This window comes from Mustelus asterias, chromosome 7 (genome assembly GCF_964213995.1).
Source record: "Mustelus asterias chromosome 7, sMusAst1.hap1.1, whole genome shotgun sequence".
NCBI lineage: Eukaryota > Metazoa > Chordata > Chondrichthyes > Carcharhiniformes > Triakidae > Mustelus > Mustelus asterias.
The window spans coordinates 51,861,279-52,005,457 of record NC_135807.1 but is presented as its reverse complement, the minus strand read 5'-3'; the positions used below and the strand labels follow the sequence as shown (position 1 = coordinate 52,005,457).

Genomic DNA, 144,179 nt, shown 5'->3' with positions numbered 1-144,179 from the left:
GCAGACAGGTGGAGAAGGATGAGGAGGGGAAACTTACTTTTGTCATTCACACAGGATGTCACTTGTGACTGATATTTACAGTACTGAACCAGATCCTAAAGGTGGAAACGTGATTGGAGGGATTCAAGCATGGAGTCACAGTAAACAAGTTATCATGGCTTCTTTGACAGCACCACCCCAAACCATTTTGCACCCATAATAGCTGTTGATTGATATCATGCATTTAATTCCACTAATTCGCCATTTCAAATCAGCTTGGAAGTAATCAAATTAATAATAATATTTGTTGTTCTTTGACCCGGTGATCATAATGCTCTGCCATTCGATTACATCTTCATACTTAATTCGCAACAGATGCATGTTTAATGTTGACAGAAGTTCTGCTGGCAGCGCAGAACTCCCCTGGGGGCAAGTTAGACAAAAACAGGCAAGCTACAGTTTGCAACATGAAAAACGCTAGGATATTCTTTCAGTCTTCATCAAGCTTTAAGGTAAGTTTGAAATATTTGTCCAGGAATGATTGTCTGGGTCAGTAAAGGTGTGTCCTGACTAAGGAGGCTGTCCAAATGTATCTGGATCTTCTGGTTCTCTTTTCATTTAAAATTATGTTATGAAACTGAATGCTGGACTTGAGAGGTTTCTTCAAGGTAAGCATATTTGTTAACATTTTGTTTTGCCTATTTTGTGGGCTTATTGCCATTGTTATTGTAGCCCTCATTTTCATTTCCATTTACTTGTGACAACCAAGTGGACAGGGTGGAATTTTTCCTCATTACTAGATTTGGAGGAGGCAAAATAACTTTTGAGACAACCCGAAAGGCTTCTGCAATTAAATCACACAATTTATCCCCGACTTAGTTAGGACAGAAAGTTATTGAACCATACGATAAACATTTTAAAAATATTTTGAAGCTTCATCAAGGCTGAAAGAATATTTACTCCAATATGCAGTGATTTACCTTTAAGTGCAGTTATATCATTAAATTTAATTTGCTGCACATCCAATTGGGCTGACTATTGTTGCAAGGTTAAATGAGCTGACCTTGCAAAATGTGACAGCGTCCTTTGCACTGTGTGTTACTGCATGAAGGGAATGATGCTTTTTGCAAGAAGAATTCACAGCATTGGTAATGAAAAGAACTATCTTTATCCATTCATTTATGGTTTAGAAAGCACTCAGCAATTAGTAGCATTTGCGTAGTATTGTGAAATTTAACCTTGTTGAAGCTGTTTTTGTGTTTTATAATGACTATGCTTTTTTTCTTCCTAACAGAAATGCTGTGAACTATTATCTTTAATTGATTTCCCACAAACTATGGTCAGAATTCTGGCACATTTATCACTTGCTCCCCCTACGCGCAGCTGTTAAATTTATAATAAACTCAAAAAGTTACATGTAATCAAGTTAATTTGTTAGTTGAAAAATAATTTGACTTCAACGCAAAATTCCTATTCCAAGTGGATGTCAAATATTTGTGTTTTTGGATGTTTGCTTGTCCATGTGAACTGGTGTCCATAAGTGAACAGTAAATGCCAAGTATGCAGTTAGAGAAGGTTGCAGAATGGAAAAAATGGAAACATGTCAAGCTATTTAAAAAAGAGCTATTATTACATTACTTATGAATTTGTCAATTAAATAATCTCATTCAATTGCTAATCAAGCATTTAATTTGGTAGCTTCTACTGCATTATCTTCCATGTATAACATCTTGGGTTATGTAGCTGCTCTGATGAATTACAATTTAAAAACCCTTCAGTGGACATGTTTTTCTGATTTATAAATGAAAGAGACTAACAGCAATTAATTGAACAGTGAAGGATAAAGATAACTACAGAGGTTTTAAAATACAAGGGTTTGATGAGGTAGAGAAGCTGTTTTATTTGGTTGGGGAATGGAGAACAAGTGGTGGTGATGGTGGGTGTGGGAGGGGGAGTCTGGGGGGCATGACTTTAAAATTAGGCCTAGGCTGTTTAGGAGTGAAATTAGGGTGCACTTCTTCTCACAAAGGGCAATTGAAATCAAGAACTCACTCCCCAAACGTCTGTGGATGCTGAGGGACAACTGGAGCCTTCCAGACTGAGATAATCTCTTTTTTAAATAGAGAAGGGTCTCATTTGATATGAATTAAAACAAGTAAAGGAAGCGTTGGGTCAGATCAGCTTAGATCTAACTGAATGACAGCACAGGTTGGAGGGGCTGAATGGTCAACTAGTACTCGTGTAGGCATCGACTATTTGTGTAAGCAAAGGCAGTGCCAAATATTTCACTAAATCAGTGTTCAATGTAGTGACAAAAAAGTACATTTTCTCATCTGAAGCTTGTTCATAAAATGCATATTTTTTTGTTGCTTAATTAATAGCAAGATAAATTTCCAATGCCTTATCTCTCCAAAATTTGCTCACCAGCCCAGTGATTGAGGAAGAAAAATTGAAATGTGGCCCGTCATGTGGCAAAAAGGTTGGACATCCCTGAGGCAGAGGCATGAGGATCATACAGCAGGAATCCATTGGTCTCTCTCCTGATGGCAGCATTCCTACTCCCTGATCTGTCATTCCATCATTGTCTTTACAATTGTCTGTCAGCTAGGCATCCCAGAATGCTCAGGCTAAGCTGAGATGGTGCAGTCTATGGCAGGGCCTTTAAAGCTCATGATGGCTTTCTTGTCCTCTTCAGATTCTCAGCTGTTAAGTCACCTTCCATGTTGCTGCCACTCGGGTCAAACTTGAAAGAAGCGCCAAAGCAGACAAAAGCAAAATACTGCAGATGCTGGAAATCTGAAACAAGAACAGAAAATGCTGAAGAAGCATCTGGTGGAGAGAGAATCAGAGCTAACGTTGTGAGTCAGCAATGTTCTTCTTCAAAGCTGAAGAGAGATGGGTTATGGGTTTTATACAGTTGAAGAGACGGGGTGGAAAATGTGAAGCAAAATAGCAGGTCAGGGATAGGTGGGAGCTCAGGAAAGATTTACGTTTTTAGATAGTATAAGAGTATTTTTAGGATAGCCAGTGTGGGAAAGGACCGGGATGAAGATTTGAATAAGTGCTGTTTGTTGCGTCATGTTTACATTGTTTGTTTGTTTTTGATGGATGTAAATAGTGACGATGATAATTGGGTAGTGGTGGAATTGGTGGCCTTTTTTATCTTTAGGGGAAGTACTCTAAGAATCTCCAGAATAAATGCTGATAAATTGTTGGTAAAGTCTTGACAAGGGCAGCACAGTGGCATAGTGGTTAGCACAGCACCTCACAGCGCCAGGGACCTGGGTTCAATTTCTGGCTTGGATCACTGTCTGTGCGGAGTTTGCATTTTCTCCCTGTGTCTGCATGTGTTTCCTCCGGGTGTTCCAGTTTCCTCCCACAGTCCAAAGATGTGCTGGTTAGGTGCATTGGCCATGCTAAATTCTCCCCCAGTGTACCCAAACAGGTGCCGGAGTATGGCGACTAGGGGATTTTCACAGTAACTTCATTGCAATGTTAATACTTGTGGCACTAATAAATAAACTTAAAAAAAACAAAGAGTCTTGGAACCTCTTCCAAGCACAGTGCAGTGAATAAGTAAACAGTGAAAGCTGAGCATGGCTTTACAGAGAGCACACAATCCTCATTAATGACTTTACTTTTTCAGCTGGTCCCTTACCCGATGAAGGGGCAACGCTCCGAAAGTTCGTGCTACCACATAAACCTGTTGGACTTTAACCTGGTGTTGTGAGACTTCTTACTGTGCCTACCTCAGTCCAAAGCCGGCATCTCCACATCACAGCTGGTCCCTGATAGGCAAGGTTGGTATTTGCACCACTAATCAGCAGAATTTTGTGCAACTTATTATAATAAACATTAGGAGCCAATTTAGTTGACAACCACAACTATCCTTTGGGCAATCATTCACAGCTCTCATTTTAACTCGTCTAACAAGGTGGTGTCCTGCACTAAAGGCAGGCTTAAATGGATATTCAAACTTTGGTCCTTGACATGGCCACATTGGAGGCTCCTTAACACCTATATACCTGACGCTACATCATCAATAAAGAGCTAAGGCAGGCGTGCCAGAAGCAGCACCGGGCATACCTAAAAACTAGATATCGACCTGGTGAAACAACACAAGACCACTTGTGTGCCAAATAGCATTAGCAGCAGGTGAGAAACAAAACTAAGTGATTTTCCCCAACCAACAGATCAGACCTAATCAGTTATTTGTGTCCTAGCTGCCCCAGACAAGGAAGCATCCAGACTCTGGCAAACAAATTCTCGAATGCTACCAAATTTTGGTCTCCAAATCAATGGCCGGGATTCTCCCAAAGAAATTCTAAAGCCCGAACGTGCGGGAAAACGGGAGTAAATCCTGCTGATTTCCAGGATGAACCTCCCACACTCTGTGCAATGCAGAGTGCCCTCACCCGACTCACTCTGGAAATCAGGGGCCTAGTCCCGCTAGAGAGGCCGGCAGCATAGTGCTGAGCGGGCCAATGCACATGCGCCGATCTGGGAGAATCGGCCCCAGTGTCTCCAAAACTAAGGTTATGTTTCAACCAGCAAACAGCATAGAATCATAGAACCCTACAGTGCAGAAAGAGGCCATTCGGCCCATCGAGTCTGCACCGACCACAATCCCACCCAGGCCCTACCCCCATATCCCTATATATTTTATCCACTAATCCCTCTAATCTACGCATCTCAGGAAACTAAGGGGCAATTTTATCATGGCCAATCAACCTAACCCGCACATCTTTGGACTGTGGGAGGAAACCGGAGCACCCTGAGGAAACCCACGCAGACACGAGGAGAATGTGCAAACTCCACACAGACAGTGACCCGAGCCGGGAATCGAACCCAGGTCCCTGGAGCTGTGAAGCAGCAGCGCTAACCACTGTGCTACCGTGCCGCACGGTAGCACAGTGCACATGCACAACAAATGCTCTACCCAGCGTGGCACTTTTATAAAGTACCTGAGTTGTATATTTTAAAAATGAACATGAGACACTGAAGATGGCTGATGAATGTACCATTAGCCATTGACAGGAATGGCTGCAGGGGTCTCAATGGAATATCCTTCCTATGGGTCGACAATTAAAGGTACTTGTAAAAACCATTCAAAATCACACACTGAATTGTAATTATTTACAATTAGCATGGTGAAGGAGAAGAAAATCCAGACAAGTGATGTGATCACTATCTACTGACTATTGTGAGGGCAAGGGTGAAAATTAGGATTGAATTCAACTGTAAATTATTTCACAGTTGAAAGCCTTGCCAACACACAAATAAGCTTAGACATGAAAATGTCATTTGGCTGAGTGTGAATAATTCCAGTGGAAATGCTTTAAACATTTCAATGCGCTGATAATCACTGCTCCATGAACAAAAACATTTTTGCCATAGTTTAGCCATTCTATAAAATCACACCAATTACACTGCTCATGACAAGACTCACACAAGATGATGAATCAAAACTTCAGCAGGAAAGACCCATGTGTGGCTCACTCAGGATGTGAGGGATAGTATTAGAGGCTTACATTATTGCCAAAAAAACAGTAACCAGTGTGAGGATTGGGTCAATATAAAAGTTGTTACAATGATAATGAGAAAAAAAACTTGGAGTCATATATCGAAAAATTGACTTTTATAAAGTACCTGAGTTGTATATTTTAAAAATGGACATGAGACACTGAAGATGGCTGATGAATGTACCATTAGCCATTGAGAGGAATGGCTGCAGGGGTCTCAATGGGATATCCTTCCTATGGGTCGACAATTAAAGGTACTTGTAAAAACCATTCAAAATCTCTTTACCATCTCTGGAAGACAAAGGGACATAGCAACAAGCTCATCGCAAGGTCTAGAATGGCCTCATAAGGTGAGCACACATCAGCCTCTTAGAGTACAGATCTGTGGGCTAAAAGTTAGACTGCTTACCTACCAAGCAAGCATTTGGGAATTCATGTGGAATTCTCTCTCTTTGTCACCATGTGTATGTTGAGAAACAGGGGCCAGAGATTATTATACACACTGAAGGCAATACAGAGACTGTGCGGCACAATGGCACAGTGGTTAGCACTGCTGCCTCACAGCGCCAGGGACCCAGGTTCAATTCCAGCCTCAGGAGGCTGTCTGTGCGGAATTTGCACATTCTGCCCATGTCTGCGTGGGTTTCCTCCCACAGTGTAAAGATGTGCAGGTTAGGTTGATTGGCCATACTAAATTGACCCTAGTGTCAAGGGGATTAGCAGAGTAAATGTGTGGGGTTACTGGGTGGGATTGTGGTCAGTGCAGACTTGATGGACAGAATGGCCTCCTTCTGTACTGGAGGGATTCTGTGATAAAAGAACTGAACTCTCTCAATTTGACTACAAGACACTTACACCACGGAATCTATTTGTCAGCTGAAGCCAACTTATGAAAAGAATCACATAGGCTGCATCCCGTCAACATCAAATCATCACAACTCAAGGGCTCCATGTAACTTTTTTAATTTATTTCTGATCCGTATTAATTTAAATGCATGTGATACCATTTCTCCTTATCTTCTTTGAGAAACTTAATAGACTTATTCTACCTTAACTCAAGAAAACCGAGTTGAATTGCCTCCTTTCGAGGGGAGGCGATGGCCTAATGGTATTATCACTAGACTATTAATCTAGAAACTCAGCTAATGTTCTGGGACCTGGGTTCAAATCCTGTCACGGCAGGCGGTGGAATTTGAATCTAATAACAAAATCTGGAATTAAAAATCTAATGTGACCATGAAACCATTGTCGGAAAAACCCACCTGGTTCACTAATGTTCTTAATGAAGGAAATCTGACGTCCTTACCTGGTCTGGTCTACATGTGACTTCAGAGCCACAGCAATGTGGTTGACTCTCAATTGCCCTCTGAAGCAAGCCACTCAGTTCAAGAGCAACTCAGTGATGCACCTCAATGAGCACCCGGAAACAAGGCTTTAGAACTGAAGGCTTTAATACATTAACAATGAAACTACTAACACAAATTCACCCGTTCAGACTGAAGGGGTCCTGCCGGAGCAGGGGGTCTTATACCCTGCCACCGGAGGCGGGACCCCACTGGAGTGTGCCATGATAACACTTAGGACAGGTAAACACCCTAACCCAACAACATAGTACAACCCCCATAACAACAACACCCTAGCCCAACAGTAACACAATAACAACCCCAGTGGTGAACCAACGATGGTTCACCACATTCACCCCTCCTTTAGGAACCAAAGGTGGCGGGGTGGATGAAAACAGACAATGACAAAAAAATAACAGGATTCACAAGTCCAGACGGTCTGGAGGACCACACCGACGCTGCGATCTTCTCAACACCGGTTGCGAAACCGGAGCAGGTGCTTGCGGTGGCTCTCTCAAAGCAACATCTGGCTGTCCCCTCAAAGACTCCCGGGCCGGCCGGCCCTGATGAGGCGATGGTGTAGGGGATCCTGGAACGTTTGGTGGTGGTGGTGGTGGTGATGATGGTGGCGCCGATCTCCGAGTCTCAGGCAAGCTGTACATGGGAGTAAAAGTGTTATGCACTGGTCCCGGTGCTGACCGCGCCACGTCTGGGGAAGTAATGAGGAGTAGTGGATCTGTGACTGGGGGAATAGGAGCGACAGGAGTTGCTACGTCCCCTGCGGGCGCCAGGTCTCTAATGGAGACAGTGTCCTCTCGCCCGTCAGGATATGCCACATAGGCATACTGAGGGTTGGCGTGGAGGAGTTGGACCGGTTCGACCAAGGGGTCGGACTTGCGAGCCCTCACATGGCGCCGCAGAAGGACGGGTCCTGGGTACGTCAACCAGGCTGGCAATGAGGTCCCCGAGGACGACTTCCGAGGGAATGAGAACATCCTCTCGTGGGGAGTAGCATTGGTTGCCGTACACAGGAGGGAGCGGATAGAATGGAGCGCAGTTGGAAGGACCTCCTGCCACCGGGAGACTGGAAGGCCCTTGGATTTCAGTGCCAGTAGGACAGCCTTCCAGACTGTAGCATTCTCCCTTTCCACCTGTCCGTTACCCCTAGGGTTGTAGCTCGTGGTTCTACTAGAGGCAATCCCGAATGAGAGCAGGAATTGCCTCAAGTCGTTGCTCATGAACGACGAGCCCCTGTCGCTATGAATATAGCAGGGGTACCCGAACAGGGTAAAAAGCTCACTGAATGCCTTGATGACGGTGGCAGTCGACGTGTCCGCACAGGGGAAAACAAACGGAAACCGGGAAAATTCGTCTATTATGTTAAGAAAATAGACATTCCGATCCGTTGAGGGAAGGGGGCCCTTAAAATCTACACTCAGCCTCTCAAAAGGGCGAGTGGCCTTGACCAAATGTGCCCGGTCTGGTCGATAAAAGTGTGGTTTGCATTCTGCGCAAATCCGACAACTTCTAGTAACTGACCTGACCTCCTCCACCGAGTAGGGTAGGTTGCGGGCTTTTATGAAGTGGTAGAGTCTGGTGACTCCAGGATGACACAGATCATTGTGGAGAGCCTTCAAGCGGTCCTCCTGCATGATGGCGCATGTTCCGCGCGAGAGGGCATCCGAGGGCTCATTGAGCTTCCCTGGACGATACATAATATCGTAATTATAGGTGGAGAGCTCAATTCTCCACCGCAAGATCTTATCGTTCTTGATCTTGCCCCTCTGCGTGTTACTGAACATAAACGCCACGGATCGTTGATCCGTGATCAGGGTGAACCGCTTACCTGCCAGGTAATGGCGCCAGTGTCTGACTGCCTCCACAATGGCCTGAGCCTCCTTTTCCACCGCTGAGTGCCGAATCTCTGGGCCTTGAAGGGTGCGGGAAAAAAACGCGACGGGCCTGCCTGCCTGGTTTAGTGTGGCGGCTAGGGCGAAGTCCAATGCATCACTCTCCACCTGGAAAGGGATGGATTCATCCACCGCGTGCATCGTGGCTTTCGAGATGTCGCTTTTCAAAACCTTGAAGGCCAATTGGGCCTCCGGCGTAAGTGGGAAGGTCGTGGACTTAATGAGCGGACGAGCTTTGTCCGCGTAGTTGGGGACCCACTGTGCATAATACGAAAAGAACCCGAGGCATCTCCTCAGTGCTTTCGTGCTAGCGGGCAAGGGAAGTTCAGTGAGTGGGCGCATACGGTCTGGATCAGGGCCAATGACCCCGTTTTCCACCACGTATCCGAGGATGGCTAACCTGCGCGTACGGAATACGCACTTCTCCCTGTTATAGGTCAGATTCAGGCGAGATGCAGTGCGTAGAAAGTGTTGGAGATTCGTGTCGTGGTCCTGCTGGTCATGGCCGCAGATGGTGACGTTATCCAGGTACGGGAAGGTAGCCCGCAACCCGTTCTGGTCCACCATTCGGTCCATAGCACGCTGGAAGACCGAGACCCCATTGGTGACACCAAATGGAACCCTGAGGAATTGGTATAGACGACCATCCGCCTCAAAAGCCGTATATTGTCGGTCCTCTGGGCGGATGGGGAGTTGATGGTAGGCGGACTTAAGGTCTATGGTAGAAAACACTCGGTACTGCGCAATCTGATTGACCATATCAGAAATGCGCGGGAGAGGATACGCATCCAGCTGCGTGTATCTATTAATGGTCTGACTATAGTCGATGACCATCCGAGGTTTGTTCCCGCTTTTGACTACCACGACCTGCGCTCTCCACGGACTAGCACTGGCCTGTATGATCCCTTCCTTGAGGAGCCGCTGAACCTCAGATCTAATAAAGATCCGGTCCTCAGCGCTGTAACGCCTACTTTTAGTAGCGATGGGCTTGCAGCCAGGTACCAGATTTTTAAAAAGGGATGGTGTCGTGATCTTCAGGGTGGATAGATTGCACGCGGGGCGCTTTGGGCAATTTGGAGGCTGCGGCTGGTTCCCTACTGCCAGTGAAGGGAGTGGCCCACCGTACTGTAGGATCACACTCCTCATGTGGGCCATAAAGTTTAGTCCGAGGAGAATTGGCGCGCAAAGGTGAGGTAGCACAAGGAGCCTGTATTGCTCGTAAACTGTGCCCTGTACCTCAAGAGTTACCATACATCGTCCTTGGATCGGTACAGACCGGGACTGTGATGCCATGGAAATTGTCTGTTTGGCAGGGAGAACCCGGAGTCCACACCTTTTAGCAGTTTCAGGGTGTATGAAACTTTCGGTGCTCCCACTGTCAAACAGACAATTCACAGTTCTGCCACTAACCTTTACCTCCATCATGGAATGTTCAAGTCTGTAATGCCTGGTCTGATCCAGAGAGATCGACGCCACCGTTGGCCCCTGGGCGTCACTGCATGCTGCCGATGTGGATGCTGAGGACCCCTGCTGGTCGCTGCTGCATGCTGCCGATGTGGATGCTGAGGACCCCTGCTGGTCGCTCCTAGTCGTCGTGGACCATGATGGCCGCCCCCATGAATCGCATGTGGCCGAGGGCTCCAAGCGCAGCGACTCCTGGTGGTCTTCCTCCTCCTCTGTCTGCCACGATGGCGCCGTCCTGGGATCGCACGTGGTCGGACCTCGTGGGTACTGCAGCGCCGAAAGAGATGGTCTCCGTTCTGGAGGGTTACAAGCTGCACTGCCGTTTTTAGGTTTGGACCTGCAGACTTTGCCGTAGTGGCCTTTTTTACCGCACTGGCTGCAGATTGCCGTTCTTGCCGGACACTGCTGCCGTGGATGCTTAGCCCCACCGCAAAAATAGCATCGCTGGCCACCTGGAGCTGCCGCCGTTGTCGAATCGATCTGGGAGCGCGGGTTCGCGGGGCGAGGAGGGAGCAGAGCTTGCTCCAACCACGTTGACTGCACGTGGTCCTCGGGGTACAGCGCCAAGCTCTTCGACGCCGCCTCCAACCTCACGGCCATCCCCATTGCCTGGGTCAAGTTGAGTTTCCCCTTTTCTAATAATTTAAGTCTGATGTACGAGGACCCTACCCCTGCTACGAACGCGTCTCGGGCGAGGTCTTGCATGTACTGCTCGGCGGAGACATCCTTACAGTCACAACCCCTGGCAAGCTGCAGGAGTTCATTGGCGTAGTCTTCTATGGTCTCGCCCGACTGCCGACGTCGTGTAGCGAGGAGATAACGAGCATGTATCTCGTTGGGTGGCGTAATGTACCTATTCTTTAGGAGCTCGACGGCACCCTGGTAAGTGGAAGCTGCACGAATGGCTAGGTAAATCGTGTCGCTTACCCTTGCGTGGAGGACCTGGAGTCTATCACTGTCTGTAGTGATAGCTACCGAGGCTGCCAGGTAGTCCTCGAAGCACTTCCACCAATGTTCGAACGTGTTAGCTGCACCGACCGCACGTGGGTCCAGTGTCAGACGATCCGGTTTTAGGATCTGTTCCATATTCTCAGTTAATGTATTAAATTGATGCACCTCAATGAGCACCCGGAAACAAGGCTTTAGAACTGAAGGCTTTAATACATTAACAATGAAACTACTAACACAAATTCACCCGTTCAGACTGAAGGGGTCCTGCCGGAGCAGGGGGTCTTATACCCTGCCACCGGAGGCGGGACCCCACTGGAGTGTGCCATGATAACACTTAGGACAGGTAAACACCCTAACCCAACAACATAGTACAACCCCCATAACAACAACACCCTAGCCCAACAGTAACACAATAACAACCCCAGTGGTGAACCAACGATGGTTCACCACACTCAGGATGGGCAATAAATGCTGGCCAGACAACGACGCCCAAATGAATAAAATGTCTAAGGTCTAAAGGTCTATTGGGTCTGGAAAAGATAGCCAAAAGGAAGGGAACCTTGTTAAATTAAACCTTTGTTGCTCCCAGCAGAGGGATGGCATAGTGGTTAGCACTGCTGCCTCACAACGCCAGGGACCTGAATTCGACTCCTGGCTTGGGTTACTGTCTGTGCAAAGTCTGCACGTTCTCCCTGGGTCTGCGTGGGTTTCCTCCCGGTGCTCCAGTTTCCTCCCACAGTCCAAAAGACGTGCTGGTTAGGTGCATTGGCCATACTAAATTTTCCCTCAGTGTACCCAAACAGGGTACCAGACTGTGGCAACTAGGGGATTTTCACAGTAACCTCATTGCAGTGTTAATGTAAGCCTATTTGTGACACTAATAAATAAACTTTAAAACTTTAAACAGCGGGTTGGGTTTAATAAAGACATGGAGCCAGTCGTTCCTCCTCACCCAGGTACGTAGCAATTAAGAGGCATCTCAGCCAGATGGTGACAAATCGATGTGTCTGAGATCAATAAATTTTGTGGAACCCCACCTGGGTTGGTTGTAACAAAGTATATAAAAAGGAAGAGAGTAGTTAAAGTTAACACTGGGCCATTCGAGTCAAATAAAGGAGAAATTATCATGGGGAATGAGGAGATAACAGAGGCATTGAACAATGTTTTGTATCTGTCTTCACAGTAGAAGACTCAAGTTTCATTCCAGAAATAGATGGTAAACTAGGAGGATAAAAAGTGAATAAATTAGGGAAATTAATATCAACAGCAAAAAGATATTGGAGAAACCTAGGGGATTGAAATGCAACAATCTCCAGGGCCTGATGGCCTCATCCTAGGGTTTTAAAGGTGATAGGTACAGAGATAGTGGATGCGCTGGCTGATTTTCCAGAGTTCTTTGACTTTGGGAACAGTTCCATCAGATTGGAAGTTGGTAAATGTTATTCCGCTTTTCCAGAAAGGAGGGAGAGAAAAAAAATCAAGAATTACAGGTCAGTCAGCCTAACATTAGTTTCTGGGGGAAATGCTGGAATCCATTATTGAGGAAGTATTAACAATGAACTTCGGAAAACAGTTTGATTAGGACAAGTCAACATGGCTAACAAATTTGTTGGAGTTTTTGAGGATAATCGGTTTATGCTGTTAATAGAACTTCAGTGTAAGTACAAAAGCCACATCTTTTAAAATACCTTTCCAAATGTATTCCAAAGTTTGAAAATGTATTTAAGATATTAGGGTGTACATAAAACAGGTGTTTATAATCCTACTGGGTCTCTGCTTCATTATATATTTTACTTTTGAATTATGAACAAGCAAATGACCTACCTGTAACAAAAGTTTATATATGCTACTAAATGCTCAATATTGCGCCATCGATGTATGTCAATGGGTTTCTTTATAAGGTATACATATTGGCTTGGATTCTCCCAAAAATAGTGCTGAATTCGCATAAAAACTGGAGTATTTGCTGTTTCTGTTAGCGGGATTTTCAAAATGATTCTCCCACACTCTGTGCACTGCAGAGTGCCTCAGGGAGATTCATGCTGAAAATCTGGGTCAGGGCCTATTCCCGCTGGAGAGGCTGGCAGCACAGCACTGAGCGGGCCACTGCACGTACACTGATCTGTCATAGCGGAGATCAGCAGGTGCGCAGTAGCCCTGCACTGCCGGCCTCCCAATCGCTGGCCAGCTCGTACGCTGTGCAGCCCTGCAACCTTGCAATGCTGCCCCTCAAATCCCCACACACCCCGATTGCTGGCCTCCCAGATGTCTCCGGGCCTGCCCCGACCCCCCACCATCCCCTCCCCCACCTCACCTCCGGCCTGTCTCGATCTTCACCCCCCCTGCAGTCCCGATCTCTCCCACCACCCCCTCCGTCCCAACACCGCCCCCCCCCCCCCCCCCCCCACACTCCCCATGATATTTGGGTATAGCCCATTAAATATGTGCCTGGTGGGGGATTTGGATGGATGCTGAACGATACCTACCCAATTTTCCAATCTTCACACATGTCCAATACTAATCCATCGACATGCCATTTAAAATGTATACCTGCAGTTACCAGGAACTTAGATGTACATGGAAGTTCCTGTAAAGTGCCTTCTACACAACTTTTCAGTCGATTACTCAAAAGTTTTCTTAGGTTCTTTTGTCAAGCTGGTGATTAAGTGTTCAGGAGCTTTTGTGACTATTGAGGCACAACCATTTCTTTGTCAGCAGTATCACGATGTGCTTCCCCCTGGGAACCTTCCTATTGTATCTATGCTTTTTCATGGAGAGAGGAATGTTGGGCTGTACCAGAAACTTTCTGCACCAGCCTGCTAGTATTTGTGCATTCAGATTTACAAATGGAGATGTACAAATTGTCCCTACCATTCGTACAAGAGCTTTTGGTTGATTTGTGCCACATGCCGCAAAGTGATATGAAGCCAAATTCATACACGTATATGAAACCACAAGGCTGTGAGGAAGATAATTTCTAATGGCTCCTGATCATTCTAAAGTAGCAATTACTGTACAACTTTTTTTGCATGAACAGATCATTTTATTTACTCTATGAAGCTCCTGGGGCTATTCTTCTTTGCACCCAATTCAAAATAACGCTACCTACATGAATCAGAAAGGATTTCAGTTTCTGAATTCATGACTGCATACGCTGGACTGCCTTCATCTTAAGACATACCATGGCCAAACCAATATGTGACCTAGAAAGGAAATTGTAGGACTAAGTAATCATGAAATCTCTGCAGTATCCTAGGACACCAACAGAACACTTGGCAAGAACACTTGTGATCATTGATTGTTTGTATGTTGGAGAAGTGTTTCTTAAGAATACTGGGGGCAGGAGTATGCCATATGCTCCCCCGACTCTACGCCATAAAACAAGATCATGTTTGATCTTTGATCTCATTCCATTTCCCCACCCAATTTTCGTATTCCTCAACTCTCCTCGCATCCAGAAATCTATTGATCTCAGCTTTGAATAAACTTACACCGGAATTTTACTGCCCCGCCACCATAGGATTCAGAGCGGGTGAGGGGGCGGACAATGGGAAGGTTTGTTGACCTTGGGCAGGATTTTACGGTTTCAGGATGAGCGAGGCCATAAATTTTCACAAGGTCGGAGTCTCCACAATCCCTCTGAGGTGCCTCTCCCAAAGGTTCAAAACCCTCTGAGGGAAAATAAATTGCTCCTTATTTCAATCATAAATGGCTATTTCTTTATCCTGAGATTATGTCCCATAGTCCCAGAAACTACAACCAGACAAATCAGCCTCTCAGCATCCACCCTGTCAAGCTCTCTCAGAATGTTTCAATCAGATCACCTCTCCTTCTTCCAAACTCCAAGGAATATAAGCTTGATCTATTTAATCTCTGCAGATCGGGCAACCCTCTGATCCCAGAAATCGATCTAGTGAAATTTGTTAACCTTCCTCCCGCATATCCTGAGGAACAGAAACCAAAACTCTACAGAGTGTACCAGGCAAACAAGGGCTACCTGGACAAAAACCAGAGATTCACACTATTACGCTCTGTGGGAACTGTGCCTGAAGACATCCTGGCATCACTGTATTCTGCATTATTCTGGGGAAGGAAGATATCCCTCTGCAAAAAATGAAGTAGCATCAAAAGCAAAGCACTTGAAACGATCTTCCTTTTCTTGGTCCTGCCTCCAGCCAGGGGCAACAGCCTCTCAGCATTTACAGCATCAAGCTTTAAGAATTTTACATTTCAATGAAGTCACCGCTCATTCTTCTGTACTCCAGAGAATATAGGTCCATTCTATTTAGTGTCTCCTCATAGGACAGCCCTCTCATCCAAGTGATCAAACTTGTTCACTTTGAATTCAATGTCCTTACATCTCTCTCTCCTTAACCCATACTCACAGCTGTCCGTTACCATACCATATCACGTGACATGTTGCTCCCATCATAACAATCACAGATGTCCACCTCTTGAAAATATACTCTGTCCCAACTCTTTGTTCGACCGGAGCAAGGCAGAGAGGGAGTGATTCGTGGCAGGAGTGCTGAGGGTAAGAGATTTATTCTTGGTTTTTACCTTTCTTTTTCACGGAGTTTTTCTGTTTTTTTAACTGTAATCCAGAAGGGGGTCATGGAGTAGTCTGGGAAGGGTTTTTCTTTTTTTTAGACTGCGCAGGTGCCTGAAGTCAGCCAGTAGTGCACGTGAGGTTTAAAAAGCAGGCCGCACTATCCAGCGGGCAGCGTCATTAGCGGGCAGCGGAATGAGCAGGTAGCAGAGTGAAGGCTGAAGGGCTTTGGCTCAACGGGCTTTGGCTTAACGGGCTAGGCAGGGTAGGTTTAGTTCTTAGTTTTTCCTGTGTTATTTGAAGAAAGGGGGAATTATGAGTGTGAGGCCAGTTTGTTGTTCTCGGTGTTGGGTGTGGGAGGTCCTGGAGTCTCCTAGCCTCCCGGACGTCCATATCTGCGCCAGGTGCGTCGAGCTGCAGCTCCTAAGGGACCACGTTAGGGATGACCTTCGTCTGGTCAGGGAGAATGAGGAGGTGATAGAGAGGAGTTACAGGCAGGTGGTCACACCGGGGCCATGGGAGGCAGACAAGTGGGTCACGGTTAGGATGGGGAAGGGGAAAGGTCAGGTACTAGAGAGTACCCCAGTGGCTGTGCCCCTTAACAATAAGTACTCCTGTTTGAGTGCTGTTGGGAGGGACAGCCTACCTGGGGGAAGCAACAGTGGCCGTGCCTCCGGCACAGTGTCCGGCCCTGTAGCTCAGAAGGGTAGGGAAAGGGAGGGGGAAGGCAGTAGTAATAGGGGACTCTATAGTGAGGGGGTCAGACAGGCGATTCTGTGGACGCAAACAAGAAACTCGGATGGTAGTTTGCCTACCTGGTGCCAGGATCTGGGATCCAAGATATCCTGAAGTGGGAGGGAGAAGAGCCAGAGGTCGTGATACATATTGGTACCAATGACATAGGTAGGAAAAGGGAAGAGGTTCCGAAAGGAGAATAAAGGGAGTTGGGAAGAGAGTTGAGAAGAAGGACCGCAAAGGTAGTAATCTCGGGATTGCTGCCTGCGCCACGCGACAGTGAGAGTAGGAATGGAATGAGGTGGAGGATAAATGCGTGGCTGAGGGATTGGAGCAGGGGGCAGGGATTCAGGTTTCTGGATCATTGGGACCTCTTTTGGGGCAGGTGTGACCTGTACAATAAGGACGGGTTGCACTTGAATACCAGCGGGGGGCAATATCCTGGCGGGGAGGTTTGCTAAGGCTACTGGGGAGAGTTTAAACTAGAATGGTTGGGGGATGGGAATCAAATTGAAGTGACTGGGAGAGAGGAGGTTAGCTCACAAATAGAGAAAGCTTGTCGACAGTGTGAGAGGGAGGATAGGCAGGTGATAGAGAAGGGAAGTGCTCAGACCAAAGGTTTGAGATGTGTCTATTTTAACGCAAGGAGTGTTGTGAACAAAGTGGATGAGCTTAGAGTGTGGATCACTACTTGGAAATATGATGTGGTGGCCATTACAGAGACTTGGATGACTCAGGGACAAGACTGGTTACTTCAAGTGCCGGGTTTCAGATGTTTCAGAAGGGACAGGGAGGGAGGCAAAAGAGGTGGGGGAGTGGCACTGTTGATCAAAGGCCGAGATGGACAGATTTTTGGTCTCTCAGGGAATCAAGGGGTGTGGTGTGCAGGCAGGAAAATGGAATTGAAACCAAAGGTCAGCCATGATTGTACTGAATGGCGGTGGATCAGTCTTGACTGGCCAGATGATCTATTCCTGCTCCTGTGTCTTATGTTCTCTCTCACTCTCACTACCAGCAGCACGGTGGCACAGTGGTTAGCACTGCTGCCTCACAGCTCCAGGGACCTGGATTCAATTCCCGGCATAGGTCACTGTCTGTGTGGAGTTTGCACGTTCTCCCCGTGTCTGCGTGGGTTTCCTCCAGGTGCTCTGGTTTCTTCCCACGTCCAAAAGACATGCTGGCTAGGTGCATTGGCCATGCTAAATTCTCCCTCAGTGTACCTGAACAGGTGCCGCAGTGTGGCGACTAGGGGATTTTCACAGTAATTTGCCTACTTGTGACGCTAATAAATAAACTTTTGAATTTCGAAAACTGTTAGCTGTTCAAATATCCAACAAGACCTAAAATACTTTCCGCAAAGAGTTTAGTTGCAGTATAATAGCAGCACTGTGGGTGTGCCTACACCACATGGACTGCCGTGGGGGTTTCAAGAAGGCAGCTCACCACCAACTTCTCAAGGGAAAGTCGGGATGGGCAATAAATGCTGGCAATGCCCACATCCTGTGAACAATAAAAAACAACTGTTTTATTGCATTGCATGGTATGCTGGTACCAACTGCTCTGAGCTCCAATGCTTTCCCTCAAATCCAGGTGTTTCAGTTTTTTTTAAAGCAAAGTTTATTTATTAGTCACAAGTAAGGCTTACATTAACACTGCATTGAAGTTACTGTGAAATTCCCCTAGTCGCCACACTCCAGTGCCTGTTGGGTCAATGCACCTAACCAGCACGTCTTTCAGAATGTGGGAGGAAACCGGAGCACTCGGAGGAAACCCATGCAGACACGGGGAGAATGTGCAAACTCCACACAGACAGTGACCCAAGCCAGGAATCGAACCCGGGTCCCTGGCGCTGTGAAGCAGCATTCCTAACCACTGTGCTACCATGCTGTAACCTAGAGTCTACTGGGAATGAAGTGATCTGACACCCGCTGTGGCTGGATGCTGCTATAGAAGTTTCCAGCTCTACCAGTTCTGCAACTGGCAGCACGGTGGCATAGTGATTAGCACTGCTGCCTCACAGTGCCAGGGACCCAGGTTCAATGCCAGCTTTGGTTGACAGTCTGTGTGGAGTTTGTAGATTCCCCCTGTGTCTGTGTGGGTTCCCTCTGGGTGCTCCAGTTTCCTCCCACAATCCAAAGATGTGCAGTTTAGTTGGGTTGGCCATGCTAAAATTGCCCCTTAGTGTGGGTTAGGAGGGATTAGCGAAGTAAATACGCGGGGTTACAGGGATAGGGCCTGGGTGGGATGCTCTGTTGGAGACTTGATGGGCCGAATGGCCTCCTTCTGCACCGGAGGGATTCTATAACTGGATAATTGGCATAACCCTGCAAGCTTCCTGGCACCAATAGCATTACCATCTACACTCATTTCTGTCCTGGATTGATTGGAAAATTAAGAGTCCTGTGTCACATGCAATACTGTAGCAGTTCGCAGCTGGTATGCCCCCAAGGCTTTGCCAAAGCTGTTGTGTAATTGGCAGCTAGAAAATGTAGAAGAGTGCCTTGGCATGACTCATGCTTCCTCTTTTCCTTTCTTGTGATTTGCCACTTTTCCCTTATATGATAATGAAGTCACATTGTGAGGAATTGTGAGTCAGGTTCAAATGTAGTACGCAACTGGTGGATTTGAAAGATGCCAATTTCTTAACTTTGTTTTCAATTAAATGAACTTTAAAATGGGAACATTATTAAATGCATTTGAATTTGGTCACTAAGTGCCAGACATTGAGACCAATATTAATTTACTGTTTTCATAGAAATGCAAGCTCCAAAGTACCAGTAAAATTCCAGAAATCTTCTAATCTCAATTAATAAAAATAGGATTTGAAGTATACAGTCACCTTTAACAGCAGTGGTCCCCAACCAAAGGCCTAGACAGTTCACCTCTTCCCAAACTACAAATGTGGCTGATCTCTGAATCTTTATTATATGAGATTTCAAATATTTGCTCTCCACCTACAGCAAGCTGTCCCTTTGTTTTCACCAGGCTTTAATTACCCGTAAGGCACTTTTTGCACAGCCATCCACATTGAGTATTGTGCAGCCCCCATCGGTTCTTTAAAACCAATTCTAATATCCTCAGATTCCTTCCTTTGTAGTTAAAAATGGATTAAAGTGCAATGGTGTGGGAGTCCATGTGACTGAGATCATTTCAAAACAATAACTTGTTGACTGCTGTGTGGTGAATACCAGCCGATTCAGCAGGATGATTTCAAAATTAGGGTAAAGGTCATAAATTCTACCACCCTTCGCTCTTCAAATGCATTTTTTTACAGTACAGTTTGGGGAATATCAGTTACTTACATTGCTTTCTGAAAATAATTAAAAGTAAAGTTTATTTATTAGTCACAAGTAGGCTTACATTCACACTACAATGAGGTTACTGTGAAAAGCCCCCAGTTGCAACACTCAGGCGCCTGTTTGGGTACACTGAGGGAGAAGTTAGCATGGCCAATGCATCTAACCACACGTCTTTCAGACTGTGGGAGGAATCCGGAACACCCGGAGGAAACCCACGCAGACACAGGGAGAACATGCAAACTCCACACAGACAATGACCCAAGCCAGGAATCAAACCCACATCCCTGCCACTGTGAGGCAGCAGTGCGAACCACTGTGCCAACGTGCCACCCTTGGGGGCATAAATCATCTGAAAATAACCCTATTGATTCACAATCTACTTTGGGTTGAACATATTGTCGATGGACTAGTAATCCAGAGACCCAGGGTAATAATCTGGGAATCTGAGTTCAAGTTCCACTGCGGCAGGTGGTGAAATTGGAATTCAATGAAAATCTGAAATTAAAAATCTTTATTCATAAAAGGAAGCACCTCAGAGTGCAAGATGACCAATGTTTATAGTTTGAATGTTAGTCCTGGATCTTGGAATGTGCAAGCCTACAACACTCGTTGGAGGACAATTCTTTGCACTGGAAGATTAACAGGTTTCGGGCAGACCAAAGAGTGTCTTTCACCAAGTTGATGATACTCCAGCAACAGCTGATGTTTGACTCAGAGTGCATCCCTGGGAACAGCCCATAAAGCACAGAGTCCTGCGTCACGGAGCTGCTCTGGATGAATCTTGACAAAAACCATTCAATCCCTCCCCTTTGCAAAGGCACATGCCACAAGGAGGTGGAGAACGGTCTCTTCCCCATGGCAGTCATGTCGAGAGCAATGTGCAGACGGGGTGAGACTCAGAGCGTGTAGGGAGGGCCTTTCTCACCACTAGCCAAGCTTGGTTTTAAGGCAAGGATAGATAATTTTTTGAACAGTAAAGGAATTAAGGGTTATGGTGAGCGGGCGGGTAGGTGGAGCTGAGTCCACAAAAAGATCAGCCATGATCTTATTGAATGGTGAAGCAGGCTCGAGGGGCCAGATGGCCTACTCCTGCTCCTTGTTCTTATGGTGTTAAATTTCTGGTGATAAGGCGTTCTGCCAAATGACTTTGAAATCTGATCAGGAAACCATTCGACAGGATTATGAGGGGCATGGTCAGAGTGAATAGGAAGCAGTTGTTCCCATTAGTTGAAGGATCAATAACAAGGAGGCATAATTTTAAAGTGAGAGGCAAGAGGTTTAGTGGGGATCGGAGGAAAAATTATTTTACACAGAGGGTGGTAAGAGTCTGGAATGCACTGTCTGGGAGGGTACTTGTGTACGGAAACCACTTTAAAAAGTATGTGGATGAGCACTTGAAATTTATTTTTATTCATTCATGGGACAAGGGCATTGCTGGCTGGGGCAGCATTTATTGCCCATCCCTGAGGGCATTTAATAGTCAACCATATTGCTGTGGGTCTGAAGTCACATGTAGGCCAGACCAGATAAGGGTGGCATATTTCCTTCCCTAAAGGACATCAGCGAACCAGATGGGTTTTTACAACAACTGACAATGGTTTCATGGTCATCAGTAGACTTTTAACTCCAGATTTTCATTGAATTCAAATTTCACTATCTGCCGTGGTGGGGTTTGAACCCAGATTCCCAGAGCATTACCCTGGGTCACTGGATTACTAGTCCAGGGACAATATGTTCGTTCAAGGCTATGGGCCAAGTGCTGGAAAGTGGGATTAGTGAAGAATTAGTGCAGTTTTGTCAATGCAAGGAGGCATAATTTTAAAGTGAGAGGCAAGAGGTTTAGAGGGGATCGGAGGAAAAATTATTTTACCCAGAAGGTGGTAAGAGTCTGGAATGCACTGTCTGGGAGGGTACTAGTGGACGGAAACCAGCAATGGGCTGAAGGATCTCTTCTGTACTGTATGACTCTATGATCCATCATCTCCTTTTCCCATAGGGTCTCTAGGACGACTTTATGTGCAGATCACTACCTGATGGACTTGTGGTCAAAGGTGTTTCTCTACATAAATTTTTCCATGAGGGACAGGTGGAAGGGCACTTGGAGCATTCCACGGGAGCTTGGCCAGAACCATCCTTCAAAACACTAGAGATAGGTGGAACATCAGCACACAGTGATACTTGGTGTTTGGGTACTGAGGATCTATGCAAAGCTTGAGGTACTAACACACAAAGTTCGCAATCAGGATTGGGTGATAAAAGCAAATTACTGTGGATGCTGGAATCTGAAACAAAAACAGAAAATGCTGGAAAATCTCAGCAGGTCTGCAGCATCTGTGGAGAGAGCACAGCTAACGTTTTGAGTCTGGATGACCCTTCATCAGAGAATTAGGGCAATGTTAGGCACGTTCCTCCCTTCTTTATCTAGAGGCCTATACATCACCTCCCTTCAAATGCAGTCCATTTTTGACCCCAGATGAAACGGAATACGGCTTAGGTAATTGCCACAGCACAGGAGTGGACCAGACCTTTATTTTATTTATTCGTGGGACATGGGTGCCGCTTGTTGGCCAGCATTTATTGCCCATCCTTAGTTTCCCTTGAGAAGATGGTGGTGAGCTGCCTCCTTGAATTGCTGCAGTCCATGTGTTGTGGGTTGACCCACAATGCCGTTAGGGAGGGAATTCCATGATTTTAACCCAGTGACTGCGAAGGAACAGCGATATATTTCCAAGTCAGGATGTTGAGTGGCTTGGAGGGGAACTTGCAGGTGGTGATATTCCAATGTTCCAGTTTCCCTTGTCCTTCTAGATGGAAGTGGTTGTGGGTTTGGAAGGTGCTGTCTAAGGATCTTTGGTGAATTGCTGAAGTGCATTTTGTAGATAGTACACACTGCTGCTGCTGAGAATCGATGGTGGAGGAAGTGGATCTTTGTAGATGTGGTGCCAATCAAGCGGGCTGCTTTGTCCTGGATGGTGTCAAGCTTCTTGAGTGTTGTTGGAGCTGTACCATCCAGGCAAGTGGGGAGTATTCCATCACACTCCTGACTGCACCACTTACAGCAACACCAAGAGTGTCTCGCACCTGATGACCAGGTACTGGACATCAGGTGCGAGGAAACATACCCAATATTTGGTTCATTAGATCTACTAGCTCCTTCCAGTTTCTAACACATGTCCTGGTCCCTCCGAGCCATCTCTCCAGCATCTTCAAGCCGTCTGACCTGACGGTGAAGGGAACAAGGAATTGATTGCTGAAAAGGTGGTGCAGTTTGGCATCTTTTACTATTTCCATCAGGAGTCTGGATGTGGCGTCCAGTCTGTTGTCTCTTCCTCAAAAGGCAGTGGAAGCAGCCTTTGAATATTTTTATGGCTGAGATAGACTCTTGATAAGCAAGGGGTGAAATGTTATAGAGGGTAGGTGGGAATGTGGAGTTGAGGTTATAATCAGATCAGCCAAGGCATGCATGTGCACGAACACACACACACACATGAATCCTCACACACACATGCACAAATCCTCATATACACGTGCACAAACCCTCACACACACATGCACAAATCCTCACACACACACAGGCACACAAACCCTCACACACACATGCACGCATGAACCCGCACACACAGGCACACAAACCCTCACACACACATGCACAAATCCTCACGCACACATGCATGGATCCTCGCACGCATGTGCACAAACCCTCACACACGTGCACAAACCCTCACACATATGTGTTCAAACCCTCATGCACATGCGCACAAGCCCTCACACACGTGCACAAACACAGGTTCATCACATTTGCTATCTCGGGGATGAATTTCCTTGGTACATCTCAACTCCCATAGCTATAACTGAAGGGGTGGGGTGGTGGGGAGGCAGGGTCATTTTTAACTCGGGGTGGGATCAAACATGGGGGGCACGAAGTGGGCATTTTGTGTGAGCAGGAAAGTTCTGCATTCAAGTGCAACCCCCACTACTCTCGAAAGAGTACCTGGGTTTGATCTAATTGTGTCTTGGTGATTCAGTGACAGATTGTAATTTGTCCATCACAGGGCGAATCTGAGCTCGATTCTCCATCCAAACAGTGTATCGTGCTGCAGACAGGAAGACAGAACAAAACTACAGTCACTCCAGTGCAGCGTCTGCTCCTCTGATGTTCTTTTCGAACAGATATTGAATTAAGCGGGACTTTTGGCACATCCCTTTAAACAGGTACAGGCTCAAATAGCCGGCATGTTTAACATGTTATAAAACACCGCCTTTGTAAATGACTCCTACGGTAATGAATGGGTAAAGGCTAACAGCATTTACTTGACATAGGAGCTGTCTGTGACAAGCAGAGACAGTGTTAATAGTGGGGACTGTACAACATTTCTCCACCATATTATCATGTCAATTTAACATTGGTTGAGTGCTGGATTTACATTCATACAGTACTGTATATTTTAACCAAAACATGCACTCCAGGAACGGCAATTTCCAATTTGTTTCTGTATGGTAAGTTTCCATCTGTAGATCTAAAGTTACAGATATTCTGTAATTTGATTCTCAATATTCTGTATTCTGTGGGCATCTCTCCATAAACTGTTTTCCATTCACCATCTGCTGATGATTCTATTTTCACCCACCTATCAGACACCACCAGTATAAGTTAATCACCCACTCAATGGTGCGACAGTTTCCTGATTAACAGCTTCAAGTGCTAGCATGAAGAGGACTAACTAGCAACCAAAATAGCAGCAACCATGATCTCAGCTCTGCTGCAATTGGCACCAGCTTCAATGCCAGGAAGGCAACAGCCCCAAGTTCATCTCCACAGGCAGCTCCCCAATATTCATATGGCCGAATCATCAATTGCAGGCTGGCTTCAAGTCCTAGGTAACAGTGCCTACTCCTTTGCAATGCACTCATTTACCAGGCCCCCAAATAGGCCTAAAGCCATTTCAGCCCCAGTAAACTCGATAATTTATTTACATTATTGAGAGTCCTTCCCATATTGTAGCTGATGTGTGGTCAACAGAGTTGTCAAGTGGTACTTACTCACCAATAGCCTGCCTAACAATGTTCATCGTTGGTACCACCGGCTACACTTAGCTTCTATGAAGGCAAAATATGTCAGATGCTGGAATCTGAAACAAAACAGAAAATGCTGGAGAAACTCAGCAGGTCTGACAGCATCTGTGGAGAGAGAATAGAGCTAATGTTTCGAGTTTGGATACCTCGTCATCAGAGCTCTGATGAAGACTCATCCAGACTCGAAACGTTGGCTCTATTCTCTCTCCACAGATGCTGTCAGATCCACTCAGCTGCTAACCTGATTTCAGCCTTGGTCCAGACATTCACAACTCCTCAGCCAATGAAGCAAAGCTTAGACAACATTCTGGCTTGGGGTGGTAAGTGACAAGTAACACTTGGATACTCCCTCACTGCCTCAATCAAAACCTTTCATCATTTTAAAGTTCTCTATTAGGCCACTGCTTCACCTTCACTTTTCAAGAGAAAAAAGATTTAGCTTGTTCATCCCTTCCTGACAGATATAACATTTTCAATCTGGTATAATTTTAATCACAATTTACCAGGTAGAAGAATTAAAAGCTCTTCTAACTTCTGTGTAACTATTGTTAGTACCCAGACTGAACCCTGCACAGAACGCCTACCCTGGTACCTCAACATCATTTTTTTCATAGTATGACAACCAGGACTTAAAAAGTATCTGAAGTATCATATAACCAAGGTATTATATTAGTTTTATGTAACTTTTCTACTTTTCTATTTTCAATTCTATCCTCCAAGCAATAAATCCTAGTGCTTTATTTGGTTTTTTTTAATTACCTTATTATCCTGTGTAATAAGGTAATAAGATTTGTACATTGTACCTGTGTGCCACAGTAGCACAATGGTTAGCACTGCTGCCTCACGGTGCCAATGATCCGGACTCAATTCAGCCTCAGGTCACTGTCTGTGTGCAGTTGGCATGTTCTCCCTGTGTCTCTGTGGGTTCCCACTGGTTTCCTCCCACAATCCAAAGATGTGCGGGTTAGGTGGATTGGTCATGCTAAACTGCTGCTTAGTGTTGGAGGATTAGTGAAGTAAATATGTGGGGTTATGGGGTTAGGGCCTCGAGGGGCCAAATGGACTCCTCTGCACTGTAGGGATTCTATGATTCCAAATCCCTTTTCTCCTCTAAGGCATTTTGAATCTTATTTTCACTTACCTTAGTTGAAATCCACTTTCCAATTATGAGTCCATTCCTCAAGTTTATTGATGTTTTCCATTGATTTGTTGCTGTTCTCCTCAGTGCTGACTATCCATCCCAATTTGAAAATTTTGAAGTTCTATTTTTGATTGCAACTTCTAAATCATCATTATAAATTGTGGACAACTGTGGTCCCAGCACTGATCCTTGTGGGATCCCATTTTGTGCCTTCTGCCACTCTGACTAGCTACTCTTTACCCCTTCTCTCTGCTTCTTGTCGAGCTATTCTGCTACTTGACTCTGCATGCTCCAAACTAATTATTCAACTATGTGGTATCATATCAAAGGCCTTTTGAAAATCTAGATATTGCATTACATTTGTTGACACTCTCTGTTACCTCGTCAAAGAATTCAATGAAGATGATCAAACAATAATTTCACTTTTAGAAAGGAATTCACTTGAGCACTGTCATGTACAATACCTGATGGACTGTGCAGCTGGTATTACAGCACTATGACAGACATCGGTTCCAATAAGTCAAATTGGGCCCTATTTCAGCTGGAACATTAAAGAGACTCAATATGAAATTACAGCATAGTCAAAGTTTTAAGTTTTGTTGTGGGGAATGTATTAAGAAATATTGTTCACATTTCCTCATAATCTGTGAGGAGAAACAACATTTCATACTCATATGGTAGGGGGTGGAGGGCTGGAGGTGTTAGGAAGTCCTCAACAGAGAAGCTTTTGGCTGCATCCTCACTCTCGACAGGTAAGGAGGGCCTATAAATCCACTGGGAGTGCTGGCATCCCATCCTGCGTTGGGTGCCTGACTCCTAGCATTGATCTGCTTCCATTGTTTACAGAAGCTGGAGGTCAACTGGAAAATCCCAGATACCTTCCTCATCTTACCTTTAATAAGGCTCTTATCATGTCTGAATTGCTCCCCGCCTCGTCGGCATGGAAAACCAAGTCTCCTGCAAAATAACCAACGCCAGGAACAACATCCCGACACTGACACATAATCCACACTGGTATTTTGTACACATCCACTAACCCTGAACCCTGCTCTCCAACCAATCCTGACTTGTCCAGTCATGGCTGCATTCCATTATTGGCACCCTGCACATACCTCCATGATCACCTGCATGCTGTAAGGTTCCACCTTGATAGTCTCCTGTATCTCATTTATATGCTATCTGTCAGGGACATGAGCTGCAAACATGAGTTCAGCTTCTATTTGTATGCTGATGACATGCATTCTCACCACGCTAAAATCGTCCATGACGAGCTACAAGCAGAAATTTCACACTTTAGCCCACACTCCGTCTCACTTCAGGGCTTGTTACACAACCAAAACCTAACATTGTGCAATCTCTGAGCTTAACTGAGTTGAGCTTTGAATCTCACATCTATTCCATCCACAAAGCTGCCTGCTTTCACCTCCATGACATTGCCACTTCACCTCATCTGGTCCCCACAATACATTCCTCTACTTTTCCACACAGACTTTGGGCTGTAACTTCCTTGGATTGGCAATCAGCGTTGGATTGCCACTCTGTGCCCACTTGCACCAACTTGCTTCTGTGTCTCACTCATCCGACCATACTGACTCAGGCTGAGCGAGATCAGACAGCGCAGGGATCACCGAGGCCCAGATTGGCAGTCTAATAGAGTTGGAGCGAAGGGAGACACACCCTCTTTTTTATTGCAGTAACTGCCATAAAGCAGTAAGTTTAAAGGTCCGGTTGAAACCGATAGGCTTGGGAGATGGAAAATGGATAGGATTAGTAGGGGGGGGGGGGGGCTGGTTGGCTATCAGGAGAGGGGGTTGGGGGAAGGGTTTCAGGGTCCGGGGTGTGGGCATCGTGGAGGGGCATGAATGTTGGGAGGAGGTTGAATGTCGGGAAGAGATGTCCAGGCATTGTATTTTGGGAGGGGTGTGGGGGATAGACATGGCGGGAAGATCAGAAATTGTGGGAGTTGGAGGGTTGGAAATTGTGGGGGTGGGAGGGTGGGTCAGACATTAGGAGGGGGTCAGACACTGGGGTTGAGGGGGGTGGACATTGGAGGGGATCAGATATTGGGGAAGTCGGTTGGTTATTGGGGGTGGGGGAGTCCGGGGTGTTGGGGGTTAGGTCAGGGAGTCAGGTGTATGGAAGGAATTCTGTGTAGGGTTAGGTCTGGGTGCTTACAATAGTTACACAGAAGTTAGAAAAGGTTTTAATTCTTCTAACATTTTGGAGTAACTATGAGAGTAACCCTGGCAGAACCACCTGAAGTTAACAATTTATATTACTTTTTCAGATCATTCACAGCGCAGGCCCATTTCCCAGAGGAAGTTAGCACCTCTGGACAATTGCCTTGCAAATGCTTACCTGGGAACTTCCAAGAGGGATTCCGAAGCACATCTTTGGGGTAACTCCCCGCAAATCTGCCCCCCCCCCCCCCACAAATCTGATGCTGGGGAGCCCATATTCTATAAGATTTCCTTATTGGCTACCAAGATCATCCTACCCATCCGACTAGCTCAGAATTCCATCATTTTCAGTTAATTCTGCATTAAATCCTGTTCAGTTATGACTTTATCCATTACTGGGTTTTTGTCCTCCGGTAGACAGATTTCAAAAATCATTTAAATATTGTTGAAAAATATCTCCATGACCTTTCCTTCTCCCACCTCTGCAGCATCTTCTAACTCCTGTTTTCCAGCTTGCACCTTCCACTCTGACATTCACCATCCTCTGTGTAAAAAAACTTGCCTCACACATCCCCTCTAAATTTTTCCCCACGCACCTTAAACCTATGTCCCCTAGTACTTGACTTTTCTACCCTAGGAATGCGCATCTGGCTATCCCCTCTGTCCATGCCACTAATAATTTTCTAAACCTCTATCAGGTCACCCCTCAACCTCCGTTGTTCAATTGAGAACAAACCGAGTTTATCCAACCTCTCCTCATAGCTAATACCCTCCAGACCAGGCAACATTCGAGTAAACCTCTTATCACTCTGATCTTCTGTAAGTTCCTTTCCTCTCACCACAGTCTTCAGTCATTAGAGCCAGGACTCTGGAATTTCCTTCTTAAAATCCCCTAAGCTCCCTCCAGACTCTCTCTCAGTTTTTAATTCTCCACAGCAGAAATTGCACTTTAGTTAAAATGTGTGAAGTTGTGGCAATATTTTCTTTTATTCATTCATAGAAGATAGGAGCAGGAGATTCGAGCCCGATATGGACGTCGCTGGCTGGGCCAGCAATTATTGCCCTTGAACTAAGTGGCATTTTAAGAGTCAAACACATTGTTGTGGGTCTGGAGTCACACGTAGACCAGGTAAGGAAGGCAAATTTCCTACCTTGAAGGACATTTGTGAACTAGATGGGTTTTTTTTTGAAGCAATGGCTTCATGGTCGTCACTAGACTTGTAATTCCAGATGTTTTATTGAGTTTTTAAATTCCACCATCTGCCATGGTGGGATTTGAACCTGGGTTCCCAGACCATTACTCTGAGTCTCTGGACTACTAGGACAGCAATAATATCACTGTGCCACCGCCTCCCAAATATAGGGCAGGCAGTAACCTAACTACAGGTTGTCTGTCCAAAATCCTTTATCAGAGAGCAAAAACTAAAATTACAGTGAAAAAATGTTTTAAAATGGCAGGGAAAAGAACAATATCCATGTTTTAAAGATGTCTGTCCAAGAACTACAAAAGAAAACGGCTGTCCATGAGAGAGAATGATGTGGAGATGCCGGCGTTGGACTGGGGTAAGCACAGTAAGAAGTCTCACAACACCAGGTTAAAGTCCAACAGGTTTATTTGGTAGCAAATACCATAAGCTTTCGGAGCACAGCTCCTTCGTCAGATGGAGTGGATATCTGTCCATGAGAGAGAATGTCAATGAGTATCATATTGCAATGGCTCTTTACTGACACCAAGTGGCCATAAAGAAAGTTAAAACAAAACCAAACTAACACTTTTCAAAACCTGGAACAATTTCAGAAATGCACTTTCTTAAGTAAAAGTTTTGATATGAAAACCATACAACTTTAAATATACCAAAACATGGCAATCTTGAAAATTATTATTAAAGTTCTAAGAAACATATAACATATCAGGGGCATGGATTATAAAATTAAACAAATTATTTAAAATATCTGTAGTTTATAATATGATAGGATTTAAAATACAGTGTTCATGTTTGGATATTGCACTTTTTCACAAAGACTACGGCCAGGACTTTCGAGCCCTGTCATGGCGGGATCTGCCACAATAGATTCAGCGGCCCAGCCAAAGGTCTATTGACTTTCAGCCGGGCTCAACAGGGCCAGAAAATTATGCCCAGTGGTTTTCCAAGTGTGAGATAATGCATTTGGAAGGTCCAATGCATGTAGGAATTATACAGTAAATGGTAGAACCCTTAGGAGTATTTTCAGACAGAGAGATCTGGGCGTACATGTCCACCGATCATTGAAAGTGGCAAAGCAAGTGGAGGTGAGACACTAATCTGATGCTGGGATTTAAATCTCAAATTAAAGGCCTGATTTTGACTGAGGACAGGGGACAATGTGGTTGGCAGAGTGAGTGGCAGGATTCTCATTGATGTGAAGCCTGGCACTCTATTTACCCTCTATTGTTTTTTCCTGAATTCTCAACTGTTTCTGCTGGGTGTGCTTAGGCCACAGTGGTTTTGGGAACATAAAAGGGACTAAAATCCAAATAATTGGATTCCTGCAGGTGGCATGTATATGGTTGAAGTAAGAACCCAGTGCCAGACAATAATGCAAGAACAGGAGTTAGTCTGCTTAACAACAGTACCTCAGAAAGGAGGGGGTGCAACGCAGATCCATCAGAATTATAGAACAACAGCAACTTGAGCTGGCTCTTTTAACAAAGTAAGAAGTCTCACAACATCAGGTTAAAGTCCAACAGGTTTATTTGGAATCACGAGTTTTCGGAGCGCCTCTCCTTCATCAGGTGAGTGGAGAGGTAGGTTTCACAAACACGGCATATATAGACAAAGACACAATTGCAAGATAATGGTTGGAATGTGAATCTTCACAGGTAATCAAGTCTTTACAAGTACCAACAGTGCGAGTGGAGAGAGGGATAATCACAGGTTAAAGAGGTGTGTATTGTCCCAAGCCAGGACAGTTAGTAAGATTTTGCAAGCCCAGGCCAAATTGTGGGGGTTACATGTAGTGTGACATGAACCCAAGATCCTGGTTGAAGCTGTCCTCATGCGTGCTCAAAGTCAAGCATCTGTTGGACTTCACCTCATTCACACATTGGTTTAATGAATAAATTATCAAATTATAATGTAGCTTATAGCTGAGTCTTAATATTTATGTATTGTAAAGATGATTCATGACTTTTTCAAATACTGTGATGAAATTTTAAGAAAGAACATGTGGGAATGAACTGATCTTATAACTGGGACACATTTGGGTTCCAGCGATTCTAGCTGAGCTGTGAAGAGAAGCCAAAGCTGATTGACCAAGGAGGCGGCTTGAGGACTAGGTGTCCAAGGTGTCCGGTCAAAGGTGCAAGTTACGCTTCAGCAGTTACAAGGGATGCCAAGGCTGCAAAGGCGATTGGCTAGAAGGATGGTCTAGAATGTTCCAAAAACCTCTGGTTAGAGATACAAACTAAGTTAGATTGTTGTGGAGACGCAGGGTGCACTCTTCCCATTGGTCAAGATCTGCATATATTATGTTAGAAGGTGTTAATTATGTTGACCCAGGTGCACATACTTGGTTTAAATGTTGCAAAACTACCTGCAAAAAAGGGTATAAAAATAGGGGGGGCATCACTTGTCACAGGACACTTGCTGAGTGGAATTTGTCAGGAAAGAGGGAGTTAGGAATAGGGAACTTGTCAGGAGAGCACTTGCCAGGAGCAGGGCACTTGCTAGAAAGTTACTATCTGCACTGGACATTGCCAGTCAACAGATGTTTGTCACAGGACTGAGGATTGCTGTAAGAATCCAGTATTAGGCTTAATTGGTGACTAAAGTTAACTGTCACAGGGCTGAGGATTGCGGTAAAAATCCAGTATTAGAGATCAGCAGATACAGTAAAGACAAGATTGTCAGGGCTAAAGAAATTGCCTTAAGAGAGAGTGAATAGAAAGTGTATAACCACTTAGCTGCCAAGTAATTTAGTCAGTTAAAGTATAGCTTGGGAGAATCAGTAACTATGTCCAGTCTTAGTCACATTGGGAAAGAAAGAACAAAGAAAAGTACAGCACAGGTTCAAGTCCTTCGGCCCTTCAAACTTGCGCCAATCATGATGCCTGCCTAAACTAAAACGATACACACTTACGGAGTCCGTATCCTTCCATTCCTATCCTATTCATGTATTCGTCTAGTTGCCCCTTAAATGCTGCTATCGTATCTGCTCCCACCACCTCCCCAGGCAGCGCGTTCCAGACATTCACCATCCTCTGTGTAAAAAAACTTGCCTCACACATCCCCTCTAAATTTTTCCCCACGCACCTTAAACCTATGTCCCCTAGTACTTGACTTTTCTACCCTAGGAATGCGCATCTGGCTATCCCCTCTGTCCATGCCACTAATAATTTTCTAAACCTCTATCAGGTCACCCCTCAACCTCCGTTGTTCAATTGAGAACAAACCAAGTTTATCCAATCTCTCCTCATAGCTAATACCCTCCAGACCAGGCAACATTCGAGTAAACCTCTTATCAAAGCCGTGATGCGTCAGTCCTATTTTACCATGCACTTCCAAGTACTCCATGATCTCATCTTTAATAATGGATCTAAAATCTTGCCAATGACCAAAGTCAGGCTAACCAGCCTATAATTTCCTGTCTGCTGCCTCCCTCCCTTCTTAAACAGCAGTGTTACATTAGCTACTTTCCAGTCCTCTGGGATCCTCCCTGCCTCCAGTGATTCCTGAAAGATCACCACCAATGCCTCCACAATTTCCTCAGCTATTTCTTTTAGAACCCTGGGGTGTAGTCCATCCAGTCCAGGTGATTTATCCACCTTCAGACATAAGAACATAAGAACATAAGAAATAGGAGCAGGAGTAGGCCATCTAGCCCCTCGAGCCTGCCCCGCCATTCAATAAGATCATGGCTGATCTGACGTGGATCAGTACCACTTACCCGCCTGATCCCCATAACCCTTAATTCCCTTACCGCTCAGGAATCCATCCATCCGCGCTTTAAACATATTCAGCGAGGTAGCCTCCACCACCTCAGTGGGCAGAGAATTCCAGAGATTCACCACCCTCTGGGAGAAGAAGTTCCTCCTCAACTCTGTCTTAAACCGACCCCCCTTTATTTTGAGGCTGTGTCCTCTAGTTTTAACTTCCTTACTAAGTGGAAAGAATCTCTCCGCCTCCACCCTATCCAACCCCCGCATTATCTTATAAGTCTCCATAAGATCCCCCCTCATCCTTCTAAACTCCAACGAGTACAAACCCAATCTCCTCAGCCTCTCCTCATAATCCAAACCCCTCATCTCCGGTATCAACCTGGTGAACCTTCTCTGCACTCCCTCCAATGCCAATATATCCTTCCTCATATAAGGGGACCAATACTGCACACAGTATTCCAGCTGCGGCCTCACCAATGCCCTGTACAGGTGCATCAAGACATCCCTGCTTTTATATTCTATCCCCCTCGCAATATAGGCCAACATCCCATTTGCCTTCTTGATCACCTGTTGTACCTGCAGACTGGGCTTTTGCGTCTCATGCACAAGGACTCCCAGGTCCCTTTGCACGGTAGCATGTTTTAATTTGTTTCCATTGAGATAGTAATCCCATTTGTTATTATTTCCTCCAAAGTGTATAACCTCGCATTTCTCAACGTTATACTCCATTTGCCATATCCTCGCCCACTCACTCAGCCTGTCCAAATCTCTCTGCAGATCTTCTCCGTCCTCCACACGATTCACTTTTCCACTTATCTTTGTGTCGTCTGCAAACTTCGTTACCCTACACTCCGTCCCCTCCTCCAGATCATCTATATAAATGGTAAACAGTTGCGGCCCGAGTACCGATCCCTGCGGCACGCCACTAGTTACCTTCCTCCAACCGGAAAAACACCCATTTATTCCGACTCTTTGCTTCCTGTCGGATAGCCAGTCCCCAATCCACTTTAACACACTACCCCCAACTCCGTGTGCCCTAATCTTCTTCAGCAGCCTTTTATGGGGCACCTTATCAAACGCCTTTTGGAAATCCAAAAACACCGCATCCACCGGTTCTCCTCCATCAACCGCCCTCGTCACATCTTCATAAAAATCCAACATGTTCGTCAAGCACGACTTTCCCCTCATGAATCCATGCTGCGTCTGATTGATCGAACCATTTCTATCCAGATGCCCTGCTATCTCCTCTTTAATAATGGATTCCAGCATTTTCCCTACTACAGACGTTAAGCTGACCGGCCTATAGTTACCCACCTTTTGTCTCCTTCCTTTTTTAAACAGCGGCGTAACATTAGCCGTTTTCCAATCAACCGGCACTACCCCAGAATGCAACGAGTTTTGATAAATAATCACTAACGCATCCACTATTACCTCTGACATTTCTTTCAATACCCTGGGATGCATTCCATCTGGACCCGGGGACTTGTCCACCTTCAGTCCCATTAGTCTACCCAGCACTGCCTCTCTGGTAACATTAATCGTATTAAGTATTTCTCCTGCTGCCAACACTCTATCGTTAATATTTGGCAAACTATTTGTGTCCTCCACCGTGAAGACCGACACAAAAAACGTATTTAAAGACTCAGCCATATCCTCATTTCCCACTATTAACTCCCCCCTCTCGTCCTCCAAGGGTCCAACATTCACTCTAGCCACTCTATTCCTTTTTATATATTTATAAAAACTTTTACTATCATTTTTTATATTAATTGCTAGCCTAGCTTCATAGTCTATCCTTCCTTTCTTTATCGCTTTCTTAGTCTCTCTTTGTTCTTTCTTAAATTTTTCCCAATCACTTGTTTCTCCACTATTTTTGGCCACTCTGTACGCAGCTGTTTTTATTTTAATACTCTCCTTTATTTCCTTCGTTATCCACGGCTGGTTCTCCCTTTTCTTACAATCCTTGTTTTTTGCTGGAATATATTTTTGCTGAGAACTGAAAAGGATCTCCTTAAAAATCCTCCACTGTTCCTCAGCTATCCTACCTGCCAGCCTGCTCTCCCAGTCTACCTTAGCCAATTCATCCCTCATCCTATCATATTTCCCTCTGTTCAAACAGAGGACACTGGTTTGAGACCAAGCTTTCTCCTCTTCCATCTGAATCAGAAATTCGACCATATTGTGGTCACTAGACCCAAGAGGGTCCTTCACAATAAGATCCTTAATTCTACCTACCTCATTACACAATACCAGATCCAAAATAGCTCGTTCCCTCGTCGGTTCCGTAACATGCTGTTCAAGGAAACTATCCCGACAGCATTCTAAGAACTCTTCCTCCATTCCACCCTTACCGACTTGAGTCTGCCAGTCAATGTGCATGTTGAAGTCCCCCATGATTATTGCCGTTCCGTTTCTCCTTTCAGTTTCTCCAGAACCTTCTCCTTAGTGATAGCCACACCATTCACCTGTGCCCCCTAATTCTCCTGGGGTTCTGGCATCCCACTGGTGTCTTCCACCGTGAAGACTGATGCAAAGTAACTATTCAGTTCCTCTGCCATTTCTTTGTTTCCTATTATTACTTCTCCAGCCTCATTTTCCAGTGGTCCAATGTCTATTTTTGCCTCTCTCTCACATTTTATATATTGAAAAAAACTCTTCCTATCTTCTTTTATATTACTAGCTGGATTTCACTCATATTTCATCTTCTCCCTCCTTATTGCTTTTTTAGTTGTCCTCTGCTTGATTTTAAAGGCTTCCCAATTCTCTGGCTTCCCACTAATCCTTGCCACTTTGTATGCTTTTTGTTTTGCTTTTATGCTGTCCTCGACTTCCCTCATCAGCCATGAATGCCTCGTCCTCCCCTTAGCATGTTTCCTCCTCTTTGGGATGAATTTCTGTTGTGCCTCCTGAATAACCCACAAAAAATCCTGCCATTGCTGTTCCACAGTCTTCCCTGCTAGGCTCCCTTTCCAATCAACTCTGGCCAGCTCCTCCCTCATGTCCTTGTAGTTACCTTTATTTAATTGTAATACCGTTACATCTGACTCCAGCTTCTCCCCCTCAAACTGCAGGGTAAATTCTATCATATTGTGGTCACTGCTCCCTTAAGGGTTCCTTCACCTTAAGTTCCCTAATCAAGTCTGCCTCATTACACATCACCAAATCCAGAATTGCCTGTTCCCTAGTAGGCTCTGTCACAAGCTGCTCCATCTCTTAGACATTCCACAAATTAGTTTTCTTAGGATCCACTACCTATCTGATTTTCCCAGTCCACCTTCATGTTGAAGTCCCTCATGATTATTGTAATATTGCCTTTTTAATCTGCCTTTTCTACCTCCTGATTTATTTTCTGGCCCATCCTGACTACTGCTAGGGGGCCTGTACATAACTCCCATCAGGGTCTTTTTACCTTTGCGATTCCTCAACTCTACCCACAGAGATTCTATGCCTTCTGATCCTATATTGCTTCTTGTTATTGATTTAACTTCATCCCTTACTAATAATGCAACCCCGCTCCCTTTGCCCATCTGCCTGTCCTTCCGATAGGACACATAGAACATAGAACATAGAACATAGAACAGTACAGCACAGAACAGGCCCTTCGGCCCACGATGTTGTGCCGAGCTTTATCTGAAACCAAGATCAAGCTATCCCACTCCCTATCATCCTGGTGTGCTCCATGTGCCTATCCAATAACCGCTTAAATGTTTCTAAAGTGTCTGACTCCACTATCACTGCAGGCAGTCCATTCCACACCCCAACCACTCTCTGCGTAAAGAACCTACCTCTGATATCCGTCCTGTATCTCCCACCACGAACCCTATAGTTATGCCCCCTTGTAATAGCTCCATCCACCCGAGGAAATAGTCTTTGAACGTTCACTCTATCTATCCCCTTCATCATTTTATACACCTCTATTAAGTCTCCCCTCAGCCTCCTCCGCTCCAGAGAGAACAGCCCTAGCTCCCTCAACCTTTCCTCATATGACCTACCCTCCAAACCAGGCAGCATCCTGGTAAATCTCCTCTGCACTCCTTCCAGCGCTTCCACATCCTTCCTATAGTGAGGTGACCAGAACTGCACACAATATTCCAAATGTGGTCTCACCAAGGTCCTGTACAGTTGCAGCATAACCCCACGGCTCTTAAACTCCAACCCCCTGTTAATAAAAGCTAACACACTATAGGCCTTCTTCACAGCTCTATCCACTTGACTGGCAACCTTTAGAGATCTGTGGATATGGACCCCAAGATCTCTCTGTTCCTCCACAGTCTTCAGAACCCTACCTTTGACCCTGTAATCCACATTTAAATTTGTCCTACCAAAATGAATCACCTCACATTTATCAGGGTTAAACTCCATTTGCCATTTTTCAGCCCAGCTTTGCATCCTATCTATGTCTCTTTGCAGCCTACAACAGCCCTCCACCTCATCTACTACTCCACCAATCTTGGTGTCATCAGCAAATTTACTGATCCACCCTTCAGCCCCCTCCTCTAAGTCATTAATAAAAATCACAAAGAGCAGAGGACCAAGCACTGATCCCTGCGGCACACCGCTAGCAACCTGCCTCCAATCCGAAAATTTTCCATCGACCACCACCCTCTGTCTTCGGTCAGACAGCCAGTTGCCTATCCAATCGGCCAACTTTCCCTCTATCCCACACCTCCTCACTTTCATCATAAGCCGACCATGGGGGACCTTATCAAACGCCTTACTAAAATCCATGTATATGACATCAACTGCCCTACCTTCATCAACACACTTAGTTATCTCCTCAAAAAATTCTATCAAATTTGTGAGGCACGACTTGCCCTTCACGAATCCGTGCTGACTATCTCGGATTAATCCGCATCTTTCTAAATGGTCGTAAATCCCATCCCTAAGGACCCTTTCCATCAATTTACCAACCACCGAAGTAAGACGAACCGGTCTATAATTACCAGGGTCATTTCTATTCCCTTTCTTAAACAGAGGAACAACATTCGCCATTCTCCAGTCCTCTGGCACCATCCCCGTGGACAGCGAGGACCCAAAGATCAACGCCAAAGGCTCTGCAATCTCATCCCTTGCCTCCCAAAGAATCCTAGGATACATTTCATCAGGCCCAGGGGACTTATCGACCTTCAGTTTATTCAAAACTGCCAAGACATCCTCCCTCCGAACATCTATTTCCTCCAGCCTATTAGCCTGTAACACCTTCTCTTCCTCAAAAACATGGCCCCTCTCCTTGGTGAACACTGAAGAAAAGTATTCATTCATCACCTCGCCTATCTCTACTGACTCCATACACAAGTTCCCACTACTGTCCTTGACCGGCCCTAACCTCACCCTGGTCATTCTTTTATTCCTCACATAAGAGTAAAAAGCCTTGGGGTTTTCCTTGATCCGACCCGCCAAGGACTTCTCATGTCCCCTCCTAGCTCTCCTAAGCCCCTTTTTCAGCTCATTCCTTGCTAACTTGTAACCCTCAATCGAGCCATCTGAACCTTGTTTCCTCATCCCTACATAAGCTTCCCTCTTCCTTTTCACAAGACATTCCACCTCTTTTGTGAACCATGGTTCCCTCACTCGGCCATTTCCTCCCTGCCTGACAGGAACATACCTATCAAGGACATCCAGTATTTGTTCCTTGAAAAAATTCCACTTTTCATTAGTTCCTTTCTCTGACAGTTTCTGTTCCCAACTTATGCCCCCTAATTCTTGCCTAATCGCATCATAATTACCCCTCCCCCAATTGTAAACCTTGCCCTGCCGTACGGCCCTATCCCTCTCCATTGCAATAACAAAAGACACCGAATTGTGGTCACTATCTCCAAATTGCTCTCCCACAACCAAATCTAACACTTGGCCCGGTTCATTTCCCAGTACCAAATCCAATGTGGCCTCACCTCTAGTCGGCCCATCCACATATTGTGTCAGGAAACCCTCCCGCACACACTGCACAAAAACTGCCCCATCCAAACTATTTGACCTACAAAGGTTCCAATCAATATTTGGAAAGTTAAAGTCCCCCATGACAACTACCCTGTGACCCCCACACATATCCATAATCTGCTGAGCAATTTCTTCCTCCACATCTCTATTACTATTTGGGGGCCTATAGTAAACTCCTAGCAACGTGACCGCTCCTTTCCTATTTCTAACTTCAGCCCATATTACCTCAGTGTGCAGATCCCCCACGAAGTGCCTTTCCGCAGCCGTTAAACTATCCTTGATTAACAATGCCACTCCTCCACCTCTTTTACCAGCTTCCCTACACTTAGTGAAACATCTATACCCCGGAACGTCCAACAACCATTCCTGTCCTTGTTCTACCCACGTCTCCGTAATGGCCACAACATCGTAGTCCCAAGTACCAATCCACGCCCCAAGTTCATCTACCTTGTTCCGGATGCTCCTTGCATTGAAGTAGACACACTTCAACCCACCTTCCTGTCTACCAGTACCCACCCTTGACCCTGATACCTTCCCCAATACCTCACCACCCTCACTGACTTCTGGACTACAACTCCCTTTCCCACTCCCCTGACAAATTAGTTTAAACCCCCCTGAAGAGCCGTAACAAATTTCCCTCCGAGGATATTGGTGCCCCTCTGGTTCAGGTGCACCCCGTCCTGTTTGTACAGGTCCCACCTTCCCCAGAACGTGTTCCAATTATCCACGTATCTGAAACCCTCCCTCCTACACCATCCCTGCAACCACATATTTAACTGCACTCTCTCCCTGTTCCTCAACTCGCTATCACGTGGTACCGGCAACGTACCAGAGATGACCACATGTTTCGTCTTGGCTCTCAGCTTCCAGCCCAGCTCCAGAAATTCCTGCTTTAAATCCCCGTCCCTTCTCTTACCTATGTCATTGGTACCAATGTGCACCACGACTTGTGACTGTTTCCCCTCCCCCTTCAGAATCTGGAAAACACGGTCTGAGACATCACGGACCTTGGCATCCGGTAGGCAACATACCATCCGTGAGTCTCTTTTGCTGCCACAGAACCTCCTATCTATCCCTCTAACTAACGAGTCCCCAATAACTATCGCCCTCCCGCTCTCCTCCTTTCCCTCCCGAGCCACAGAGACGGACACAGTGCTGGAGATCCTCTCACTGCGGCTCCCCACTGGTATGTCATCCCCCTCAACCGTATCCAAAGCGGAATACTTGTTGCTAAGGGGAACGACCACCGGGGATCCCTGCACGGACTGCTTCCTCCCAGCCCCTCTCACCGTCACCCATCTGTTTTCAATCCTCGGAATAACTGTATTCCTAAAGCTTCTGTCTATGGCCATCTCTGCGTCCCTGATGATCCTAAGTTCATCCAACTCCAGCTCCAGTTCCCTAACACGGTTTTGGAGGAGCTGCAGATGGGTGCACTTCCCACAGGTGTAATCAGTAGGGACACTGTCGTCGTCCCTCACCTCAAACATAGTGCAAGAGGAACATTGCACTGCCTGCACACCCATCCCCTCTAGATACCTTGCCAGTACCAGGTAGAAAGTGCAAAAATGAATTCAACTCACCCCTACTCGCCCTTTCAGCCTAAGCCCTGTGAGCCAAAGTCTTATAGCTCACACTCTGCTTCCCACACACTACACTGCCCGCTCCCGACGCTGCCCGCTGTATACTGCAGCCTACCTTTTATACTTCACGCGCTTAAAAAACCCTTCCCAGACTCCTTTGCTGCCCACTTCTAGTTTTCACTTTAAACTTGAAAAACTGCTGTTAAAGTAAAGGCCAAAAAAATACACACACTAGCTGACTAATTAAATAAATAAACAATTCAATTAATCCAATTAATCTCTTACCAGCACTGCTGCTTTCAATCACCCCTCTCAGCTTGCTCCAGTGGATCAATGAGGGGGAACCTCCCAGGTAACTGACTTTTAAAGTTAAAATAAAAACCCTTCCCAGACTCCTTTGCTGCCCACTTCTAGTTTTCACTTTAAACTTGAAAAACTGCTGTTAAAGTAAAGGCCAAAAAAATACACACACTAGCTGACTAATTAAATAAATAAACAATTCAATTAATCCAATTAATCTCTTACCAGCACTGCTGCTTTCAATCACCCCTCTCAGCTTGCTCCAGTGGATATTTAGATATTTAGATCTCAGCCCTGATCCCTTTGCAGCCACATGTCTGTGATGCCCACAACATCGTACCGGCCAATTTCAATGTGTGCAACAAGCTCATTTACCTTGTTCCGTATACTGCGCGCATTTAGGTACAACACCTTCAGTCCAGCATTGACCACCTCCCTTCTCATACTTGTCACCTTTTTTACTCTGCCTGAGGTTAGATTCCTGCCACCTTCTATACTCTCTGTTCTATTATGTGGTCTGGAAACTTTACTAACCTCTCCTGAGCCCTCAGCTGCTTTAACTAGTTGAAAGTCCTCATCATTAACCTGCACTTCTACCCTCTCCTTTAATTTTGATTTTCTAATTCTCCATACAACTGAACCCTCCCCCCATTATTTAGTTTAAAGCCCTATCTACAGCCTGAGTTATACGATTCGCCAGGACTCTGGTCCCAGCGTGATTCAGATGAAGACCGTCCCATTGGAACAGGTCCCCTCTTCCCCAATACTGGTGCCAATGTCCCATGAATTCAAACCCATTCCTCCCACACCAATCTTTGAGCCACGCATTTATCTCTTTAATCTTATTGACCCTGTGCCAATTAGGTCGTGGCTCAGGTAATAATCCAGAGATTATTATCTTTTTGGTTCTGCTTTTTAATTTAGCTCCTAGCTGTTCATACTCCCTTAGCAGAACCGCTGTTCCTGTTCTACCTATGTCATTGGTACCTACGTGGACCACAACAACTGGATCTTTACCCTCCCACTCCAAATTTCTCTGCAGCCCAGATGAGATATCCCGAACCCGAGGACCAGGCAGGCAACACAACCTTCGGGATTCTCGATCTGGTCACAGAGAACAGTGTCAATGCCCCTAACTGTACTATCCCCAATTACGACTACGTTTATTTTTTCTCCCCCCCACTTGACTTATCGGCCTTTCACTACTTTAGTTTCCCTAGTGTTTTTTTTCTAGTGATAGCTATTGTATTTATTTTCTTCCCACCTATTGTCCCTTGATTATTTAATATTTTTGGAATTCTATTAGTATCTTTCACCGTGAAGACTGATGCAAAGTATTTATTCAACTCCTCTGCCATTCCCTGGTTCCTCATTATTATTTCCTAAGTCGCATTCTCTAAGGGGTGTATGTTCACTTTGGCCTGTCTCTTTCTTTTTATATATTTAATCAAGATATTACTGTCTGTTTTTATTTATTTGCTAGTTGACTCTCATAGTTTATTATTTCCTTCTTTTTTCTTTCATCATATTTTGTTGGTTTTTAAAACTTTCCCAATCCCCTGACTTATTACTAATTTTTACCACATTGTATTTTTTTCTTTCAGTTTAATTGTATTCTTAACTTCCTTAGTTAACCATGGTTGATTTATCCCCTTCCTAGAATCCTTCTTCCTCACTGGGATATATCTTTGTCATGAGTTAGGAACTATTTTCATAAACGTCTGTCATTGCTGATCAACCATCCTTTCTGTTAAACTCCTTCCCAGTCCACTCCAGCCAACTCTGCCCCGCTTTCCCCTGTACTGATGCCAGTACCTCATGAACCAAAACCTACTTCTCCTACATCAGTCTTTGAGCCACATTTCTCTAATTTTAGGTACCCTGTGCCAATTTGCGCATAGGTATAACACTGAAAATTCTGTTCATTTGGTGCCTAGTTCCTCAAACTCTCTGTGCAGAACCTCTTTCCTCATTCTACTTCGTCATTGGTACCTACATGCAAGCTCCTCTCCATCCCAGAGCAAATGTCCTGAACTCTGGTACAGGCAACACAGCCATCTGGACTCAAGTTCTTTGCTGCTGAGAACAGTGTCAATCTCCCTCACTATATTGTCCCCTACCACCACTCCATTCTTATGTGCTCCCCACACTTGAATAGTTTCCTGTACCACAGTGCCATGGCCTGTCAGCTCATCCATCCTGCAGCCCCCACTCTCATCTAAACAAGCTGAGGGAACCTCAAACCTGTTGTACAATTGCAGAGACTGACACCCCTGCCATCTGGGCCCCCTTATCTGCCTCAGCTGCCTCAGTTGTACCCCCCATCCCTGGCTACTTTCCAAACCTGAAGACACTATCCTAAGGATTATGACTGTCTCTTAAAACAAAATGTCCAGGTAACTCCCTCCCTCCCTGATGTGTCACAGTGTCTGCAGCTCAATGATGCTGAGCCGAAGCTCCTCTTATGGCAAACATGTTTGTCCTGGATCATAATGTTATCCAGAGCTCCCACATGCTGCAACCTTGACACATCACTTGTCCTTCCACCCTTAATGTGTTTCAAATAATTAATTTACTTACTTATTTATGATGCTTTTTATATATTTTATTAAATAACCACCAAGCTGTGCACTGTTTTAAACCCGAGGGTATACTTTGTTTACTTCTCAAACGTAACTATTCTATTTTGGACTACTTGAAACACCTTAATATATTAAGCCCTAACTTTCCCTTATTCCAGACAAGTTTTTCACACACTGCCCCTCACACTGAGCACTTACCGGCCAATTAACTCACCAGTTTCTTAAGGCCTCACGGTTGTATTTTTTGTTTCTCCACTGCTGTCTCACAACAGCTGAAATACTCACCAAATACCCCTCTACTCCTGTAGCAGGACAAGACCATTCTCTGTAGGGTGAATGTAGTAGAGCAAACCCAGGGAGTGTGAGCTGTAGCAGGAGGGGAACGTGAGGAAAGGGTTAAATAGACAGCACTGTAGTATCCACACTCACTGCAGGCAGACAGGACAAAATACAAATAACTACATCTCCGACGGCACTAAACCAGTCATATCCCAGGTGAAATCGTTCCAAGGTTACAGCACCTACAAGAGACCGGATAGCACTTATAAAGGCTCCAAAAAGTCTAGAGGAACCATTGTGCCTCTGAAAAACTAATCAAGTATCCGGGAGATGGGACAATTAACACCCCATCGAAATCAGTTTGACAAACACAACGCTTTGATCCTGTATATAGGGAGCAGTAGATGTCCAGAAAATGATTAAAGCTAAAGCACAAAAGACAATGGAAACCTATAATGTAATCAAAAACAGAACTGTAACCAATTCAAAGTAACAATATGATGGCCTGATGTAAATGTAATGCTTTGTAATGCAAAGAAAGGGGTATAAGAATCTGTAAGAGCCAATGCTCAATATAGTAGCTCGGGAGCAAGCTGTAGTTGCAGCTGACTGCACCATGCCAGCTGAGTATCACCAAGCCAGCTGAGTATCACCAAGCCAGCTGAGTGGCACCATACCAGCTGACTGCACCATACCAGCTGACTGCACCATACCAGCTGGATGGCACTAATCCAGCTGACTGCACCATGCCAGCTGACTGCACCATACCAGCTGACTGCACCATACCAGCTGGATGGCACTAATCCAGCTGACTGCACCATGCCAGCTGACTGCACCATACCAGCTGACTGCATCATACCAGCTGACTGCACCATGCCAGCTGACTGACTGCACCATACCAGCTGGATGGCACTAATCCAGCTGACTGCACCATGCCAGCTGACTGCATCATACCAGCTGACTGCACCATGCCAGCTGACTGACTGCACCATACCAGCTAGATGGCACTAATCCAGCTGACTGCACCATGCCAGCTGACTGCATCATACCAGCTGACTGCACCATACCAGCTGACTGCACCATACCAGCTGGATGGCACTAATCCAGCTGACTGCACCATGCCAGCTGACTGCACCATACCAGCTGACTGCACCATGCCAGCTGACTGCACCATACCAGCTGGATGGCACCATACCAGCTGACTGCACCATACCAGCTGGGTGGCACCATACCAGCTGGATGGCACCATACCAGCTGAGTCACGTGCACCGCCAGGTGTAACAATTCTCAGCTGGTCAGGTGCAGATCACGTGCTCCTCTGCTACGTCATGACGTTGTGAGGTTTCCGGTTTCGCTTTGAATGCTGAAGGGCGGAGAGAGCAGCCGGGGGGATGCTGAGTTTCTCGGGAAACCCGTTGCACCGCGGCCTGATCGAAGTGAGTTACACCCGGGGGGGGCCTCTCACTGCACTGAGAGCAGAGACTGAGCCGCCCCGGGACAGCACCCGGCACAGCGCCCGACACAGCCCCGGGACAGCAGCGGGACAGCCCCGGGACAGCAGCGGGACAGCCCCGGGACAGCAGCCAGCGAGCGGCATCCGGATAGTGAAACCGAATCTTAGCACTGCACTTTGATCCGGAGTTACAGTGCGCAGTGTTTACACTGCACTTTGATCCGGAGTTACAGTGCGCAGTGTTTACACTGCACTGGGATCCGGAGTTACAGTGCAGAGTGTTTACACTGCACTTTGATCCGGAGTTACAGTGCGCAGTGTTTACACTGCACTTTGATCCGGAGTTACAGTGCGCAGTGTTTACACTGCACTGGGATCCGGAGTTACAGTGCGCAGTGTTTACACTGCACTGGGATCCGGAGTTACAGTGCAGAGTGTTTACACTGCACTTTGATCCGGAGTTACAGTGCGCAGTGTTTACACTGCACTTTGATCCGGAGTTACAGTGCGCAGTGTTTACACTGCACTTTGATCCGGAGTTACAGTGCGCAGTGTTTACACTGCACTGGGATCCGGAGTTACAGTGCGCAGTGTTTACACTGCACTGGGATCCGGAGTTACAGTGCAGAGTGTTTACACTGCACTTTGATCCGGAGTTACAGTGCGCAGTGTTTACACTGCACTTTGATCCGGAGTTACAGTGCGCAGTGTTTACACTGCACTTTGATCCGGAGTTACAGTGCGCAGTGTTTACACTGCACTGGGATCCGGAGTTACAGTGCGCAGTGTTTACACTGCACTGGGATCCGGAGTTACAGTGCGCAGTGTTTACACTGCACTGGGATCCGGAGTTACAGTGCAGAGTGTTTACACTGCACTGGGATCCGGAGTTACAGTGCGCAGTGTTTACACTGCACTTTGATCCGGAGTTACAGTGCGCAGTGTTTACACTGCACTTTGATCCGGAGTTCCAGTGCGCAGTGTTTACACTGCACTTTGATCCGGAGTTACAGTGCGCAGTGTTTACACTGCACTTTGATCCGGAGTTACAGTGCGCAGTGTTTACACTGCACTGGGATCCGGAGTTACAGTGCGCAGTGTTTACACTGCACTGGGATCCGGAGTTACAGTGCAGAGTGTTTACACTGCACTGGGATCTGGAGTTACAGTGCGCAGTGTTTACACTGCACTTTGATCCGGAGTTCCAGTGCGCAGTGTTTACACTGCACTTTGATCCGGAGTTACAGTGCGCAGCCTTTACACTGCACTGGGATCTGGAGTTACAGTGCACAGCCTTTACACTGCACTGGGATCTGGAGTTACAGTGCGCAGTGTTTACACTGCACTTTGATCCGGAGTTACAGTGCGCAGTGTTTACACTGCACTGGGATCCGGAGTTACAGTGCGCAGTGTTTACACTGCACTGGGATCCGGAGTTACAGTGCGCAGTGTTTACACTGCACTGGGATCCGGAGTTACAGTGCAGAGTGTTTACACTGCACTGGGATCTGGAGTTACAGTGCGCAGTGTTTACACTGCACTTTGATCCGGAGTTACAGTGCGCAGTGTTTACACTGCACTTTGATCCGGAGTTCCAGTGCGCAGTGTTTACACTGCACTTTGATCCGGAGTTACAGTGCGCAGCCTTTACACTGCACTGGGATCTGGAGTTACAGTGCACAGCCTTTACACTGCACTGGGATCTGGAGTTACAGTGCGCAGTGTTTACACTGCACTTTGATCCGGAGTTACAGTGCGCAGTGTTTACACTGCACTGGGATCCGGAGTTACAGTGCAGAGTGTTTACACTGCACTTTGATCTGGAGTTACAATGCAGAGTATTTACACTGCACTGGGATCCGGAGTTAGAGTGCTGAGTGTTTACACTGCACTGGGATCCGGAGTTACAGTGCAGAGTGTTTACACTGCACTGGGATCCGGAGTTACAGTGTGGAGTGTTTACACTGCACTGGGATCCGGAGTTACAGTGCGCAGTGTTTACACTGCACTTTGATCCAGAGCTACAGTGCGCAGTGTTTACACTGCACTGGGATCCGGAGTTACAGTGCACAGTGTTTACACTGCACTTTGATCCGGAGTTACAGTGCGCAGTGTTTACACTGCACTGGGATCCGGAGTTACAGTGCGCAGTGTTTACACTGCACTGGGATCCGGAGTTACAGTGCGCAGTGTTTACACTGCACTGGGATCTGGAGTTACAGTGTGGAGTGTTTACACTGCACTGGGATCCGGAGTTACAGTGCAGAGTGTTTATGCTGCACTGGGATCCGGAGTTACAGTGCAGAGTGTTTACACTGCACTGGGATCCGGAGTTACAGTGCGCAGTGTTTACACTGCACTGGGATCCGGAGTTACAGTGCGCAGTGTTTACACTGCACTGGGATCTGGAGTTACAGTGTGGAGTGTTTACACTGCACTGGGATCCGGAGTTACAGTGCAGAGTGTTTATGCTGCACTGGGATCCGGAGTTACAGTGCAGAGTGTTTACACTGCACTGGGATCCGGAGTTACAGTGTGGAGTGTTTACACTGCACTGGGATCCGGAGTTACAGTGCAGAGTGTTTATGCTGCACTGGGATCCGGTGTTACACTGAGGACTGGTTACACTGCGCTGTAATCTGGAGTTACAATGTGGTCGTGTTTACACTGCATTGGAGTCTGTACACCACAAAGCTGGAGTGTCCTCTTCAGTATACCGGTCTGGGCAAATAGTATGGAGACCCTAAGTTGCCCTAGTATCAGGACCATCTCCTCCTCCGCCCCCCCCCCCACTTTGTCATTGTTGGTGTCATCCAAAGTAAAGGATGAGACCAGTACTGTATTGTACTAGTGCTGCCCCTGGAGGTGCCGGAAAACTGCCTGATAGATTTCAGATACTGGACTCCTCTCCTGACATCCTGCCAGGATTTACTCACTTTCTTCTCTCTCAAAACACCCACATGGCAGTGTTGCTATTTACCCATTGCTGGGCATCTGATTTGTGGGCACCAGAGTGGTGGGCCTGTATGTCCCCTGTCTATCTCCACAAGGAGGCTTTACATTTGTCTTGCTTATGCACTGGTGGGAGAGGCTTACGCGCTCAGTTCTCCCTTCACAGTAGTTATGTTACTAGCCTGTGGTCAAAGCTGAAAGCAAGAGGTGAAAAGCAGATTAACCACTATGCTAACACACTTGATGCATTGCATCAACCAGACACTGCTATTTATGCTTTAGCTAACATTCCTAAAACAGTTATCTGTTCAAAATTAGTTTTTGTTCATTGGGTTTTGCTCGATACCTATTGGCTGCCTTGCTTCTCTACAAAAGTGAATACACTTCAGAAGTTCTTTATTCAAGTCCGTGGGATGGCCACCTGAATTGGAGAGAGAGAGACAAAAACAGGCAGCTAGTAGCAGGAAGATGAGCATTGGGAGCATATGCAGTATTAAGAACACCAAAATTTTCAGCCAAATTTGCTATGACAAAGGTAGGAACAAGGGATTGTCGCGATGGCACCTCTCATGGATATGGAGTGAGGTGGTGCTGCCAATCAGTATTAGAGCCAAGCAAAGAGATCCAACGCTCTGAAGCTGTTACTCAGCTGCAGCGCTTTAGAAGTGGGTGTATTTTGGCTGTGAATGCATAAGCGTTCACTTTGGCTCCAAGACTGAAAGAAAGGACATTATTAAACTAGAAAGAGTGCAGAATAGATTTACTAGGATGCTACTGGGACTTGATGGTTTGAGTTATAAGGAGAGGCTGGATAGACTGAGACTTTTTTCTCTGGAGCGTAGAAGGCTGAGGGGTGATCTTATAGAGGTCTATAAAATAATGAGGGGCATAGATCAGCTAGATAGTCAATATCTTTTCCCAAAGGTAGGGGAGTCTCAAACTAGAGGGCATAGGTTTAAGGTGAGAGGGAAGAGATACAAAAGGGTCCAGAGGGGCAATTTTTTCACACAGAGGGTGGTGAGTGTCTGGAACAAGCTGCCAGAGGTAGTAGTAGAGGCGGGTACAATTTCGTCTTTTAAAAAGTGTTTAGACAGTTACTTGGGTAAGATGGGTACAGAGAGATATGGACCAAATGCGGGCAATTGGAACTAGCTTAGGGGTTTCTTTAAAAAAAGGGGGCGGCATGGACAAGTTGGGCAGAAGGGCCTGTTTCCATGCTGTAAACCTCTGACTCTAAAGAAACTCAGCAAGCTTCTGCCTCTCGATTATGTTCCTGGAAATGTCTTGAAAGCCTCAGTACATGATTGCCTCAAACTAATCAAAGAAGGAATAGGCTCCATGGTTCTCGGGGAACATTAGATTTCTAAAGTGATCAGGCTTCAAAAATAGCATCTGTTGTGTTGGCCAGTTTTATGTTGCAGACTGTTATGCATTAGGAATAAGAATGAAGCCATTCATAAAGTTCACAAAAGATGTTTGAAGCTGGTAGAGAAAGCTTATCTTGGGAAGCTGGGTTATTCTAGCATCATGTCCCGAAGACAATGACATTTTACTTTTTAAGGTTTATTTTTGTAGATTTTGAAAACGTAATAGTAACAGGAAATTAGGTTTTGATTTTGTAATATGCAGTGTTGTAAGTGATTTTATTGTTTTTCTTTTACAGTGTTCCTACTGTTATCCAGCAGAGGTTATGAAGGAACTTAAAAATGTACAAACAAAGTACAGAAACCTCTCTTTATGTTTTGACTATTACCGTAAGTAATGATTTAGATTGTGCAGAGAAAGTTTGATAAATTACATTTATTTGTTCTCCTATTCATGATTAAAATGCGTGACTCCATATTTGTCTATGTAAAATGAGAGATCCTGGAGAACACTTACTGTAAACTGCAAATTCCTTTTGCTTAAGGGTGCAAGAGGATGGGATGGTGGCACAGTGGTTAGCACTGCTGCCCCACAGAGTCAGGGATCCGGGTTCAATTCCAGCCTTAGGTGACTGTGTAGTTTGCACATTCTCCTGTGTCTGCGTGAGTTTCCTCCAGATGCTCTGGTTTCCTCCCGCAGTCCAAAGATGTGTAGGTTAGATGGATTAGCAATGGTAAGTGTGTGGGGTTATGGTGATAGGGTGGCGAAAAGATGGTCTGTCAGAGAGTCGGTGCAGACTCGATGGGCTGAATGGCCTTCTGCACTGTAGGAATTCTATGATTCTAAGTTTTTTGGTGAGTTTAAAAAGAAAATACAACACTTTTATGGTAAGGGAAAATTTCTTCTGTACTGTAGGGATTCTATGATGAACAGTAGCAGAGCATTTACACAGCACTCAGTAACACTCATCAGTTTCAGGAAGACATCACTGGTCATTGCTACATTGCAGCTTGTGGGACCCTGCTGTGTACAATTTACACTTAACAAAAAAACTACTTAATTGTCTGTGAAGTACTTTGGGACATCCCTGAGGTCTCTATGTCAATTCAAGCTTCCACTTTGGAAGAAAAAAGGAGATTTGAGGAGAAATTAAAATAAATGGTCAAAATGAATCCTGAAATTTTGAAAGCAGTGTGGAGGAAACTGGGTGAAGTATGTCAGACTGCAAGAGCCTAGGACACTTTGCATGGTGCACGGACTCCACAAGGTCGCAAAAGACATGGATATCTCGGGAGTCTGTGAACCACCACAGACAGTGGTTGTAAGTGCAGCGTGTTTGTGCTTGTAAGGCAAGAGGAAATCACTAAAGTAAGGTGGGGATGAGGACATGGCAAGCTGAGTCCACTTAACCAGTGCATGGCTTACCAGTAAATGTTGAGACACTGACTGCATCAGATAATAAAACTATTTCCATCTCTGTTAAACTGCATTGTGCAAATATTATATTCAATCAGTCAGTTGAGCCAGACCACTAGCGTACTCTAAAATAAAAGCATTATTTGATATCTCATGGTAAACCAGTGTCCCTGGCATATTCACAAAAGTGTGCACTCTAATGTTGTTGGACATAATTCTCTCAAATTGGAGTATATTACATGGATATTAAAAGGGATAGACTAAGGATGGGGTGAGGGTGGAGTTTTGGATTAGAAACCAGGAACTCTGGGTTAGTGCACGTCTTTTATCCTTGATGAGTTCCTTGTCCAGAAGTCAGCAGGGAAGAGCAGCTACAGGACTGATTACTGACCCCCGGGAAGGGAGCAGCAGTGCATTGGGGCAGCTTAGCTGATCCTGAGGGAGATCCACACCGAACAGATTGTGGGATGGAGGGGGTTTGAAGAACCAAACAATGCACCTGCTCTTCCGGGCCCACAAACAGTGCTGAAAAGGGTCTACCATTCTCCCCAAAAGCAATCCCCATCTCTCTTCAGGTACTCTGTTTTCAAGGCCTGGGAATCCAATCAGACCAAGGTTAAACAGTAATACAGGTTAAATTGGAAATTCCCAACCTGCTTCCTGGAAGCAATCTTGCTTCTTGCCCTTAATCCCAAATCCGATAAACTTGGAAGTGGGTGGGTTGGGAAGTGGGTTAGGCTGCAGATTTTTTAAAATTTGAACCTCTGATCTAATTTTAAGCCATGTATTTTTAGAGTTAAAACCCAGCCCTTTATGTCTGAGCGAACGTAACTGAGTCAAATCATTCAATGTCTTTAATCCATTTGATGAATTTCTATTTCTTTTTCCTTCCAGGTTATGGAACTGGAGTTAAAAATAAGTTTGTTAATTTGAGTGGCACTATTCCAGTGTTATGCAGAGGTAAGAGTGTAGTCTGGTATCTACATAAGAGTATTCGATCTGCATTAGATGGCAATTTGGATTAATGGTTAAATTCCAATAGTTGGGGTGCTTTTCTAGTCTGAGGAAACATTGTTTGAGAAACACTGTTGACAGTCAAGTTTGGTTTTACCTGCAGCAGCACTGTCCCCTGGTAAACTAATGGTGTCAATGGTCCTATTTGTGAGTTAAATTCCATCTTTCTGTCTGATGAGGGGCTGAAAACTACGATGGGGTGAAACGGTTCAAAAACAGTATTGATTACATTTACGTGTTCTATTTCAGTTTTGTTAACAATGTATAAAAATGTTTACATTCAGGTTCAATTTACAATGTTCCATTAAGCATCTGGTTGTGTAACACACACCCCCAGAATCCACCAAAATGTTTCATGAAGAAGTTACCAATAGTGTGCCAAAACTCTGGAATCCATTTGGATAATGCCGGCATGGTGTCTTCAAGTTATTTATGCAACTGGAAATATGTAAGCAAAAATACATGTTATAATTTTGTTCATACAGCAAACTTGATGATTCTGTAAGTAAATATGTGACAAAATGTCTGAAACACACTGGTTTGGGCAAATATACACAAAAATGCCATCTTGATGAATGTATTGGTTGATGGCTATATTAGAACATAAACTATATTGCCAAATTCAATAATTTAACTGAACAAGTTTCTAGCAGAATGTCTAATCTAGTTCTATTTGAACATGAGAATTTGTAGAAGATGCTCATTAAGTATCTCAACTGGGCAGCACGGTGTCACAGTGGTTAGCATCGCTGCCTCACAGTGTCAGGGACCCCAGGTTCAATTCCAGCCTTGGGTGACTGCGTGTGTGGAGTTTGCACGTTCTCCCTTTGTCTGCGTGGGTTTCCTCCGGATGCTCCGATTTCCTCCAAAATTGTGCAGATTAGCTGGATTGGCCATTCTAAATTGCCTCTTAGTGTCAAGGAGATTAGGAGGGGAAAATGTGGGGTTATGGGGATAGGGGCGGGCGGCACGGTAGCACAGTGGTTAGGGGCAGCATGGTAGCACAGTGGTTAGCACTGCTGCTTCACAGCGCCAGGGACCTGGGTTCGATTCCCAGCTCTGTGTGGAGTCTGCACGTTCTCCCCGTGTCTGTGTGGGTTTCCTCCGGGTGCTCCGGTTTCCTCCCACAGTCTGAAAGACGTGCTGGTGAGGTGCATTGACCCGAACAGGCGCTGGAATGTGGTGACTCGGGGAATTTCATAGTAACTTCATTGCAGAATTAATGTAAGCCTTACTTGTGACTAATAAATAAACATTATAGGGCCTGGGTGGGATTGTTGTCGGTGCAGACTCAGTGGGCCGAATGGCCTCCTTCTGCACTGTAGGGATTCAATGATTCCATGATCCTAAGCACATCGGATATATTATTCAATGACCAGACCATGTCAAATTATGTATAAGTGACAATTAAAAGTTATAAACGTTGCATTTAGAAGGTGGTGTGAGGGGAGTTTAAGAATTTGTAATAAAATAGTGTATCAGGTTTTTTAGTTTGCAAATTCATGAATTGTAATGTTTTTAAATATAGGTACTGCGTAGAAGAGGATTTTTTATGTTTGAATTAATTCCCAAGTTATGCACATGTTGGTAAATGTAGGATTACTTCTGAAGTACACAGTCCTTATAGTAATTTTCAAATGTCATCATAATTTAAGAGAAATGTTGTGTTGTGAGCCAGTAATTTGATGCAAACTCAATATCCCTCTCCCCCTCTATCCTTCTCTCTGAACCTTCCCACATTTTTAATCTTTTGTTGTCTCCATGTACGTGCAATAAAATGAGCAGGCCTGCTAATTCTGTCCATCAAATACATATCTTAGAGTAACGTTTAAGAAAAAGATTGGCACTGTCTTTCTTTGCCACTGGATAGCTGTTTTACAATTGAACTGCAAAGTTCTTAACGCAACCAAATAGTTCATAGAATCCCCACAGTGTAGAAGGAGGCCTTTCGGCCCATCGAGCCCATCCAGGCCCCACTCTGACAACCCCACCCAAATACCCTGCTAATCCCTTGACACTAGGCTCAATTCAGCACAGCCAATCAACCTAACCCACACATCTTTGGACTGTGGGAGGAAACTGGAGCACCCGGAGGAAACCCACACAGACATGGCAAGAATGTGCAAACTCCACACCAACAATGACCCGAGAACAGAATTAAACTTGGGTCCCTGGCACTGCGAGGCAGCAGTGCTAACCACTGTGCCACCATGCCGCCCCGAGTTCCTTTTTTGTTTAAGATATATTAGATATAGTTATATGTGCTAGAGTTTCTCCAAGTGCAATAAAATACAAGAGTGAAAGTGTGATGTAGGAGCGGTGGTAGACCAGAATTATAATGGAATTTTAGAAATATTTAATTACATAATTCATATGAGGGTAGATTTAGTGTGTGTATTTAAATTAGAGAATTAAAAATACAAGCTTAACTTAGGTAAAGTAATTACTGGGAAGTAAGAATACAAAGTTCAAGGTCGAGGTAATAATGATTTTCTTTGTTATATCTTACTTTTTGGATGATTCTCCTTTTTTCAGCCAACATCACATTTGGAAGGTCTTATTGAAGACATAAGAATATCATTTATGAACTGCTTAAATAATCCAACACAGATTCCTTTTTCACAAGGTAAACTGTCAATTTGCTGTCACTGTATTTTATGCTTATATATCGAATGATTTTAACAGTCCATTTTCTCCTACGTCTTCCCTTCACTGGTCTTCCTATACAATGCATTAGCAATGGCTGAAAGGAAAGGCAGTCTCCTCGCTGACCTCATGCTGCACAGAAGAAAGAAGGATGCACGACCAGTCGAGGAATACATTTTTTGTTTTTATTTATTTATAATGCCTTCCTGTGGGAAAACACAAGGGGGAGAGGCGATTCTGCCATCCCACTATGCTGCTTTTGTAGTGCAGCGAGCCAGGAGACTCAAGCGGAGGCTGTTTCGCGGGCTCCCCGATGGGCACCACTGCCTCCGTGAGTCTCCAACAGCCAGATTTCCAGCGCCGTCAGCGTGGAGCTGCAGAATGTCTGCAAATCCTAATTTGCATTCAATTTAAATAGCACTAGCTATTAGCCGATCTCGGCGCTGACAGATCAGCGCATGCGCAGTGGCCCACTCAGCGTTATGCTGCCGGCCTCTTCAGTGGGGATGGGCCCCACCCACTGATTTTCAACAGGATTTACACTAGTGCACTCTGCAGTGCACAGAGTGTGGGAGATTCATTTTGAAACTCCCGCTGAAAAAAACAGCGTGATTTCCTTCAGTTTTTATGCAAATTCAAAACTTAGAATTTACTTGGGAGAATTGCCCCCCAAGATTTCCACTTCGCCTCTCCCCAAAAAAAGGACTCCACTTTGCACATTGCATGGTACCAATATTTTGAGTTTCACTTTATGGATTGTTATTCTTGATATATCTATGCAATTAAAATATCTAACAAGAACAAATGTATCTTTCATGAAGTAAGAAGCATTTATAGTGTACTTATAATAGAGATTAGTTGATTTCCAATGCCATTGGACATAGTAGTGAATAACAACCCCTTGAGGGAGCGAGTACAGAGGTAAGCGGGCATGAAAATTCATGTCACTGGCATGCCAGTGTGTAGATTTTCTGGCACCAAGTTACCCCTGGGTCATATTCCTGGAGGCAAGACTGGGGCCAGAAAGGTTACCCCTCAAAAGCATCTGGGGAACTGAATAACTATTGTCAGAGGCCGACTCGAGTTTTCCAGTCAGCCTGCAATCATAGAATCATAGAAACCCTATAGTGCAGAAGGAGGCCCATCAAGCCTGCACCAACAACAATTCCACCCAGGCCCTATGCCTGTAACCCCAAGTATTTCCCCTGCTAATCCCCCTGATTCTAAGGGGCAGTTTAGTATGGATAATCCACCTAACCTGCACATCTTTAGAGTGTGGAAGGAAACCGGAGCACACGGAGGAAACCCACACAGACACGGGGAGAACGTGCAAACTCCACTCAGACAGTCACCCGAGGTTGGAATTGAACCTGGGTCCCTGGCGCTGTGAGGCAGCAGTGCTAACGCTGTGCCACCATGCCATCACAGCTGCGGAAACTAGACCATCTGCCTGAAGGCAGCCTCCCGCTGCAATGCTCCCACACTGGCTCCAGGCTGGCCTTGAGACATTCCCCGTCTTCCTGTTTACAGTTACAGCCACAGGTTCCTTATGAAAGGGTGTCCCTTTCACAATGGCGGACAGGCTGTTGAGGCCATTTTTTCATTTCAAACTTTTAAAACTGGCAGAGACTCCACCTCAAGATGGAGGTGTCCTCTCCTTAACTGAGCTGCAAGCTGGTGCTGCTTCTGAGCTGGAAGGCCTCTGATTGGGCCTCCAGCTTCAAGAGATTGCCCAATAGCTGGCCTGCGCTCTGGCCACTAACCAATTTGTGGAGGGACATTACAAGAGACTGTTTCCCACACGGTGCGGGGTCGTGACCTCAATTTGATCCTGAGGTTGGAGTCCTGAACCAAAAGGCAAAATCCTGTCCCAAGTGTAGTCTGCAGGTGAAGCAAGGTTAACGGATGTGGGAGAATTGGAACAAAGCGTTCGGACATAATTCAGACCCTATTTTAATCTCATACATTCCAACCTTATTTTTATGTATCCATCATAAATTGTTCAGTCTACTTTTATAATAGCACTGCCTATCCAATGATGATGAGAGCTTCTGCAGTTCTAAAGAAGTCATACGGACTCAAAACGTTAACTCTGTTTTTCTCTCCACAGATGCTGCCAGCAGACCTGTTGAGTCATTCCAGCATTTTCTGTTTTTAATTTCAGATTTCCGGCTTCCACAGTATTTTGATTTCACAGTATTTTAATGTTAAAGCACGAGGAAAAAACCGGCATGATGTGCAAAGAATGTTAATATTGATGTTTGTAAAGAGTACTTTAGGAGGACATGTTTTAATTCCTTTTCTTTGAATTTAGGACACCACGCCCCCAACCCCATCGCCGCGCCTCCTCAGCCAAAGTAAGTCTCTGTTGCTGGTTACCGTTGTTATGGATGATTAGAAGTTAAATACGTTGTGAGACCTCTATTAATGCAGTGGAGATTTATTAATTGAAGTTACAAAGTGGTGAAGAAATAGAATATTTAAAAGTAAACAGCAACCTGCAAAGCATTTGTGGGCAAATTAGTATTATTATTGCAAAAGTATTTCTATAATTTCTTCTAAGTACTTCTAAAATTTTAACCGAATCGAAACTTCTCATTCTGCAAGATGCTGCATATAGAAAGTTATGGGTTCCCTAAGTCACCGACAATAAGGACATCCTGAACTCAACTGCGATATGCAACACTTGTGCTCTGCCTGTGCTTCCGGGAACAATTCCCACACTCCCGCTATGTGACCTCATATGTAGCTGGGTCATCACTTTCTCACATGACCACGTGATGTACACTACATAAAGAATCATAGAATTTTACAGTGCAGCAGGAGACCATTCAGCCCATCGAGTCTGCACTGATGACAGTCCCACCCAGGCCGTATCCCCACAACCCCAAGCATTTACCCTGCTAATCCCCCTGACACTGAGAGCAATTTACCATGGCCAATCAACCTAATCTGCACATCTTTGGACTGTGGGAGGAAACCGGAGCACCCGGAGGAAATCCACACAGACACAGGGAGAATGTGCAAATTCCACACAGACAGTGACCCGAGGCCAGAATTGATCCCAGGTTCCTGGCGCTGTGAGGCAGCAGTGCTAACCATTGTGCCACTGCGCCCACATGTAAAAAGAGGCCGAGAAATATACATACAAATTTTGTCAAGAGCCTGGCTTTGTGTCTCATTTATTAACATAGAATATAAAAGTCTAATTGAGAACTATTCTCCTGAGTTGAAAAGATGGATTTACATCCAGTAGGCTCAATATTATTTGAGGAAGAAATACTATTTCCTTAGGTATCTGTTATAATTATTGCATCTATCATCAAAGAAAACAGTTTCCCACCTACCAATCTTGTTCCACGATGCAGTCCTTCAGGTTTTGCAGCAGCATAATAACTGCTCCTTCCTCGAGTCTTAAGTTTGGCATTCCCATTGGAGTTGGGCAGTGCAGAAACTCTGGAGGATATCGTTTGTTATCTTCTTCATCTATAGAATCAACGCTAATGTCCGTATTTGATTCAGCTTTTCTAAATATAGTGTATCTTCATTTTTTAGAGAATAACTTTCGAATGATAAGTTTTGTCAAATAATTATCCCTGCCGTTTTGGCGCACTTAACCAATTCTATCATCCATCCCTCCCTCCCCTACCATTCCCACTTGATACCATTCCATCCTTCCCATGCCATTCTCCAGTATCAGCCCTGTCCAACTCTTGCCATCCCTAACTCTCCCATCCATCCTTTCTCTCACAGAAACAATCTCTCCAGCCAGGTTAACTTAGAACCTCACCAGCTGTTTCTGTCTTCCACCAACACCCCCCACCTCCGCCGTGACCCCACACAACCCACCACCGTTACCACCAACCATTGGCTGCTGCATGTGAATCACGCACTCATTACTTTGCATGCTCTGTGTGCCAGGCACCACCAACCCAACCACCAGCCGACGTATCCCTCAACCTGACCAGTGAAAAAAAGTCTGGACAGTCAAAACCTAGTATGATTATAGATGTTATTGGTGCACTAGACTGCAGTTGACTAATGTAGTAACACACTACATTAAATATCAATATGCCACTAACATGGCAATTCTTGTCGGTTTACGTCTGCCAAGTTTTATTGAGAAGCAGAAATGTGGAGTTGGTAAGAGGGTGTGAGCTTTTCTGTAGTGCAGACAAGACTTTTCCAGCTCTGTGACTGACTGAAATAAAAGCTTTGCAGTTCAGATGGTTCTGTATGTTATCTCTAAAAGATAAAATCTGATAAAGAATATTGTTTTTCCATTGTAGTATTGTCCCTTCGATTGGTAATTGTGGTCAGAGTCTCCAAAATATTCCTCAGCCTTTGAATTCTGGTTGTTTCCTGCCTGTCTATTCAAACGTATGGCGTAAGTAAGCGGGTTAAGATAACTGGATAATCATTTTAATTAGTAGATGCGTTTCCAGTAATTTTATTAAATATTAATGCCTGTCAACATATAGGCATATTGGTTCAAAAGGAAACATTACTTTTATTGGAGTGTGCAAAATCTTTCTATCTCACTTTACATTTTACTTACTTAATCTATCAATATTTCTTTGTAAACATTTTGTATCCCTCTTCTAACTTGCGTTTCCACCTGTTGTCTGCATGCAAAAAGCATGCAAAAATTGAAGTTACAGAGTTTAGGATGTTAATTTTTGGTCAAGTGAAGATTCAATGAGAAACGGCAAAGATCTATAGAGTTCAGTGATTATGACTCTTTACTGTTTGTGGCTGAGGCAGTTTTATGCTGTAGTCCTTGGTTTCATTCTGGAAACACTAGTTTGGAATTTGAAGTCTTATTTAGAATTTCTCTTGTCTGCTTTTCACAGTATGATATAAGCAAGCACGATTCAAGTTAGTTGAGAGAGAGCAGAGAGGCTGACAGCCTTTGGCTGCTGGTGTTGTCAGATATTACACATAACAAAGAGACCGAGGGGTACATGTACATAGCTCCTTGAAAGTGGAGTCACAGGTGGACAGAGTGGTGAAGAAGGCATTCAGCATGCTTGGTTTCATTGGTCGGAGCATTGAATACAGGAGTTGGGACGTCTTGTTGAAGTTGTACAAGATATTAGTAAGGCCATACTTGGAATACTTTGTACAGTTCTGGTCACCCTATTATAGAAAGGATATTATTAAACTAGAAAGAGTGCAGAAAAGATTTACTAGGGTGCTACCAGGACTTGATGGTTTGAGTTATAAGGAGAGGCTGGATAGACTGGGACTTTTTTCCCTGGAGTGTAGGAGGCTGAGGGGTGATCTTATAGAGGTCCATAAAATAATGAGGGGCATAGATGAAGTAGATGGCCAACATCTTTTCCCAAAGGTAGGGGAGTCTAAAACTAGAGGGCATAAGTTTAAGGTGAGAGGGGAGAGATACAAAAGGGTCCAGAGGGGCAATGTTTTCACTTAGTGTGGTGAGTGCCTGGAACAAGCTGCCAGAGGAAGTAGTAGAGGCGAGTACAATTTTGTCTTTTAAAAGGCATTTAGATAGTTACATGGGTAAGATGGATATAGAGGGATATGGGTCAAATGCAGGCAATTGGGACTGGCTTAGTGGTAAAAACTGGGCGGCATGGACAAGTTGGGCCAAAGGGCCTGTTTCCAAGCTGTAAATCTCTATGACTCTTAATTTTCCAAACTGCTCCCAAAGCAAGAGCAGGCTTTTGATTTTAGCAACAAACATTGGAGATTCCAATCACATGACTCCTCTCTCCATAATGATTGAGTATTGGACAAAACATAATTGATTAGTTCATTCTGGACAGACCTTGGCTGTTGTATTATGGCCCAGATGATTAATGTTTTAACATCCAAAGCCATTATTTCTAAATGATTCATTCTCCCATGTAATGAGCTAGAAGGAATGTCTCAACACCTTGAAGGTGTAGCCATTCGTCGGAAATCTACCGCCCCACCCGCCACAGGAATTGGAACAGGCGAGGGGTGGACAATGGGAAGGTCTGTTGACCTTGGGCGGGATTTTCCGGTCTCAGGTCGAGCAAGGATGTAAAATCCCGCCCATTATCTCTGTAGACTCTCCATCTCCAGCCTAACAGAAATGGAATGTGGCTATTTTAAGGATGCCAATGAACCATGTTAAAGTTTAGGATGTTTTTGAAGTCATCCTTGACATCAGCAGGTGTGAAATTCCATAGAAGGCCTGCCTGGACATGTCCTAATTGTAACTCACATTGGAAACTTCCAGAAACTTGATGAATTTGCAGGTGCAGATATGTCAGATATCTTTGGCAGCCATATTAAATCTGCCTCTTTTAACAGTTAAAACTGCCCTTTAGGTTACTTGGATTGGCCATGTTAAATTGCCCCTTAGTGTCCCAAGATATGTAGGTTAGATGAATTCACCATGGTCAATGTGTGGGGTTACAGGCACAAGGCAAGGGAGAGGGCCTAGGTGAGATACACTGTCAGAGAGTTGGTGCAGACTCGATGAGCCAAATAGCCTCTTCTAGACTGAAGTGGTGGCGAACACTGGCATATCGTTGGATGGATGCCAGCCACTTTTTTTGCAAATGGCCATCTTAGGGGGTCGATTCTTCCATCCCACTGCGCTGATTTTTAGCACAGCGGGATGGGAGATTTCAGCAGTGTCGGATTAGTGCGATCTGCGCTGGTGTCCGGCCCTGAGCGCATCTCCCAGCACTGGATGTCCGACGCGGACCTTCATGAATTACTTAAATGAGAATTAAAATATAATTTAAATACGATTAGTGGGCCCGGGACTAAAATCTCTGGGCCAACCAGCCTCTTCCACCTCGCCAGGTGTATTTCACTCCAGTGGGGTTTACAGTAGCTCCCCACTTTCGGGAAGCTAGCGGCCCGACCTCTCTGGAGTGAAGGGGGGGGCAATCGGAACACCCCCCCCCCCCCCAGAGGGTCGGGCGGCAGGGGGATGGTGCACCCTGGGGATTGTCAGCTTGGCAGTACCAGCCTGTTCGGGGTGAAGGGGGGTTGGTGCTGGCGATCAAGGCGGGCCAGAGGGAGGGGGGTTGTGGCTGGCTTAGGAATATTCGGGGGGCCAGCGATCGGGCCATGGAGGGGGGGTTGCGGGTCTGGCCGACGATCGAGCTGGTCAGCAATTGGGTGGCCAGCAGACCGGTGCCATTGCGCATGCACCGATCTCAGCACATGCGCAGTGGCCCACTCAGCGCTATGTTGCCGGCCTCCCAGGCAGGAATAGGCCCCACCCACAGCTTTTCAGCGTGATTCACAATAGTGCACTCTGTGGAGAGTGTCGGAGATTCATTTTGAAACTCCCTCTGAAAAAACCAGCATGATTTACTCCAGTTTTCATGCAAATTCGACACTTAAGAATTTTTGTGGGAGAATCCCAACCTATATGTTTGATCTGAACATTAATGATAATAAGTGTTGCATTACATCGGGTACTCACAAATGCAGCCATTGAGGAAGCTTGCCCTTTATATATGAAAGAATATGTTGTAACTTTCTGACAGTGCATGAACTTGTCATGAGCATCGTTTAAATATGTTAATGTCTTTACATTTTACCTTTTACAGCCATCAGTTATCAACATCAAGGCGGTGGTTATTCAGTGTCTCCTGCAAGACCTTCTCCAAGGTAATACTTGGTGCTAAGAATTTTAATGTTACATGTTAATTCAAATTAAAATTGTGCATGAACTATCTAGCTTATGTCTTACCAAATCGCTTAATTGGAATTATTGGATCATTCAATATTTATTTTGATGTTTATTTTTAGCTAAATGGAACAATTTTTGTAGGGTGGAATTTTCCCAGCGCCACAGATGTAGTCACCCCCCCCCCCCCCCCCCCAATCTCCCGAAGACAACTTCCTGACAGCTGGCTGAAGCATCAGTGGTCCATTGTTTACTGGCCTCATTCTTGAGCCACATGAATCCAAAGGCTGCGCCCTCAGCCATAACCATTCCCATGAAGGAGTTTCCCAAAATAACCAGAAGTGTTGTTAGCCTTCCCTTTTTTTTTTAAACCTTCAGGTGGCTCCCGAGGGTGCCTTCATCCCTTCGTACTCCCCTATTTGCCTCAGCAATGCCCGCCTCTATCAATGGAGTTATCGTCCGCTGAGTGCTGCAGGCGCTTTCACTGGGCCTCCCACATTGGGAACCCACTGATCAAGTTGGACACCTCCTGGAAGATTCTAACTCCCGACGGACTTCTGATCTGCTCTGGGTCAGGGCCCAGAAATGCCTGGAATCTTTCAAGGCGAGTAAGATGTTCCCAAAGTCACCAGAGCTGCATTGGAAGAGAAGCACGAGTGCAATGGAATATCTCCTTTCAGTTATTGTGTTGCGCAAAGTCATACGACTCTAACTGAGTATTCTGGAGCAATAAAAACAGGAACTGTTGAAAATACTCAGGTCAGGCCTGAGTTGAAAATACTCAGGTCTATGGAGAGAGAAATAAGAATTACCGAGCTGGATTTTAGCACCCATTACAGCACTGCGCTTATGGGCAAGGTGGAGCAAGAGTGTCTCCTCATGGCTGCCCAAGCTCTCCCCGGCACCCCACCGCCCTGGGGTCAATGATCAAACTCCTGCCCAGATTGCTGCATGTCACCCGGGGGTTTTGTGATTTGATCTGGAATGCTACCCGCCCGACAGGCAGCTAAGTCCTTCAATCCGGCTGAACTCTGGGTGGATAAATCTGTGAATGACAAAAAAGCAAACACGTGGGATTAAAACTCCACAGCATCCAGGGAAACTGGGACAAATTCCAGGCTTCCCATTCTAAATACTGCCCACCAGCCTACACAGCCCAAACCTTTCAATACCCTGACCAACATTTCAGATCAATTGAAGAGTCATCGACCTGAAACATTGACTATATTTCTCTTTCCACAGACACTGTCTGACCAGCTGAGTATTTTCAGTTTATATTTCAGATTTCCAGATTCTGCAATGTTTTGGTTTTGTATTCAGAAGAATTTTTATTTCTTTGCCGAAGATATATTGTGGTTTTCTAATGCAATACAAAAATTCAGATGCTTCTTAAAACCCTTTCCAAAAGTTATGCAGCAAAAAATAGCTGGGAACCTTACAGCAAGTAAGGCAAGGCGGCACGATGGCACAATGGTTAGCACTGCTGCCTCACAGCGCCAGGGACTCGGGTTCAATTCCGGCCTTGGGTCACTGCCTATGTGGAGTTTGCACATTCTCCTCGTGTCTGCTTGGGTTTCTACCTGGTGTTCCGGTTTCCTCCCACAGTCCAAAGGTGTGCGGGTTAGGTTGATTGGCCATGGTAAATTGGCTCTAGTGTCAGGGAATTAGCAGGGTAAATATGTGGGGTTACGGGAATAGGGCCTGGGTGGGATTGTGATCGGTGCAGACTCGATGGGCTGAATGACCTCCTTCTGCATAATAGGGATTCTATGACTCAAGTAAGCCTATTGAAACTTTTTTTTAATAAGTGTCTCTTACATGACTTGCATTTCTGCGAAGCAAAAATTAATTTTTAATTATTTTTTTAAAAATCAGTGGATTAAAATAGATGAGATGCTGAAAACATTATTCAGCAAAGGTTTATCAGATAATTGAATCAGTAAAGTTAACTCTGCAAGCCACTGGGGCCAGTTTCCTTTTTCTGGATGAAGTCCAGAGAGTCTTATTGTAAGCAGTGCAATGGAGGCCTTAAATTCATTTATTTCATAGTTTGTTAAAATTGCCAGTAAAGTTGCATAATGGATTTGAAGTCGGAGCATTAAATGTTTAGTTTATTTCGTTTCTTGTATAGTTCCAGCCTATTTCCTTCCAAATCTTCGCATGAAGCTGTCAAGGGAAAATCCGGTATGTATTAGCATTTTATAATCCAACAATTGCTATGATCAGATCTGTCTAATTCACAGTACAACTTGTCCGTGTGTAACAATGTGAAGAGAATTAACACATTTTGTTTACCCACCTGGGTGGACCACGCTGCCTGGCTTAAACGAATATAAATAGTGGGATTAGGCCGTATAGTAAGTCCTCTTTTTACTGTTGTGGTTGCGTTCCTGCAAACCATGACTTTAAGCGAAACAGCTATGCGAATCATGGTTTCCCATTGGAATCAATGGTAAAGCTGGAGTTAGGTTCCATCAGATATTTCTCACCCAGAAGAAAAAAAATCAATGCACAAGTTAAAATATTGTACTATACGTATGCAGCACTATGTGTTCCTAGCTGAAATAACTTGTAAAATAAAATAAATCAATAAATATAAAATAAACCCTGTATAAATTCAAATTAGATCGCACTCACCAGCCTCTCTCTCCTTCAGCAGTCCCCTGGGTTCGGGGATGAATTGACCGGCAACTCTCCAAGGCAGGACTTCCATCCAAGTGAGGACGGAATATTATCTGCTGCCGATCACCGCTCGTTAGAGCGTAAAATGGCAGCCAGCCTATCTCATAGAAATCATAGAAACCCCACAGTGCAGAAGGAGGCCATTCGGCCCATCGAGTCTGCACCGACCACAATCCCACCCAGGCCCTACCCCCACATTTTTACCCACTAATCCCTCTAACCTACGCATCTCAGGATTCTAAGGGGCAATTTTTAACCTGGCCAATCAACCTAACCCGCACATCTTTGGACTGTGGGAGGAAACCCACGCAGACACGAGGAGAATGTGCAAACTCCACACAGACAGTGACCCGAGCCGGGAATCGAACCCGGGACCCTGGAGCTGTGAAGCAGCAGTGCTAACCACTGCACTACCGTGCCGATAGGCTATCTGAGTCAGATCCCCGCCAACTCCACAGCTGGCAGGGGCCAAGCTCCTGCCATCCTAAAAATTCAGCCCACGGGTTTAATGGATACTAGAGCATCGAAGGTGGAGCTGAAGATGTGGTTGAGTAAATTGGTATCTGCAGAGTGTTCACAGTGAACGGATGGCCAAAACTAGATAGTTGTGATTTCTGAAAGCAAGGTTGTAAAGTGAATTGGGAGATGTTTCTTTTGTTCCCCCGGGGCAGGGGGAAGCAGTGGGGTTGGGAGAATGAGGATGAATTTAGGTGGAAAGCTGTACAAGGAAGTGATCAGAGGTGGCTTTTTCCCTTTTTTTTGGGATGGGAGCATCACTGGCTAGGCTATCAGCCATTGTCCTTATCTGTGATTGTCTCATTGGGAGCTGTAAGGCATCTTGATATAGCAAGGTGAAGAAGGAGGCAGTGAATGTGGGTGGGGGAAATCTATATGCGGGGAGAGGAAAGGAGGATAGAAGGGCAGTGAGTTCTCTGGAGAAAGAACATGGTGAATTGAGAATGAAAAGTTGTTCTGTACAGAGGCTGAGGGAGGAGAATTGTGATGGTGTCTGCGATAAAGTTTTCATTGTATTGAATGGATGGTATAAAAGCAGGACTCTGCAGAAGAGGCGGGAGCGAATGAGTAAGGTGAGGGAAGAGTAGGGAGGGTCAGTGGTGGATGATTCTCCCAAAACAATTCTAAGTGTCGAATTCGCATAAAACTGGAGTAAATCACGCTGGTTTTTTCAGCGGGTGTTTCAAAATGAATCTCCCACACTCTGTGCACTGCAGAGAGCACGAGTGGGAATCCCATTGAAAATCAGAAGGCGTGGTCTATTCCCACCGGAGAGGCAGGCAGCATAGCGCAGAGAGGCCCATTGTGCAAGCACCGATCTGTCAGTGCCGAGATTGGCACATGCGCAGTGGCCCTTGTCTGCCAGCCTCTTGATTGCTGGCCAGCCACTCGACCCCTGCAACGCTGCACCCCCCCCCCCCCCCCCCCCCCCCCGACCGCTGGCCTCCCTCCCTCTGACCGCAATCCTAGCGCAGAATGGCAGCGGGACCCACCTTCCCCAAGGTGCCCCCTGGGCATTGTTACTTCACCCCTTGGGCAATGCCAGGGGGCTCATTCAAGGTGGCAATGCCCAGGGGACACCTGGGTGAAACACTCCTGGCAGGGGAGTGGGGCGAGGGGCTAGCAGGCCCAAAGATTTCAGTACTGGGCCCACTAATGGTATTTAAAGAAGATTTAAATGCATATTTACATAATTTAAACAGCTCCACGCCAGAAATCGGCGGGGAACTGACTACGCCAGCAACTCGCGGAGGCCGTGGCGCCCAGCAGGGAGCCCGCAAAAAAACCTACGCTTGAGTATACCAGTCCACTACGCTGGGATGGGAGAATCACCCCGGTGATTTGGTGATGAGACACATCACCTCTGTGGTATCAGTCTGAGCGAAGTAACTGGTGGAAGGTACGGCCCAGCAGGGAAGTTTCACACTTGCGCGATATCCTCCATTTCTTTTATAGATGATCTATGCTGGAATTGTTAGTGTGTGGGAACGGAAAGTCAGTCTTGGTTGTGGCAACCCTTCATCAGAACATAAGCTGTTAATCTGTTCTTTCTGATCTTTCTTAGCCGATGAACCCATTGTACTTTGCTAGCATCTTATGGTTTAATTATTAACCTAATCGTCAAGGTATTTCTCACCTTTCTCATTTCCTTAGCATTTCCCTATCTTTTATACTCCCTTAGCTAGTTGTATGTTCTTTGTTCATTTGTTTAAAGGATACAAAGTTGTTTTTTTTATTCATTCGTGGGACATGGCCGTCGCTGGCTAGCCAGCATTTATTACCCATCCCTAGTTACCCTTGGGGGGACAGTTGAGAGTCAACCACACTGCTGTGGCTCTGGAAACATATGTAGGCCAGACCAGGTAAGGACGACAGATTTCCTTCCCTAAAGGATATTAGTGAACCAGATGGGTTTTCCTGACAATCGGCAATGGTTTCATGGTCATCAGTAGATACTTAATTCCAGATTGTTTTTATTAAATTCAAGTTCCACCACCTGCTGTGGCATGATTTGAACCTGGCTCCCCAGAACATTAGCTGAGTTTCTGGATTAATAGTCGAGCAATAATACCACTAGGCCATCGCCTTTAATAGTGTTATCCACTGAGTAAATCTGTTGCAGCATTCCACTAATACTTCCTCTGTTTCTCCCCCGCTCTTATTCCATTGCTGTTCGTGCACTTGTTCATCTCTGATGAGAGGAATGATAAAACTTTAACTGTTCTCTCCACAGATGCTGTCCAACCTACTGCTGTTTCCAGCTTTTTTTGTTTTTGTTTCAGGTTTCCAGTATTTGCCTTTTATTTAACTTTTATTTTTCTTGTTTTAATAGCCTGCAGGACCACAATTTCCCTGGAAAATGGGGAAGAAGACTTTCCTTGAACAACTTATTAATTAAGCTTTTTTTTTGAAACTTTATCTTCACAAGGTTTACTAGACCAAGAAATTGGGAATGTTGCAGTGCTCTAGGTCTGTACTTTGCCAATTTGAGTCTGACTGATGTGGGAGAATGGTATGAGGTTGCCTATGCCCCTTTGTTGCATTTTTCTTCTGTCCCTGTGTGGCAACACCTTTTATTTAATAGGCGTGTTGACATTTAGACCAAAATTGAGAATCTGGCATGTGAACCGGCACCTTGCTACTGCACAGTGCAATGCACCAGCACAGTGGCCAGGAGTTAATGCTCTTTTGCTTGCTAACCTGTGATGTTCGTGCATTATATTGAATTGGATAAACATTACAGGTACAGCAGTGTAAAACTCCAAGTCTTTGTGTCACCAGACTGCCATAAGAAGTATTTAATTTTGAATTTAAGATTGTCTTGTTGCTCTTCATTGCACTTTGAATCATTTGCTTGGAATGTTATATTCTTGTTTCCTTTATTTGATAGATCATGCAGTGAAGAAGAAAATGAATTCTGTAGAACAAACCGTAGATCTTTTTCAAGACTTAGAGTTGGACAAAGTGCTTCATGCGTTTAACTTGGCAACATCTTCCCAAAAAAAACAAGGTAGCTCCTGTAGATTACAACCTGAAATTTGAAGTGCTTAAATAACTACCTTGTTTGATTTGATTTGATTTATTATTGTCACATGTATTAGTATACAGTGAAAAGTATTGTTTCTTGCACACTATACAGACAAAGCATACCGTTCATAGAGAAGGAAACGGGAGAGTGCAGAATGTAGTGTTACAGTCATAGCTAAGGTGTAGAGAAAGATCAACTTAATGCGAGGTACGTCCATTCAAATGTCTGATGGAAGCAGAGAAGAAGCTGTTCTTGAGTCGGTTGGTTTGTGACCTCTTGTATCTTTTTCCTGAAGGAAGAAGATAAAAGAGAGTATGTCCGGGGTGCGTGGGGTCCTTAATTATGCTGGCTGCTTTGCCAAGGCAGTGGGAAGTATAGGCAGAGTCAGTGGATGGGAGGCTGATTTCTGTGGTGGATTGGGCTACATTCACGACCTTTTGCAGTTCCTTGCAGTCTTGGACAGAGCAAGAGCCATACCAAGCTGTGATACAATCAGAAAGAATGCTTTCTATGATGCATCTGTAAAAGTTGGTGAGAGTCGTAGCTGACATGCCAAATTTCCTTAACTTTCTGAGGAAGTGGAGGCATTGGTGGGCTTTCTTTACTATAGTTTAGCATGGGGGGTCCAGGACAGGTTGTCGGTGATCTGGACACCTAGAAACTTGAAGCTCTCGACCATTTCTACTTCGTCCCCGTTGATGTAGACAGGGGCATGTTCGCCACTACACTTCCTGACGTTGATGACAATCTCCTTCGTTTTGTTGACATTGAGGGAGAGATTATTGTCGCTGCACCAGTTCACCAGATTCTCTATCTCATTCCCATACTCTGTCTCATCGTTGTTTGAGATCCAACCCACTATGGTGGTGTCGTCAGCAAACTTGAAAATCGAGTTGGAGAGGAATTTGGCCAAAGGTGTGTAAAAAAAGTTTATTTGTAAGTCACAAGTAGGCTTACATTCACACGGCAGTGAAGTTACTGTGAAAATTCCCTAGTCGCCACACTCCGGCACCTGTTAGGGTACGCTGAGGAAGAATTTAGAATGGCCACTGCACCAAACCAGCATGTCTTTGGACTGTGGGAGGAAATCGGAGCACCCGGAGGAAACCCATGCAGTCACAGGGAGAACGTACAAACTCCACACATTCAGTGACCCAAGCTTGGAATCGAACCAGTGTCCCTGGCGCTGTGAGGCAGCAGTGTTAACCACTGTGCCACCATGCCTCCCCTAAGAAGTATTATCGGGAGCTGAGAACACAGTTAGTATGTCTGTGTTGTTGTTCTTCTTTGCACTTTGAATTATTTGCTTGGAATGTTATATTCTTGTTTCCTTTATTTGATAGATCATGCAGTGAAGAAGAAAATGAATTCTGTAGAACAAACCGTAGATCTCTTTCAAGACTTGCAGTTGGACAAAGTGCTTCATGCGTTTAACTTGGAAACACCTTCCCAAACCAAACAAGGTAGCTCCTGTAGATTACAACAGTCAACCTGAAATTTGAAGTACTTAAATTGAATAACCACCTTGTATTTATCTTATCCTGCATACTGGCTTATTTCCTAACCAAATATTTGCTCCAGAATTAGTGGTCTGGTGTTTAGCCTGAAGGCAGGTTCTGTGCATGAAGCCTGTGGTGATATTGGGAAGATAAGCAAAATACTGTGGATGCTGGAATCTGAAACAAGAACAGAGGATGCTGGAAAAGCTCAGCAGGCCTGGCAGCATCTGTCAGGAGAGAAAGCAGAGTTAACGTTTCGAGGCTTTTTGATTTTATTCTTGTTTTCCATTCTCTGTTCTTGTTTGTGAAATCGAGAAGAGTGGGTTTCCGATTGTCCTGCAGAATTTAACAGTAGAGCTCCTTTTGATTTTTTTTCTTTGGCGATTCTATCCATTGGCAGCTGGCTGAGAGGCTGTGGAGGGCTTTGGTCAAGGGATTCCAATTGCGGGAGAGGGGTTTGGTGGTCTGACCTTGGTCAAGGGATTCCAATTGCCGGGGGTGGGGGGGGGTGCTGGGATCCAGAGCTGCTTCAAAGGCCTTGATTTGTGCTGGAGTAAGGGGAGAGGGGCAGCATGGATAAACTCTATAGTGGTGGGGGAAGGGGGTGCATTCATTAGAGTTTGGGGACTGGATAGTTTGTTGACGTTTGTAGGAGTTTCCTGACTCACAAGCAGAGCCAAAAAGGCACTTGCCTTTCCCCAGTAGGCTGCCATGTTTTCTGAGGCCTGGAAACCCAGCTGCCTTTGGCTAAAACCAGAATTGATTGTTAACATGAAGGCCGGCAGCCTCATTATAATTAAGTGAGCAGCCTGCTTCTTGCATGCGGTTTGGTCACACATCAATTGTCTCACCTCAATTAAATCTGGAGGCGGGTGAGATCGACGTAGATTCAGTTCCCATTAAAAATTTTTGTTGCTTTTTAATCTCTGACACAACCCTGACCCGCCAGTCTTTGGAAGTTAAGATTCGGTCCAATACCTTTTAATATGTCAAGTCATTCCACTGCTGCCTTTTAGAATTAAATTGCTGATTGCAATTAAATATTTGGAAAGTTCCCACTAGTGAAAAAATCTATTATACGCTGCAATTAGTAGGTCTAGGAACAGTATCAATGGAGTACAGTGTGCAGTTGGCATTCAGCTGTTACGTGGGTTGCACTAAAGTCAGACAGAAAGAAAGTCTATGTAAGTGTACTGAATGCAAATTCAGATCTCTACTGCCTGGCTGTTAGTTTTCAAAATGCAGACAGTTTAGATGAGAATACTCTTAATGCTGAAAATTCTCTGAGGTGCCCAGATGATTAAAGGGGATTTCTCAAAAGCAGCATTGTATCAGTTTGGAGTTATACTGCAGCACCTGTAAACTAAAACTTGTGTAATGTCGCCTCCTACAGTGTACACCGGAGTCAGATGGGGATCTGATGGCCAATCATCTTGCCAATTAAATTTTTAAAGTTTAAGTTTATTTGTTAAATCTGCTTTCTCTCCTTACAGATGCTGCCAGACCTGCTGAGCTTTTCCAGCATCCTCTGTTCTTGTTTCCGATTCCAGCATCCACAGTATTTTGCTTATCTTCCCAATTTTACCACAGGCTTCAGGCACAGAACCTGCCTTAAGGGTAAACACTAGGCCATTAATTCTGGAGCAAATATTTGGTAATGAAATAAGCCAATATGCAGAATAAGATGAAGGCATGTAAAATCGCCAGCTCCACCCCACCCCTCCTTGATGAGCTCAATGCATTCTACGCCTGTTTTGAGTGAGAGGTCAGCGAGAGCATGCTCTCCACCCTGGAAGCCTCGGATGAACTTGCATCTGAGGTCACCATTGCAGATGTCAGAGCACCCTTCACGAAGGTCAACCCACGGAGAGCCTCTGGCCCGGATGGAGTACCCGGACAAGTAGGCTTATATTAACACTGTAATGAAGTTACTGTGAAAATTCCCTCGTCACCACACTCCGGCGTCTGTTCGTGTACACTGAGGGAGAATTCAACATGGCCAATGCAGCTAACCAGCACGTCTTTTGGACCGTGGGAGGAAACGGGAGCACCTGGAGTAAACCCTTGCAGACACGGAGAATGTGCAGACTCCGCACAGACAGTGACCCAAGGCTGGAATTGAACCCAGGCCTCTGGCGTTGCAAGGCAGCAGTCCTAACCACTGTGCCATCATGTAGATGATGCTAATCTTTGAAAAGTAACTATGAACGTAGAGGTGTACAGATTTCCATTACAAATTTACCTGTGTCAAATCTAACAAAACTGTCATAAAGATTTTAGAATAACATGCTCTGTCTTTCGAAGGTGTGGCTGATACTTTTTCTTCCATTTGGATTGAATCAGAAGAAGCAAAACCTTTGACTTTACGCAACGCTCAATATTCAAGCACTTTTCAGGATAAACGCAGAGTGCACGTGCTTAACATTCCTGTTGAGTTTCCCTGGCACAGGATGAAAGATAAACTTACCATATTTTTCCAAAGAGCTACAAACGGCGGTGGAGAGATAGTCGATTTTGAGTTTCTAATTAGAAGTCCAGGGTCTGCTGTTATCACTTTTGATGATGCCACAGGTACAGTATGCTCGAAGTATGACAAGGTGTTTCCAAACAATAATGCAGAAATTTACTTTTTATGCACTCATTGACATAATTTTACTTTAAAATCTTATTTTTCACCAATAAAGTAAGATTTATCCTTTGTGCACAAAGCTAAGTTGTGTTGGAAGCGTGAACAACTGTAAAATAGCGCCATCAACAGGATAGAGTCATAGAGGTTTACAGCATGGAAACAGGCCCTTTGGCCCAACTTGTCCATGCTGCCCTTTTTCTTTAAAACCCCTAAGCTAGTCCCAATTGCATGCATTTGACCCATATCCCATATGGATGAAGGAGTGTATTAACAACTACTATGTAAAGAACATAATCAACCGTGGCTGCATCCAATGTTTATTTCAGCCAGTTTATTAACTCCTCAAAACTGACTCAAATAATGTTGTAATATAATAAAGTCTTATTCACCTTTTAAGCAAAAGTTTTAATAAATAATCAGAAATGCTCCACTGTAATTCTGTTCAAAAAGAGCGCTGGATATGTTTATCCTTCAGTGAAGGCAGTGCATTAACTTGACAGTAAGACTTTTTGAATTATAGGGTAGGGTGGCACAGTGGTTAGCACTGCTGTCTTACAGCGCCAGGAACCAGGGTTCAATTCCGGCCTTGGGTCACTGTCTTTGTGGAGCTTGCACGTTCTCCCCTTGTCTGCGTGGGCTTCCTCCGGGTGGTCCGGTTTCCTCCCACAGTCCAAAGATGTGCAGGTTAGGCTTATTGGTCATGCTAAACAAACCCTTAGTACCAGGGGGATTAGAAGGGTAAATACATGGGTTACGTGATAGAGCCTGGGTGGGAATGTTGTCGGTGCAGGCTCAATGGACCGAATGGCCTCCTCCTGTACTGTAGGGATTCTGTGCGATAAGGTACACCTGATATTTTCCAGCAAGGAGCTGCATTTTTTGAGCAACTTCATAATCATCTATGAGGCAGTGCAACACTAACTTACCAATTACAATAACATCTAATTGAAAAATGGCAATCTGGTGATGTGATCCAGAAGCTGTTCTAATAGCCTTGGCAAACTGACCTTTAAAGCAAATATAAAGAAACCAATTATCTTTGGTTCAAGCCACTAAGAAAAATCCAATAAAATTTAAAAGACACAACAAGGTTTAAGTAAAAATACAGGTACAGATTATCTTCTCTTTCAGTCGTGGATATGAAAAAATATATGCCCTATTCACAACCCAAAAATATTTTGAACTTATTTTCTATTCAGTTGCAGAAAGAATTGTCCAACAGGAACATCATGTGATCACCATCAATAATAAAAACTTCCCCTTAGAGGTGAAGTTGTATGAGGAGAAAGATGATGTGTTAGCTAAAGATGACATTGGAGCTAAAATTCTCCCTGTGGACGTGGTACATTCCAGCGAAACTTGGGTAGGTAACTTTAAATACCAACATATTAGTGCTTGTGAACTAGAACTGTAGTTTCCTTTATGCAATGTGTTTTAACACCTACTTATTTACTGTGATAGCAGATATCATGTTGAGGGTATGTATGGATCATTGTGATATGGACTCTAACGTCACAAAATAAAGTTTTTCCTCTTAACGCAAGATTTTGTTTTATCAATTCACAGCCAGATTTATTATCAATTCCTGTCGCTCTACCAAGGGAAAAATCTGAAATTTTCCAGAGATTACTGAGCCTTCAAGACCAGAATTTCAATGCAGAAGATGTGCTGGAAGTTGTGCAGTCTGATTTAAATTATGAGTCAGCTTTGCGGTATCTTTCTCATGAGTGCCCCATTTGCAGAGAGCGTGTATCTTTTAGCAAGGTATGGTATAATGTATAGAATTCTTTGCTCTGATGTGAAATACAGGGCAATATGTGCACTCACTTGCTTTTACAAAACCTATGACCCTGTACAGTTTTACCCTATTCAGAGCTGAAGGGGTTAAGTTCTGTCATTATGATTAATGTATCCAGGACACACAAAAAAACATCAGTCGCAGGTATGGTTATTCATATCAGTCGGCAGATTTAATTTCCATGCATTAACCATCCCTTCTCTTCCCTCCAGCTTGGAGGAGAATCGTGTAGCCAGTTCAGCAACCTGAAATTCCTTTAAAGCTGAAAGCTGGCCTTGTTAGGAAACAATAGAGTTTAAAACCACCTATTGTTTGTAGTCCTTAAAGGCAATTCTTTATTTTAATTCCTCTTCCCCTTTTAACCCACCACACTACAGGACATGAACTGTGACTGTTGTGTAACATGATACAGTACTGCTTGCCCATGTTGCAATACCCTGGAGCCATTCATATTGACATAGTTATCTGTTTGTAAAAAACCCCAAAATGCCTGTCGTCCACAAACTTTGATTTTATGCCTCAAATGATAGAGTACATCTTCTGCTCTAACTGCTGAAGTTGTTCACCACTGCATTGATAATTGGAATATTGACTTGGAAAATTAATATATTTGTTTGGTCCAATTTATGATTTGCTTGTTACAGTTTATGTTTAAGTATTCGTGTTACAAGTAGGCTTACATTAACACTGCAATGAAGTTACTGTGAAAATCCCCTAGTTGCCACACTCCGGCAGGTACACTGGGGGAGAATTTGGCATGGCCAACGCACCTAACCAGCACATCTTTCGGACTGTGGGAGAAAACCGGAGCCCCTGGAGAAAACCCACGCAGACGTGGGGAGAACGTGCAGACTCCGTACAGACAATGACCCAGACAGGAATCGAACACCAGCCCCTGGTGCTGTGAGGTAGTGCCAACCACTGTGCCACCGTACTGCCCACGTATCTCAATTGTGATTTGTAGGCACAATTGAGATACTTTCAGTAATTAAATTTATGTATCAAATTATAGTGAATTTGCCTCATAAAATATACATTAGGTATGAAAATGTTAGATTAGACATGCTAATCAAGGTTATTCAGCACAAAAACAGTACCAGCAGCTCCACTCAGCAGTATGTGCAGGAAATAGAGAAATTGACAATAGTGCACTGGGAGTGCTCTTTTGAGTTTAGCCATAAGGTAAAATGGAGCGGCATTGTAGAGAGAGCTACTGCACTTACACCTGACATGCTGCACCCAATCTGTAATTGCTTGATGAAGATACCAATAACCTCATTACTCTGACATGAGTTGTATTGCTTAAAACTAAAAATTGCTGTATGATTTAAAAGGGTAATGAGGTATCAGTAAATGTCTCTCATTGAATTTGAGAGACCTCTGCTAATTTGTTTAGTGTCCTAATTGATCAGCTTGTAAAACATTCTGTTTTACATTATGTGAAGCAAAGATTGTAATTTGCTATTTTAAAATGCACGCAGTTGCTTTCCAATTATTTTAAATATATGCATGTGGAGCAATATTCAGTGACCGCCATAGCAGCTTCTAAGCATCCTCCAGATCCCAGGTTAGACTGCTGGCCAATACTCAGTTCCACTAATCAATTATGCTTAGTGTATGATTTCATACCACAGATATTACAGATATGTAATAAAATGTGTCTTACCTATGCATTGTGCAATTCTTAAATCTGGATTTTTTTTTTCAAGCTCGATTGTGAATGTGGCATAGTGAGTGTTGTCTTTAATTTCTTTAAATTAAATGACCTGTGATAAATTAGATTAATTATTTTGGTTTATTGCTTAAATGACACCTTTGTTGAAATCCTGTTTTTTATTTCTGTAGATTGTCACAATGACGCACTGTAGCTGTTCATTCTGCGAAGACTGCTTTAGAAACTACTTTTCATCAGTCATAAAGGAGAAAAGTATTGCGAACGTTGTTTGCCCAATGTGCAGAAAACCTGATCTGAAAAGTCACCAACCCCAAGAGGATATGGAGTACTTCAATTTATTGGATATTCAGGTCAGAGTTTTAAAATCTGGGAATAAAAATCCAGAAACGAGAGTAGCAGCAGAAGCTTAGCTCAGGAAGTAACTTGGGTAACTATATTAATAAGAGTAACCAGTGGAAGGCATAAAAGCCGATGATCTGGCGAACAATTCAGGATAGTAAAAGACTTCAGAAAGTCACAGGTTTGGTTGTGGAATTAATATTTATAGACATCTTTTTTTTCTATTTGTTGAATTTTTTTGTGAGGGAGGGACGGAAGTTTGTCACATTTATTTCAAAACAATACTGACTCACATAAACCCATCTAATGTTTTACAAACTGTAAAACATTTAATACTCATTTGCTTACTATATTTGAAACCTAAATATGAACATTATCTATTTTGTGCTTTATATTAAATTTGTCGCCTGACCTCTTCGGGATGAAAATGGGGGAAAATTCCAAGTTTTTGTTTATTCATTCATGGGACATGGCTGTTGCTGGCTGACCAGTATTTATTGCCCATCCCTAGTTGCCCTTGGAGGGCAGTTGAGAGTCAACCACATTGCTGTGGCTCTTGAGTCATATGTAGGCCAGACCAGATAAAGATGGCAGATTTCCTTCTCTGAAGGACATTCATGAACCAGATGAGTTTTTCCAACAATTGACAATGGTTTCATGGTCATCAGTAGATTCTTAAGTCCAGATATTTTTTATTGAATTCAAATTCTACCACCTGCCGTGGCAGGATTCGAACCTGGGTCCCTAGAATATCAGCTGAGTTTCTGGATTAATAGTCTAGCGATAACAGCGCTAGGCCATCGCCTCCCCTGAACTGTGTCTATTCTTACTAAATTTATGAAAACAAGCTTGAAAAGTTTACTTCTGTGCTTTAAATCCCTGTCTGTGGATCTTTCGGTTCTATAGAAAATATGCTAATTTTAACTGAAATACCCGTGTAAATGTTTTTACATATATGTAACAGATTCGCCACTATCTTGATGGAGAAACTCATGAATTGTTTCAAAGAAAACTCCGTGACCGAACTCTGATGGAAATGCCCAACTTCAGATGGTGTGCACATGTAAGAATGTTTTGCAGCTGTCTCATTTCACTCTGCAAAGGGTTATTAAAAAAACGACGTAAATAGAGATTAGATTTTTGTAATCATCTGTATCTCACTGCTGGATTTTTACTTCTTTTCTATGTTCTATGTTCCAAAAAGTTGTTGAGGCTAGGCCGATTGAAAATTTTAAAGCTGAGATTTGATGGATTTTTTTGATTGGCAAAGATGTTAAAGGTTGAAGAACTGAGGTGGGCAGATGGAGTTACAATACTGATCAGCCATGGCCTAATTGAGTTTTGAAACTGGTTTGGGATGTTGGATGACCAATCCAGTTGATTTGATTTATTATTGTCATATGTATTGGTATACTGTGAAAAGTATTGTTTCTTGCATGCTATACAGACAAAGCATACCGTTCATAGAGTACATGGGGGAGAAGGTGCAGAATATAGTGTTACAGTCATAGCCAGGGTGTGTGGAAAGATCAACTTAATATAAGGTAGTTCCATTTAAAAGTCTGACAGCAGCAGGGAAGAAGCTGTTCTTGAGTCGGTTGGTACGTGACCTCAGACTTTCGTATCTTTTTCCTGAGGAAGGAGGTGAAAGAGAGTATATCCAGGGGGCATGAGGTCCTTGATTATGCTGGCTGTTTTTCCGAGGCAGCAGGGAATGTAGACAGAGTCGATGGATGGGAGGCTGGTTTGCGTGATGGACTGGGCTACGTTCATACCCTTTGTAGTTTCTTGCAGTCTTGGTCAGAGCAGGAGCCGTACCAAGCTGTGATACATCCGGAAAGGATGCTTTCTGTGGTGCATCTGTAAAAATTGGTGAAAGCCCAGTTCCTATGTTCTTCTTTCTTCTCATGAAAGTGATGACTCTCGGTGATATTCAGTATTGTTTGTGTTGCCAGTTGCCTCCAAATACTTTGCTCGTGACCACCAGATTGTGAGTTTTGGTAGATTGTTTGGCTGATTTACCCAATATCTATACACTTGTTATGAACAACTTGGAAATCATCAGGGGCAAATACTTCATTTATCCCTCCCTAGTCAATGGTGTAGAAGCTGTTTACAGTACTCCAGTTTGTCTTGGCTGACTTTATCTAATTGCATGTGAACTAGGAACCTATCTTTCTAGTTTATGTGATTCTGTACTAAAGTGGGTCCACTGAGCTCAGGGGAGCTCTGGACTTGCATTTCTCTATTCAAAGGTATTGTTTATTTCCCATGCAACTCCATTTTAAATTTCAGAAGAGTCCACTACAATACTGTAGACCCCAGAGTTAGGGACAGTTGCAGATTTAATCGTGAGTGCATCCAAATCTGAGTCAGATTGAAATGCACGGCTGCAGTTTTGCGATTAATGGTTACCAAGTGACAGAATTTTTTTTAAAAGTTGTGTTGCGTCTTTTTAGATCAATTTATTTACAACATTACTGGTTCTGAATAGCAAGACTTCGTGTTTGAATTGCTCCGTGATCTCTCTATCAAATCTGATAGATTTGGAGGCTGACAGAACATTAAACATTGTGGCTTCGAACGATGAACTCCTGTGTAGATAGACAGATGTGTCCTTGAGTAATGGATGTGGATAACCGTTTTTGACTTCCTTAATTTCCTGATTATCAGAAAAACGAGTCATATGGGAGCCATGTGGTTCAGTCAAAATTATTTAATCAAGTTTGGAACACAAATGGATTAGTAACTTTAGTTTTATTTGAAATATGATTGCTATGCTAAATGTTACATTGTTTCTTTCAGTGTTCCTTTGGACTGGTGCACGAGATAAATAGATTGAGAATGGATTGCCCTTCTTGTAAGAAAAGCACATGCTTTCAGTGCAAGGTTCCAGTAAGTAATCTATTGGACTGGATAATTCTTCTTGTTTAATTGATCTTCATTCCAGCTGTTGTGGAAATTTCACAGAACATGACCACTTATAGAAGCCTCTGACGTAGAAGGCCATTTAGCCCCTCATGTCTGTTAGCCAAGAAAGAACAAACCAACCTAATCCCACTTTACTGATGGCACAGTGGTTAGCACTGCTGCCTCAGAGCCAGGGACCAGGGTTTGATTCCTGGTTTGGATCGCTGTCTGTGCGGAGTCTGAACATTCTCCCCGTGTTTGTGTGGGTTTCCTCCAGGTGCTTTGGTTTCCTCCACAGTCCAAAAGACGTGCTGGTTAATTTCATTGGCCATGCTAAATTCCCCCTCAGTGTACCCAAACAGGCATTGGTGTGTGGCAACAAGGGGATTTTCACGGTAACTTCATTGCAGTGTTAACGTAAGCCTACTTGTGACACTAATAAATAAACATTAAAACTTTACAGCTGTCGGTCGGTAGGCTGGTGGCTGTCCAGACTTCCAGTGTATAAGAACGCATTAAACATCATGAGAGTTTCTGCCTCTACTGCCCTTTCGGACAGTGATTTCCATCCCTTGAGGTGCAAAGAAACAATCATCCTCTCCCCTCTAATCCTTTGACCAATTACTTTAAATCTTTGCCCGCTGTTGTTGACCTCTCTGGGGTCACTGTTTAAAAATTAGAAGATGTCCACAGAAATGAGGAGAAATATTTCCTCTCATGAGGATCGTGAGTCTTTAGAACTATCATTTTTAAATGGTGCTGGAAGCAGAATCTTTGAATATTTTTAAGGCAGAGTGAGAGAGATTCTTGAGAAGCAAGGGAGTGAAAGGATATTGGGGATAGGCTGGAGTGTGGAATTGAGGTTACAATGAGATCTTATAGCCATGATCTTATTGAATGGCGGAGCAGGCTTGAGGGGCCAAGCGCCCTACTTCTGCTCCTAATTCCCTGTTCCTGGAAATTGGACTTTCTTGTCCACTTAGTCTAGGCCTCTTATAATTTTATAGACCTGAATTAAATCTCCCCTCAGGTTCTCCTGTTCCAAAGAAAACAACAACAGCATATTCAACCTTTCCTCACAGTTAAAATTCTCAGTTTCTGATAACATCCATGTAAATCTCTGTACCTTCCATAGTGCAATCACATCCTTCCTTTGGCGCAGTGACCAGAACTGTTTGCCATATCGAAGCTGTGGCCTATCTAGTATTTTGTTCAGTTTTTCGGCCTAACCTCCCTGCTCTTGTATTTTGTGCCTCATCGAATAGAAGAAAAGTATCCATACACTCTAACTACTTTTTCTACTTGTGTTCTACTACCTTCAGGGTTCTGTGGGCATGCACTCTAATGGCCCTGTGTTCCTATACAGTTGTACCCTGTTGTGTATTCCCTTGTCTTGTTTGCCCTGTCCAAATACATTGGGTGGGATTTTCTGGTTCTGTCACCGACAGGTATCGTCGCAGGCAAGGCCGAAAAATGTGGAGAGCCGTTAACTTTTAAAGCCTCTGGTTTCGGGGCTGGGAAATCCTGCCCATTATCTCTCACTGTTCTGGTTTGAGCCATTTGTCACTTTGTACCCGCCTCACCTGTCCATCAATTATCTTACTGCAGTCCACAGCTTTCTTTCTCACTAACTGCCACATTTTCAGTTGCTTTATCATCTGAAGATGTCTTAATTATAGCTCCTACATTTAAGTATAAATCGCTAATGTGTACCACACGTGCCAAAGGACCTAATACAGAGTCTGTGGAACCCATTAGAAGCAGCCGTCCAGCCACAAAAAACAAATTTAGCTCCAACTTGCAACTATCCCTTGGATCACATGAATGTTTACTTTGCTGACCAGTCTGCCATGTGGGATCATGTCAGAAGTGTTGTTAAAATTCATGTAGACTGCATCAAATGCATTATTCTCATCAACCCTCCTTGTTACTTGCTCTAAGAATTTGATCAAGTTGGTCAAATATGACCTTCCCTTAAAAAAAAAATGGCTGTCCTTGCTGAATCTGTCTTTCTAACTGTCAATGCATACTGGCCCTCTGATTTTTTTTAACCAAAATTTGCCCCCTACTGACTGACTGGCCTGTAATTACTTGGTCTATGCCTTGTTAAACAATGATGCAAAGTTAGCGCAGTCTGACAAAGTGGTTGGAAAACGACGATCAAAGCCTCCACTATTTCCTCCCTTGTTTCTCTTAACATCCTAGGATACATTTCATCCGGGCTTGGTGATCCTTAAATCCCTTAATATTTCCTCTCTCACTATGTTTATCCCATTGAATATTTCACACTCCTGCTACTTAACAACAATGTCTGCATTGTCTTCTCTTCTGTGAAGCCAGATGCAAAGTATTCATAAAGAACAATGCCCTAATCTTTGGCCTCCAAAGGTTACCTTTGAGGTCTAATATTCTGTCCTCTTGCTCTTTTTTGTTTTGGTTTGACTTATTATTGTCACATGTATTAGTATACAGTGAAAAGTATTGTTTCTAGCGCGCTATACAGACAAAGCATACCCTACATAGAGAAGGAAAGGAGAAGGTGTAGAATGTAGTGTTACAGTCATAGCTAGAGTGTAGAAATGATTGTGGGTTTTGCTTGCCAAAATTGTTCATGCCCTCTCTTTGCTTGCCTTTCATCCCAGCATTTTCCATACACTGGGATTTCTGCAGTATGAACTTTCCGTATAGAATCATAGAATCCCTACAGGGGCAGGAGACCATTCGTTCCATCGAGTCTGCACCAACTCTCTGACAGAGCATCTTGCCCAGGCCCAACCCCCCTGCCCAATCCCCACATATTTATCCTGCTAATCTCTCTAACCTACACATCTTGGGACACTAAGGGGCAATTTAGCATGGCCAATCCACCTAACCTGACATAGTTTTCCCTCTCATAACTTATCTGGCAAACTATTTCATTTTTTTTGCCTGGTCTTCCCCTGTATTCTCTTTGACATCCAGAGAGTTATAGATTTGGGAGTTCCTTTTTTCTTTACGGTAACATATTTGTTTTGAATGCTCAAGATGTCTCCCACTGCTTTGACATTGATTTACCTTCAGGTGGCTATTTCCAGTCAACTTTTGCGAAATTACATCTCAGCTTAGTAACGTTAGAGGGACCTGGGGGTGCATGTACATCGATCTTTGATGATGGCAGGGCAGATCAAGACAGTAGTTAGCAAAGCATATGGGATTTTGGGCATAAATAGAGGCATTCAGCTGGATTTTTACACCCAGGTCGGGTGTACAGGGGCTGCTGGATGTGGAGATAAGGCGCAGGATTGAAGAATTGCCTTAGTGCACTGGAATTGCTGAAGTTTCAAAAGAGAATAAAACATAAACAGCCCTCACACCCCCACGTATTCCCCATTCCCTATCCATGCCAACCTATGCCACTCTATCTACCCCCAGCCCCTCATTTCCTCCATGATGCCTCATGCCCTCGTCATACCCTCCATGCCAACCAATGCGCTCCACCCTTTTCCCTTGCACCTTCCCTTGCTAACTCGCCCAGTATCGATGGTGGGGAAGCCATAGCTGCCATGCTGAGGTGAAACAATATAAACTTCAAAGTGACTAATATAGACATTTTTAAAAATCTCTCATTGTTAAAAAAATGATTTACTGCATTTACATTTCAACAATGTAAACCCTTACAGGAACAGACATTTTATTCAAGTGGATAATCCCTAAGTTGGAGCTGCATGATGACAAATCCCTAGCTCCTGATGAACTTCATCTTTGGGTCTTCAAAGAAATGCCGAGTGAGATAGTTGATGCGCGATTTTAATTTTCTAAAACTCCTAGATTCAAAGAAGTCCCCATTTGATTGGAAGATAGCAAATGTAACTCCATTGTGCAAAAGGGGAGGGGGACAGAAAGCATTGGATTTGGTCTTCTACCATCTCCTTACTGTTTGGAGATCTGTAGTATACTCACAGCAGTTTGGTTATTCCATTTCTGTTCTTTTCAGCCCATGTAACTTTGTACGATGATTCTTACAGTAAATCATCACTTCTCAAGGCTATAATTGTTTCTTTAACCTCTCCAGAAATTTTTATATCCCTCCCTGAAAGCTCTACAACCAAGAATGTTTAGCAGCCATTCCTGTCCTCCTTTAAGCCATGTTGTAGTATTACCAATGATATCATACTTCCTTTAGTATCCATCTATGCCTTCAGCTCGCCTGCCTTATCCAGTTAAAACCATTAAGCGCTGCCAAACTCCTTTGCGTATTTTCTCACTCATGTTTCTTCTGTCTTCCATACTTCCTTAATAAGTTTCTATTCTTTCCAGCTTTATTTCTCTTACTTCTGAATCTACACTCAGGGCCCTATTTTATCATTTTGATTCTAAGCGCTGGGCGGACTTGAAACTGGGAGTGTTTCAGATTCGACTTCTAGACCCGTTCTCCAGCGCCCCCACACGCACTCTGCCTGCAAAAGTATCAGCGAGTCCGAACTGTGCTGCACAAGCCTGTGGACGAGGCTAAACGTGCCTGAAACTTTGCAGCTCCGATCAGCGCCTCCAACTGCGCATGCGCAGAAATATATGATAGAATGCGGCTCACCTGCCACATCCCTCCTGGACCGGATAATGCCTCCCCCTGACCCCCACAGACATTGCCCCACCCCGACAACATTACTGACCACCTTTTCACTCCGCCACCCAGACTGATCACAGGCCCCTCCCCCTCTTTCCCCCCACCGATCTCAGGCAGAGTGATTCACCCTCCCCCTTCCCCCCCACCCATTGATTTCAGGCAGAGTGGCAGCAAACCCACCTTTCACCCCCACTGATCACAGGCAGAGTGGCACCGGCCTCCCTTCCCCCTCCATTGATGGCGGCACGGTAGCACAGTGGTTAGCACTGCTGCTTCACAGCTCCAGGGTCCTGGGTTCAATTCCCGGCTTGGGTCACTGTCTGTGTGGAGTTTGCACATTCTCCTCGTGTCTGCGTGGGTTTCCTCCGGGTGCTCCGGTTTCCTCCCACAGTCCAAAGATGTGCGGGTTCGGTTGATTGGCCAGGTTAAAAATTGCCCCTTAAAGTCCTGAGATGCGTAGGTTAGTGGGATTAGCGGGTAAAATTAGCGGGGGTAGGGCCTGGGTGGGATTGTGGTCGGTGCAGACTCGATGGGCCGAATGGCCTCCTTCTGCACTGTAGGGTTTCTATGATTTCTATGATCACAGGCAGAGCGACAGCGGACCCCCCCTTCCCCCCACTGATCTCAGGCAGAGTGGTAGCAGACCCCCTTTCACCCCCACTGATCACGGGCAGAGTGGCAACAGTCCCCCTTCCCCCTCCGTTGATCACAGGCAGAGTGGCAGCAGACCCCTCCTTTCCCCCCACTGATCATAGGCAGAGTGGCACCAACCCCCCTTCCCCCTCCATTGATCACAAGCAGAGTGGCAGCGGACCCCCCACTGATCTCGGGCAGAGTGGCAGCAGATCCCCCCCTTCACCCCATTGATCTCAGGCAGAGTGACAGCGAACTACCCTCTCTTTCTCCCCCCCCCCCCCCCCCACTGATCTTAGGCAGGGTGGCAGCGGACCCCTCCAATCCCCCAGCCACATGCTCCCCAGAATCACATCTCCTTGAAAAGTTGAGAGGCTGCAGCAGTGCAATTTGCAAGGGCTTTGTGCACATCCTTCAGCTGGCAGAGTGCTGAGTGCACCAGGACCCAGCAGCATCCACAAGACCCGAGGTCAGTGCTGAGACCCGGGTGTGTGCTGCAAATCGGACATCGGAGACCCTGCTGAGCAACAACCCCCCACACACTCGCACACCCCGACCTGAGAAAGAAAATGGCTGCAACAAAAGGAGTAAGCAGTAGAGAGCTGTCGGACACTAGACACTTACCTCCTCACTAACTCTCACTGATGGAGTGCCTGAATCGGACTTCTACGGAGCATGTCTGTTTCGCGCCGACTCTGGATTGACAAACACGGTGGTGAAGGGGGAAGTGCTGGTAAAGTTGAGCCTGCAGCCCATTAAGTCAATTTAAATTCATGCAAATTCATTTAAATGGCTGTTGCGCCATTTCAGGCACGGTCCCGATCGCGGCCATTTTCGGGCCTTGGTTAGGGGGGAACTGGTGTGGAGGCGGGCGTGGATCGTGCTACTCTCCTCATGCCCGACTTTACCAAGTTTTCGCGCCTGAAAACAGGCGCAACCTGTTACCGCGTAATGACACTTCATTTTCTTTTTTCTCAGTGGGAGCAACAGCATGAGGGAATCAGCTGTGAAAAGTTTAAGTTATGGAAGCAGCAGAATAACCCTGAGTTTCAGGCGAGCAAATTAAGCATCTACCTCTGCAAGAATGGAATAGGTAATTAATTGGACTTAACAGCAACTGAGATTATAGATGAATTTATTTTTTTAACATGCCAGAGACAACTCTAGTCATCAAGTTGTGCCTTTATTCTATGGGCTATCAACAAAATTGTTCTTCAGACAGAATTTTATTGTTTAAGAATTTTATTTGCATTTGAACAATGAGGGTACAACTATAATGTCGTGGTTCGTCAATGCTCGCCATTCAATGAACTTTTAAAATTTGGGGGAAATGTTTGGGCAAATAATTTTTGAAGCTGTTTCTATTCCCACAATATTCCTGAGGACAGGAAAGCAGAAGATACAAGACAAATGTAAATGTATTTTTTTTAAATGGGGAATACATTGAAAAAGGCTATGCTACATCCAGACTAGTTAAAATACGACAGTAGAGAAGGGAAGAGGATATCATTGCAAGATTTTTAAATTTATTTAAGCTGCATCATTTATTTCTATTAAGTAATAAAACATTTTGCAACATTTGTTTGCACTTATAATAACATTTGTTTGCAGTCTTGTTCAGCGTGTGAGCGGAAAACTTACAGAAAATATTGTCCATAAAGTCAGGAATTTTCCCAGACTGTTGCTAGTTTACAGGCTAAATTTATTGCTGGAACACCAAAGGGATGAAATTATTTCCTGATACGAATAGCTTTGGGTTTCCTCAGGGGAGTAGATTAGCTATCGTTGTTCACCATTGTGGCAATAGATATCCCCGTTATCCCCTACTTATATTAATATAAATATGTTCTTCATGCATGGATTTTCTGTGTTCTGTAAAAAAACAAAACAAATAACAGAAATCTTTCCTTTGTGTGATGGAAGACATCTGTTTTCTTGAGTTTATGATATAATATCTAATTGATTGTAAGCAGACATTTTTGGCCAGCTTTGTGAGTCCTTATTTTCTTTAATTGTATATTTGTGTCTGCTTTAGAATGCCCTAATTGCAGAGTTCGATTTGATCTATCCAGAGGAGGCTGTATTCATTTTAATTGCACGGAATGCAATTATGACTTCTGTGGAGGCTGCAAGAGGCCCTTTAAATTAGGATTGGTAAGTTGTTTCCAGATCCTTGAGTGCCCTTTCATTCACAAAATATATCTGTTTTATTTTGCTTTTCACTATAATTTAAAAGTAGTTTTTTCAAGACCAAAACCAATTTACTAGATTATTGATCAGTGTGACATTGAGTTACACATTCATATTTGAAGACTTTTTTTAATTTAAAGGTGGTTAAGTACTGTCCTATTGTAACATTCTTCTCCCATTTATCTCTTACTTGCTTCTATGAAAAGATGTCCGGCACCATCCCCTGCTAAAGGTTAATTAGTATCCATCTTTTATTTTGCTGTAAAACCTTTTAAGTACTTACCAGGGTGTTGCCTGGTATGGAGGGCATTGGCTATGAGGAGAGATTGGAGAAACTTGGTTTGTTCTCACTGGAATGATGGAGGTTGAGGGGAGACCTGAAAGAAGTCTACAAAATTATGAGAGGCATGGACAGAGTGGAGAGTCAGAAGCTTTTTCCCAGGGTGGAAGAGTCAATTACTAGGGGGCATAAGTTTAAAATGCGAGGGGCAAGGTTTAAAGGAGATGGATGAGGCAAGTTTTTTTACACAGAGGGTAGTGGGTGCCTGGAACTCTCTGCCGGGGGAAGTAGTGGAAGCAGATACAATAGTGAGTTTTAAGAGGCGTCTGGACAAACATACATGAATAGAATGGGAATAGAGGGATATGGTCCCCGGAAGGGTAGGGGGTTTTAGTTCAGTCAGGCAACTTGGTCGGTGCAGACATGGAGGGCTGAAGGGCCTGTTCCTGTGTTGTGATTTTCTTTGTTCTTATTTTAAGCTTTTCAAAATATCCCATAATGTTCTCGTCTTTGTCGTCTTTGCCCTCTGTGGACTTGCTGACCTCTGCTCAGTACCGTCCTGAAAATAATCGGGATATTAACAACTGATTACTCTCATCACTTTATATTTCAACACGTGTAATTGCAAATCCTGGAAGCTATCACATTATAAGAGCTTTATTACCCTTTTTTTCCCACGAGTAGGATCTGGATGGGAAAAGCAGTCCCTTTTTAATGCATGTGGGAAAGCAGAGCATGTTCATCATTTTGTATTGGCACAAAGATATTTTACATTGATTTAACCATGTAAACCTGATCATGACTACTCATTTCTATGTTGCTGTGCAATAAAGCTGCTCTCAAAGGGAAGCATGCCTGTACAAGATAAAATTCCCCAGTTCAGATCATGAAGGGTTACTATTGCTGCATCTTTAAGTTACAATTTTGTATGGTTAGATAAGGGACAGAGCAGGCACACAACTAAACATAAGACTGTTTTCAATGTTTCGCATAGATGCACTTGAGAGAATACCGAAGGCAAGATTCCAAAATTGTAACAATGGCTATTTCACTCATGTTCATCCATCCAAAACCCAAAAGCTCTCGTCCCCCATTGTAGCATCCGGTTGTCTCTTAACTAAGTTTAAGGTTTTCATTGTTGTATCTGGGAGTCTATTCCATTTACTGATCGCTCTTTAAAGACTTCTTCATATCATTCGTAAACTTTTGTTAGTTTACCAATCCTACTCGCAATTTAGCATCTGATAATTTTCCACGCTTACCTTTTTCATTTAGTTTACTGTCTTCTACACCTCTAAGAGCAGACTTCTTTTAGGGGTGAAAAGCTTTAGCTTCCTCCAACATTCCTCTCGACTTGTATATCTTTGAATCTAGGAATGCTCCTCATGGTTCATATTTGTATGAAGTCCAGCACTAAAATGCATTTTTGTTTTGGTGATAAGATCTGAGCATATTACTCAATGGGGGGAATTTTACCATTTTGAGTAAGTGCCAGATCTGGGCGTCAAATAGATCCGCGCCTGGAATCCTCTTTCCAGCGCGCCCATACGTGTTTTGCCGGCTTTGGCCCAATCCGCGCTGTGTGCGGGGCTTAGCGCTGGTGGACCGATCGGAGCTCTGAACTGCGCATGCGCAGTTCGAAAAAAATCTGACAGCGCGCCCGGTGGCGAAAAAAAAAGCAGAAAGTGGAGAGAGCGGCTCTCTGACGTTCATCCTCTGGTCGGGGGGGTGGGGGGGGGGGGGGGGGGGGGAGGGGGTGTGACCGATCATTCCCGGGGGGGGCGGGGAGAGGAGGTGTGACCGATCATTCCCGGGGGGGGGGGGGAGGGGGTGTGACCGATCATTCCCTGGGAGGGGGGGGGAGGAGAGGGAGTGTGACGTCTAATCCTCTGTGGGGTGGGGGGGGGGGGGTGAGAGAGGGTGTGACTGATCATCCCCTGGGGGGTGGGGGGGGGGGGGGCGGTGGAGAGGGGGTGCGACGTATCATCCTCTGGGGGGGGGGTGGAGAGGGGGTGTGATGTCTCGCCCTCTGGTCGGGGGGTTCCGCTGCCTGTCTGCGGCCGATCCCTCCTGGCACCATCACTGGTACACTACCAGCCACAGCCATCTCTCCCGCACTCTCGCACCTGCAGGGAAGAGTAATCTGTGGCTGGTAGTGTCCCAGTGATGGTGCCAGGAGGGATCGGCCGCAAACACGCAGCGGAACCCCCCCCCCGACCAGAGAATGAGACGTCACAGCCCCCCTCACCTCCCACGCCCCTCCCGCCCCAACCAGAGGATGATCTAGGTCAGGGCGCCGTTGCAGTCTCTGACCCTGCTCTTCGGAGGCTGCAGCGGCGACTTCAGACTTTTATTTTGCAGGTCGGTAACAGCGCAGACGCGGATCGGGCCAGAAGACGGTAAAGTGGGATTTGGCGGTAGAGTTGGGCGCGCGGTTCATTAAGTCGATTTAAATGCATGCAAATTACCAAAAGCCGCGATCTGCTCGGAATCAGGTGCAGATCACAGTATAGGCCCGACGCCCAACTTTACCGCGATTTCGGGCGCAAAGTTTTGGTAAAATCAGGCCCAATATTTGATCCGACCAAAGCATTGTACAGTTTGATCTCAATTTCTTCTAACTTCTGTTGTACTGTTCAATATTCTGTTGACTTTATTGATTACAGTCCTCCACTTATTAGACATTTTGTGCATGAAATCTGCCAAGACTGCTCAGTCTCTTTCAACTCCCTCCCTAGCTAATTCAATGCACATTGCCCAGTACTTCACACTTGTCCGTATTAATCATTATTTCCCTTTGTTTTGCTAACTTACATGTTTTGTCCAACTCACTTTGTAATTTCTGAGCTGATTCCACGACTTGATTTAATTTGGTTTCATCTGCAAATGCGACCACGTTGCTTAGAGCATCTAGGCCCAAGTCATTGATGTAAATTAGAAACAGTAGTGGTCCAAACACTGATCCCTGAGGTTCCCCCATGCAGTACTTGGCTCCTCTAACAGATAGCTAATGTTTTTTTAACGTTCACTAGGTTTCTCAACCTGAAGATTCACCTTGAATTCCCACGTGATTCCACATGAACGTTTGTTAAATTCCCTTTGGAAGTCTGGGTATTAACTTTAGCTAGGTGATCTCTATTTCTGAATAGTATATTGTTTGTGCCTTCTTTAGGGAATACTTGGAGTGTAGGTAATAATTACGAATATTTATTATCTTATGCTCATTCTCTGTTTTAAATCTATTTGTATCTTTATAGGACTTCAACCTCTTCCCTGACTGTCTGACTATTGAAGTACTGAAATAATTTCTTGCAGTTTTGTAAGAAAGCTGCAAATATGTTTTATTTCCTGGATTCTCGTTTACCCTCTGGCTATGCTTTAAACATGTTTCCAAATGTTTAGTATTTTCTGTAATGAATACTCTACCCCTTTTTTCTCTCTGGGATTTGTAGAGGTTATATTTGATCTTAATTTCACTTTTCCGATTTGTTCACTAAATTTCATAATATATTACATTAAATAATACACTATATGAACTTCCCTTTGCTTCCTGTTTCATCATTGAGCAAGCTGTCTACCTCCTCATGTTCACCTGGTTGTCCTGTATCATTACTAAGGTCAGGCTTTTTTTTTCACATTAACATGTACAGTAATTCATAGAAATCATAGAATCCCTACATTACAGAAGAGGGCCATTCAGCCCATTGAATCTGTACCGACCGCAATCTCTCCCAGATCCTATTCTCATGATCCTCATTTACCCTGCTAATCTCCCTGGTACTAGGGTCAATTTAGTATGGCCAATCAACCTAACCCACACATCTTTGGACTGTGGGAGGAAATCGGAGCACCTGGAGGAAACCCACGTAGACACGGGGGGAAAAAGTGCAAACTTCAAACAGACAGTGACCCGAGGCTGGAATTGAACCTCGGTCCCTGGTGCTGTGAGGCAGCAGTGCTAACCACTGCGCCACTGTGCCACCCAAACCTTCACTTAACGTCCTAGCTGCCTCCTTCAAGAGTGAAACTTTAAGCAAAACAATATTTAAATTAATCAGCTTTTCCCATAAGAATTAATGTATAAATGGGAGTTTGGATCCACAGCGAGTTTCTCCTTGATCTTCAGTTATACTTTCCCTGTCTCCTAATTGCCAGCAATTCTCTCCCCATTCTTCAATTAGTCTCTCCCTGGTCTTTATTCCATGAATGTGGACAAAGCAAATTGATACTACTTTCGGTCATTTGAAGTGAGGCGATGAACAAGCCAGCGAACATTACAGCAAACAGAATGGGAGGAGGCAGGAAATGAGACAGCGAGCAGGGCAGGAGCAGAGTGGGAGTGAAGCAGTGCGCAAGGCGGGAGCAGAGCAGGAGTGAGGCAGCGAGCAGGGCAAAAGCAGATCAAGAGTAAGGCAGCAGTCAGGACGGAGGCCTTGCTGGTACAATGCATCTAACAGGAAGGATGGGAGGCAACCATCAGGGCATGAGCAGATGCAGGAATAAGTTCTCAAGCTAACTCCTGGGTTTTCAGACAGACCTGATAACACTGTTCCTTCTGTTGTTGTGTTGATGGGTTGACAATGTACAATGCACAATTATGATGTATAAATGGAAATTGCAATATATGTTGGAGAAAAAGGATCCGAAGAATAAACAATTTTAAAGCAAAACAGTGTAAAGCAGCACAATTCAAAGCAAGGACTTACTGAATGACCAGTGTAGTTCATTGTATAATGTGCTACCTCCTGCGGAATCTGCTTTTTTAACCTCTCACGTGTCATGTCATGCCTTTTTTTCTGTTCACTCTGTCCATTCACCAGTATGTTATATTAGAATCAAAGAATCCCTACAGTGCAGAAGGAGGTCATTCGGCCCATCGAGCCTGAACCGACAACAATCCCACCCAGGCCCTATCCCCTTAACCCCATTAATACCCCTGACACTAAGGGGCAATTTAGCATGGCCAGCCCACCTAACCATTGTTACTATTCTCACTATTATTCTCACTGTTGTAGTTCCATACAGCCACAATAGTCTCCAATTTCTACATCTTATTTCTAATGTATTTTTGTGTTTTTCGTTCTGGATTAAACCAGCATGGCAGCAGTTATTGCTTGAGGGCATAAAGAGTCTGGTACTGGAGTAGCTTGTAGGTCAAACCAGATGTGTATGGTAGGTTTCCTTCCCAGATCGGAATTAATGATCTGTTTGAAATTTTATGATATTCCAGAAGCTTTCATTGTCATTTTTATTCCACTAACAACTCACAAATGACTAGATTTATTCAATTCGGTTTCACAACTTGACAAGATGTGATATAATTTGAGCAAATATTTCTTGATGTTTGTTTAGTTTATCTATAGTCTTTAGAGCTGCCTTTTCTGTATCTATGCTCAAAACCACCTTGACAACCTTCTACCCACTGCTTAGTTTTCTCTCAGAACTGGTTTCGTCATAGCATCCAACTTAAGTATATTTCACTCAGATAATTCCCTTATAATCTTGTTTCTCTCATTTATGCATTTTGATTAAATATTTTTACCTTTTACCTAGATCAATTGTTTTAAATCTGAGATTGATGGATTTTTGCTAACTAGAGGTATTAAAAGATATGGAGAAAAGAGGTCAATGGAATCGGGTTGCACATCAGCCTCATCCCACGTCCCTTTATCCCGCGTTCTTATGTGTGCTTTGCCAATTACCATAGCCAGATAATAGAAACAGGTTGTTTTATATATTTATATATTTAAATGCATTTGATTGCAACAGGCTTGTGCATTGATGAGTAACTGCCATACTAAGGGTTTGCACGCACATCATCCCCGGAACTGTTTCTACCACCTCAGAGACTGGAGTGTGGAACGGCTGCAGCAACTATTACATGTGAGTCGTAGCTAATATCTTGACGTTCTACTCCTGAGTAATGCACTTCAAATTATTCAACAAGAGGGAATATTATCGTGGCGAGAGAACTTCCAATACAAATTACTCCTTGATTTCCAACCCTGCAACCTTCCCCCAAGCCCGCCATTAGTTATAGTGGATTACATGAAGAAAACCTGTACTGGTAGGAGCAATAATTGAATTGTGCCAGACCAGCTGTTAATCTAGTAAGATCCCAGTGCGTCTCTTGCAGACAGGCTTTGCCACGGAGTTGAGTGGGGGGCGGGGTGGGGGGTGGAGAAGGTATCTCTTGGTAGAACGTTTGTATGTCAACACAGTCTTTTTGATACAATAGCTGTTTTTGAGTGAAAGCTGGCCCTTCTACAGTCAGATCATTCTTGAGTCAGACTGGATTTTGTGGTCAATGGCAAAGCAAAGCAAGGATGTTCACCTCTGACCTTGAAGAAAGTCTTGTTGAGAGATGTGCTATTTCTGCAAGAAGCTTTCCTCCTCTCGCCATTCAGTGAGCGAATTATTCTTTGGGGATTCCCAGTGTAGAGTTGCAGTGATGTTCTCGAACTGTCCATGCAGCCGATAACATTAAAGAATTCCATAACAGACAGCAACCAGGAAGTAAAAGGCACTAAAATGAAATTACCTTTTAAGATTTTTACATAAAGCAAAACAAAATGAAGGTAGCTGAATTAACATGAAAAAATTTCTAAAAAGATTCAGTTTTTAAAAATCTAGTAATTGATTAAAATGGAGACAATTAATGCTACACAAATTTAAAACAAAAACCTCAGGGCTAGACCTCATTGAACAATGTGCAACTTTTAATGGGGCTTTAAACAACAATTTGCGAAAAGGAAAAGGGGAAGTTCTCACCATTTCAACTGATTTCAGTGATGGCTGGTTTTAACCGGGGGGGCATGGGGATTGTCGGTGGTAGTGGGGTTGGTTCGGTTCATACAACAGCCTATGGGAAAGCAGTGAATGATAGACTGTAACTTCAAGATTGAAGCATTTATCTGCACTTATTGCAGCCACTCTGAGGAGGAATCACAGAGAATTCTGAGTTTGTCATCAAAAACTCCAAAAATCGAAAGTTTTATAATTTATTGAATACAAAAACAATCGGTTTATTATTCAGCCACTTTGTTAATGTCTGATTTCCTTTTGTATAGAGAGCGAGTATTTCCTCGACTGCCATTGGAACAGATAACAGTCTAGGACAGGTGGAAGGTAATAACTATCATCTTTTATATAATATACTGCATAAAAATAAGTTTTGTGTGAATATATGTGCAACTCCTTGATATTATCATAGAATAGAATTACTACACCGACACCAGGCCCTATCCCCATTATCACACGTGTTTACCCTGCTAATCACCCTGACATTAAGGGTCAATTTAACATGGCCAATCAACCTAACCCACACATCTTTGGACTGTGGGAGGAAACCGGAGCACCCGGAGGCAATCCTCGCAAACACAAAGAGAATGTGCAAACTCCACACAGACACTGACCCGAGGCCAGAATTGAACCCAAGTCCCTGGCGCTGTGAGGCCTCAGTGCTTGCCACTGTGCCACCCACATTATGAATGGGTTGGGTGTGGTGCTGCTCTCACTAGTTTAGCATAGCTTATCAGTGTTTGTATATACACACACAGATGTGTATATGTATCTACTGACCTACTACTGACCATGAACTATACAATTGACAGAAGTGAACTGTTCAGTTCAATAGCTTCCAACTGCAGGATTTCTTAAGCAGAGATGGAGAAAGGAAAGATTACTTTCTAATTTTTGTGAAATTAAATATTAATAGTTGGCAGATTGTAACCTAGAATAACAGATATTGTTGCCCTAAAGAAAGAATAGTGAAAAAATAATGCCAAGCTTTTCAGTTGTAACAGAGAAACAGTTTTGGAACATATGCCGTTTTGTGATCATCTGGATTTGCATGTTGACTCAATAATTATGTGGATTTAAGTGGAGCTCCCATAATATCGAATTAACATTTTGTGTGTGAAATTTAAAAGCCTTCTTGAATTTATGCTACTTCTAATGATAATGGGCAGCAGCATTTAATCCATATTTTCTTTAAATATTGGAAAATGCAATCTTCACCATCTTCAAAGCTTTGTTCATCATGATTAATACTGTCCTGCTTCAGGTAAATGCAAGATTATGGAGCAGCGAGAAACCTCACACGGTCTGAAAGATGAACAATGTGGACGCACCTCAATTAAAAGCCACTTGGATTTTTGCGAGTAAGTGAAATGATAATGTTTGTTGGCAGTGCTCTAAATTGAAGCATGTTAAGAATGGTGTTTGAGGTAACTATAGTAGTTCCTACTCATTGAAAACAGTACTTAAAAGCTTAACCCAACTCCAGGTGTAGCAATTTTCATATCTGGAAATCGCCAAGTCAGTCCCAAAGTGTGGACCTGGCATCTTCACCTCCGAGGTGGATTTTGGAGGTGAGCGTTCAGGCAGCCAGCACCCTCCAGGGTGTTCACAGCTGTGGGACAACCAAGCCCAGGGGCACTTCATCAGCAAGGGGCTAGGCAGAGTCCTGGGCTCCGGCATCCCTTCGAGTGCTGGGACCTGGGACCTCTCTGCCTCCACCTGCTGTGGATCTTCAGCTGTGAGGTGCTCACCAGTGAGTGACCCAGAAACTTGTGTACTGTGCTGGTGACAACTGTGACACCTCTTCAACAGTGGGGTTGGAGAAGTCCCCCTCTGAGCTTCTGGAGTCCGGTGGGTCTAGGAGATCGAGGATGGTCCGACCTGTTCCACTGGTCTGCCTGCAAGAGAAAAGACATGGCATTAGTGCATTACAGGAGATACAGCAGGAACATTGATTACTTACTCCAAGACTTGCAGAATGACAGAATATGTGTTGAAGATTCTCACGTTTCTCTGCTGCCCTCACTTCATCAGCAACGCAGACACACTCTTCCTCCTCCCCGGTCACCTTGATGGCTCGCTCCTCAAAATGCATAAGGGTTCTGAGCTCGGGCATGACTCCAGCTGGCTGCGCCTGCTCACGCTTGTTGTGGTTGAGTTTGTCCTGCAGTGACACAGAGAGGAAAATTGTAGATGGGAGTGTTGACATTTAAGATGATGATGAGGTTGGGCAGGTGTGGGGCTTGGGTAGGAGCTGGAGTGTGAGGAGGATAGCAGCTACTGAGGGAAACATGGTGATTGTGGGGGGAGGGGGGGAACTTGGTGCTGACAAAGGCCAAGGTGGCTGAGTGAGAGAAAGGATTGGAGGTGTAAGTGGGTCCATTGGGAGACTCAGGGTAGTTCATTTATCCTGGCTGAGTGAAGAAGATCATTCATCTTATTTCGACTCTGCTGCCCCTGTCCTCTTCTGGAGAGCACTTGCAATGACCAGGGCTGCCATTGCATCCAAGGCTGGGGTGGTGACTCTACTGGAAGGCCATCTCCTGGAGCTGGGGTAGAGTGTGTCCCACCTCTGCACCACTCCATCCAGCATCCTAGTGAAACCCCCCATTCCCTCCAGAGAATTTATTTAAGGTATGTTGGCAGAAGGATAAATGTTGTCGATGAAACTACAATAAGTAGTCCCATGAGATGACATTTTTTTAGCAGTACAGCACTCCTCAGTCCTACATTGAAGTGCCAACCTGGAATATGTGCTCATCTCTAAAGCAGACTTGAACCCAAGACCATCTCATACCGAGGAAAAACACTACCACTGAGCTGACTCCTATTTTTTTGTAAGTACCCAGGTTTTGAGTGTCATTTAAAATCATAAGGTTTATCTCCGTGCTCCACCAAGTAGTTTGAAATTTAATTTTGATGATACCAGCTAACATTCTCGCCACTCCTATGAGCACCTAATCCAGCAGAATTCATAGAATCCCTACAGTGCAGGGGGAGGCCATTCGGCCCATTGAGTACATTCTAACCACAATCCCACCCAGGCTCTATTCCCGTAACCCCATGTATTTACACTGCTAATCCCCCTGACACGAAGGGGCAATTTAGCATGGCCAATCCACCTAACCTGACATAGTTTTCCCTCTCATAACATATCTGGCAAAACTATTCCTTTTTGTTTTGCCTTGTCTTCCCCTGTATTCTCTTTGACATCCAGAGAGTTATAGAACATAGAACATTACAGCGCAGTACAGGCCCTTCGGCCCTCGATGTTGCGCCGACCAGTGGTATCAATCTAAAGCCCCTCTAATCTACACTATTCCAATATCATCCATATGTTTATCCAATAACCATTTGAATGCTCTTAATGTTGACGAGTCTACTACTGCTGCAGGCAGGGCATTCCACGCCCTTACTACTTTCTGAGTAAAGAACCTACCTCTAACATCTGTCCTATATCTCTCACCCCTCAATTTAAAGCTATGTCCCCTCGTGCTAGCCAACACCATCCGAGGAAAAAGGCTCTCACTATCCACCCTATCTAATCCTCTGATCATCTTGTATGCCTCTATTAAGTCACCTCTTAACCTTCTTCTCTCTAACGAAAACAACCTCAAGCCCCTCAGCCTTTCCTCATACGATTTTCCCACCATACCAGGCAACATCCTGGTAAATCTCCTCTGCACCCTTTCCAACACTTCCACATCTTTCCTATAATACGGCGACCAGAACTGTACGCAATACTCCAAATGCGGCCGCACCAGAGTTTTGTACAGTTGCAGTATGACCTCCTGGCTCCGAAACTCAATCCCTCTACCAATAAAAGCTAACACACCGTACGCCTTCTTAACAACCCTATCAACCTGGGTGCCAACTTTCAGGGATCTATGCACATGGACACCCAGATCCCTCTGTTCATCCACACTACCAAGTATCTTCCGCATTAAACTCCATTTGCCACCTCTCAGCCCAGCTCTGCAGCTTATCTATGTCCCTCTGCAACCACTAGTAACTTATAGATTTGGGAGTTCCTTTTTCTTTACAGTAACATATTTGTTTTGAATGCTTAAGATGTCTCCCACTGCTTTGGCCTAACCCGCACATCTTTGGACTGTGGGGGGAAACGCAAACACAGGGAGAATGTGCAAACTCCCCAGACAGTGACCCGAGACCGGAATCGAACCCGGATCCCTAGCGCTGTGAGGCAGCAGTGCTAACCACTGTGCCACCGTGCTGTTCACGGTGGCACAGTTCTTACTTGTACTTAATTGTTCATACTTCAATATCTGTGCACTCCAGATCTTCACCCTTGGTGCCCTCTAATTCTTCATTTACCTGCAACTGCTCAGTGACATTATTCACAAGCATGAGGTCAGCTTCCAACCTTCTACTGGTAACACCCAACTCCATCTGTCAACAGACAAAAAGTCCAAGGCTGTTTCTACATATCCAGCTTCCTGTCAAACACAATCTTGGGACGTGCCACTTTGTTAACAAACTGAAGTTACCCTTTTTGTCTTCCAGCATTAAGTTTGCAAGCTGCCTGCTCAGTCTAAAACTACAGCATTGCGACCATAATATTCTGAGTATATCCACGTACTACGATCTTTCTTTCCAATTTTGTCTCATTTGTGAGGCAGAATTTTCCCAGAAACCGGCAAAGTTCAATATTGCCTTGCCACCTGCAAAGATTTGTGAATTTGCACTCACCAAGTCCCCCTTACATCAAAAGTAGGAAAAATACTAGAATCTATTACTAGGAATGCAGTAATAGTACATAAATAATGATAATATGATCGGGCAGAGGCTACATGGATTTATGAAAGGAAAATGGTATGAGGCAAATCTGTTTTTTGAAGTTGTAACTAACAGGGTAGATAGGGAAGAACATGTGGTTGGATTTTCAAAATACATTTGACAAGGTATCACACAAGAGGTTATTGCATGAAATGAAAGCTTATTGGTTTAGGGAAAATAGCATGGATTGAGGATTGCTTCAAGGACAGTAAACAGAGAGTAGGAATAAATGGGCCATTTTACTGTAACTAATGGGGTGCTGCAAGGATCTCTATATTAATGACTTGGAATCAAGGTTGCCGAATGTAGTCTCCAAGTTTGCAGGTGACACAAAGTTAATTGTGAAGGTAAGCTACGAGAAGTATGCATACAGGTTGCAAAGGGATATGGAGGGGTTGGGTGAGTGGGCAAGAACATGGCAGATGGGAAGGCATGGTGGTATACTGGTTAGCACTGCTACCTCACAGCTCCAGGGACCTAGGTTTGATTCCTGGCTTGGATCATTGTCTGTGCGGAGTTTGCACGTTCTCCCCATGTCTGCATGGGTTTCCTCCCGGGTGCTCCGGCTTCCTCCCACAGTTCGAAAGTCATGCTGGTTAGGTGCATTGTCTATGCTAAATTCTGCCTCAGTGTAACCGAACAAGCGCCGGAATGTGGTGACTAGGGGATTTTCACTTCATTGTAGTGCCAATGTAAGCCTATTTGCGACACTAATAATAAATAAATAATAAGATGTAATATAATGTGTGGAAATATGAGGTTATCCATTTTGGATATGCTAGCAACAGCCAGCTCTGTTTCACCACTACCCCTCTCGACTCCACTACTGTTTCTTACGTTATTAGACTGCTTTTTTGATTTCCCAATCTGGTTAGCAGAAATTTCCTCCAATTAAATATTGGGAAAACTGAAGCCTTTGACCATGGGCTATGTCCTTCTTCTAGTGACTGTCTGAGACTAAAGCAGATTGTTCACAACCTTGATGTCATATTTGACCCCAAAGTGAGCCTCCAACCACACATCCACAGCATCTCGAAGACCTTTTTCCACTTACCTAACATTACCTGACTTCACCTCTATCTCAGCTTATCTACAGCTGAAATCATACATGTCCATTATTAGCTCTCGTCAAAACGGTCTCCTAACTGGCTTCCCACATTCTACCTTCCATAAGTTTGAAGTTATCTATTTGTTGCCCAAGTCCTCACACCAAGTCCCATCCCCCTGTCATCCCAATAACTTACATTGACTCCCAGTTAAACAAAGCTACGATTTAAAAAATAATTTTCACCCTTGTTTTCAGATCCCTCCATGGTCTTGCCCCCTCTGTATGTCTAATCTTTAGACCCACATCCTCTAAGATATCTGTGCTCAGTTAATTCTGGACTCTTGTGCATCCCAAATTTTAATTAAGATTCATAAACGATAGGAGCAGGAGTAATTACTCCACCATTGATTGATGCACATTCAGCTGCCTAGGTCCCAAGCTCTGGAATTCTGTCCCTACACCTCTCCACCTCTTTCATCTCTTAAACCTATCTTTGATCAAGCTCTTGACCATTTGCCCTAATATCACCTTGTGCAGTTTAGTATCAAATGTTGTTTTGTATCACTCGTATGAAGTGCGGTAGGATGTATTATAATGTAAAAAGTGTTATAAAAATATAAGTTGCTTTCGTTGTTGTTTGGTAGGAAAATAGACAAAGCTGAATGTTTCTTGAAAATGGTGAAAGGTTGTGAAATATAATACTCGGACAGACTGAGTGTCCTTTTATAGGAATTACTGGAAGTTAGCGCGCAGGTACAGCAAGCAATTATAAAGCTAATGGTATGTTAACCTTGTTGCAAAGGGATTGGAGTATAAGAGTGTGAAAAAGTCTTATTGCAATCACGTAGCGTCTTGGTGAACTACACCTGGAGTACTGTGTACATGTTTGGTCTCCTTACCACTAGAAGGATATGCTAGCCATGGAGGGAATGCTACAAAGATTTACCCAGGCTGATCCCTGGAATGAGCAGATGTCCTATGAGAAGAGACTGAGCCGACTGGGACTAGAAAATGGAGAGCTGATCTCATTGAGATACGTACGCCGGAATCTTATCACTGTTCACATTGGTGGGATTTTCCCAGCTCACTGCAGTGAACAGAGATTTGGCTGGGTGCTGAATTCTCCGACCTCGCTGCAGCGTGAGCGTGATGTGAACGGCAGGCAAAATCGTGCTTATAAACTTTTTAAAGGGGTAAATGTTGAAGGGATGTTTCTCCTGGGTGGGGAGTCGAAATCTGGAAGTCACAGTCTCAGAATAAGAGATCGATATTTAGGATTGAGATGAAGAGAGGTTTCTTCTCTTGAGCGTTGTGAATAATTGTAATTCTGTATTCCACAGGGTTGTGGATGTTCAGTCTTTGAACGAATAAATTAAGAGAAGATGGATAGTGCAGGAGGATGGAATTAAGGTTGTAAATCAACCGTTATTGTACAGAATGTCAGGTCAGGCTCAGAGGTCCATTTGGCCTATCCCTGCAAGAAGGTGTTTAAGCTGCTGCTGCTACCATTGTCATTGGGTGGGATTTTCCGGCTGTGCTCATCCCAAGGTCGGAAAATCCCACCCAAGGTCAACGGACCTTTGCATGGTCTGTGTCCTGCCCTCTGTCATTCCCGTGATGGGTGGAATGGTAAAATTCTGCCCATTGTCTCAAAATAACCGATTTTATAACTTCGAAGTACTTCTACAACTTATTTTAACTTGCATATGTTTGCATTTTATTTTTAAAGAACAGTATTGACGTTCTTAAACTGATATCTAACCAGAATAAAACTGGTTAACTTTTCATTGTAGCTCTTGTGGGATACTTTTAATTTAAAATATATTAATCATAGAATTCCTACAGTGCAGAAGGAGGCCATTCGGTCCGTCGAGTTTGCACCAACCACAATCCCAGCCAGGCCCTATTCCCGTAACCCCACATATTTACCCTGCTAATCCCCTAACACTAGAGTCAATTTACCATGGCCAACGCACCTAATGCGCACATCTTTGGACTGTGGGAGGAAACTGGAGCACCCGGAGGAAACCCACGCAGACACAGGGAGAATGTGCGAACTCCACACAGACGGTGACCCAAGTCGGGAATTGAACCCGGGTCCCTGGCGTTGTGAGGCAGCAGTGCTAACCACTATGGCACTATGTCGCCTGTTTCTATTCAAATTTAGCAGTTTAACTAAAACTGCACTTGAGAGGGGAAATATAAAGCTTTACACAAGTATGTCAAAAATCATTCATTTGTTGCAACTCTCATCTTCATTTCAGAATCCATTTTAAACAGTTTTTGGTGGAACTCATTAATAAAAATTCTTTGGACCCAGCTGTATTATACAGCCAGGAGGAAATACTAATGGAACTACAACGCTGGGGTGTCACTATCCCTGACCAACAAGTGAATGAACAAGAAGAACAATTTACACAACGACTAAGAAATGTAAGTTTTCAAAAAATCTCAAAGAAAATTAAGTCCTGGATACAATTAATGCATTGGCTGACACAACATTATCTATTAAAATATATTAACTAAAATTGAATCAGACGATTCTGCACCAATGATCAACATCAAATTATGTTTATCAACTACATCTCTGTTTTGTGGCTCATCTGTCTTCTTTGCCAGCTCACCTCAGAGTTCATCTTTACACGCAATTATTGCATCTTCTCTGCTCCTTCACAGAGCACTCACCGTAATCGCTGCTTTGATGACCATAAATTCGAGTGTGCCCTTCATCTGGCCAGCCTCCGTTCCCTTTGAAGTGGCCACTAATCTGTCTCCAGACCAGTTCAAGGGGTTGTCAGCATGGAAATCGTGACTCCATTCTGTTTCCAACCTCAGTTTGGGACCCAGAAAAAGTCCTGATTTCTATTTCCTGTCCCCCAACTCAAAAATACAACCCCCTGTCTTTTTCTCGAAGCTCAGGCTGAGGCACATTATTGGGAAAATGTAACAAGAGCTTTATTCAGCATCCAACTATTCGACACCTGAAATGGAAGTGCTCGGTGCCTGGAACAGCGAGTGGTCTACCCTGCAGCATCAACATCCCTCATTCCAATAGCACAGAATTTGAAAAATAGGCTATGCTTGGATTCATTTTGATGATATGAGGACCTCTTTTAGCCAGCAACAGAATGGAGGCAAAAGTCTGTCAGAAGCTGACTAGAAGGCTCTGTTATGCTGGGAGGCTGTACAAAGATCATAACCAGGGAATTCTCTGTGTGTGTGAGTGTATGAGTTTCACAAAGAACAAAGACATGTACTTACCAAATTTGCTGCCCTTCACACTGTGCACCTGACTTACAGCATGCTGGCAAAGTTATAGAAGTGGGGTTTAAGGGGCTGAGTCATAGTCTGGAATACTCCTGCAGTTTGAAAAGAGTTGCACTGCAATCAGTCTTCAGCTAAGGAGGGCTGCTGGTTCTATGACCACCAAGACCATTGTAGGCAGCCCTGTTGGCTTTGTATTGAAAACTATTTCCCGGCAGCACCTTTCATTCTGCTGCCCTCCACTGGGTGCTCAGGATTCACCCATACTGACATCGGCACTTGATTTTTTTTCAAACTATTCCTGCTCCCAGAAATTTCACCAGGGTCAGGATCTCTTCATATCGACAGAGCACAGGTTTTCAAAGACACTGAATAAGCAGCAGTTGTTGTGGGAATGAGTCCTCAAAATAAAATCGAGGATCACTCTTACTTAGTTGCCTTGGTTTATGGCCTATTTCTTCCAATGGGGTTTCAACAGTAGTATTGAGATATTCTTAGCAAGGCGACAGGGATGAAGATAAATATATGCTGCTTGACTTACCTCGACCAGTTGATTGACAGCAGTTGTAATTATAGACCGCAGACCTTTATTAACTTTGTTCGATTAGGAGAGGGTGAACAAATATACTGTTTAACTCCATTCTTCCAATTGTTGCGAACCTCTAGTTTATGGTTCAAGTTAGTATTTTAGGTAAATTTTAGTTCTGGGAAGATGTTGAACTGTAGAAAATGGGATAAATGCAACCCTAGCAAGTTGGTGTCTATTATACTGAAAGGATTGGGGCCATGTTGACTTAAGGGGTTAACAGCTGGAAAGGCTGACTTAGATGAAGAACTGGAGACATAGGGTGGAATTTTTCTGTCCCTCCCGCCACGGGAATCATAGGTGGGGGCGGACCACGCAAAGGTCTGTTGACCTCGGGCAGGATCTTCCGGTCTTGGGCTGAGTGCAGCTGAAAAATCCTGCCCATAATCTCTACTTTGCTTACAAAGAAGTGCAGTCCAGAGATGTTTTGTTTTGGGTGCTAAAGGTAAAATAGAATCCCATGAACCCTGTTTTTCTTGCTCACACACACATCACACATACATACAAACACACACAGTTTCATAATGTGAAAGTAACCGATGTTATCTGGTTTATTTTTAACAGAAAATATTGAATGAACTAAAGCTGGACAATCAACAAACTGTTTTCGACAAGAATTCAGGATCATTTGCTTCCACCAGTTAGATGTTTAATGAGAAGTGGCTTTATCCACATGGACACAGATTTCAAACATAAAAACACAGCACGGAAGAAAGCCACTTAGCCCATTGTGTCTGTACCAGCAACCTACTGTGAAAATGCTTTATATCAAGATCAGTCTTTTTAAGGTTGCATTTACTTTTATTTGTTTCAGTTATCACTTGTCAGATATGTTTAAATACTTGTGGATTTCATGTAGTATTGCTCACCGTCAGATGCATCATAGAGACATAGAAAGATTTGTGGTGTGGAAGGAGGCCATTTGGCCCATCATGTCCATGACAGCCAAGAAAGAGCCTTTGGTCCATTGCCCTGTAGCTTACAACCCCTCAAGTACTTATCCAAATGTTTGTATTAAATGCGATGAGGGTTCTGCCTCTTGCACCTTCTCAGGCAATGAGATTCAGACCCACACCAGCCTCTAGGTGGAAGAAAAATCATAGTATCATAGAATCCCTCCAGTGCAGGAGGCCATTCGGCCCATCAAGCCTGCACCGACAAAAACTCCACATATTTACCGTGCTAATCCCCCTGACACAAAGGAGCAATTTAGCATGGCCAATCCGCCTAACCCGCACATCTTTGGACTGTGGGAGGAAACTAGAGCACTCGGAGGAAACCCATGGGGAGAACGTGTAAACTCCACACAGGCAGTGACCAAAGGCTGGAATCAAACTCTAGTCCCTGGCATTGTGAGGCAGCAGTGCTCATCATTGTGCCACCGTGATGCCCTTTCATTACTTAGAAAAAAAGAGGCGCTAGGGACCTGGGTTCAATTCTCGGCTTTGATCACTGTCTGTGTGGAGGTTTGCACATTCTCTGTGTCCGTGTGGGATTCCTCCGGGTGCTCCGGTTTCCTTCCACAGTCCGAAAGACGTATTGGTTAAGTGCATTGGCCATACTAAATTCTCCCTCAGTGTACCTGAACAGGCGCCGGAGTGTGGCGACTCGGGGATTTTCACAGTAACTTCATTACAGTGTTAATGTAAGCCTAGTTGTGAAACTGATGAATAAACTAAACTTTAAGGTGACATGTACCCAAGGAATCTCAGCTGCGGGTGCAGAGCCTGTGAAGGTGCCCTATGCCAATGTGTTAAAACATCAGGGCAATATCAGTGCAGTGATTGGCTCCTGAGAAATATTTTTCAGAAACGTATAATTAATCTGAAAGAAGGAAGCTCAGGGAATGTGGCAGAACTCAATTACAGTTCAAAGGTTTCACATTTCACACATTTTTAAAGAAACATTGGGGAAATTTAATATTTTTCAAAGTTTATCGTGCAATTTTTTGAGGCATAATTTTAAGAAAAAATAAGCTGTTTGTATTTCAGTAAGTGATCATGAATATTTTCCAAATAAGGGCAGAAACTAGAAGGATCCACTGCCAGTGCAAAGCCTCACCATGCGCATGCTTGCATTGAACTTAGAGTAAAAACACTATCAACTCAATTCTGCACCCCATGCTCTCCTAATGGGATCCTTGACAACAATTCAGCTTCTGTCCTTTTCCTTTAGCTCAAATCCCCGATGCTAAACTTACAATCAGGATTAATTTGTGTATTCTTATATACAAATTATACAGCTGGCATGTCACCACAGAGCTCAGGAAGATTTCAGACTTGCTGCTTAAGTGATTTTGCACATTTCTTATTTATTTATTTTAGTAAAGTAGCTCTCATTCTAACTAACTACAGATTTTATATTTTTATATGTTGGAAGTTGTTTCATTGTTCTGCTATAGAAGTTTAATCTTGTAATCATAATCTCTTGATGCTTAAAAAATAAGTTTTAATATTTTTATGCCAGTTTGTTAATTACTACACTGCAGAGCTGCTCATAATACATCATGTTGATCATATTCAGCCTCTAAAATCTAGTAACTTTGTTCTATTTGCATTTATATTTTTTATCTTGTTTAAAGTGTGCGATGGGGCTGCTGGTTAGCCTCATTAGTACAGTAAGTCCTCACTTAAAGTTGTAATTGCTATCTTGAAAAACATGACATTAAGTGAAACATTGGTTCCATTGAAAACATGTTAAAACTATAGTTAGGTCCTGTTGAAACCTTCCTTATCAGAGAAAAAAACAAGTTTGAAAGCATTTTACCCTCTAAGTTGCCATATTTACATTGTTAAATCCCTACATTGGTAAACGAAGTAACTTGTATGTTTTTAAACTTTTTATTTCATAAGAAAAATGTAACTTTCAACTTCCAGTACCCCCTGCTCACTGCAGATCCTGCTTCCTGATCCTCCCACCTCCTCTTCCCCCCCCCCCCGCATCCTCTTGGAGGCTGCAGATCCTCCCCACTCCCTCACCCTCCAAATTGTGACCTCTCCCCACTTCCCAACTCTCCAAGTTGCAGCCTCTATCCCCACCCATGACCCACTTTCTCACTGAACCTCCTGCCTTCTGACTGACCCTCTCCTGGACTTGCATCCCGGGCAAGATCCAGATCTGATCTGGAGCTCCAGCATTTTGGAAATGCGAATCCTGATGGTGTAGACTTGGAGCTACTTCAATCCATGTTTTTTGTTTAATGTTCCCGTTGGCTGCTAACTTCTCCTGAACCCTGGCTCTGTGTAAGGGCTCAGGAGAAGAGTAACGAGGCAGGAGCAGCTTCGATAGTCCTGTCTGTTGAGGAGGTGGGAGTTGCAGTCCACAACTGAGTTTGGGGAGATGGCACAACCCAGACAGCGGGAAAGAAATTGCAGTTCAAAGATCGGGAAGCAAGGAGAGGCTGTAGCTTGGAGTTTGGGGAACAGGAGAGGCTGCAGGTCAGAGATAGGAGGGGAGACTGCTCCAAAATGGCACTAATTGGGTCACACAGGAAACCACATTCAAACAAATTCTGTGATGCTCAAGATTACAGACCCTATTAACTTAGCAACACTGAAGTGAAACAGGGCAACATTAAACCAGGACTAGTGTACATAATTTCCAAGTTAAAGGTCAAGATCAGTAAATAGCCACAGCTTTCAATGGACCCAGGTTAAAGTTCATATGCAGCCCATATAAGGGGCCACTACTCCATTCTAGTCAAATGAGATTTTCTCAATCAGTCTAGAATGGTTTTAAAACAGAGGTGAAAGGACATATGTCATCCAACCCCAGCACAAAACATACATGCAAATTGTGAAGTGATAGAATTTGTAGATTTTCATATGTAGATCACACAAATTATTCTCAGCCACACTAAGCTCGTAAGCGAAGCTGCTTAAAGGTCTAACCTATTTATTTTTAAGTACCAGGAATTCATCCAATGAGTCCGCTAACAACAGGATGGGAATATTGCAAATTGAACTTTCTGACTTGCAAGTACAGTACAGAATTTTGCCATTTAAAAGGTCAGAGGCACAACATTTAAGAGAATTGGGGAGTGGTGAACCCCATATTTACAATAAAGGATCAAGTATCAGACATGGAAAATGCAGACAACTCTCTTATTAGTAATAAGATAATAGTGTAGATAATACAAGCAGAGCCAGAATTCATGCCAGCAGATCCATCTGATAAAACCGAGAGGTACCTCTTTTAAAGCAAATCATTAAAGGAATCTCAAGATCTAGCAGGTGAACAGTTTATTGATGGCCGCACCAGAAAATTAAAGACTTCCGCTGGTAAAGTAAAGTCTCATTCTAGCCCAAAGCAATTCACATCTGTCAATAATGTATGTTTTTCCCAAGATCCAAAAGAAAATCGGTTCATAACTGATGATAATCTGAAGATCACATGCAGAGTGATGGAATTGCCTAGGGTTGTGAGTGGGGGGGACTCAATAGTCAATTTAAGAACTTAAACAATACATTTTGACTTCTGGGTTTGATGTTCCCAAGGGGCAAGGTGAGCACCTGCACAATGCAATCCCAACTCCAAAGGGACCAATGTCCTAATGGAAATTGAAGTTGCTTACAATGGATACTGCACTATGAGTCTGGGTGCTTCCCTTCCTCTATGATGCTTCCCAGGAATTGCTGCAGGATGCAGTCAGAAAGAGGAGGACATACTTTTCTGAAGAAAGGGGAGAAAGAAACCTCTGACTCTCATCAAGCAGGTTGGAGATAGGTGAGGGAGGTGAGCAGCTGGGAGAGTGTCCTGATTTTCGATGCAGTGCAGGAAGCAGTTTAATGACAACCAGATCTGGAAAAGTGAGCAGGCATGCTGATTCACCTACATTTTGTGGTTTAAGGTGCATCCCCTTCCCACCCCTTCATTAACCGTCTCCAGCCCTGCGATCCTTTGAAAAATCTGCATTTCTCCAATTTTTGTGCATCTTCAGTTTCCTTCTTTCCACCATCGGTCACGCCTTCAGCTAAGACTGTGGAAATCCCTCCCAATAGCACTCTCCTCTTTGAAGACATTGTTTAAAATCTACTTCTTTGACCAGACTTTAGCTCAAGAGTCAAACGTTCACTCGTGAAACATCTTGGGATGATTTCCCACAGTGAAGGTGCTATAAAAATGTAAATTCTTACAGTTCTATAAATCCGGGATGAATCATGCACTGGTTGGCTTAACTCATCAGAGGCACATAGAGTGTTCCTCCAATGATGACCTTTGGTATTAACTTGTTAAATTCCAACCTTTTTAAGTTGAAACAGTGCACTTAATTGACTTTCATGCAACATTGAATTTACACTTACTGTTCCATTACAGTTCATGTCACTCATTTTCTGATTGAAGGTCCAGTAGGAACATACATCAATTCATCCAAAGGGCATTTAATGCTGCATTTTAACCTAGCATGTTGGTTAGGATAGAAACACTATTCCATCCTGAGTTGCCAACACTGCTTGTATATATTCTTGGAGGTTTCATTGCATGATCTCCTATCTCAATCCATCTCACTCCACCCTCATGCCACTGGTCATGCACAGGAGGTGAGCTGCCACATGTAGCCCTGCTAACAGATTCAGAGGAGGTGGCAGTCCAGGAGATAAGTGTTATACCTGTGTTCCTCTCACTCACAGATGTAAAGACAAGGAGCTCACAGCTAAATAGTGATAGAATTATAAAAGCCTCTGACACACATATGCTACCTTCATCAATGACTGAACTAAGATTCAGTATGGTGATTGTTATTTTGCTGTGACCAAATTATATTCCTTTTGTTTTACAGGAAAGGTCGCTGGATGTGCTGAGGGTTTCTCAAAGAATATTTTTCTTTTACAGGATGTATATCCATGCCACACAACTACTTGGGTGAAAAGCCAACTATGGTTGGCTTTTCACCTGGTGATTCACAACTCAAGTGATAATGAGCAAACACTGGTGGGAGGGACAGCCATTTTCTGTTAGACATACCCACTACTCATCTAGGTTAAAAAAAATTATGTCCACAAGAATTCTTTGCCATGTTTGCCAGCAGAAACATAGATTCAAATTGTAATAACTGGATGAAGCGATAACAAGTTTTTACATTTTTTAAATTCATTCATGGGACAAGTGTTTGGATGGGTGCAGCTCCAACAACAATCAAGAAGCTCAACATCATCCAAGACAAAGCAGCCCTCACTTGATTGCTACCTCTTCCACAAACATTCAATCCCTCCACAACCGCTGCACATTGGCAAAAGTACCATCTACAAGGTGCATTGCAAGAACTCACCAAGGTTCTTCAGGCAGCACCTTCCAAATGCATGACCACTACCATCTAGAAGGACAAGAGCAGCAGATACTTTGGAATGCCACCACCTGGAGATTCATAGAAATCATAGAAACCCTACAGTACAGAAAGAGGCCATTTGGCCCATCGAGTCTGCACCGAACACAATCCCACCTAGGCCCTACCTCCATATCCCTACATGTTTTACTCACTAATCCCTCTAATCTACGCATCCCAGGACACTAAGGGGCAATTTTTAGCATAGCCAATCAACCTAACCCGCACATCTTTGGATTCCCCTCCAAGTCACCCACCATCCTGACTTTACTGGGTCAAAATGATGGAATTCCTTCCCTGACAGTGCTGTGGGTGTATCTACACCTCAGGGACTGCAGTGGTTCAAGAATGCAGCTTACCACCACCTTTTGAAGGGCAGCTAGGGATGGGCAGTAAATGCTGGCCTAGCTAACGATGCCTATATCCCATGAATGGATTAAAACATAGTCTTTGCTTGCCCATTCAGCATTTATTGCCCATGACTAATTGCCTGTGAAAGTTTTTTAAGTTTAAACATTTACCTTACAGCGCTCAATTTCACCTCAGTCAGTTTCTTGTGTCCTCGAAAACCTATGCTAGAAATGCTGTTAAATTCAATTTAACAGACCTCATTAGTGTCTCCAAGGAATGTTAATCATTGCAATAGAGTCATAGAGGTTTACAGCATGGAAACAGGCCCTTCGGCCCAACTTGTCCATGCCACCCAGACCTGTCTGCACTAATGTTCCTGACTTCAGTTAGCATTCAGATTTAACAGTGGTACAATAGAAATAGGTAGTGTTAGAGCCAGGTTGTGGGCACAATGCAAATAGTTATTTTAGTTTCCTAACTGACCCAGTTTAGGAATTAAAAGTCCCCCCTCTCATTTCCTCCCACTCTCAACACTATTTTTATAGAATCCCCATAGTGCAGAAGCAAGCCAATTGACCCATTGAGCATGCACTGACAACAATCCCACCCAGGCCCAATCCCCATAGCCCCACCTATTTACCCTGCTAATCTGCCTGACACTAAGGGGCAATTTAGCATGGCCAATCAACCTAACCCACACATCTTTGGAGTGTGGGAGGAAACCTGCACAGACACGGGGAGAATGTGTGAATTCCACACACACACACACAAGGCCAGAATTGAACCCAGTCCCTGACACTGTGAGGCAGCAGTGCTAACCACTGTGCCACCATGCCACACTTGGTTAAATGCTGCCTTGATTCAAGAGCAGTCACTCTCACCTCACCTCTGCAATTCAATTCTTTTGTCCGGTGACCCTATAACTGTCTCCAGCCCTGCAAAACCCTTTGAAAAATCTGCATTTCTCCAATTTTTGTGCATCTTCAGTTTCCTTCTTTCCACCATCGGTCACGCCTTCAGCTAAGGCTGTGGAAATCCCTCCCAAAAGCACTCTCCTCTTTGAAGATATTGTTTAAAATCTATTTCTCTTTGACCAGACTTTAGCTCAAGAGTCAAACGTTCGCTCATGAAACACCTTGGGATGATTTCCCACAGTGAAGGTGCTATAAAAATGTAAATTCTTACAGTTCTACAAGTCTGGGATGAATCATGCACTGGTTGGCTTAACTCATCAGAGTATTCCTTCAATGATGCCCTTGGGTTGGAATTTAACAATAAGTTAATACCACTTTAAGTTGAAAGAGTGCACTTAATTGACTTTCATGCAACATTGAATTTACACTTACTGTTCCATTACAGTTCACGTCACTCATTTTCTGACTGAAGGTCCAGTAGGAACATACACTAATTCATCGAAAGGACATTTAATGTTGCATTTCACCCTAGCCTGTTGGTTAGGATAGAAACAGTATTCCATCCTGAGTTGCCAACAAAGTCCCATGTACTCATCCAGGAGTCTCTTAAAAGACCCTATTGAGTTTGCCTCCACCACCACTGATGGCAGTCGATTCCACTTGTCCACCACCCTCTGTGTGAAAAACTTTCCCCGAACATTTCCCCTGTACCTAGCCCCCAGCACCTTAAACCTGTGTCCTCTCGTAGCAGCCATTTCCACCCTGGGAAAAAGCCTCTGAGAGTCCACCCGATCTATGCCTCTCAACATCTTATATACCTCTATTAAGTCTCCTCTCATCCTATGTCTCTCCAAGGAGAAAAGACCGAGCTCCCTCAGTCTATCCTCATAAGAACAAACAAAGAACAATACAGCACAGGAACAGGCCCTTCGGCCCTCCAAGCCCGCGCCGCTCCCCGGTCCAGGATTGAATCCTGAATCCAGGATCCCCGCCCAATTTTCCAGCCTATCTACATACCAATATCCTATCCACCGAGCTGTCCCTCACAGCTACGATGCTTTGTTCATTACAACCTATTAACTTACCCCCACCCCCCCATTCCAGACCATGTGATCTCCAGGGAGAGGCGAAAACCCAGAGTGAAAAACCCCAGGGCCAATATGGGGAAAAAAAAATCTGGGAAATTCCTCTCCGACCCCCTGAGGCGATCGAAACGAGTCCAGGAGATCACAATGGCCCCGATCGGAAAATGCTTCCCAACCCTAGTCATTTCCACTTCCACGAACACCATATGAATCCCCTGCCCCCGAGACAGGTTCCCAACTATCCGCAGTCTCACTCTGTACTGGCACCAGCAAGATGATCGTAGAATGAAGCCTTGAAACGAGAAACCAGGAACAATTAGCCCGCGCCGCTCCCTGGTCCAAACTAGATCACTCTTTTGTATCCCTCCATTCCCACTCCGTTCATATAGCTGTCTAGATAAGTCTTAAACGTTCCCAGTGTGTCCGCCTCCACCACCTTGCCCGGCAACACATTCCAGGCCCCCACGACCCTCTGTGTGAAATATGTCCTTCTGATATCTGTGTTAAACCTCCCCCCCTTCACCTTGAACCTATGACCCCTCGTGAACGTCACCACCGACCCGGGGAAAAGCTTCCCACCGTTCACCCTATCTATGCCTTTCATAATTTTACACACCTCTATTAAGTCTCCCCTCATCCTCCGTCTTTCCAAGGAGAACAACCCCAGTTTCCCCAATCTCTCCTCATAACCAAGCCCCTCCATACCAGGCAACATCCTGGTAAACCTCCTCTGTACTCTCTCCAAAGCCTCCACGTCCTTCTGGTAGTGTGGCGACCAGAACTGGACGCAGTATTCCAAATGCGGCCGAACCAACGTTCTATACATCTGCAACATCAGACCCCAACTTTTATACTCTATGCCCCGTCCTATAAAGGCAAGCATGCCATATGCCTTCTTCACCACCTTCTCCACCTGTGACGTCACCTTCAAAGATCTGTGGACTTGCACACCCAGGTCCCTCTGCGTCTCTACACCCTTTATGGTTCTTCCATTTATCGTGTAGCTCCTCCCTACATTATTCCCACCAAAATGCATCACTTCGCATTTATCAGGATTGAACTCCATCTGCCATTTCCTTGCCCAAATTTCCAGCCTATCTATATCCTTCTGTAGCCTCTGACAATGTTCCTCACTATCTGCAAGTCCTGCCAGTTTTGTGTGTCACTCAATCCGGGCAATATCCTTGTAAATCTCCTCTGCACCCTTTCAATCTTTTCCACATCCTTCCTGTAATGAGGCAACCAGAACTGAGCACAGTACTCCAAGTGGGGCCTGACGAAGGTCTTATATAGCTGCATCATTATCCCCGGACTCCTAAACTCAATCCCTCGATTGATAAAGGCCAGCACACCATACGCCTTCTTAACCACCTCCTCCACCTGCGGGGCCGATTTTAGAGTCCTATGGACCCAGACCCCAAGGTCCTTCTGATCCTCTACAGTACTAACAGTCTTTCCCTTTATATTGTACTCCTTCATCCCATTTGACCTGCCAAAATGGACCACTACGCATTTATCTGGGTTGAAGTCCATCTGCCACCTGTCCGCCCAGTCTTGCATCCTATCTATGTCCCTCTGTAACTTCTGACATCCCTCCAGATTATCCACAACCCCACCAACCTTCGTGTCATCGGCAAACTTACCAACCCATCCCTCCACTTCCTCATCCAGGTCATTTATGAAAATGACAAACAGCAAGGGTCCCAGAACAGATCCCTGGGGCACACCACTGGTGACCAACCTCCATTTAGAAAAAGACCCATCTATACCCACTCTCTGCCTCCTTTGGGCAAGCCAGTTCTGGATCCACAAGGCAGCAGCCCTTGGATTCCATGCCCTCTCACTTTTTCTAGAAGCCTTGCATGGGGGACCTTATCGAACGCCTTGCTAAAATCCATATAAACCACATCTACCGCTTTCCCTTCGTCAATGTGTTTAGTCACATTTTCGAAGAACTCCACCAGGCTCGTAAGGCACGATCTGCCTTTGACAAAGCTATGCTGAGTATTTTTCAGCATACTAAACCTCTCCAAATGCTCATAAATCTTGTCCCTCAGGATCTTCTCCATCAGCTTATCAACCACTGAGGTTAGACTCACCAGTCGGTAATTTCCTGGGCTATCCCTATTCCCCTTCTTGAAAATAGGAACCACATCCGCAATCCTCCAACCCTCTGGCACCTCTCCTGTCTCCATCGATGACGCAAAGATCATCGCCAGAGGCTCTGCAATCTCTTCCCTCGCCTCCCACAGTAAACTGGGGTACATCCCATCCGGACCCGGCGACTTATCTATCTTGATGCCATTCAAAGATTCCAGCACAACCTCTTTGTTAAAGTCCACATACTCAATCTTTTCAGTCCACCGTAAGCCCGCAGTACATCCACCCATGTCCTTCTCCTCTGTGAAAACCGAGGCAAAATACTCATTCAGCACCTCTGCCATTTCTACTGGTTCCGTACAGACTTTCCCACCGTCACCTTTTATAGGCCCTATTCCTTCACGTCTCATCCTTTTACTCTTCACATATTTATAGAACGCCTTAGGGTTCTCCTTAATCCTGCCAAGGCCTTCTTGTGACCCCTTCTGGCTCTCCTAATTTCCTTCTTTAGTCCCTTCCTACAAGCCGTATACTCATCTAGAGCCCTATCTTCGCCAAGCTCTCTGAACCTTTTGTACGCTTTCCTTTTCTTCTCGACTAGGTCCCGCACAGCTTTCGTGCACCACGGTTCCTTTAACCTACCAACTCCTCCCTGTCTGCTCGGAACGTTGTCCTGTAGAACTCTAGACAGACATTCCTTGAAAAACTGCCACCTCTCTTCAGTACATTTCCCCGAGAATACCTCCTTCCTATTTACTCCTCTAATTTGCTGCCTTATGTCTTCATATTTCCCCTTACTCCATATAAACACTTTCCTAGCTAGCCTGATCCTCTCTTTTCCCAATGCAAGCATAAAGGAAATAGAGTTATGATCGTTATCCCCAAGATGCTCTCCCACTGAGAGATCTGACACCTGTCCAGGTTCATTGGTCAGTATCAGATCAAGTACAGCCTCTCCTCTTGTAGGCGTGTCCACATGCTGTGTCAGGAAACCCTCCTGAACACACCTAACAAACTCCTCCCCATCCAATCCCCTTACCCTAAGGATATTCCAATCTATGTTTGGGAAATTAAAGTCTCCCATCACAACAACTCTGCTATTACTGCAACTCTCCAGGATCGGTTTCCCTATCTGCTCCTCCACCTCCCTGTTACTATTGGGTGACCTATTCTTGGAGGTTTCATCGCATGACCTCCTATCTCAACCTATCTCACCCCATTCTCATGCCATTGGTCATGCAAGATGTCCCTCGCACATCATTGCCATGGCACACACATTCATTTTTCAATTGGATGAGTTTTGACTATCAGCCTTATTCCTCATCTCAAATTATTTTGTAACTGGTAAACAAGTGTCTAAACAAAATTTAAAATACACCATCCTTTTTGTACCTTGATGATTTATTTCCTCGCGGGCTGCTTCCACCAGTGGCCTGGAGTCTTTAATTCCTGGACACCCAGGACAATCTTTTCTCATCCCTCTTGCTGGCTGCTGCTTCCCAATCCGCTGCTTGCAAATAGAGCTGGAAAAGGTAGTCTGGATTCCAAGCCCATTTTCACCCTTTGCATCCTGATTCACACTACCCCTCAGAAAAGTCAGGTGAAGTCTGGCAGTAGTTCCAGGGACAATGACAGGAAGGCCATGGATGTAGGGAGAGGATATTGTCACATCCTCCTCTTGCACTTACCTGGCAAGGCCTTCAGTAAGATTTGGCGTAGTCTTCGGAGCTGGTTTGCCCTTTCATGTGTTTCCCACCTCTTATGATGCAAACTAATTTAGCACCTCTCAACTTTGCTCATAGCCACTAAAAACTGATTTCCATTTCCTAATGGAAATCTCAACAAACTCATGCTTCAAATACTTAATGATGTAGAAAACTAATCCAGAAACCCTGCCCTGATACTGTAGCTGCAGGAGGAAAATGCAGCCCTTTTGCTCTATAGAATTAAGGCTGCCATACTACCTCTAATATACAAGAGATGTTTATTGTTGTTGGTGGTATTTATTGCCTTTATAACCATGAACTTCTCTGCCAGGTCTATCCTTGTAACATGGATAACTATAAGTAGTCATAACACCTGATCAAATACCACCACATCACAAATTATTTCATTCAAATATAAAATATCACAGGATATCCCTGGTATTGTACTCACAGGCCTAACAACTTAATACGGCTGAAGAAAAAAAGTGCACTGCTAACTTCATAAAATGCCTGACTGGTACTGATGATATCTGGTTTTAGCTACATTTGTTGGAATTGTTACTTCGTTACAATCTTTCTTAGAATAGGGCCCAAAACAGCTATGTCTTCCAACAATGTCAAAGCCTTCTTAAAATGAGGGCCCAGTCTGCTAACGTGGTTTGGTACAACACGTTATACTTCCATCCAAACTTTACAACAGATGAATGTAAAATTTGCAACAGCTCACTAATAATTCTCAAATGGGGAGCCAGAACATCCTTAATGTTCTCTATGGAGGTTGAAGACCAGCAAATCACTGTACTCAATGATGTTTGGGCCTCTAAGTCTCACAACAGAAAAGGGGGTGGCATTGTTAAAATGATCAAAATGGCTCAGGCAGTGTACTGGGCAGGAGTTAGATGGAAGAAAGACAAAAGATCAATTTAGGAATCAGATTTAGGGGCGGCACGGTGGCACAGTGGTTAGCACTTCTGCCTCACAGAGCCAGGGACCCGGGTTTGATTCCGGCCTCAAGTGACTGTGTGGAGTTTGCACGTTCTCCCCATGTCTGCATGGGCTTTCTCCGGTTTCATCCCACAGTCCAAAGATGTGCGAGTTAAGTTGATTGGCCATGCTAAATTGCCCCTTAGTGTCAGGGGGGGCTTGCACGGTAAATATGTGGGGTTACAGACCCTGGGTGGGATTGTTGTTGGTGCAGGCTCGATGGGCCGAAAGGCCTCCTTCTGCACTGTAAGGATTCTGATTCTGAGTTCATTGAGTGGGGCTGATTTTCATCTCCAGTCAGAATACAACTATCCATTCTAACTTGCAAAAAGGTGTGGATGGAATAAAGAAAAAGTCGGCTTCAACAAATTCCCAGTTCTCATGAGTTTCAGAAATACATATTTTTATTGGAGTAAAATAGCAAGCGAATCTATGTGTGCTACACTCGTAATAAATGATTTTACACTTGTACCAGCTCCACTTACACATAAGCGAGGTAGTATTTCCACTTGGTTGCACTGGTTTTCCCAGCACAGTTGACTCAAAATCAGTGTAATGCACAAAAGATTGCGTCATTTCAAGCGTAAATTACATTCAGACACATTTTGCTTTTACAATCTTTTGCCGCAGTTTAAAAAACACTGCACTAGAAAGCAGTCACGCTCACAAAATTGGACATGCCTCTGCGGGGAATTAATTACTATTGCAAGATTCTACCATGTGTGTTCGTTTGCAGGCCTTTGAACAGGCTCCAAAAAGAATAAGCTGCACCTTTTGGAAACAAGGACAGTAATAGGCTTTATTCTTCAAATGAGAGCCGAGTTGGTTTACAGTAGCTCAGGAATTCAGGACTGGAGTAATGATCTTGACTAGTTTTGATTTTCTCTCCCAAATTGGACTGGACTTTTAACCTGGTTTTTCACCTCCTCCGAGGGCTCATGCAGTTTGGTATTGATTGGAAAATGCACATTTTGTGATACACAAAATATAATTGTGGGGCACAGGTTGGATGGATTAGAGCCTCTTGATCTATCATTGTTCACACACTACGCACGCAACTTTTTAAAGCTATTGATATTTTTAAGGAAGTGTCTACACCAAAATAACTAGCAAATAATCCTGTATATTTTCAGACAGTCATTTTCAGCATTTTAGACTTGTGCACCGAACATTCTGATTAAAATATTTATATATGACAAACCCAAGTTCTGCTGCATTAATCAAACCACAAAATTACCACTCTTAAATACCTAAAGAAATACTTTCTAAAGCAATTTTTAAAAATTGCATTCTGAAATACTGTCCAATTTTGCTGAATCATGATAAAATTTGGGGTTGTCAATATGCAAGCAAGTTTGAGTAGAAACCTGAGAAGAAAGAGTTCTCAAATTGGGTGTAATTTTACATGATTGGCAAGCCAATTGCACCCAATGCAGAAACTCTAACCCACAATATTATATTTTTCACATTCAATATATGCACTCATTTCCATTCAATATCAAAACAGTTACAGAACATATGTTTCTATACCACAACATACAGTTAAGCAAGAAAGTGCGATTAAACTACTGGTAGCAGTGATCCAAATTCTGACTGCAACACTTAAATCCATCAGTTTCTAATCAGACCCTGCAAAAGCATAAAACTATTTTATTGTAAAATATTGATGCATGTTATGGCATTATCAACACGATGTTAGCACCCTACACATCAGCTACTGAAATTGACCCTGATCAGTTCAATTGATGGGAGATATTCCTGGTATGTTTGCAAATGAAAGATTGAAAATCTATTTAAACTGGAGTAAACATTTTTAAAAATCATATTGAGAAATACATGTTTTCATTATTCCTAATCATCCCTCTCATAGGGGATTATCTGCACTTCTTGAGCTATTCTCTCTGCAATGGCTCTGCTACCTGCAGCAATCACTCGACGTGACATCAGATCAAACGGTCCACCTAATAGGAGAAAATTAAGGTGTCAATGACAAAAGAAGGGATACCATTATTAACAGCATATTCTCATCTTACATTTACCTGCTTTAACTTTATAGACTGACATAAAATCATCTTTAAAGACGTGCAAAACTTATGAATGGAAATAACACGTTGGCATTAGCTTTAACTTTGAGCTACAGACAATGGCGTGGTGGTATTGTCACTGGACTAGTAGTCCAGAGAGCCAGAGCAAGATCTGGGGACCTGGATTCAAACCCCACCACTGCACGTGGTGAAATTTGAATTCAATAAAAATCTGGAATTAAAAGTCTTAATGATGACCATGAAACCATTGTCGATTGTCGGAAAAACCCATCTGGTTCACTCATGTCCTTTTGGGAAGGAAATCTGCCATCCTTACCTGGTCTGGCCTACATGTGACTCCAGATCCACAGTGATGTGATTGACTCTCAAATACCCTCTGAAACAGAGGGCAGTTAGCAATGGGCATTAAATGCTGGCCCAGCCAGCGACACTCTCTTCCCATAAATGAATATAAAATGCATGACATCACTCAAAATGTTTCAAGTGATCCAGTCTTAGTTTCAGTTTTGCTATGAGCAGATTGCACACACAACTCTGTGGCCTACAGGCTTTATACCCATGTACAACAATTTGCCGAGTCATAATAAATGAACCGATATTGTGTTATATTATCCCTTGTAAGCAATTGGTGCCTTGCCTCGTGTACAGTAAATAAGCCCAAGGTGTTACATCGTTATAATAACACAACAACAACAACCCTACTGGACAACAGAGGAATGAGACTGGCCTTTGACTGTGCTATAGGCCGCAAAGGGGTTGAGAAGGAAGAATGCACTCTGATTAGTTACAGAGATGTCATTTGAGTCTCTGGTTAAGGCAGTCTTGGTATTTTGGGAGAGTTAGAGATTAGATGGTAGAATTCCAAACTGGGAGTTACGTTCACTTGGGAATTGGATAAATACTAGTAAAGAAAATAGGATTGTAGGGCTATGAGAAAAGAACAGGAGTAGTGGGGCTATCCAGCACAGGCATAATGGGCCAAATGGTCTCCTGTGCTGTAAGATTCTGTGATTTTAATCGAGTTGCAGGAAAGATAGGCACTGATTTAGAGGACAAGAGTCCAAGGAGAGGAAAGGGAAATTGGAAGCAGAGCAGTAGTTTGCAAAGACAGAGAGGGTAACAACACTTTTTTTGTGAAGGGACTGATGACAGCAGTTCTGAAAAAGAGGGGGACATGCCATTATAAAGAACAGAGGTTCAAAACACTTAGGTAGATGGTAATTCTTCACTTAACATCCTAGATGGGCGGCGCGGTAGCACAGTGGTTAGCACTGCTGCTTCACAGCTCCAGGGACCTGGGTTCGATTCCCGGCTTGGGTCACTGTCTGTGTGGAGTTTGCACATTCTCCTCGTGTCTGCGTGGGTTTCCTCCGGGTGCTCCGGTTTCCTCCCACAGTCTAAAGATGTGCGGGTTAGGTTGATTGGCCATGCTAAAATTGCCCTTTAGTGTCCTGAGATGCGTAGGTTAGAGGGATTAGCGTGTAAATGTGTTGGGATAAGGGGGTAGGGCCTGGGTGGGATTGTAGTCGGTGCAGACTCGATGGGCCAAATGGCCTCTTTCTGCACTGCAGGGTTTCTATGATTCGATTCTAGATGTGTTCTTTAAAAATGTGACTTTAAGCAAAACAATGTTAAGTGAATCAGATTTTCACATCAGAATTAATATATAAACTGGCATTAGGTTCCACAGTGAGTTTCTCCCCTGATCCACAGTGAGGTCTTTCCCCAGTGTCTGCTACCTGGATTTGGAAACAGCGAATCGATTGTACTTTTAGCAGTCTGAAGCAGGTGGGTAGAGGGCTGTCAGGTAGGAGTGGGACGGATAGCAGGCCAGGAGCAGAGCCAATCTGGGATTCTCCCCAGCCAATTCTTAAGGTTGCAGACAAACCTCCCAACATTATTGTTCCTTTACTTTGCTGAAGGCCATGACTCTGCACAAAGCGCAATGGCAATGCAATGGGGCGGCACAGTGGCACAGTGATTAGCACTGCTACCTCACAATGCCAGGGACCTGGGTTCAATTCCCAGCTTGGATCACTGTCTATGCACAGTTTGCACGTTCTCCCTGTGTCTGCAAGGGTTTCCTCTGGGTACTCTGGTTTCCTCCCACAGTCTGAAAGACGTGCATTGACCCGAACAGATGCCGGAATGTGGCAACTAGGGGAATTTCATTGCAGTGTTAATGTAAGCCTTACTTGTGACTAAAAAATAAACTCTAATTTTAAACTTTAAAATGTGACATAAATCAGAGATACTGAAGAATTAATTACTTTAAAACAAAACAATCTCAAGTGGAGCGACTTAAAGCAAGGAATCCTACCATGTCCAGAATATAGTTTAATAGGGATTTGAACCTAAATGGATGCATATTCTAAGAAACCAAGTATCAGATGATGTACAAATAATATATTATCTCAATTTTAAAATGTGCGCGTTGCTCCTTCAAATTGGTCTTTAATTGTGTTAAATCTGAAAGTAATATTTTAAAGGTTTGAATCCATTGATATGGAGGAATTTGCTTTTACCAGAAAATCCATGTGCTGAAAATATGCTAGAAAGTTAATTTTATAATTAAAACAGCGACTCAAAACTACCTGATATATCCAGCACAAAACCTCCAGCCTCAGTAACAATGAGTGCGGCTGCTGCCATATCCCAGCAGTGGATACCCATCTCATAGTAAGCGTCTGCACCACCAGTCGCCACTGTGCACATGTTTACAGCTGCAGTTCCTAGAGCTCGAATTCTGAAACACATTGAGAAAATATTTAAATGAATGAAAGGAAAGGAACCGGACAGCTCATCTGGCATCGACCTAGGGGTCAAAATTTAGAATGGCACGCCCAGCCATGTTGGCCCTGGCATATGGTGCCTTGTGCCAAAATTGGGACAGCTGTCCTAGAGATTAGCCAAGCAACAGCCTGACATAGTCATACACATCGAATAATACCTTATGGACAATGTTTCAGACATCACCACCATCCCGGGCAGCTCCTGTCCCAGCGATGACATGGTGCGGAGGGAGTTGCCCGAGAGTCCTCAACATTGACTCAGGGCCCCATAAAATCTCATGGCATCGGGTCAAACATGGACAAGGAAGCCGGATGGCCACAACCTTGTCCACTCCTCAATTTGCAGCACATGTAAGGAGTGTAATGGAATACTTTCCACTTGGCTGGAGTACCAACAACACTCAAGAAGTTCAACATCACCCAGGAAAAAGCAGTTTGCTTAACCGGCATCCTGCCCACAAAGTTAAAAATTCACACACCTCTCCAACCCCCACCCAATGCACAGTCGTAACAAAATGTACAAATACATAACGTGCATTTGAAATGGAAGAGGTTGGAAATGGGGGGTAATTTGCAAAAATAATGGAGGTCAAACATTGTTTTATAGAGAGGGCTGATGCCAGCAGATTTGAGAGAAGGGCGAGGAGAGAGATTGGTTAACCATATCAGCTATCATGGGGATCATGAGGGTAAGTTGGAAGGTCGTCAATTTAATGAGAATAGAGTTGAGGGAGCAGGAATCTCAAGGACAAGATGAACTCAGAGGGCAGGAGGGGAGGGAGTGTCAAAGACTGGATGGTTGGGATTTTGAAAATGCAGTTGGAAATGAAACTGCAAAATCCCGTCCGAGGTCAAAGGATCTTTCCATGGTCCGTCCCTCGCCAGCCACAATTCCCTTGGCAGGCGGAACAGGAAATTCAACCCTTTATCTGTTGCATGTGGTGCATTACCTGAATAAACAACAGTCCACACTCATAAAAGTTAATTTCCCATGCTAGATGAAAATTAAGATACATACCCATGGCTCGGAATAGAAATGAGCTTTTCCATGTTTGATAGAACCGTCTTCAAGATTTCTGGTGTGCGATTGGACCCAAGTTCAGTTATGATCAGTGCTTTGCTTATGTCTACAAAATATTAAAGGTAAATAATTACTCAACTTAAACAATGGCATGATGAGCATCGTCTAACTGCAAATCTTTTGCCAGGTTGTAATGGCTTGGATATGGACAGCTCTCAAATAGCTTGCAAACCATGCATCAGTACTAGAAAATTGACTTTTGAGAGAGTACAACCCTTTACATTTCCTAATTCTCTGGAAAAATTATTAGATTGTTCTCGTTTGAGATTTTTCAGTCTTGGCAGGTACCTCTGCAAGCAACCAAATCAACCAGGATTCAAAAATCATGGGTTGACAAATTTGTCAATTTTCAGGTGAAGATCAGTAAAGGGTGAAGACAAAGTTTACGGCTTTATTCATCTACGGAATGCAGGCATCACTGGCTAGGCTAGCAATTGTTGCCCATCCCTATTGCCCTTGAGATAATGGTGCTGAACTGCCTTTTTGAACCATTGCAGTCACTGTGGTATAGGTACACCCACGGTGCTGTTAGGGAAGGAATTGCAGGATTTTGACCCAGCGACAGGAACGGTGATACATTTCCAAGTCAGAATGGCGAATGAGTTGGAGGGGAACCTCCAAGTGGTGGTGTTCCTATGTGTCTGGTGCCCTTCTTCTTCTAGATGGTACCAGTTGTAGATTTGGAAGGAACCATTCTGGTGAATCTCCCCTTTTAAAGACCCTCACACCCTCATTTGAATGATCACACTTCCAACAATGCAGCACTGCTCCAGTAGTGCAATGACATGGTTGTGTCCTTAAAGAAAATTCATAATATTCAGTTTTGATTTTTCCCAATTTCTTGCCTACAAATTCCTGCAATTTATTTTTTCTTTTTCCAGTTTTCTGTTGCTGAGGGTATAATTGTCATGGATACAGTCAGATCTCCAGTAATTTGCTAAATGGCTCATCCTTGAGTGCAAGCTGAGAAGACGAGTGTCAACAAGCTAAGGCCATTGCAGCCCAATCCAAGTTATTGTACTCCAGAACTTGCCATGCCCCTAGCCAAGCTGTTGTACTATACCTACAACACTGGCATCTAACCGACAATATGGAAAACTGCCCAGCACACAAAAAGCAAGACAAATCCAACCCAGCCAATTAACACCCATCAGTCCACTCTCAATCTCAGTAAAGTGATGGAAGGAGTCATCAACAGAACGATCAAGTGGCACTTTCTTAGCAATACCTGCTCATTGACGCTCAGTTTGAGTTCCGCCAGGGTCACTCACCTCCTGATCTCTTTACAACCCCTTAGTCCAGACATGGACAAAAGAGCCAAATTTCAAAGGTGAGGTGAGAGTGAGTACCCTTGACATCAAGGCGCATTTGATTGAGTGTGGTATGGTGGCACAGTTGCCTCACAGCACTAGAGACTTGGGTTCAATTCCAGCCTTGGGTAACTGTCTGTGTGGAGTCTGCACATTCTCCCCGTGTCTGCGTGGGCTTCCTCCGGGTGCTCCGGTTTCCTCCCACACTCCAAAGATGTGCAGGTTAGGTGGATTGGCCATGCTAAATTGCCCCTTAGTGTCCCAAGATGTGTAGGTTAGATGGATTAGACATGGTAAATGTATGGGGTTATGGGGATAGGATGGGAGAGAGTTGGTGCAAACTCGGTGGACCGAGTAACCTCCTTCTGCACTGTAGGGATTCTATGAAGGAGCCCTAGCAAAACTGGAGTCAATGGGAATTGGGTCTCTGCTGGTTGGAATCATAGCTGGCACGAAGGAAGATGGTTGTGGTGATTGGAGGTCGATCATCTCAGTTCTAGGACATCACAGCAGGAATTCCTCAGGAAGTGTCCTTCACCCCAACATCTTCAACTGCTTCATCAAGTTTAGTTATTAATGCTACAAGTAGGCTTCCATTAACATCGCAATAAAGTCATTGTGAAAATCCCTTAGTCGCCACACTCCGGCACCTGTTCAGGTACACTGAGGGAGAATTTAGCATGGCCAATGCACCTAACCAGCAGGTCTTTTGGATTGTGGCAGGAAACTGAAGCACCCGGAGAAAACTCACGCAGACATGGGGAGAAGGTGCAAATTCCACACAGACAGTGACCCAAGCCGGGAATCGAACCTGGATCCCTGATGTTGTGAGGCAGCAGTGCTAACCACCGTGCCACCATGCTGCCCCTGACCCTCCTTCTATCATAGGGTCAGAAGTGGGGATGTTTGCTGATGATTGCAGGATGTTCAGCACTGTTTGAAACTCCTCAGATACTGAAGAGGTCCATGTCAAAATGCATCTCCCAAACAACCACATGGGAGAAGCAATGCACCTGACTACAAAGACAGGCTGGGTTATATATCCATTATCTTAACGTCACCTAGTTGAAACAACCCAAAAAAAATCTAGGATGCTAATTCCAATTTAAATAAGCATTTTTTAAAGAAGTTAAAAGTACTTGCATTTGTAACATGTCTAAATTTATGGAGGCTGAATAGCAAATACTGTTATATTGGCATGGTTTTTGAGTGCTAAAATTGCTAATCATAAATTCATGTCTTTCCACTCTCTTTTCCACTGGTTAACTCTGTATTACCTGTGGACATCTGTATTTCTGGTGACCCAGTTGCATTTGTGATGCTTCAAAAACAAGGGAATTTAAAACTTTCTCTTCATAAATGTTACCAAAGATACCATGCTAATTTACCTTCTTTGCAACCACAAGCCATTGAAAGATACTAACTCACCTTCTTGTCCAGATACTTTCAACTGTTTCCCATTGCAAAATGCACCTTGCCCTCTTCGAGCTGTGTACATCTTGTCCTCCACACAGCTATATACAACCCCAATTTCACTCTACATGCAATTTAGAACAGGAAATGAGATATTCAGTACACTAGAAAATATATTAGCTTAATCATAGAATCCCTACAGTACAGAAGGAAGCCATTCGGCCTATTACATCAACCACAATCCCACCCAGGCCCTATCACCTTGACCCCACACATTTACCCTGTTAATCCCCTTCATACTAAGGGGCAGTTTAGCATAGTCAATCAACTTAACCCCCACATCTTTGGACTGTGGGAGGAAACCGGAGCACCTGGAGGAATACCACGCAGGCACTGGGAGAACGTGCAAACTCCACACAGGCAGTGACTCGAGGCCGGAACTGAACCCAGGTCCCTGGTGCTGTGAGGCAGCAGTGCTAAGCACTGCATCACCGTGCTGCCCACAAATCTGTTACAGCTGCCCGTATTGAATTGAAAAAAAAAACAAACATGGAGATACAATTCAACAATAACAACTTGTATTTATATGCTGGCCTTAAGGTAGTAAAAGCGCCTGGGTAATCAGTCAAAATTTGATACCAAGCCAAAGAAGATGCCATTGGAGTAAGAGACCAAATGCTAGGTTAGGAAGGTAGGTCTTAAACAACATAAAATGATAGAGAGGTAGAAGAGTAAATTTTAGTGAGGGAATTAATTACAGAGCATAGGAGTTGGACGGTTGAAGGCAAAGGAAGTGGGGGATGCACAAGTGGTCGTAGTTAGAGGAATGCAGAGCTTGTGAAGGATTTTTAGAACTGAAGGAGTTTACTAAAGTACATAAAAACATAAAAAAAGGAGGCCATATGGCTCAGGTCTGCCCTGCTCTTCTATATTATCCATAGCTGATCTTGTGCCTGAACACCACTTTCCAGCCTATTCCCCATATCCCTTGATTCCAAGACACCAAAAGTCTGTCTATCCTCAGCCTCTCAGGGTCGAGAAATCCAAGGATTTACAACCCTTAGAGATGAAAGGCCGTGGAGAGATTTGAACACAGGAGTGGGAATTTTTAATTTGAGTTGTGGTATGGTAGCCCAATGTAGGCAAGCAGCACATAAATCCTAAAACATCTAACTGAATGTCAATTCAATAACCTTAGCAATTCCTGCTAACTCACAGCATGTAGTTTACAACTTTCTCCTGCTTTATAATTGTCTCGATTGATTTACAATATCGAATGATTTATTACGAGAAAATATATTCAGAGCAAAACATTACCTGTTTATTCACAGAAAGGCCAATTGAAACTGCTACAAAAGGAAACCTGAAAAAAAATTGCCCGAGTTGAACGAACAATATCCACTACAATTAACTTCACACAAATCATCTTGAAATCTCTTTTTAAAAAGTTTTAAAGCTTTGTTGTGATGCTTAGAAATAGAGTCATATTCAGACAACACTCCCCAAGCACATGTTGGAAAATCTGCTTTAATTCGTCAGATCTATACAGCTCATAAAGTACACACTTCTCCATCAACACGAAGCCTTTCTCAGGCAAATAGCATACCTGTGAACAAAATTAGTGGTCCCATCAATGGGATCAATTATCCATGTTGGATTGTCCGTTAATATACTCGGTGCTCCATCTGCAACGGACTCTTCACCAATAAAACTGAAAGAAATAAAAGTTACAGAGGGCATTAAAGTTCTGAACCGCCGTGTAGTTTACTTGGAATCAGCAGCATTTTCACATTTCATCAGCTGTCACAAATAATTATTTTCCATCACACCGAATCTTGTCCACAAATTCGAGTTCTCAAAGTATTCACTGATTGACTACCATACTAGAACCAATGTTTTTCACACAAACCAAAACTTTGACGAATGTGAAATCACATCAGCATTTCCTTTTTTCTTATAAGAATCAATGGGGCAAAATTGCTATTAGTCGTTAGAAAAAATATCTCTTTCTTCAAACCATAGAAAAGTTAGGGCACAGAAAGAGACCATTTAGCTCATCATGCCAGAGAGACAGGTCTGCACACTTACAAAGTTCTGTTCAGGGTACACAGAATATTCCAAATGTAGATTAATATCCCAAACTACTGCGTATACACTAAATTTCATTTGGAACTTATTAATGAACATATTTTTGTGGCGTACTAATGTGGTGGTGTAGTGCTCCGAATTACACTTCATACCCAAATTATTACGATAATCTTTTACCTGTGAGAAGGAAATTTTTCCTTTAAGGTGTTTATGATCATTTTTTCTACATTTTGATCAGTCTCAGTCACAAGGTCCGCCGGAGAACTTTTAATCTGAACAGTGTGTTCTTTTTTTAAAGCGTCACAAATAACCTATAAAGAAAATATAAGTAATTTAACAAAAGAGACGTTAACAGAAGCTGTTTCATTCATTCAAACTTGCAGTTTCCTGCAGGAACAAGAATTTGTGTTTCAGTCTCTTTCAAGATATAATATATTGAGAATAAAAATGTCTACTTCTTGCATTTTAAAAGAATATTTGGAGGGGAGAAGGGATGCAAGCCTTTTAAAATTATTTTTGCTAAAACCTTGCATTTCATTAAAAATTTGACAAATAAACAATTTGGATAAGTCAAGTAAGAGATAAACAAAAAGAGAAAATGCTGGAAAATCTCAGCAGATCTGGCAGTATCTGTAAGGAGAGAAAAGAGCTGACGTTTCGAGTCCAGATGACCCTTTGTCAAAGTTCAAAAGAGATAAACTATCCTATGCGAAATTTAACAAAATCATTCTGAATGAATCAACACTTGTTCAAATGTCAAAACTGATTTTTTAAAAAATGTAAATAGTCAACTGATCAGAAAGTATGCTTCCATCCTTTCTTGCTATTGCTACAAATAACAGTACTTGTGTAAATTTATATATTAACAGTAGACGGATTCCAAAATGTACTTTGAAAGTAGATAAAGATAGGATGTGTGTGAATCACGTTATACAAGATTTTAACAGTTTAACTAGTGAGTGAAAAGGCCTGTTCCCTCTCAGGAGTTGTGAACTAATTATGCCAGCTTCCTTCACTTCTAAGTGGAAAATTTGCAACAACATATATATGTGATTTTGTGTTCAAACTTTACAGGTTTCATAGTTAAAAAGAAACTAGATGATGAGCTAAAACGGATTAGATTTCTAGTGGTGGTTAATGACCGAGAATTTGTTGTGCAATGCAGAGATGTAACACCCCATCATCAGTGGTAGTGTTGACGCTTAAAAACTGTGACACTGTTAATTGATATCTGATCAAAGCTGTAGCCATGATAGCTATGGGTTTTATTTGCCAATGTATTTAAGTGTATGTATGAGTCTTCGTAATGATGTGTATGTATGATTCTATGAAGTGAAGTTTACAGATTAGCATTTTTTCAATCCTTCAGAATGTTTAATGATAAATCATATCAAGAGACAAACCAAGACCATGTATTACTCAACATCGTACAAACATACAATTTAACTTTCAAATTGCCAGTAATTCAAATGAAAGTCAAACTCTTTCACAGATGAGGCATAAAATTCCACATAGTTTTCTTTAAGTAAACTCCTTGTGCTGTTTTTGGACCATGTGCAATTTCTCTGGTGGGCCTTATTCATTGGGAAGAGTCAATGTATTACATTTCTAGCACATCAAGCAATGCTACAAGAAAACATTCTTACTATATGTGTTTCACTATCAGAACATGAGCTGCATCATGGAAAGGACAACTTTATAACTTTGAGATTAAGAAATCATGTCTCATGGCACTTGAACTATTATAAAACTGCAGAATAGATCTCCACACTACAACAAAGAATTATAAGTACTCATAGCAGGAGTCATTCTTGCTAAAGGGGATGCCTGAAAGAACAATTACATTAAGGGCACAGTAGGAGACTTACAAACAGTAGGAAGGATTTTTAGGGAAAAGTCTTGCTTGGCCAGTTTGTCATGCAGCCATTCAACAGCTATCCACCCACCTATTGGAGGAGGAAGCCCCACTCCCAAGAGCTGCCAGCCAATCAAATTGCTCATAGCTCTCTTGTCCCAGCAGCACCACCAGAAACAGTGGCCATTGCCGGGATTGCATCCCATCCCCAATAGTGATCACTGAAGGGGCCGATTGTGAAGGTAAATGGTTGGGTTGGGTCTGCCAGCCTGGATTCAGTGATGGGAAAGAGAGGAGTAGAAAGACCTTGGAGGACAGGGGACTCAAATGGACACAGAGGGCCTATATAGGTGGCACCACTGTTCATCTTGACTGGCTACCAGCCCGAACAGTGGAAGCTGCCGGGCTGAACACTTGGCATGGGTTTAACTCACTGTGGGCTAAATCCCAGCAGCTGCTGGAGGAGGTCCATTAATTGGCTACTTAAGGGACTCAGTTGGCCTGGAGGCAGCCAGGTAGATGCAGACAACAGCACCCAGTCTTACAGCCAGAGACCAAAATTAAAATGGGAAGGAATAAAATACATGCCTTCAGAAAGAAGACAGTCTCTTGGGAACATAAAGCTGTGCTCACGGAACAAGAGAGTGATTTAGTTTCTGGTTCGACAAAGGGCTTAATCTTCAGATTAAAAACTTTGGGCTTCTGGTTTATGAGGATTATGCATGAATTCTGAGCTAGTCTGATGAAATAGCAAAAAACCCGAGTTCAAAATGATTTTATCACATATTGTCCAGCTGAACATTTAAATACATTATTTTAGCAGAAGGCAAACTTCCCTAGATAATTTAGGACGTCTGAGCAAGATTTACTGAACATGGAAAATATGCACAATTCCAATTTCATCATTTACTCACTGTACCAGCCTGTCGGGCAACAGCAACTGCAACCTCCATACAATCTCGCCATGGATCTGATGCTGCACATTGTTGTGACATCTTTCAACTGTGGATCTCTGTGTAAAACATGTCATAATTTGAAAGAATTACTATGTTATGGACATTCACATAGTTCAAGCAAATAAGGTTATTTATCCTGACCATTTAGACATAGATGCAGACTGGGAGTCATCCCAGACTTAAAAGTATGAGCTTAACCAAGATATTGCAAAATGCAAACAGCAAACGTTAACCAGTTCAGCAGAGTCAATAGTAAAGAATAACCAGCATAGACAATAATAGGCCATTACATTTGCTCCACCTATCCAGTGTTACACAGTTCCTATCCTTTCTAAGGACTTCAGTAATTAACTAAGAACACAATTAAATTATTTGTGGTACACTATTGTTTTGGTGGATACTCCTTGTAGATGTGCTGGGTTCCAAAGATTGGTGACCAAGGATTTATAACACATGGTTCATTCATCAGTCAGAGCAGCTCTTACGTGTTTCTATTCTGCCTGCACTCGGGAGAAAACTCCCGCACTTCCATTTTAAGTAGCTTTGTCATCATGTGACCACTCTATCTACATCTTTCCCATTTAAATTGGGATAACCAGCGGTACTGAGATGTAATAGTTGTGTGTGAACGGTAACCGTGTGTAGGCCATTTTATATCATACAGATTGAACAGACTAATCAAACAATACAGGTTGAAACATGGGTTAAGCTGTTGCTATCCCCCTCCCCCACCCCACCAGTTTTGTTGTGTAAAGAAGAAATACAAAGGCCATTTGTGGACTGCTTTGTTACATGGTTTTGGAACCTTGTATTTGTTATATGTCCTGTGTGTGTGATTGTGCCAATTGGTTGTGCTGTAGATGTTTTCAGGCTGGTGTTTCAGCATGGACAAGCTGGGATGTTCCTTCAACGTATCAGTGGGTGCAGAGCTTGTTGCGTAGGCCTCTGGAGGAGCCTCCAGTTCCACTGACATAAGGGGCCCATGTTGTAGGTTGAATGTCACCTCATGCAGCTGCAGCTGTCTGTTTGTTGCAGCTTAAGTGCAGTGCTTGGTGCACATCTGGACACTTCCCTCTCCATGTCGGCATACATGAAGGGCCAGTATGGTGAATCCCTGTGTCCAGTTGCTTCCAACCTAGGGTACCCCTGGTGAAGTTGCTGGGTGTAGCACCGCTGAAGAGGAGTAGGGATGAAGAATTACTGGCCACACAGTATTAGTCCATTTGTTTGCAGTTAGTTCATCTCTAATGGTAAAGAATGTGTGGAGCTCATGGTTAGCTCCCTTGAGGACACTAGCCAGCACCTTTTGATGATGTCATGCAGATGTATGCATGTGATGTCTGCTTGTAAAGGCATGTTACAAGATATGTCTGGATTCTTGGATTCCACAAGAAGACAGCACCTCTATTATGTTGTCTATGTCTTCCTCATGACCTGCTTGGTCTGTAGCAGGTAGGAAAACTCCAGAAAGGACATTAGGATTGTAGCTTTAGCACCATGTGTTGCAGTCGTGCAGACACAGTGGGAAGAGGCTTTTTTAGAATAGTTATGAGTGGCTAACGATCAGTTTCAACTGTTGCAGGATGACCATATCATCATAAGTCATGAAACTTCTAACAGGCAAAGATTAGAATGAGGAGTTCCCTTTCGATCTCAGTGTCTCAGTAACAAGTCTCAGTGTCGGTGAGAGCCCTTGATGCAAAGGCTATTGTCTGCCATTCTAGATGCAGACTACACTAAGTTCGTGCTGGGAGGCATCTACTGCTAGGAGTATGGGTGCTCGAATGTCAAAGTATTGTAATACCAGTGGGGCTGAGAGCGTCTGCTTGAGTCTGTTGAAGACCGTTGTGTGGTGCTCCTGCCAACATCTTGATGGAGGAGCTGATGAAGGGGCCCAGTGACATCAACGTAACAAGGAATAAACTTAGAAAGATAATTTGTCATATCAAGGAAGCGCTGTAAAGTGTGCTTGTCCACGGGGATGGCCATCTGTCGTTATCTTGTCTGGATTTGGCTCCACGTCATCGGCTAGGAGCAGATGACCCACAGAGACCCTGAACCTGCACTTAGCAAGGTTAGCTGTATGGTCCTGATTCTACCGAGGATAAGACAAAGGCATTTTCTTGCATAGTACAACCCCAGACCAGAACGAATGATTTTGTAGGCCAGCCCTGCAAAATGATTTTGCGGGGCTGGCCTGCAAAGACTTGCTCCATGCACCACTGGAGGACCCTGCTGACAGTGGAGACCCCATAGGGCAGACAAAGAAAATATCTGCCCACTGGAGACATGAATATTATAAGTTTCAAAGATTCTTCACCTCGTGGGATCTGCCAGAACCCACATTGCACATCCAGGATGCTGAAAACCTTGGAGTTAGGCAGGTTTGCCATCACCTGCCCCACTGCCTTCATTAGGTGATGAGAGCTGAGCAGCGCCTTGTTTAAGTGAACTGGTTCAATGCATTTTCTGACCGTGCCATCTTTCTTTACTGCAGCCACCATTGCTGAAACCATCGTGTGGCCTCACCAATGAGAGTTAACGACACCTGGTGTCATCACCCGATGCAGCTCATTGACTACTTTCTGTGTCATTACTACTGGTTTTCTTCTCGGAGCACAAACTGCTGTTGATCGCGAGTAATCTAGTCTTGTGTGGCATATTAACGGTAGCTTACCAATGACGTTGCAGTTGAAGAGGTTTATATGCTATCATTTTTGGGACCTGATGTTGTAAAGCACATACCTCTGGATCACGCTGGATGAGCCCCAGTATGATGCTGTCCTAAAGAACTAACAGTGGCCTTGAAATTCTGGTCGACTACCTGAAACTTGAAGCTGCCCTGTGTGCAATGGAGAGTGGCCACACCTTCAATGTGGATGGGATGTCCCCCGTAGCCCACGAGGTTCACCTGTGCATTGGAATCCACTGCATATGGGTCTAGGTCCCATGGCATCCAGCTGGGCAATATGTTATACTTAGCTCCAGTGTCAATCTTTTATCTTCAGTTTTGCTCTGCTGCAAATCGTGTTTATGGCGATGAGATCTCATCCCTTTCTGTGAAGGTGTTGGCACTCTCACTGTGGTGTGTTGTTGGAGGCTCAGTGGTTTGATTGCTCTGGCTGAGCTCCTTTGCTGATGTTGCTAACCTTGGAGGACTGACTAGCTACAATATAGCTCTTGTCAAAGGAAAGCTGCTGTGGTTTCAGTCTGTAGCATTTTGTGAAATGACTCCACTTTCCACATTTGCTGCAGTGTTTACCCTACAACAAACATGCTGCTCTATTCGGAAGGTGATGGCCAGTACAGTGTGGCAGGACATGCCCCATACCACAAAAGTTTCTATTTTACACCTAAATTCCTTGTTGTTTTTTCAGACTGCTCATTTAACATGCAAATACTAATGGCTATTTGTAGTGTTAAATCTTTCTCCCTCAGCAGCTGCTTGTGGATTAGATCACTGTGACCCCCATAGACACTGATCCCTAACTATCTCATCATTGGAGAGAGCAGTTAATAAAGCATATAGTATAATGTACAAGAGCATGGAGGTTATACAAGACACTCGGTAGCCCTCAGCTGGAAGATTGTATATAGTTCTGGGCGCCACACTATAGGAAGGATGTGAATGCAATGGCGAGAGTACAGAAGCAGTTTACAAAAATGAGAAACCTCGATTGAGGCAATCAAGAGGGCATTAGAATGATTAGTTGAATAGAAACAATATGCAGGTATATGGGGAGAAGACGGGGGAGTGGCACTGAGCCGTAATGCTCATTTGGAGAGCTAGTCCAGATATGATGACCTCCGTCTGCACTGTAATAATTCTGTGATTAGTAAAAGTGCCAAATGCACATTTCTTCGCTAAGATTTTCAAGATTGTATCGATTCATCAAATCTTTGGTTTGTAGAGTTAAACGTATGTCTGTCGAGTATTATGTTCTTCACTAGCAGGCATGTGTTCTCAAGCTTTTCTTGTAATAATTATTTTGGGATCCTCTTTCTCCTTCCCCATTTGAAATACAAAGGACTCAAACTTCGCGACAGCAGCAGCATGCAATGGTGCTAAGCCATCCCACATGCAACGGATCAGATCCAAGCTTTGCAGTCTGACCAGATCAGGTCGTGAATTATGGTGGACAATCAAACAACTAACCAGAAGAGGAGGCTTCACATAAATTTCTCCATCCTCGATGATGGGAAGCCCAGCACATCAGCACAAAACAGAAAGCTTTAGCAACAATGTTCAGCCAGAAGTGCCGAGAGGACGATCCACCCCGGACCTCCTCATGAGGTCTCCAGCATTGAAGATGTGATGACCACACCTGGAGAATTGTGTGCAGTTTTGATCTTCATATTGAAGGAAGGATATATTTGCATTGGAGACAGTACAGCAAAGGTTCATTAAAATATTCTTTGGGATGAGAAGGTTGTCCCAAGGTAAAAGGCTGAATAAAGTGGGCCCAAATTCTTTGGATTTTAGGAGAATGAGAGGCGATTTCATTGAAATATACAAGATTCTGAAGGGGGTTTAAACAAGGTAGACACAGAGGTTGTTTCCACTGGTTGGGGAATCTAGAACATAGAACCATAGCCTCAATATAAGGGGTTGATCATTTAGGACAGAGATAGGAAAAATGTCATCAGTTGGGAAGCTTTGGAATTCTCTGCCCCAAAAGACTGTGGATGCTCCATCATTGACTATATTTAAAACATAGGAATTGGTATCTACTGCTTTTAACTTCATACCATCTTGAAAGTATTCTGATCTTTTTCAGTCCAAAATGAATAAGTCTGTCAATATCCCTTTATAATTTTATGCTATCATCTACACTGTCCACAATGTCGCCTAACTTTGTGTCTTCAGCAAATTTAGATACATGACTTTCTATGCCATTATCCAAGTCATTAATAAATAATGTGAACATTGATGCCCCAACACAGATCCTTGTGGGACAGCACTAGTCACATCCCGCCAATTTGAGTACCCACCTATTATCCCTACCTTCTATCACCTGCCACTCAACAATTTGCCAGCCATGTCAGTAATTTGCCCTCAATTCCGTGGGCTTCTACCTTAGTTAACAGTCTGTTATGCGGGACTTTAATAAAGACCTTCTGGAAGTTCATATAAACAATTCCCCTTCCACAACCTTAGTCACCTCTTCAAAAAAATTAAATGAGGTTTGTCAGGCATGACCTATCTGTCATGAATCCATGCTGGATTTTTCCGATAAACTGAAAATTTTTGAGGTGTTCAGTCATCCTATCCCTGATTATAGACGCCAACAATTTCCCCACCACAGATGTTAAGCTAACTGGTATGTAATTCACTGGATATCCTCTTTCACTCTTCTTATAAAGTGGAGTGACAGGAGCAATTTTCCAATCCAGGGAGACGATTCCTGAATCATTATAGTTAGGGAATCTACAATCCACTTTTGGTCTTTAGTGCACCAACCTTTTCCTGACCATCCTATTTCCATTTACGTAACTATAAAATTTATTTTCCTTGATCCTTGTCACTTGTAAGTCTCTTTTCAGAATACCTATTAGTAGCTCTTATAAGCCACTTTGTTGGTCTCTGTATCTTCCCAATTTGGTAGGATCTGTGCTGTTTTTGCAAGCCCTTGATTTTAGTTTAATGCTGTCCCTTAGCTCTTTAGTTGTCCATGGCTGCTTTTTCTGTGAAGTGGAGCTTTTCCTTCTCGGGGGTATAAACTGGTTCTGTATTGCATTAAATGTTTATTTAAATATCCTCCACTGTTCTTCAGTTGTTTTTTTTCATTAGCAGATTTTCTCAGTTTACTGTGGACAGTCTCCATCTCATTTCATTTATTAAGGACTTGAAATGCTGATAGCAGTATTTCACACACGGAAAATTTGTACACACTTACTCAGAACAAACTGAAACTAATTCTGAACCATGTTATACATTGCAGCATGTCCTACAAGTGATGTATACAGAAAACATAACCACACCCAGTTAATGACAACAAGAGTGACTGTCCTTGACATCAAGACTGTATTTAACCAAATGTGGCAAATGGGGCCCAAGCAAAGTTGAAGCCAGTAGGAATCAAGAGTAAACTCTCCATTGGTTGGAGTCATACTTGGGGTGGAGGGTGGTGCATATGGCAGTTCCGTACAATAAAAGGTTAAATTGGTTTAATTTAGTTTAATCTCCCAAGCGATCTGCCTTTTTTGCAACCTTCTGGAGTCTGTGGACCACGTCTAAGTTCAATGTTACAGACTGTTTTGTTTGCACTTCAGTTCCATGCTCCTGATCTATGGACACCCAGTGCGGTGGGGGGGGGGGGGGGGGGGGGGGGGGGGCGCGGGGAAGGGGGAGAACCTCCTCATGAATCTGCACCTGGGCCTGGCAAAGCTTGCCATCTACAAGTCCAGGCAGCGGGCAATCCAGAGGGTCGTCCGGCCCGACTGTCTGCCCCCCTACCGCGGCTATATTCACCGCCGGGTGTCCCTGGAGAGGGAGCATACGGTGTCTGAGGGTACTGTTAACGCCTTCCATGCCCGCTGGGCACTGCAGGGGCTGGGGTGCATTATTGACCCATTTAATCACATTTTGATTTGATGTTTTAAGTTTCCTTTCTGCTTTGTCTTTTGTTTCAGGTGGTTCCCTTCCTTTTGGGAGCTGCCGCTTTTAATTTGTCCCCTTGTTAATTTGGATTAGTTTATTTGGTTAGAGTCATACTCCGTATAAAGAAAAGTGGTTGTGATTTTTGGAGGTCAACCATCTCAGCTCCAGGACGGCATTGCAGGAATTTCAAGGTCCATCCATCTTCAGCTGCAGTGACATTCCCTTCATCATAAGGTCAGACATGGGGACGTTCACAGATGAATACATAATGTTCAGTACCATTCCCAATCCCAAAATAAGAAGCAGTCCATGTCCATATGCAGCAAGACTTGGACAACAATTCAGGTTTGGGCTATTACGTGGCAAGTAACATTTGTGCCACATGATTGTCAGGTAATGAGCATCTCCAACAAAATAGCATTTAATTATCTTCCCATAACATTCAAAAGCATTACCATCGCTGAATCCCAAACCATCAACATCTTGGGGGTTATCATTGACCAGAAACTGAACTAAATACCCGGGCTGCAAGTGCAGATCAGAGACTGGGAATTCTGTGGTGACTAACTCACCTCCTGGTGAGTACAATTTCAACACTCAAGAAGCTTGACATCATCCAGAACAATGCAGCCTGCTTGATTGGCACCCTATTCACCATCGTAAGTATTCACTCATTCCATCAGCCATGCACAGTGGCAGCAGTTTGTACAATCTACAAGATGCACTGCAGAAACTTGCCAAAACTCCTTTGAAAGCATCTTCCAAACCCACCATCTCCCAAACCCACCATCTCTACGACCTAAAAATCCAGAACTCCTTTCCTAACAGCACTGTAGGTGTACCTGGACCACAGGGACTGCCGTGATTTATGAAGGCAGCTCACCACCACCTTCTCAGAAGCAATTATTGAACAAGAAATGCTGACCTTGCCAGCAACTGCTCATAGCCCATGAAAGAATAAAACAGTTATTAAGTTTTCGAGTCAAAGAGGTTTACCTTCGGCCCAACTTGTCCAAGCCGCCCCTTTTTTAACCACTGAGCTAGTCCCAATTGCCCATGTTTGGCCCATATCCCTCTAATATCCATCTTACCCATGCAACTGTCTAAACACTTTTTAAAAGACAAAATTGTACTCACCTCTACTACTGCCTCTGGCAGCTTGTTCCAGACACTCATCACCCTCTGTGTGAAACTATTGCCCCTCTAGACCTTTTTGTATCTCTCCCCTTTCACCTTAAATCTATGCCCTCTGGTTTCAGACTCCCCTACCTTTGGGAAAAGATATTGACTATCTAGCCGATCTGTGCCCCTCATTATTTTCTTCTCTAAAATTGTGCAAGTTGTTACATTAATGAAATCGCTTTCTCTGAATACAAGGTTACCAACTGGTTGCAGCCTCTTTTTATTTGTCTGACTTTAATGCCCTGGGAACATGCCAGTCTTCGGTTAGAGCTCAAGGTGACACATCTCTATCAGGAGCAAAGGTAAAATGGGCAGCGTACAGCACTGGGCTGGCCCGGAGGATCTGAATCAACCCTTTACCTTTATAATCACCATCCCAGCGCAATCAGACCTTTGAAACCAAAATCAGAAGTGCAGCAGGGGGTAGGCGGCCTTCAATAAGGAATTCCCTACAGTTCAGAGTGAAGCAGCTTTCAGTTCACCCGGAACGGAGAAAGAAAGATTAAAGACCCGCCCGTCTCAGTCTGAAACACAGACAGAGAACCAGTAATCCCAGGGAGTCATCTCACCGAGAACCCCGGCTCCTGCTTCCCTGCCCCGGGCTGCTTCTTCCTCTTCTCCCCGGCTCCTGCTGCCCTGCACCGGGCTGCTTCTTACGCTCCTCTCCGGCTCCTGCTTCCCTTCACCGGGCCGCCTGTACACTTCTCCTCACCGGTTGCTGCTGTTGCCCGACCTCTTCCGGAGTTACCCACTGCTCATGTGCAAACACGGGGACTGTCTCTAAACTGACAGTGGCTGAGAAAGGCTGGCCATCCTGCAACTAAGGGCAAGTTGTGAACATGTAAACTGCCTGCAGGTAGACACTTTTCAAACGGCTCAAGTTTACATACAATACATCGGTTCATCCTCTTTCTGTGCGCCTCTTTTTTTATAGAATCCCTACTGTGCTGAAGGAGGCCATTTGGCCCATCGAGTCTGCACCGACTACAATCCCACCCAGGCCTTAGTCCCGTAACCCCTCATATTTACCCTGTTAATGCCATGGCACTAAGGTCAATTTACCATGGCCAATCAATCTAACCCGCACACCTTTGGACTGTGGGAGGAAACCGGAGCACCCTGGGGAAACCCACAGACAGGGGAATGTGCAAACTCCACACAGACAGTGACCCAAGGCCAGAATCGAACCCGGGTCCCTGGTGCTTTGATACAGCAGTGCTAACCACTGTGCTACCATGCTGCCAATGGTTTCTAAAACATTAATCCCACGTCCCTCCTCTTCTCTATCCACACTCTTGTATTTTTCCATAAAACGTGCACCAGCCTCTGTTTTGCACTCTGTGGCAAAAGTATTCCCTAAACTCACGTGATCATTTAAAATAATGCCTTTAATATTATTTATATAATTGGATACTCTAAACTGCACAAAGTGATTATTTTTTCAGTCCCCTCCAACTCTTCATTCACCCACACTATCCAGTTGCTTACTGTTGAGTGTGTGCCCACATTCCTTGTTTTTCCTTGCAGAATTTTTTCCCTCGCTCAGATCAATGTTAAATTTTGCCTGCCCATTGCACTAACCTGTCTTTCTGAAGTCTTTTGTAGTCCACCTCACTTGCCAAACACTACCTTTGTGTCATCAGCAAACTTCATCATGCGGCATCATCAACCTGAAAGGTTAACTCTGTCTCTCTCCACAAGTGCTGCCCTGAACTGCTGGGTACTTTCAACATTTTTATCATTTTGCTCCCACCTGACCAAATCTAAATCAACTAAAATATATAAACTCAAAATATAGTAAAATAAATAAAGCTTCAAGTCCTCTTGTCCCATTTATTCTCACTAAAACTAAACTCCATATTCACCTGGCTTTTCACACATCATTGACTTCTTGCAGCTTGTGAATGAATGCTTTTTACCCAGTTAAAATGTAAATGGTCTCAAACAGCTCCATGAAAATACATAAACACACCATCTACTGAAATTATTAATTAACCTTTTACTGACTCAAGCTAGCCTACATCTCTGGTCACTGTGACGCAGCAGAGCTAACCACTGTGCCACCCCTAAGTCTATGAGAAATGGTGTAGCAGGCGCTGGAGAAGTTGATATTGACTTCAAGGTTTATTCGTCCAAGACATGGATGGAGTAATAGACATTTCATTAGAATGCAGCTTGACTTAGAGAATGAACAGAGGATCTCAGAACAAGATATGTTGTTAAAAGAGGGAGGTGTAGCAGGATAAAGGCTTGCAGAAGGAGGCCATCTGCCCAGAGTGGAGAGGGATCAATTTCCTGACCTGAACCTCAGCGAAGAACAAAGTGTGAGATGTGTGCACATCAGTAAGGATGTCCGCACTGAAATCTGCCTCCTGCTATTGTCACAAATGTAACCGCAGAGCAAGCCAAGGGCCACATTGCCAGTGGTTGTGAAGTTGACCGTGGATTTACATGCATCAGGCTCCTCCCAGGCTGGAGATGCAGATATTCGCAACATCTCACAGTTTCTGATTGATGCGTAAGGGAGGTGAAGAGCGAAATGAAAATAAGTGAATGAAATCGAAACAGGTTTTATTCTCTCTAGCCTGAGAGTAGTGAGCAGAGCAAGCATGTAACTTTGTGTCACTAGCTATACGCTGAGTACTTGAGGAGAAGGAGGAAAAGGAAGAGGAAGGGAGGAGGCAACATAAACATCCCTTTTCTGCTCTGGCTGTTTGTGAACACCTCGTCCAACTCCTATGCCAGTAACCACAACCACAACTCACCATTCCCAAACAGTCCCCCATCTTACTTCCCTCTGTCATTGACTATCACAGTGTCCACTTATCCACAATGTAGAAATAAAGACCAGCACAAAAACTCATAAATGAAATCATATCATAGAATCATAGAATACTTACAGTGCAGAAGGAGGCCATTCGGCCCAACAAGCCTGCACCGACAACAATCCCACGCAGGCCCTATTCCTGTAATCCCACATATTTACCTTGCTAATCCCTCTAACCAACGTATCCCAGGACATATCAGCTTGTGTACAAACATCAACTAATCGCCCTTGTGTATTCGCTTGGTACTTGTCTGCTGCCTGTTTTGCCTGTCCTAACATTCCTATGTGGTGCTATCCCAGTGGTAGCAGCATGCACGATGGAAGGAAGGTGCTGTCTTTCAGTGGATGAGACTGCGGATAACCTTGAAGGACAAACAACTCTGCCTAAAAAAGACCCAGCTGTAAAGTGCACCTTCATCTTGGCATGAGGGACAGCAGTCCTGATAGGCAAGGGGAAGGTAACTGGTGGAGTAGCAGGGTGGGAGGACAAATGCTGTCATCCTGAAAGAGGACAACAGGTTCATTCATATTCAATGCATTTTCTATCACTTTCTCAGATTGGTGCTTCAGCAAACCTAGTGATCTGTTGAGGAACAGATTGCTGAATCGCTGTGACACCCTGCAAGGCCCTTTGAATACGATATGGCTTTGATGGCAGCAGTCTGAGCTTGCATGCTAGCAAGCTGAAACTGAGCTTTCATGAAGCAGTCTGACTCTGCATGACAGAAGACTGAGCTCCCACTGCAGCACCCACCATTTAGTTGGCTGCAGTTTGTGCTGTAATGGAAGCTCAGGTATTTTATTAAGATGCTAAATCAAATGTGCTCATGCATTGGCCACCACTTCCAAGCTCTGCACAATTCCCTTTGCAAAGTTGCTGTCAGACGGTTGCATGCTCTTTGACCTGGTAAGCAGGCTTTCTGGCAGTCTTGCCATTGCATCGACATTTCATTGTACAAACTCAATTCCCTTATTCTATTGCCTGCCCCATCAAAGTGCAGTGGAAGCTCAGTCTTCTGTCATGCACAGTTGGTTTGGGCTTGCTATCATGCAAGTTCAGGCTGCTACCATCATAGCCATATCAGTATTCAAAGGAGCTTGCTCAGTGTCACAGCGATTCAGCAATCTATTCTCTAACAGGTTACTAGGATTATTGAAGCACCAATCTGGGAACGTGATAGAGGCAACATCAAAGCGCTTACCTGAATTCTCTACGATGGAACCCATGCATAACCTCGTCTCGTCCCCTGCCGAGTTAGCCTCTGCACTACCCTTGACTCCTGTCCTAATAGGAGGCCACTCACACCCAGTGGCTCACCATTTGTAGATTCCAGCTCTAAGCTACCCTCTACAACATGTACTGTGTCTATGTCTTAGCGGGCGGCTGTGAGTGAATGAGAGAGAGAGAGAGAGTGATTATGACCCAGATTATCCAGTCTCTGAATCGTACAACCCAAGATATGTTTCGGGAACCTGCGGAAGTCCCCACTCATTGACTCTATGGGAATTGCCCAGGAAGTTTGAACTTCAGATGGGTAATTTCCCTGCTCCCCCAAACCCTCTGAAACATCCCCAACTCTAAGTTAGAGTTGGAGACTTCAGACAGTTCTGGCTTATCTGAATAGTTGCCCAAGAAATACTAGACAGAAAAATCCTATTCCAACTCCTGGATTGGATTTGTCCTGATACATTGACCCCCCAGTCATTCACAATGACCTCCCAGACTTCCACCACTCACCCATCCTACCTATCTCACCCATGTACCACTCTAACCAGATGCCATCCAACCCAAATGTCACCCATTTAACTCATCCATCTTATCTTCCTACACACTCACCAATTTACTTACCCTTTCACTCATACACACATTAACAAACATGCTGTGAAACTTGGGGACCTATAAACACTCACTCGAATACAGCAGTTAGTGCCATAAAAAGGTGTGTGGCTTCTGCACAGGTTCTCTTTGTTGCTCTCTCCATGAATTCCTGCACTGAGCAAATCCTGCAAGATCCTCCCATTGGAGGTTTAGACAGAAAAATTGGGCCGTTTTCTGTCTGATTTTGGACAGAGGAGTTTAGATGCTGACCAGAAAATTTGGGGCAATGTTTCTTTAGCATCACTGTCATCTCAGCCAAGTAGCAGAGAGCAGAACTAGGAGTGGGGAGTGGAGGGGGGGGGGGGGGGGGGGGTGTGAGGGGATGGTGGTGGGGGCTGGGAAGCATGAGGGTGGCACAGAGATTGGTGCTACTGCCTCACGGGGGTGCCAGGGACCAGGGTTCAATTCCCGGCTTGGGTCACTGTCTGTGTGGAGCCTGCACGTTCTCTCCATATCTGCGTGGGTTTCCTCCGGATGCTTCGGTTTCCTCCCACAGTCCAAAAGACATGCTGGTTAGGTTGCATTGGCCATGCTAAATTGTCCCTCAGTGTACCCGAACAGGCGCCAGAATGTGGCAACTAGGGGATTTTCACATTTAACCTCATTGCAATGTTAATGGAAGCCTACTTGTGACACTAATAAACTTTAACCTGTACATGCTTACATCATTTGCAGCTTGCAATTTAGAGGAGATTGTGGGGTGAAGGGGCAATGGGATGTGAGACGGAGGATTAAATACAGTTTTCTTCAATGGTTTCAGCCTCAGTGTTGACCAAGGCCTCAGCCATGGCTGCTTCACTGTTGGCAAGCAAGATTTCCTCTTTTAAGCATATAGTTTCTCCCAAATTTATAAACACCCACTTCCTCTGGCTTTGAGCCACTTTGTCCTGTGAGAGAAGGCAGTGTGTTAGTGAGCATGGTGCAATCTGATCAGATGATGCGTCTGTCATGGTTGGATAGCTACCAGTTAATGCAAGCTGAGGTTTTCAGTAGGATGAAACATGGGAGTGTGAGGGGAAGTTATGAATGTTTGAGTTCTGACTGAAAGAATTTGATGGTTGGGTGCGGTGAATTGAGCTCGAGGCTAATTGTGTAGCTAGGATGATATTGGAATGTACATTAATTTACCTTGATCATTCATGTGAAATCAATGAACTTTATGTGGCCTTTTTGA

The 144,179-nt window shown here is 44.1% G+C and overlaps 2 protein-coding genes and 1 long non-coding RNA gene across 3 annotated transcripts; 2 read left to right on the top strand and 1 right to left on the bottom strand.

Annotated features, from left to right (window-relative positions):
* The first annotated feature begins 415 nt into the window (after positions 1-415).
* LOC144496086 (uncharacterized) lies at positions 416-24,348 on the top strand. The gene is made up of 4 exons (XR_013498373.1): positions 416-491; positions 2,675-2,837; positions 3,626-3,779; positions 23,805-24,348. It is a non-coding gene; the product is annotated as an uncharacterized LOC144496086 (long non-coding RNA).
* A 20,750-nt stretch (positions 24,349-45,098) lies between these two features.
* LOC144495711 (uncharacterized) lies at positions 45,099-106,048 on the top strand. Its single transcript, XM_078216059.1, has 24 exons — positions 45,099-45,181; positions 49,814-49,904; positions 51,826-51,891; positions 52,230-52,393; positions 54,481-54,571; positions 56,906-56,948; positions 58,881-58,978; positions 62,157-62,217; positions 64,368-64,420; positions 68,325-68,444; positions 69,806-69,925; positions 72,266-72,532; positions 73,790-73,953; positions 74,157-74,354; positions 76,234-76,413; positions 77,367-77,465; positions 79,208-79,297; positions 85,527-85,641; positions 86,584-86,702; positions 92,788-92,901; positions 94,089-94,146; positions 95,084-95,180; positions 101,929-102,097; positions 104,079-106,048. Exons 1-24 carry the CDS (start codon positions 45,137-45,139, stop codon positions 104,157-104,159), a joined length of 2,703 nt encoding a protein of 900 aa, XP_078072185.1. The 5' UTR covers positions 45,099-45,136; the 3' UTR covers positions 104,160-106,048.
* Positions 106,049-117,362: 11,314 nt separating this feature from the next.
* Positions 117,363-139,007, bottom strand: impa1 (inositol monophosphatase 1). Its single transcript, XM_078216053.1, has 9 exons — positions 138,869-139,007; positions 130,475-130,572; positions 127,883-128,016; positions 127,224-127,328; positions 126,935-126,980; positions 125,633-125,741; positions 122,832-122,940; positions 121,616-121,767; positions 117,363-118,937 (listed from the first exon to the last, which is right to left on the bottom strand). The coding sequence occupies exons 2-9, from the start codon at positions 130,553-130,555 to the stop codon at positions 118,828-118,830; spliced, it is 846 nt and encodes a 281-aa protein (XP_078072179.1). The 5' UTR covers positions 130,556-130,572; positions 138,869-139,007; the 3' UTR covers positions 117,363-118,827.
* Positions 139,008-144,179: the final 5,172 nt, after the last annotated feature.

Bases quoted from the DNA above. Each gene is read 5' to 3' on its own strand.
- LOC144495711 (XM_078216059.1), top strand. From the start codon at position 45,137: ATGCTGAGTTTCTCGGGAAACCCGTTGCACCGCGGCCTGATCGAA. The intron at 68,445-69,805 runs GTAGCTCCTGTA...TTTATTTGATAG, and splicing joins ATCTTCCCAAAAAAAACAAG to ATCATGCAGTGAAGAAGAAA. The intron at 92,902-94,088 runs GTGAGTCGTAGC...CCTTTTGTATAG, and splicing joins GGCTGCAGCAACTATTACAT to AGAGCGAGTATTTCCTCGAC.
- impa1 (XM_078216053.1), bottom strand. From the start codon at position 130,555: ATGTCACAACAATGTGCAGCATCAGATCCATGGCGAGATTGTATGGAG. The intron at 121,768-122,831 runs GTATGTATCTTA...AATGTGTTTCAG, and splicing joins ATTTCTATTCCGAGCCATGG to AATTCGAGCTCTAGGAACTG. The intron at 118,938-121,615 runs GTAGTTTTGAGT...TTCTCCTATTAG, and splicing joins TTTTGTGCTGGATATATCAG to GTGGACCGTTTGATCTGATG.